General features: G+C 42.3%; 10 protein-coding genes across 14 annotated transcripts in view; 6 read left to right on the forward strand and 4 right to left on the reverse strand.

Annotated features, from left to right (window-relative positions):
- The window catches only part of gpc4 (glypican 4), a 27,377-nt gene extending 26,505 nt beyond the window's left edge, over positions 1-872 (forward strand). Inside the window, exons 7-9 of the mRNA XM_068714300.1 lie at positions 13-137; positions 275-447; positions 544-872. Coding sequence (XP_068570401.1) covers positions 13-137; positions 275-447; positions 544-764 — 519 coding nt within the window. The 3' untranslated portion in view covers positions 765-872. The remainder of the gene's footprint in view (positions 1-12; positions 138-274; positions 448-543) is intronic.
- Positions 873-8,419: 7,547 nt separating this feature from the next.
- On the forward strand, positions 8,420-23,632 carry brd8b (bromodomain containing 8b). Of its 2 annotated transcripts, XM_068714301.1 has the most exons (19): positions 8,420-8,468; positions 9,316-9,412; positions 10,080-10,149; positions 10,276-10,325; positions 10,462-10,584; positions 10,673-10,753; positions 11,132-11,196; positions 11,738-11,931; positions 12,444-12,635; positions 13,104-13,197; positions 13,498-13,640; positions 13,941-14,379; positions 14,470-14,507; positions 14,598-14,797; positions 15,218-15,310; positions 16,272-16,340; positions 16,442-16,727; positions 19,200-19,244; positions 21,860-23,632. In XM_068714301.1, exons 1-19 carry the CDS (start codon positions 8,450-8,452, stop codon positions 21,917-21,919), a joined length of 2,358 nt encoding a protein of 785 aa, XP_068570402.1. In that variant the 5' UTR covers positions 8,420-8,449; the 3' UTR covers positions 21,920-23,632. The 2 variants fall into 2 exon arrangements, with proteins under 2 accessions (XP_068570402.1, XP_068570403.1); XM_068714302.1 differs by lacking the exon at positions 19,200-19,244.
- A 326-nt stretch (positions 23,633-23,958) lies between these two features.
- si:ch211-39i2.2 (DNA damage-inducible transcript 4-like protein-like) lies at positions 23,959-25,448 on the reverse strand. The gene is made up of 2 exons (XM_068715364.1): positions 25,167-25,448; positions 23,959-24,750 (listed from the first exon to the last, which is right to left on the reverse strand). Exons 1-2 carry the CDS (start codon positions 25,342-25,344, stop codon positions 24,305-24,307), a joined length of 624 nt encoding a protein of 207 aa, XP_068571465.1. The 5' UTR covers positions 25,345-25,448; the 3' UTR covers positions 23,959-24,304.
- A 6,956-nt stretch (positions 25,449-32,404) lies between these two features.
- On the reverse strand, positions 32,405-42,161 carry sting1 (stimulator of interferon response cGAMP interactor 1). The gene is made up of 7 exons (XM_068715365.1): positions 42,093-42,161; positions 40,835-41,061; positions 40,117-40,309; positions 37,388-37,496; positions 36,853-37,088; positions 34,725-34,911; positions 32,405-34,269 (listed from the first exon to the last, which is right to left on the reverse strand). Exons 1-7 carry the CDS (start codon positions 42,093-42,095, stop codon positions 33,995-33,997), a joined length of 1,230 nt encoding a protein of 409 aa, XP_068571466.1. The 5' UTR covers positions 42,096-42,161; the 3' UTR covers positions 32,405-33,994.
- A 3,636-nt stretch (positions 42,162-45,797) lies between these two features.
- ppp3cb (protein phosphatase 3, catalytic subunit, beta isozyme) lies at positions 45,798-76,877 on the reverse strand. Of its 3 annotated transcripts, none has more exons than XM_068714303.1 (14): positions 76,526-76,875; positions 64,185-64,385; positions 61,032-61,156; positions 58,991-59,102; positions 56,096-56,241; positions 54,916-55,055; positions 53,493-53,570; positions 51,628-51,722; positions 51,255-51,380; positions 50,215-50,292; positions 49,962-50,046; positions 49,480-49,577; positions 48,383-48,430; positions 45,798-46,153 (listed from the first exon to the last, which is right to left on the reverse strand). In XM_068714303.1, the coding sequence occupies exons 1-14, from the start codon at positions 76,566-76,568 to the stop codon at positions 45,975-45,977; spliced, it is 1,554 nt and encodes a 517-aa protein (XP_068570404.1). In that variant the 5' UTR covers positions 76,569-76,875; the 3' UTR covers positions 45,798-45,974. The 3 variants fall into 3 exon arrangements, with proteins under 3 accessions (XP_068570404.1, XP_068570405.1, XP_068570406.1); XM_068714304.1 differs by lacking the exon at positions 76,526-76,875 and adding an exon at positions 75,872-76,065; XM_068714305.1 differs by lacking the exon at positions 48,383-48,430 and having other exon boundaries at positions 76,526-76,877.
- A 4,133-nt stretch (positions 76,878-81,010) lies between these two features.
- Positions 81,011-90,037, forward strand: ube2d2 (ubiquitin-conjugating enzyme E2D 2 (UBC4/5 homolog, yeast)). Its single transcript, XM_068714306.1, has 7 exons — positions 81,011-81,269; positions 82,940-83,003; positions 85,695-85,726; positions 85,948-86,025; positions 86,198-86,303; positions 86,697-86,790; positions 88,777-90,037. Exons 1-7 carry the CDS (start codon positions 81,246-81,248, stop codon positions 88,820-88,822), a joined length of 444 nt encoding a protein of 147 aa, XP_068570407.1. The 5' UTR covers positions 81,011-81,245; the 3' UTR covers positions 88,823-90,037.
- Positions 90,038-91,142: 1,105 nt separating this feature from the next.
- On the forward strand, positions 91,143-94,121 carry zgc:110843 (uncharacterized protein LOC541492 homolog). The gene is made up of 3 exons (XM_068714307.1): positions 91,143-91,299; positions 92,400-92,602; positions 93,162-94,121. Exons 1-3 carry the CDS (start codon positions 91,236-91,238, stop codon positions 93,249-93,251), a joined length of 357 nt encoding a protein of 118 aa, XP_068570408.1. The 5' UTR covers positions 91,143-91,235; the 3' UTR covers positions 93,252-94,121.
- Positions 94,122-95,885: 1,764 nt separating this feature from the next.
- On the forward strand, positions 95,886-98,613 carry cxxc5b (CXXC finger protein 5b). Its single transcript, XM_068714308.1, is given in 3 exon segments — positions 95,886-96,121; positions 96,982-97,522; positions 97,524-98,613. Coding segments are annotated over 2 exon segments (885 nt in total). The 5' UTR covers positions 95,886-96,121; positions 96,982-97,198; the 3' UTR covers positions 98,085-98,613.
- A 6,158-nt stretch (positions 98,614-104,771) lies between these two features.
- On the reverse strand, positions 104,772-114,126 carry zgc:92242 (uncharacterized protein LOC436899 homolog). Of its 2 annotated transcripts, none has more exons than XM_068714310.1 (6): positions 113,959-114,126; positions 111,243-111,636; positions 108,155-108,272; positions 107,459-107,564; positions 107,142-107,367; positions 104,772-106,240 (listed from the first exon to the last, which is right to left on the reverse strand). In XM_068714310.1, exons 2-6 carry the CDS (start codon positions 111,418-111,420, stop codon positions 106,092-106,094), a joined length of 777 nt encoding a protein of 258 aa, XP_068570411.1. In that variant the 5' UTR covers positions 111,421-111,636; positions 113,959-114,126; the 3' UTR covers positions 104,772-106,091. The 2 variants fall into 2 exon arrangements, with proteins under 2 accessions (XP_068570411.1, XP_068570410.1); XM_068714309.1 differs by having other exon boundaries at positions 111,243-111,685.
- A 17,896-nt stretch (positions 114,127-132,022) lies between these two features.
- Positions 132,023-143,664, forward strand: part of psd2 (pleckstrin and Sec7 domain containing 2) — a 26,130-nt gene continuing 14,488 nt past the window's right edge. Inside the window, exons 1-2 of the mRNA XM_068714312.1 lie at positions 132,023-132,550; positions 133,542-134,309. Of these exons, the coding sequence (XP_068570413.1) occupies positions 132,063-132,550; positions 133,542-134,309 (1,256 nt within the window). The 5' untranslated portion in view covers positions 132,023-132,062. The remainder of the gene's footprint in view (positions 132,551-133,541; positions 134,310-143,664) is intronic.

Below are 143,664 nucleotides of genomic sequence, written 5' to 3' on the forward strand. Positions count from 1 at the left end.
TTTCCAATGCAGACAAACGATGTGAAGAAGAAGCTGAAACATGCCAAAAAGTTCTGGTCCACGTTGCCAGAGACCGTTTGTGCAGGTGAGAGGATCGCACCCGGGGACGACTGCTGGAACGGAACCGCAAAAAGCAGGTAAGATGAACACACACACACACACACACACACACACACACACACACACACACACACACACACAATCTACATTTCACTGCTTTTAAAGTATCGTAAAATAATCCAACATCTTGGATATTGATTCTCACTCCACATAGGTACGAGTCAGTTGTCATTGGCAACGGCCTGGCCAATCAGGTGTCGAACCCTGACGTGGACGTGGACATAACGAAGCCAGACATTGTGATTCGCAGTCAGATTGCGGCTTTGAAGGAAATGACGAGCTGGCTCAAAGCTGCACACAGCGGCAATGACATCTCCATTGACAACGGTGAGGATGGTTGATGCTCTTTACGACTTTCTTCATGACATAATAATCAAGTTGAACACATCTGACCCTCGTGTCGTCTTATTTTTTATATTCTAGATGAGGATAGCAGTGGAGGGGAGGAGAGCGGCAGCGGCTGCGACTCTCCGCCCTGCGACACGGACATCTACTTCTCCACTCCGCCGAACCCCGACAAACCTGTCGTTGATCAGGTGGTGAAGAGCATACGTCCGTCAGACAGGGGTGTCGCCTCAAAGGGAAGCATGGTGCTGGCGCTCTGCGGGGTGGCCCTGGCCCTGCTCGCCCCCCACTTGAGATAAAACTGGCTGGGCAAGAAGAGGAAGAGAACGACCAGGAATGACGGAGCGAAGGAGAAAACTGTCAGAGACTTTAAAAAGACTGCCTTCAGGACCTTGGACTGTCCGCCATTTGGGGGGGGGGGGGGGGGGGGGGGGAAGACTCTTCTTAATATTACAATAACTTCACTTTTAATTATTTGTATGTTTTTAAGGACATTAGTGTACAGGAATACAATTTTTTTCCCAAGAAATCCACCTTTTTTTCCCCCCAGATAAGCCTTTACTCCTTATGGCTCTGTTGGAGCTCCACTATGGTTCTGCATGCAGCAACACAAACGTCATACAATTGTCTTATTTTGACAGTTTAATCTCATAATACATTTTTGTGCCTTCTTCGGTGATCGCCATCTGATATTTAAATAGCTGCCCAGATGTTTGGTTGAACAGTGAGTGCCTGTGGTGGGACATATCTTCATATTTCTGAGGATGTTCCTTCTTTCCGTTATTCAGAGATTGTTGTTATGCATGTTAACAATCATTCGATTGCGCACACTGTGGATGTTTTCGTCTGTGCATTTATACATTTGAGTACATCAGCCGATGGGGCACAGTTGGGAGCTTTCGTTCGCTTCGGAGAGACGCTAAACATCTTCTCATCTCTTGGAAATACAGCGAGAGAAGTTACAGCACAGGTATTTATGTTCGACCTGGAGATGGAATCGTTCTTTAGAAGAGATTTTGGGTCGCTCTGCGAGCCCAAATGTGCATATTGTATGTCTGCTATGAGCATCATCACAACCTAGCTTTTTTTATTTTTTATTTCCTGAATCAACTTTTAATTTTACTTCCTCAGCGCAAACAGTTCAATTGTAATGGTCGTACCTCACGCATGCTCTCACAGTCGATGCAATCTAGTGATGTTGAGTTGAACGGGTCTGATAGAGTGGAGACGTGTGGCCGGCGTCCTGGTGAAAGGTAACCGGCATGGAGGGAGAAGGACTCCCCTGGCATTAACCCTAAAGAAGGCAGAGCGGACGAGTCCTGAATGGCCTTTTGTTTGGTACTGTAAGCTCAGGTCAGCACAGAGGATCTGACTCTATACAGTCTCACGTGTTTGAGAAGAGAAGGTGGCGACGCGTAGGTTCATAAAGCGAGAGGAGGAGGAACAAAAGACAGTGCTTTGATCAAACGAAATCAAGAAAAAGATTATTTTAATACAGGGTTTTATGTCGAAGAGGTGTTGTAATGTTTAGCTATTTTTGGTATGAAGATATATATTAGGTACTACAGTGGATTTTACTGCTAGTTTAGGTGGTGGAAGAGGACAATGTGCACAGATATCGGGGGCATTTTTGGTTAGTGTGAACAGTTTTTTTGGTGCTCTTTTTTTTTTTTTTTTTTGCCCACGTCCCCCGTCCCATAACACACTTTTGCCTCTTGACCGGCGTGTGTCGGTGTAAATGAACTCTGGACCATTTGATCTACCTACCCTCATTCTTACGTTCTCATCATTTCAACTGGAGGTGGAATGATGAAGTTTAGTCACAAGTGCTACCAAAATGAATGCAATGTATGGTGCCTGATCTGTTTTTTGTTTTTTTTTACCTTGGTACATTATTAGCAACTTCATGAGGTAAAAAAAAAAAAAAAAAGGATGTAGATGATGATTTGTATCTTTTGTGCTCTGATTTCCTGAAGGGTGTTGGAGTATATCATTACCAGCTGATGAGCACAACATAAGGATTTCTATATCTTCTAATGTTATAACCGGGTCTGTAAGTTGCATTAGCTGGCCATTTCATCTCTAAAATGACGCTGCATCATGTAGCTTTTGTACAGTAACTTATGCATGTATTCTAACGTCCTTGTAAACATGCTTTTAGAACCAACATAGATGGTCCGTCATACAGTGTTCAAAATGTTTCGACATGCAAAACTTAGGTGACAGTAATTAATTTCTCAGAGTAATTGATTTAATTGATCAGAGTTGAATATGCATTTTTGTGAAAATTGAAATGGTTTTGCATGTCTCACGTTCGTCTGCAGGTCTGAACCAGTTCGCTGCAATTAGGACGGATGGTAATTACTAGACACAACCTTTGTGCCTCTTGTTCAGCTTTGAAATTGACAGGTTGATTGTAAGCTTACATGAAATTTTCTTCTTCAAAAAAAGTGATATTACCAACTAACAGACTTCCAAATCAACGAGGAAATCAATATTAAGAATCTGACTTTAAAGGAACGACAAAGCAACCCACATAAAATCCTGAAACTTTTCATTTAAAAACAACGAAGCGGTGCTTCAGCAGCGTTTCAGCAGCTTGATCCGGCGTTACCTCTGCGTGCGACCGGTCCAATTCAGTTCTCCTGATTTTTTGTGTTCCACCAACATTTCTACCAGGACTTGTGCATGTGTTCGCGTCATGTGGAAGAAATGTGTCTAGTGTGAAGAAAACCCAACTTTCTGAGAGTGGAAGGAAAGGTTTTTGGGTGACGATGGTAAATGTCTGTGCTTGCGGGCCGGGGCAGCAACGTTTTCCAGCCGGCCGGGAGGTGGCCCGGCTGCTGGATGTTGTTCATTTGATCCACAGAGCAACTTCAGTCTAGCGACGTACAAGTTGAGTTGGACAGGTGTTCCATCAGCCTTTGGCCCCCAAGAACAGAAAAGGACTCGTTTTCTGAGGAGAGACTGAGAACAATAAAACAATAAATACAGTGTAAATAAAGAGCAGCCGGGTTAGATGTCTCTAAAAGAGGCCATAACAGTACATCAGATTTTTACTTGTCAGAGTATCTCCTAAATGTTATGGAAAAAACAAGATGAGATAGATGTTAAATTGTAAGAGAAAATGTATATTAAACAACATTTCTTAGTCTTGTTGAAATAAAGACTGCCAATATTTAAACGGTTGTGAATGGTCTCATTTTATCATCACTCTTGATTGACAGTTTGAACTGAGAGTCACAATAGTGTGAAAAGTAGTCCTTAGATGATGGATTTTGAAACTGGAGTCTAAATGAAGCTGATGAAAAAACATGGTTTTCTATTTTTGCTTTTGAGAAACATACAGTAAGCCTTTAAACACCATTGACTTAATGTTTTTTTTTGGTACAAATACACTAAGTTCACACATTATTTGTAGAGCTTTCTATCAGGGCTGGCATGCAATGGCTAACATTAAAGTTTGTTTCAGAAAGCTGAAACTAAACTTTTTTTCTTTTTTTCATTTCTATGTTTTTTATCAACATGTCACATGTTATCAGACGTCCGTCTACTGAACAATCAATGAATGTTCACTTTAGGTTATCAGATGTGCCCCGATCATCACTCAGGTGAAACAGAAGTCCAGTTCAGCTGCTCCCAATTCTTTCACTCTAAAGAATATGTCCAGTGTGTTCTCCAGACTCTGGCTGTCTCTCTACCTCACAGTGCCTCAAGTAATAGTAATACAGACACACTTTGTTTGTGATTCTGGTGTAGATTCTTGCACACATGAGACATTTTATACACATGTTAACACCTCATCCTCCACACTTGACATGGAACTTTGTGTTTTGCTTGTGTTGTAGGCTACATTACCCTACCATTACCCTTTGCACTATCCTCATTCCCACTTACATACACTGTTATTACTCATATTGTATATATTCCTTGTAAATATAATTTAGGGTTGCTTTTTTATTTCTTCCCTTTGTGCAACTTTTATATAGTTAATTGTATTTTATTGTTTTTATTTTATTCTAATTCCAATATTTGAATATCACTATATACATTGACTGTGTGTTTAGCATGGGGGGGGGCTACTAATGTATTGTAAAATAACAATAAACCTTGAACCTTGAACAACAGTTAGTTGCTTAAACAAGTTTGGTAGTTCTTTTCATCCTCATTCAGCGGTGGAATTACCACAGATGCTGAAGGCCCAATAATGATCACAAATCACAACCAAGACAAAGGTTATGTCCAAGGTATTGTTATGGTCATTTAGGGATTTAAATGATTTATGGAGATGTTTGTATTCTACAAATACACATTGCTTTAAATTGATTCTGATATGTATTAGACTCACTATATCTAAGTTGAAGTACTTTTAGCTAAAGCAAACAGGAAATTAAATGAAATCATAGAAATTAAAAACGATTTTGTATGTCACCACCAGAATTATATTCCTGACAATGTAGAGAGCCCTTTGAGACAACTTTCAGACCATCGCGTAGAGAGATAACATTTATATAAAATTGGATCTGTCCATTTAAATACATAAAGAGAATATGGACAAAAATACATCAGAAGAATTCATTATTTTCCTATGGTGTCACTGTCAGCCCAAAGAAGTATAAATGTGGTGGAGTTGCAATGGGAACTTCCACTCCTCACCTCAGTATGCCAAAAAAATCCTGACAGCCCTGCTCACAACACTAACTCACAATTTTCTCTTTGTTCATTGTTGTTTTGCAAGACACATTAAGCATCTGACTGTGTGACACGTCTGGTTTAGATGTGGTTGTCTTTTTACTCCCATTTAACTCAGGGGAGACACAGCAGCTATTATGAGGTAGTAATAGGTAGGCCTACTCTCATAACAAACACTAGAAACCTATCAACCTTTTCCTGAGTAGGCTTGAAACATAAAAAAGTCCTGCTTTTTCGAAACTTAACCTAAATTAAAGCTGCAAGCAGCATTGATCGGGCCCTCGCAACGTCACACACGTCGAGGGTACTGGCAGGACTCTGGTTGATGCGGCAATGCATTTCTGTGACCATCATACACTGCATGCACAAGTTAGATGATATTTCCTGCGTCGACCAGCAGCATAGCAAGACCATGTTGCCAGGTCTTAAGCCTCAAATGTTTTGAGTGTACCTCCGATACAATCATAAATGTAAGCCTGTTAAGATCATTAAGAAAATTAACGTGTGAATGTGCTTCAGTATTTGTAACATAACAGACTGTCAGGTTACTGGGATGGAGTTCAACTCCCTGCAGTGTCCTACTGATTGTATTTGGACTTACATGAAAGTTAACAGAACAGCAGTGTCATTTGTTTTTACTTGAACACTTTAATTTGACACTGTTTTCATTTTAAGCTCTTCTGTAACTTTAGATTGTAGTGTGAAGCATTCATTGTAACATTTAACCTGATTCTCATGTAGAGGCTCTAGACAGATCATTTATACTAATGCCCACTGACATGGTTTGAAAAACACTGTTGATTAACTTTTGTTCTCCAAGCATCTTAGTTTGCACATATTTAGATCAGAGAAGTCTTTTTCTCATGGTGTGCCCACAAACCCTGTTTGGGCCGCTGTTATTATAGAATTCTGTTTACGTCTGTGGTTGCCAGTAGGTGGCGCTATGACTATGAGTTAATATTGGCATGCAGAAGTCCTAAAATCACGACAGCAATCAAGCATGTCAAGTTTGGGGCAGTTTTGACAAAGTAAGGTTGAGTTACAAAAGCTTGATGGATGATGGCGAATCATGTAAAATTGCCGCGACACCAAGTCCATGTTATCCAATGAAACATCAAGCTTTTAGTAACTTTTAATCGTTAAGGTCTTTAGGTTGTTCTGACCAAATTCTAAGCTGATCGGATTATTTCCCTAGGAGGAGTTCGTAGTGCAGCACCTGGAAAAGGAAATAAAACCACAAGAAATTCATACAAAATTCAAATTGGCTGACTTCCGGTTGGGTTTAGAGCATGGACCCCAAGACTTTTTTTTAAGTCTACACGTGATACACCTGCTTACTTAATTTCATACATCTAGGTGAAACGTACTGCGAGGGCTGCATCGTCGAAATATTGTAGGGGGCGCTATCGAGCCGAGTTGCCACTCTGAAGCATTAAAATCACATCAGATAACTACATTCAGGATTTTAAATGTGTGTGACAAGTTTGATTTTGTTTTGAGTATTTTTAGCCCCTCAAAAACACCTTTGTTTTTCATGGCGAGGAATGCATCGCCACGACAACGGCATTTCACGAAACAACAAGCTTTGAGTAACTTTTAATCACAAAGGTCTTTAGATTGTTCTGACCAAATTCTAAGTGGATCTGATTAGTTCCCTGGGAGGAGTTCGTTAAAGTAGAGCGCCTGAAAATTGAAAAAACGACACTAGAAATTCAGACTAAATTCAAAATGGCTGACTTCCGGTTGGGTTTAGGGCATGGCCCCAAGAGACTTTTATTTAAGTCCACATGTGATACATGTGCCTACCAAATTTTGTTAATCTATGTGAAACGTACTGCGAGGGCTGCTTCGTCAAAATTTTGTAGGGGGCGCTATTGAGCCGATTTAACACTCTGATTGAATAAAATCATATTATAGAACTACATTTTGGCCTTGTGATCTGTGTGTCAAGTTTGCTTGTGTTTCGAGCTTTTTTAACCTCTCCAAATGACCATCGTTTTTCACGGCGAAGACTGCGTTACCACGGCAACGGCGTTCGACGAAACATCAAAAGCTTAGAGAACTGGCATTATGAACTTCTTACATTTGTGTGGAACAAATTTGATGTTGATCTGATTTTCCAACTAAGAGAAACAAGCCAAAGTATAAAGACTTTAACTTACTGTTGCCAGTAGGTGGCGCTATGACTATGATTCAAAATTGGCTTGCAGATGTCTTCAGGCCTGGAGTTTAATCAAACATGTGAAATCTGGTAAAGATCTGATGATGCGGAGTCGAGTTACATCAGTTTATTCGTTCATGGCGAAGGATCACGCCACGCTTCGACAACTTCCTACAATTTTCACAATGAAGCATTATCAAGGTCTTAAGGCTTTTGTGACAAAATTTGAGAGGGATCCGATTAATCTGTGAGCAGTAGGGTGTCAAAGTACACAACCTATGACTTCCTGTTGCCACTAGGTGGCGCTATTACTATGATAGCTATGATAAATTGTCATATACATGTGTTCAGGGTCAGGATGTTATGACATATGAGAAATTTGGAGCAGATTAGGCAATGTACAGCCGAGTTACAACAACTTCCTGTTTCATGGCGAATGGTGTTTTTTTGCCGCCACGCCACGGACACATAGTTCGATAACTTTTTGATCTTTGAGTATCGTTTCACTGCCAAGGTCTCAAGAGCATACTGACCAAATCTGAAGGCAATCGGGTTTAATCTCTAGGAGGAGTTCGTTAAAGTACGGCGCCTTGAAACGGTCCAAAAACGTCATAAAATTCAAAATGGCCGACTTCCTGTTTGGTTTAGGATATACCTCCTTTTGACTTTTTGTACGTCCCATCACGTTCCACATACCTACCAAATTTCATACAGCTAGGTGAAACCCAAAGTTGGGGCTACTCTGTAGGGGGCGCTATCGAGCCAAAATGTCATGCCGCAGCTGGACACCCCAATTATACTGGAATTTTCACCACGATTGAATTTTGTGCCAAATTTCAAAAGATTCCCAGTATCCCAAGCACCTCCTTTTGCGATGAAACTGGTACGATAATAATAATAATAATAATAATAATAATAATAATAATAAAAAACATTAGAATAACAATAGGTCCTCCGCTCCGACTACGTCGGTGCTCGGGCCCTAACAAGCACTTTTATATATTTCCTTCTACGCTCCACTGACTGCAGCTGCATTCTGAGTATATTTGTCTCTTTTTTTTTACCGTAACATTTGTGTACCACTGAAACTTGTCCGGCGGAAGTTGTTCTCACGGCCTTGTCACAAAAGAAATGGCGAGCGGTATCGGCAGTGAGTAATATTTTATAAATCTTTCTCTATTTTCTTCCTGATTTCATAACAAATATAGCAGTAAACAAACTCCAAACATTGCAGTTCATTTAGTTTGGTCGACCCAAGTAGGGTCGTTGCATGAAAAAAGCGTTACGCCGTGTAGCCGTGTGTGTCTCGTGAATGTGTCCCCCGTAATGTAGCAAACGCTAAGTGTATGGTATTGTCTGCAGAACCATGGCTTAGTTACTTGTAGATATGCATTTATCCCCCATTTAAAATTATTATATTATTATTTAAATTTAAAATGAAGTGCTACAGTATTAGAAGCATCCTCTAAATACGATGCAAGCTAGCAAATTACTATAAACAATCTAGCTAACAGTAGCTAACTAGCTAGCGAACTTTGACAAACAATTAAAATAAAAACCTACAAGACTACAAGGCTAACCAGCGCGGCTACTGGGGGCTGTCATATGTTTTATATGTATATCAATAATAAATCACAGACTGTTGTGTTAATTGGGTTGTATGGGGGGAAAGACCGTAATTGTATAGTAACTGGTGTGTGCTACCATAAACAAATCTCCCCGGAATAAAAACACAACGCTTAACGTTAAGTTACGTGAGATGACAGTTTGTTAACGTAGACACTGACATGAAAGACAGCTTGATTTACCAACTCTGATAGAGAACAATGTTACTCATTAAAACATCTGTTTTTTTATCCGTGCTATGTGGACTTTAATTGCTCATTGTTTGTGCCCTGACATAAAGCATATATATTAGCTAGTAACAAGCCACAGGCTGCTAAGAATACCTGGACGTGTTATGACTTCACTGTATATTTGTACGTTTTTTTTCACAGAACACAAGCTACTGAATGTGGGACCAACAGAGCCCTGGTCCGTCAGGGAGAAGCTGTGCCTGGCCTCCTCTGTTATGAGGAGTGGTGACCAAAACTGGTAAGAAAAAATCTGCTCAATATATTTAGTCAACTGCTTTTGTCATTCACAAAGGGGGCAGCCATAGGACATCAGAACACAGGCAGGTGTCTGTGTGTTGTATTAGACCATCCATATGTTGGGCAGATTATTATATTATATATTATATGAAAAAAGTATTCAAAATGCACCCAAGTATTCATTCATGTCTACATACACTTGGATTTTCTTCATGTAAGAGGCTTAAAAAGGAGCACATTAGCTTCTATACATTATCTGGTTATGTCTTTCTTTGAGGACATGGGGCAAAAAGACTAGTATGTGTCCTGTCAAAGGTGTTAGTATCAAGTCTCACCACTAGGGGTCAGACTTGGGCAACTTACATATATGTCTGAATGCTGACAGGTAGCTCAAGCTCACTGGTGCTTCATGACTTAGACAACTAATAAGAAGTTTGTAAGAGAAGACCAATATCAACCTGTGTATTTTAAAATAAAACAACAACAACAACAATGTATCGGTGTAACCTTTTACATGAAATATAAAAGTTTTTCACAATACCCTGGATTTCACTTTTACTTGTCTTCATTTATTACAAATTTGAATGCATTTCTTTCCACATGAATTTATTTTCAGATCGTTTTCTCAACATGTGTGTTTATTCTGATGAATGTCTCTCGTCTTCCAGGGTGTCAGTAAGTAGAGCCATCAAGCCTTTCTCAGAGCCTGGCCGTCCACCTGACTGGTTCTCACAGAAGGTGAGAAATCTACAAACCTACAAATAATTTTCCCTTTTGTCTTCTGAGCAGATAACTATGCCGAGTTCTACTCAGGCTCTGGCCAAAATGTGCCTCAGGATAACAAGCTTTCTCTCTGTTCCCCAGCACTGTGCCTCACAATACTCCGAGCTGCTAGAGGCCACAGAAGCACCCAAGTCAGTATTCTAACACAGACATCGCATAACACCTATATGCAGAATTATGATAATGTGTGTTGTCACTTTTGTTTGTTGACACAGGTAAACTATTAATTGAGTTGACTTAAAGTGCTTTTGCCGTCCTATACTCCAGGCGTAAGCGTGGGGAGAAGGGCGAGGTGGTCGAAACCATTGAAGATGTCATTGTGCGTAGGCTAACCACAGAGAGGATAGAGGAACTGAAAAAACTACTGCGAGACACACAAGAGCAGTACAGGTACATGCACACTTCAAATAAATGATCTTAACATGCATTTGGTTGCGAGACGTGGTCTTTAACCCTTCTGTGCCTTCTGTCCTGACAGGAAGTTGAAGAAAGAGGTGGATCTGATACAGACGGGTCACATGGACTCCCAGCTGAAGGAGCTGTGGGCAGAGATCACACTGTGAGACTCTTATCACTTCTTCTGTTTGATAAAAAACAGATACTAACATGTGATAAACAGAGCGAGCTATGCACAAGTAGAAAAACAGTTACAAAAAATGCTATTTAGTTTCTGTTGGACTTTAATAACTTTGATGATCCCCGACCTTTAATTCAACACCACCATGAAAGAAATTTGCCAAAGAAAATGCCTTTAACTTCTTAGCTGAAGGTGGCCTTAATGCTGCTATATAGCATGTGCACATGCTACACATCACATGCTACATTGTAGATGCAAATATGACAGCGCGTGACTCGGCATCTGTCTGCTTTCCATATTTCTATTATCCCCCCTATTTCCCATCTTCTCAGACTGTTAAACTGATTTTTCCAACCTCAGAAAGAAGAACCAGGCTGAGGAGGAAGCGGAACAGAAGAGGAAAGCCACAGAAACGGCGTTCCAAGGTAGGTTCAGTCTGCACTGTTGAAGGCCTTGAACTACTTCACGAAATCAAAATATCTTGGCTCATGTGAGTATTAGCAGAGAACTTCGTCCTTATCTCTGTGATAGGTGTTGCCACACTCAGTCCTCACGTGACCTGGCATGCTGCCATACAGAGCTTGAAGCTGCATCAAAACACAGTAATCTGTTTTTCAAGGTGTGAGAGCTTCACAAGTAGGATGTCTTCCATTTTGCTGAGATAAACATTTCATAAACTTCATAGTAATTGCAGTGTTGTAGGGTTTTATGACATTGTTATATTGGGTATAACATTTGTGAAATAGTACGTCAAATTTATATTCCAGTAAGGACTTCTAGAATACTTTGCTCGGCCCTCTACTTGGAATGTTTTTTTTTACTTTACGGGATTGTTTCTCTGATGTGCTTGGGTTGACATGACTGCTTTTTCATGTTGCCTTTCTCTTAATTTCTCTGATTCCTTGAAGAAGAAAGAAAGAAACAATTGATTTATTCTCTGTCTCTGATCTTCTCTGTCCATCACAGCTCGTCAGGCGATGAAAAACACACCGAAGCGTCTGCCCAGCGTAACTGTGCGTTCTCCTCTGGGTGCCAGCCCCCCCACCGTGGACTCTCTGGCTGACTCTTTGGTCCCCACGACGCCCATGGATACAGGAGGTGTTACCTCCGATGACACCACCACCACCACCACCACCACCACCACCACCACCCACTCAGTTGTAAGAACATCCTCTAATAGAGCAGTGTTGGCCTTGTGTAGTTAAAGTCATGTAGCGGTGATGAGATACCACAAGAATACTGCCGATACAGAGAGAAATATGTTATATACGGTTTTCTTTATCTAGCTGAAACATTTCCACCTTCTCTATGCCATCTTTTTTTTACAATGTTTTATTATGAAGGGAATTTCACAGTCACTGTACTTTAATTGACACTGAAGTTTAATTCAGGCTTCACTGTAATAGATTTAGAGGCTGTCTGATACATTAAAAGTCCATGATGTGTTTGTTTTCAGTAATGTATCTTGAGAATGATTTCAGAACTGCAGACTCCACTAAAGTGCCTTTCTGTATCTCCAATTAGTTTTTGGTCTCATTATGAGTCAGTGGGAAAAAGATCATCTCACATTGTGGTGTTTTTGGTGCTGCCAGCTCCTCCTGGAAGGAGATGGTTGAGATACTGCAGCTCACCGTGCCAACCGCTCTCACTGATTCTTTGCTGCCTCTGCCAGGCCCAGGGGGTCGGAGTGTTCCTACCAGCGTCGGATGCTCCAGGCCCGGGGCCCAAAGATGGAGGCCTGGCCGCTCAAGTAGATGATTCGCCACAGAAGAGGCTCTTGACCCAGAAGGCCACGCCGCCACCCTCCCCTCTCCTGTCAGAACTGCTGAAAAAAGGCAACCTCATCTCGGCCAGCCCCCGCCTGGTAAGAGCCAGAGTAGATCACAACATCCAAAAGTACAAGAATGCCAGGAATTCAAAATGATATGTCATCATACAAGGCATCATAAACGCCTCAAAGATATACATTGTGAACACCAATTTATAGAATTCATTAAATATTTATTTAAATTGGCTGTTGGTAAAGCTTGATGAGCATATCGAGGACTGGCTATGCAGCCTTTTAAGAGTTTTCTTATTTTACTTTAGTCTTTTGGATATTGCTACATGTTCTAATACCAACATCGTCAGAGATTATATCTTAATTATATCATTACATACGTGCATTCATTCACTACTTTGGTGACTTTCTTTTAAAGACAGACTGCAATATTCTGATTTGATGTCAATGAATATTTTGAACTTTTATTTGTTCCCTCCACAGTGGGTCTACAAAGTCATAGCAATGCTGGATTAAAACCCTTTACACCTTTGTGTTACTTATTGACGTCAGGTTGGGGAGGGAGACTCTGCTGGAAGCCTCACCAATGGAGTTCAGACAGCCACCGCAGCCACTGCCTTACCGCCTGGTCATGTGGTCATCACAGGTAAATACACGTTGCATAACTGTTTGTGCATGCACACAGATACATATAGTTCTGTGACATAAATAGATAGAGGATAAAGGATCATGGTGCACAGGAGATTAAGACACTCGGTTCAGACCTAATAATTACTTCCAACCTTGCAGGTTTTTATTGTGTTCTTGTTTACTCCTCTCTCTCTGTGTGTGTGTGTGTGTGTGTGTGTGTGTGTGTGTGTGTGTGTGTGTGTGTGTGTGTGTGTGTGTGTGTGTGTGTGTGTGTGTGTGTGTGTGTGTGTGTGTGTGTGTGTGTGTGTGTGTGCAGACGGTGAAGCGGACGCTGCAGTGAAGGCAGAGCTCGGTGAGGAGACCGGGTTGGTAGAAGAGGACCTCGTAGCGGTGTCTTACATGGGAGACGAGTTGGACCTGGAGACAGTGGGAGACATCATTGCCATCATAGAGGAGAAGGTACATACTGTGTTTTAAAAAAAATTAAAAGTGTCCATATCAGTTTCTCATTCACCATTAAAAAGGCAAGAATGACCATTATCAGAGCCTTTTTTATTCATGTTAATTGGGGAGTATGTTAGACTTCAGTAAGTAACTGTGACGAAAGTTATAGTAGATGCCTAATAGACAGTAATTCTGAGTGCGGAAAAAGACCACTAGGTACGGCATTATGTAACAAAAGCAACATCTTAGATCATATTGACCGTGTAGCTCAGTCTTCAATCCTTTCTGCCTCTGTCCTCCCCTCCTTCATCCCAGGTCGACGACTCTGTTGAGGCCTTGGATGCGGCGGCAGTGGAAGCCGCTCTCTCTCTGTGTGAAGAGGCCGTCTCAGAAGGACACACCCTCCCCGGCCCCTGGGAGACCCAGGAGCTGAAGGCTTCGGACCCGGCGCCTGCTGTCCAAGACTCCGATCCCACTCAGGAGCCTCAGGATGTGGTCGCAATGTCAGCCCTGATTCCTGCTGGCATAGAGACCCAGAATCAACCGGAAACCAAAAGAGAACAGCAGCTCAAGGGAAACTGTGAGGGACCTGAGGTAACGGGAAGCGACGTCACCTCTTCTGTCGCCTCTGACGACGGCGCAACGGGAAGTGAGGTTGCGGAGGAGGGGGCGGCAGGGAAGGAGGCCACTGAGGCGACGGTCAAGAGCGAAGGAGAGGAATGGAGCCAGCCGGAGCCCAACCCGCCATGCCTGGGTGGGTGGTGTCACGTCACACCACACGCATACAGAAGTTATGCTGATATATTAATATTTTTCTAATCTTCTTCTCATTTCTGTCCCACAGACTCTGAGGACAGCTCTGTGTCCGGGAGAGAGTCCAAGGTAACACACTTATGCACACGTACACACACACACGCACAACCTTTTGTCAAACAGTCATTTTACCTAATATGTGCGTGTTCTTGAATCCAGGAGGTGAAGGAGGAGGAGGCGGGGAGTGAGGGCTACCCAGAAGAAGGGATGGAGCTGAAGGAGGAGTGCGGGGAGGGGGAGGGGCCCTATCTGTCGGAGGTGGAGCGGGCAGCCAGTGAGAGTGAAGATGGTTACGGCCCGCCCTCGCAGCGCTACACAGCGGACTCGCTGGCCAGCAGCCCGGCCTCGTCTTCCCAGCTGTAGGTGTCCACGTGTGGTCATGGTTGCACAAAGGACTGCGATGATTGTCATAGTCACCATTTTTATCTACTGGGTAATGTTCAGTGGGGAAGTGGCTTGTGTAATTCCAGAGCCGTGTCCTAAGATAACCTCTGGCATTACCGCAGCAAAGCATTTTGCTGATTTAAAACTAGATAAAGCTTAGCTTGCATTTGTCATGAGCGTTGGCGTCGTGACCTCTGAATCACATTAGGGCTCCATTTCTCCGAGCTACGCAGTCTCTGGCTGCTGACATTGAAAATTCTAACGGTGTACTTTTGTCTCCACTTGCCTCTCCGCCACTGGGGATTTCCCTTCTGCTTCTTGTTTCCATTCACCGTGCACTTCCCAATCCTCTCTTCGTTCCCCCTCTGTCTTCGCTTCCCCTCTCTCTGGTTCAGATCTACATGCGGTGAGGACCAGGAGGCAGTGCAGGCCCAGAAGATCTGGAAGAAAGCCATTATGCTGGTGTGGAGAGCCGCAGCCAACCACAGGTGGAGCTTCTTGGAATGCCTTAACCTCCGCAATGAATCAAAGTCTTTGTTGGCCAAAATACTTAAGCAATGCCTCAATCTCAGAGTTTTTTTAGTGCCACATGTTTTAAGGTTGTCACACAACTGTCCTGATTGTAATGAGCTGTTTCATCAAATAGTAGGAGACCTCCAGATTTAGAAAGTACTCAGGCCATGAGTGCTATGCCGGCAGTGCAACCTCAACACCCCTAAAACATTTTGTCAAAGCACCTAAAAATAATATATTTTTAATTAATTATTTATTAATTAATTATAATATATAATATATCTTCACTCAGCTGATCACCCTTCTCTTCTATATCTTCTATAAATGTTATCTTCCTACATGATTGTACTAAATCAATCTGTTTTAGTTCAATGAATGCATTTATATATTTTTGCCTAAAAACAGAACTCCACTGTGCATGGGATGAATCGTAGGTGAACTCCTAAAGTCATCAAAACTCCCACATTGCATGAAACAATACCAACGACTTGACCATGGTCTTCAATGGTGGCTACAGGCCAAATACTATAAACAAATATTTATGTATGTTTTCCGATATTTATTGTTCCCTGTAAGTACAACAGAAGCGTAGACAAGAATAATGTTAATCGTGGTTAATATCCAATAGCAGCCAAAGATCTGTGAAACCGCACATAACTGAGTGGAACACAAGTTTAACTCTGGACTGAACTCCATTGTCTACTTGTTGTCTATTCAGCATTCCATTGCTTTTTGTGCTTTTTGGCCAACTTGAAATACTGGGATTTTGACTACTAAATGATTTGAGAGAGATATATATATATATATATATATATATATATATATATATACATACATACATACATACATACATACACACAATACATTTTCTGGAACAAAAGCACTGCAGAAAAACCATCTCCCCCATCAATTAAATGGAATTCATGTTTCTCTCAGGTATGCCAGCGTCTTCCTGCAGCCTGTGTCAGATGACATCGCGCCTGGTTACCATAGCATCGTACACAGGTAAGATCAAATGCACACATACACTCACTCGCTTTTTTAAATCAAATTACCACTCATTTTCCCTTTGCATACACGTTTAATAACTTCTCTTCCTGCTCCAGACCCATGGACCTGTCGGCCATCAAGAAGAACATTGAGTCTGGCGTGATCCGGACCACGGCCGAGTTCCAGCGTGACATCATGCTGATGTTCCAGAATGCCGTCATGTACAATTCGTCAGACCACGACGTGTACCACATGGCGCTGGAGATGCAGCGTGACGTCCTGGAGCACGTCCAGCAGTTCCTTGCCACCCAGCTCATCATGCAGACCTCGGAGAGCGCCATCTCCGCAAAGAGCCTCCGCGGCAGGGAGGGAAACCGTAAGCCAGGAGAGCCGGCTGAGAAGGTGGGTTGGGCCACTTGTTGGGGGACAAATTAGGATTCCCTTAAAAGTCTGGCAAAGCGTCAAAGCAGTCGATAAACCTCCAACTCAAAACTGGTCAGTGTTAATGTTCGAAAATATCAACAGTGAGCCAGGAAGACATTTTGGATTATGGGGGAACTATTTTATCTATTTTGTTCTGAAACTTTCTCGCGATATATTGTTCTCTATGCATTCTTGTTTTCGTAGAACCTTGAATTTTTACACATAACCAGATGCTCATGGTGATAGCATAGATCTATCTGGAGTGTATATCAAACACACACCAACCAAATAAACACACAAACCAAATAAACACAAATTAGCAAAAATAAAAAGGCGTTGGTTCTTAAGCCCAGCAAGAGATTGAGCGGGTCAATAGCTCAGAGAAATGTCCCCGGGCCCTTAGCTTTATGAAAATGTGGCCCCCTGAACAATACATTTGAATAACCATAATAATATGGAGTGATCTCACCAAAAAGGTCAGACACGGGACAGTTCTTTGTAAAAAAAAAAAAAAAAAAAAAAAAAGTTTAACCGTTTTCATAGTTATAAAGGCTTTATTTATGAAATAGTGTATCAAGCTTTTGAACATATATTATTGTTCAGCTTTAGAATTTGATGAGTCTGTTAATGTAGGCTGACATATTAAGTGTGTATGAAGATACATTAATGTACTGTATGAAAAGGTAAAGGATATGTTACACAGACTCTGTTCATAGAATAACGTGTTGCCATCGTTGTGGACTCAAGTCACAGATTTGTTGAATTGACCATAAAGTCCGTGTGGTTCTCTTTTTTTATAATCAAAATATGTCAATAGATACCTGACTAATGCTCTACATGTCTTGATCGGACATGACGTTTATGTCCTCTGAAAGATGTGAATGGATGAAGAGCATCATTATATAATGAATGTGGGGCCTTTGGATTGACTGGTCTGTGTTTGATCGCTCTTTGTTGCTGTATCATTTAGAGATTGTATTCTTGATTCTAAGTGTTGATCACCACTGATGAAACTATGTGTTCTCTCCTTCCATCAATGTGGGACAATTTATTCATGTGAATAAAACTAACTTGAACTGCCTAAAATTGTAGGAGGAACAGTTTCGCTCTCTGTTTTGATATTACATTGAACGATATACTTTAGTACGTAGTCTGTTGAATCCATGCAACTTTATATATGAATTTAAAGAACTTGTCTAACCTTTTGGAACTAAACACACAATTTCTCCGAGGTCACTGCTATGACTGAATCGTGCTTCACTGATTAATGTGTTGCCTACATTCACTCAGCATAATGAAAGTGTGACTCAGCAGAGCCAGTGATGCCAATCTCTCTGGGCACTGATTACATGTATCGTATTTGCATTTCACATCAGCGTCATACAAGTCCGACATTGACACATTGTTGACTATACGGGACACTTGAGACATCCGGTCCGCTCGGTGCGGTGGTCCGTCTCCTCTCGGCTACGATGTGCTTCAGTGGAATAACTCCTTGTGTTGACTTCCCTGCTGATTCATGTCCTGCATGCTGGCTGCACCTCTCCTCACTAACTTCTGTCTGTCTGCATCTGCTCGTCACTGAGTCAACCTGTCTGTCTGCTGTGTGTGTGTGTGTGTGTGTGTGTGTGTGTGTGTGTGTGTGTGTGTGTGTGAGTGTGAGTGTGAGTGTGAGAGAGAGAGAGAGAGAGAGAGAGAGAGAGACTGTGGGAGTCTTGAGTGCGTGTCTAACAGGGTTCTCGTAGGTCATGACATTTTTGAAGTATCATGGAACTTAGAAATGTCTGTTCCAGACTGGGAATATCTGGGAATTTGCAACATTTTCTCAGGAAGTTGATAATTATGGGTGAATTTTTTGCAAATAGGTTACTTTCCAGAACGTATTTTAGAAAAAAGGTTCCACCGGAAAATATCTTAATCTGTTCGGTTGAAATGAGACAGTCACAACCTTTTTTAATTAACCCAACAGTATTAACAAAAACAACATCTGTAGTTCATGGAGGTGTTTCCACTGAATGGAAGTCATGATATTTTTCATAGTGGCCATGATGGGAACTGTGGTATGGTGTTTGTGGTTTGTGAGCTGACATAAACACATGTTTGTGTGTATGGGAGTGTGCTTGCCTGCTTGTATACGTGCCTGATTGTCTCAGGTGTGTTTATCTACGTCTGTGTATCCGTCTGTGTATATCAATCTCACTTTTTACTATCTGCATATTAGAGGTGTGTGTGTGTGTGTGTGTGTGTGTGTGTGTGTGTGTGTGTGTGTGTGTGTGTGTGTGTGTGTGTGTGTGTGTGTGTGTGTGTGCGTGTTCGCCGTGCAGCGGCTGAACGGACGCTCGTTCCTCGGCGCGCTTCCCTGTTTGACGCAGACTTGTATGAAACTTGCTTTCTCACGCACGTGTGTGTGTTTTCTCTCTCTTTCTCACTCCAATGTTTGTCCTCCTACAGGACAGTGTCCCAATGGCCTCTCCTGCTTTCCTTCTCTCTCTCTTTGTAAGTATTCAGGTTCTCCCTCAGATTTCACCAGAACCAGGCCACGCTACGCACACGCTTGTCTCAAAGCAAACACACACACACACACACACACACACACACACACACACACACACACACACACACACACACACACACACACACACACACACACACGTTGTAACACACTTTGTACACATCTGCTTCTACCTCTCATCTCTTTTCTTTCTCTAATTCAGTTCAACTTTAGTGGCATTAAAGGAAGCAAAATAAAACTAGGATTGAAGTTATTATTAAAACTGACCACTGTTATCAGTGTTACCGTATTTTCCGCGCTATAAGGCGCACCGGATTATAAGGCGCACCTTCAATGAATGGCCTATTTTAGAACTGTTTTTATATATAGGGCGCACCGGATTATAAGGCGCATAGAATAGAGTAGGAGCAAGCACAGTACCGGTGTTTACCGCTATTACTTCGGCGACGCCCCTGACTACGGTAGCCGTAATGCTGCAAGCGGTGCGGCTTTGTAGTTTACCAGTCGTACTGAAAGATTTTGACAGAGCGCCGTGTACAACCAGTATGGATCAACCAATTAACCAATTGATCCATATATAAGGCGCTCCGGATTACAAGGCGCACTGTCGTTTTTTGAGAAAATTAAAGGCTTTTAAGTGCGCCTTATAGTGCGGAAAATACGGTAATCAGTAATATTGTAACTGTAAATATCAAACAATTCAACAGTTCCCATTTAAACATTTTTGGTAATGTTACCGTGGTTTTCAAAACCAGTAGTTAGTTTAAAATTATAACATGAAAATGAACAACGGCTCACTTTAAAGTACACAATCATTGTATTTTCTTTTACTTTCCAAGAGCATTAAACTAATCCTCAAGACTGATAATCAACCAGGCCGATATTGGCAGATATATCTGTATCAGTGTATATGACGAGCAGTAAGTTGCAAGAAATTGCAGTATAGAAATGCCAAACTAGGTCTGAGGTTATTTACAAACAGGGTTGTTTTTACGTAGTTTTCTCTCCAGGAAGCACTGGTTTATTATTTTGCTGCACATTGTATCAGTATGTATCTTGGTCATAATTAAAATCAAAAAGTCTCAAAGGAGTTGCATGAAGATTGTTTGTTACCGTCATGTGTTTCTGTTAAAATACGTATTTAACTTGAGGTCTGAAACACTTCCCTAAAGGTATCAAGTGGAAGCAATTTATCTTTATTCATATTGTAAGTTAATATGATTTAAAGCCTCTGTAAGGCTCAATATGAATGATTAAATACGAAACAGAGTTAATAGAAACATCCATAATATTGTTGATGAAGAGTTTTAACACTCTAATAACTCTGATCTGCTTCATCAGCACTGTGTGCTTTAATCAGATTTGACAGATAAGCGACAACCTCACAATTTCAAATGTCCTGAATCCTGATTGGTGCACAGCAGGCTTACCGCAGTAGTCTTTGTTACACTGTGTCCAGGAGCCTCTTCTGCATTATTCCTCATTTAAAGCGTTCTACAGTTATGGAGCGTCATCGACAAATACCTTTCCTTGTAAAGTGTCCGTTGTAATCAGTAACACTGGTGTTTATTGACCTCACAGAGCCCCCCCCCAATGCACCGAAGTAAGTGACATCACTTTTTTCCAACTGAGCCACGATCACCTCAAACCAGAGAGAAAAATATCCACTGATACAGAAATCTTTCATGGAACTGAAGATGTCGTAACTCTGTAGGACCCCATCCCTCAAAGTGAGGTTTTCATGGCCTTTACAACAGAAGCTGGTATTTATTGTTAGACTTCGCTTTTGATTTCCTTTTGGTCAAACACGATGTAACCTCTTTGACTTGAGACATGTCAGAGTTTGGACTGTTTCTATAACAATTCTTTGTTTTTCCTCTTTGTTGGACGTAGTTGTCTAGTTAGTCAGGTTGTGATAGCAGGGTGAAAGACTAAACTTAATTAATTATACAGAAGAAGAGAAAAACTGAAAAGAACAAACAAACAGCCAAACTGGGCTGTATAGATGTGTGGTATTGATAACAACTAAAAGGCCTCTTTGGCTCTCTCTTCCTCTCTCTGACAGTTTCACACACATCTCTGAACACACTGTCCTTGTCACCCTCATAAACTTTAAGTTCTGTTTTGACACAATATGCTCACCACACACACACACACACACACACACACACACACACACACACACACACACACACACACACACACACACACACACACACACACAGGCTCCCGTAACCTTTCATCACCCAAGCTTCCGTCGACCTTCGGTTAATGAGCCCATGCCGGTTTCCTGTGTTTTTCTGTTTACGTGCGATTGTCCGTGTCTTTGCATGTTCTAATTTCTTTTCTCCTTCTTTTATTTTATTTTGTTTAGTCATCATGTTTTTTTCTGTTCTTCATTTGGAGAGGAAGCCTTCCGAGGTGGACTTTGCTGTGTTTATTTATTTTTTTGTGCCGAGCTCAATCGCGTGAGGAGGCCTGACGCTGGGCCTCCCGTCACTCTGTCCAACCTTTGACCTTTACATTCTTATGTGAATTTTCTTTTTTCCGTCTCTTTCTTTTCCCCCTCTCTTTCTACTTGTCTGTCTCTGTGCTGCAGGACGGAGGCACTAGGGGTCGCCGTAGTGCCATGGAGGCCGACCTCAAAATGAAGAAATGAGATTTTAGAGAGACAGAGTCCCTCAGAGAAGGTGGAGGTGAATACTGAATGGTCACTTGTTTTCTGAAGAGGACTGTGCAGTCTCTGTGTGTATGTGTATACACACACTTAATCATCTGTACTATGGCGTAGACGACGTCATATGTGGACGGTTACGTCTATCGGTGTGTCTGAGAGAGCTGCATAGAGCTTCTTCTTCTCCGCTTCATATGATTGGTTTATGTGCAGCGCCATTGGGAGTTCACTCCACTCTCCCCACGGATCATTTCACCAGCAAAGGTAGTCGTCCCTCTGCTGAGATGGAACAGCGAAGAACTGTGAGGGAGAAAAAGAACATTTTCACCAGCAAAAGTTTGTTTGGGATCAAATGATGAAGGACACAATGAGCTCTACTCGTCAGATTTGATCACGTTGAATCGTGGATGAATTAATACTCATGAGTCAATTATTGGAGTGCCCGGCCCGTGGGGGCTGAAAAGACAGCGGACGGCAACAACATCAACAAGCAGAATGTGACCCCATGACGAGTCGTAATGTACAGGTCCACAAATTGAAGCACTACTAGTACTGCATGTTGGTCTGTGATCACTGCTAAAACATTAAAGTGAGATCCACTTCAAATGTATCACAAATCTTTACAACTGGATTTTCTCACCTTTTTTTTCATTGACGGAACAAGAGTGTCTTTGTAAATTAAGAAAATCTGATGATGTCACTAAACTGCTTTGCTTTCTTTCAGTCAGCTGGCCAATACATCTACTAGTGGTTTTGCCCGTTTTGGACAATCAACTGCAATTTGCATATCCTTGACATTAATGTTTTAAGTTTCACTACCTACCCGATTGAAGGCCTGATGTGACTCGTCTTTGTAAATCCACCTCATGACTTGCAGACAGAAATGAAACATGCTTGAGAAATGTAATCCGTCACGGCAAAGGGTTTGTTGCCTTTTTGTTACCATTGATCGTGTGTGGCGCTGCCATTGCCAGTTTCACTCTCTTTGCATTCAAGTACACTCATGCATCTGAAACTTTAATACATTTTTTGTTTGTTTTTACAAAGTCCAGAATACAAGCTAAGCTATCATTGAAGTCGTTTAATGCATATTGTTTGTTTGTTTGTTTGTTTACATGTAAAAGATCACCATTTGCCAGCAGACTTTACAATTTCAAATGCCGGAGTGTCCTTGAAAGCACCAACAGCATTGTCATAACAGTGAAACGGTTCCTGCATGGAACTCTGACAACAAACAGTTGGTCAACACGTTTTTCACATGATTAATTATCTCAACCTCAAATGCCACAGCTCTTTTGTTATACTATCGTGAAAAGAATGGAAACCAACAGCTGCCTTTGAAGGTAGAGAATCGGAACATTTGTCTAAAAACTAAACAATATATTCTTTGTGAAATAGTTGGCTGTATCGTAAACTGCGGGTGTTTCATTGAGTGTGTTGATGGGCTGAAACGTAGGATGTGGACTTTGTTGTTGCTGAAATAGTGTTGCTGCATCCCAACGCGTCACTTGGGATGTAGCCAGAGTGTGCTACGCAGATAGCATCAGAAACTTGTTTGTGTAATGTGTCTTAGATGAGTACAAAAACAAGTTTTGTACCTGTGAGATGGATCATGTAGAGTTTTGTGTTTGGGTAGCTGATACATGTGTGTTATGTTGTACATTTGTTAAATAAAGATTATTTGATCTAAATCCAAAACAGAGTTGCATATTTGCTTTCGATTTTTGTTTGAAGTCTTAATCCCTACATGGTCAATTTATCTCTAAATAATCTACCAGCAGCTGCGTTCAGTGTCTTAAGTGATCTGACAAATTAACCACGAGTAATCGTTTTCCCTGACTCGTAAACAAGTTGTGTGAGTGAGTCAAAGTATCGGCCCCAGAATTGTTTGCAACAGGTGTCTTGAATATGTATGGTATGTGTCCTGGGTAGTGTGTTTTTACAGTATACATAAGTACATTTACCATACTCTTTGTACAAAGTGTGTAGAAGTATACTTCAAATGCAAGCACAGGACCAAGAAATAGGTGTGAACATTTTATTTTACAATTGCATAAATATAAAAAGTACAGCACAATTCAGGAGTGAGACCCGCCCAGTCCTGGAAGGAAGTTTATGTTTAGAGTGAACACTTTTAACATTCATCCATTCTGTGCAAAATACTGTATTCATCAGGTAAACGAGCAGTTTGACCTCCTGCTCCAAGTCAGACATTCACATGAATAACGAACAATCCCATTCTTTAGGTATAAAATATGACACAGCAAAACTCCAGTGCAGTCCAGGCCGAACCTTTGCCTGACAAAGTTGAGAATAAACATTCACAAAAACAGAGGTATGGTGAAACAGGTTTACATTCTTAACTTCCTCCTAGTTGAAATCGTGGATGACAGGGCTGGCTGAGGAGTAGAGCTTCCTCTTCACCAGCCGGTACTCCGGTCTCAGCTTCAACACTTTGTTGGTATCAAACATGTGCTTGAGCGGTGGCCAGCCACCGGCCCTGTCTGCCTTGAAGATCACAGACAGTTCAAATGTCGGGGTGAGACTTGGGTCCAGCAGGATGCTCCCTGCAGACATCGGGCCATCTTTGCCGTCCACATAGACTTTGATGGAGGCGCCCCGGAGGCCGCAGGGCTCGCCGACAGAGGAGCGCACCACGTCCTGGCCCACCCTGGCGGTCATCTGGCGAGGCAGCAGCAACATCTGGCAGTGGAGGGTGGAAGCTTTGGCCTCCGTCAGGCAGTGCTCTATCTGTCGGGTCACATCTTGCTGCAGCAGCCGCTCTTCGTGCTCCAAACCAGCGTCCATGTTGGCAACTGTAGACGGATACCAGAGGTGTTAGAATATGTGCCCGTCTCAGTCAGAACATGTTTTAATAAGAGGGACTGTAAAATGACAAACGTCACATGCAAGTACAGTGAATCAGAACTAAAGCAAGAATCTGATCCTCAATACTTTTACATAATCATGTGTTAATGTCTTTCAAAATTACACTAAAATACACGAGTCATCAGAATTGAGGTTTGACTCAACAGCTAGGAGAACAGCTCAGCCTGTCATCAGCTGATCAGAGACCTGCGTGAGTTACATCCAGAGACTGTTACATCAGAAAGATCAGCCAATGGATTATTGGTTACGACTATGGTTACTGTAGTACTTATAGACTGTTTTTTTCATGATAGGACTAATTGTGTATATTTAACAAAACTACGTTCAACTTTTTAAAACTTACAAGGCGAGTTGTTATCTGTCTCGTCGCAGCTCTCGACGCTCCCCCGCCGGGCTGAGCTCGTCTCCCGGTCCGGGGACGCGAGCTGGAGGAAATACTTTCCGATCATCTCTACGACGCTTTCCTCCTCCGACAGGACGGGCACTCCGAGTCCAAAGAGCAGCGCAGCGGTATAGACCATTGTGATTTGTGTTCGTTAAGCTCCGGTGTCTCCTCCAAACGTTTGCTCTGTGTCTTCTCCATGTATTAACTTTGTTGCGATCGCAGCGCTGAGCGGTGAGCGCAGCTTTTATACCGGAGGAGCGGCGGGTTGCATCAGCTGAGCTCCCTGTCGTGTGGGCGTGACTGACCGGTTCAATCGAGAAGGTTCCTGATCTGATGTGGGGCTCACGCAACATGTCTGGGCGTTGCACTACAACGGCGTTTGGCTCCGGATCCCATTAGCGACCCCTGGTAAAAAGTAATTGTATAGTATGTCGAAAAAAAGTCATAGCATAGTACAGGAGTATTCAATTAAAATTCACAGAGGTCCATATAGAGATAATTCCCTCATGCAAAGGTCCGGAACATCACAATAATGTCTAATTTGCGCTATGATTTAGTCCCATATATTTTGAAGTCGCCAACAGTTGTATTAACATCTGTATGGAGTCAACAACTGACTGACTGTCAAATCAAATAAAGAAAGTTCAATTTAATAATATCTCAACAATATTTATTGTCAGCTTTCAAATTGAACTGGATGAATTCTAAATAATACATACTCTAATAATAAATACATGTTCTCTCGTTTCAAGTAAAATAAACGCTGCGTTCAAGAATAAATTAAATAACAGAAAGCTTTTGAATAATGTGTATATCTGTGGTTATTGAAACCACTTGTTTCAGCTCGATTCCTCTCGGTTAACATCATTGTTGGGAAGTATATTAACGTGTTAAGATTCTGATCATATTGGGCTGTTAGGTTTATTTTCTGTGCCTTCATTTCGGATGTGAGTTCACGTTTGCGCAAGAGTTGTGCTTTGTCACGTAGTGGCGCTTCACATTACCGCATTTAATCGCCACAGTCTCTGAACATATGACATACTGCCCGTAAGAAGAATGAAGATATAAGAGTCTGTCCATTCGTCTTTAAAGACTCTGGTTTTGCTGTCCGCTTTTCTCTTTTTGGGAATGCAATCTGAAAAAAGTGATCATTTTAGTTATAAAATAAAGTCATAGTATAGCATGTTAAAAACATAACAGTCAAAAAATAGTAAGTTGAAAGAAGCAATCAAAAGTCTTTAGTATATCAAAATAATTTAAAAAGTCTGTACTGTTTACAGAAAAAAGTAATTGTCAAGTGACATTTTTGATAATATAGCTATTATGATCGTTTTTATGACCTTTTTATGACAGAATTTTCACGATGCTATATTATCATTTTTACGTCATTCTATACTATTACATTTTAAGACATGTTAAAGTATTACATTTTATGGCATTATATACTATCATATTTGTATGACTTTTTTATTAGTTTGTTATGACATAATTTCGTATGTACTATACGACACAACTATGACCCAACATTAGTTATAACATACTGTTTTATATTTTTATGGCATATTTTACTAATACAACATACATTTTTCAGTCGTTTTTTATAAATATACTATGACATTTTTTATGGCATTTTCCTGGAGTGCTATACTGTGACATTTTGTACAAATACTTCATTTTCTATGGCATGCTATTGACATTTATTATAACATACTATTGTATCCTCTTTCATCGCATTTCATATGATACTTACAATACAATAATATTACATTTTTTTGGCATACTATACTATGACATTCTTAGGGCTGACTTTTTTGTGTATACAATAATACTTTTATGACATACAATTAAATTATATTTTTCATGACATATATATGATCTACTATACATTGACATTCTGACTTTTCTTGACAGTAGTATTTTTCTTTCAGCATACTATATGACCTTTATATGGCATACTATACTGCTACTATTCATAGACATGAAGATGACATTTTTTATTCCACACTGATATTTCTAATAAAAAAATGTTAATTTTCCAAATATATTTTATGCCATTTTCATGGCATACTATATGATGACATACTAGGCATGATTTATTTCATGACATACTATGGTAGGGATGTTGGCAATACCTGGTTTTACAGTCGAAGTAGCTACATTATGGTGTCATGATTCCTGTATTGTAGCCCAGTGAAAAGAGTCTCGTAAGACATGTCAATTGCATGCAGTGAAATGTTCCCTCGCGTGTGACATGCAACACTTTTGTGTGTGTGTGTGTGTGTGTGTGTGTGTGTGTGTGTGTGTGTGTGTGTGTGTGTGTGTGTGTGTGTGTGTGTGTGTGTGTGTGTGTGAGTGAGAGTAGTGTTTGCCTCCCCTTAATGTCAGATCAGCAACACTAAATATGTTCGACACAGACTTGAAATACAGTACCTATTCTATGGAAAGAAAGGACATATAATAAAAGTGTCTACAAATATTACAGTGTGTGCAGGAATGAGACAGCAAAAGGCACGTGCTCAACCCAGTTAGTGAGGGATTCACAGTCTGAGGTGAGGAACAGCTCGTCACTGCCTCACCTCACTGTCTCCTCTTTGTTTGAACAGGACATGCGCTAATTCAGAGATTTTGATTATAAAAATGTTTGGAATAATACAGAAATTACATTTATAGCGCAGATCAGTAGAGAAATATTAATATTTATTTTATTGTAGCATTAATTGTTTTTTACATTTCATCATCACACCCTGACCGCACGTCCCTGCGTAGAGCTCTGGGTGAACACAGACGGCTACAGTTTGTACTTCCTGATACAACAACAACAGCACGTCAGTGATGACAGGAGGAACATCGCGCCAAACGCGCCGCCCCAAACGCGCCGCCCCAAACGCGTCGCTCCAAACGCGTCGTCCCAAACGCGCCGCTCCAAACGCGCCGCGCAAAATTCGCGTCACTGCAGTCTCATCGCGTCTGTGCAAAGACTTTGTATGTAATCTCATCGCGAATAATTCGCCCTGCGTTCGGTGTGAACACAGCTGGCAGCCTCGTGGGGAGGGGAGGGGGGAGCTGCGCTCATGTGATTGATTGAAAATGAGGCTGACATCTGATTGGCTACAGATAGGTCCATGTTAAAAAAAAACGTATTTGTGAATCCGGCCAGGCAGGGGAGTCTCAAAAAACCCACCAACAAATGTGAAGAGATCCACAAATAAATACACACAAATCCACAAACAAATAGAAAACATCCACACACTAATACATACAAATGCAGAAATATATTTGTTCTGTGTGCATTTGTGAGTCACATTTATTTGTAAATCCTTCTGTGTACGCCTTAGTGTGGTTTTTATGTTTGTGGTGTTAAAAATGTGAGCTCCAGGGCAATGTACAAAACTGGTACCGTCTGCTTTCTTTGACAAATTACTTTTCTGATTTAACATGGAGTCTAATGGAGCAGTGGGTTGGAGTTCATGTCGCTCTTCGGCTGTTTGAGCCAAATGTGTAAGTCCGTTGGATTCCATAGACACTTTGTTGCGACCAGCACAACATTTCCAAGCTTTTTGGCCAAAAATGGTGTATAAAGAGTAAAAATTGTGTGAATGGGAGCAATTTGTTTGTAAAAATCACAGAATATTTTCCTTAAAACTTTTATTTTTGCATTATTTGTTATATATTAACATATTGACATTATCACATTTTGCTTCACTGCTCCACCTTTATTGTTTTTGTACAAAGTTTCTTCAATCAATGTGGTCAGTCACACAGCCCCCCTACACATTAAATGCACCTGTAATGATGATCAAATTGGCTGATATATGATACTTGTACATGCTATATTATTGTTAAGTTATACATAAATAGACTTCTTCCTTTCACTGTGTTCTTTGACTGTAACCTAAACTTGCTGTAAGGTTTTAAGCAAACTGTGTTTTGTGATAAATCTTCAATGTCTCCAAAGATCGAGTCAGAAAGGGTCAAATAATAAAGGCTAATATATTACAGTCATTTAGCAGACGCTTTTATCCAAAGCGACTTACAGTTCAGTACACACAGCTAATTTTTGGGTTGAGTGTCTTGCTCAAGGACACATTGACATGAGACTAGTAGAGCAGACTAGTAGAGCCGGATCGAACCACCGACCCTCTGATTGAAAGGCGGCCCTGCTCTCCACTTAGCCACGGTGACCCCGATATATAATACTAGTTAGGACTTTATTATAGTAAAGTAATAATGAGAAAACACTCAATGGGCCCTTTTTCTACATAATGAAGGTTTTTACGTTTGAAACCTAAAGTTTATTCTATAAAATGTCTGTACTTTTACTTTTGCAGAGCATTTACATTGAATAGAGTAGCCTATTATTGTTTTTTAGGACTTCCACAACTGTTGATAATTGATATAAAAATGTTCAGTTGAAAACTACTGATAGATTGAATGGGCATTTAGGTTGCAACTGAATTCTACCAGCTGATGACTAATATATAGGTCATACATAAAGTGGTCTGAGTAAAAAATAAATGATCTGCTCTGGGCGTAGAAAAGTTGATAACCACAACAACCTCTCAGAGGGGAAATCTTCTTATACTACTGGCTACTGCTATGACAAATCCATTAATAACAACAATGTGACAGTAGTACATATTCTTTATATGTGCATTATAAAAACCCATTTAAAGAGAAACCCAAATAACAACAAAACAAAATGTAATCTATTTTTTTATCAAATCATGTCAGTGCAGCAACAAGTAATACGATCCAGCAAGGGGGACGTATGGGTACAACTTAAAATAATATCAATTATTAAGGAAAAAGCTATATGAACCTACAATCTAAAGATTAAAATGTTGAGAAAGAAATGACCAAATCAACACATCAAAGATCTCTCACAGTAGGCATTGAGTTCCCTTCAGACAATTTTTAATGTGGTTCCTCCGAGAGGGTGTTGTTCAGTCTGGGGGAAAAGTGTGATCATCTTTAAATCTGAAGCCCAGACAGTCAGAAGTGCCCCACCTGATTTCTTTTATATGACAAAAGCCTGATCGTAACAAGAGGGAGAGCTTCTCTACAGTCCTCCACAACACAAAACCAAACCCCCCTGACAACCATGGGATGACTACGAATTAGGTTTCCATAGTGTGATTAAGGCCTGAAGGAGAAATAATGGAGAAATACTGAAGCTGAAGGCAATCTTCCACAGGTGGAGTTTAACCTTTATTAACCTTTATTTTTTACCTGAAATGTTGATTAACTGATAAACGACACAGAAACTAACTTTAAAGGAAATATACAATATGATTTTATGTACAATAATTAGTTGACATAGTGCAAAATAATGAACTTTGATCAGTTCATATACATATTATTAATACATTGTTATGGAATTTAAAATGTTTCCTTGTGAAACAAAAACCTATAATACATACATCAGACTTTGCCTGACTTTGGATTTTGTTTTGAAAAATATGCTGTAATAGTTCCATCAAATTATCTTCCTGGTTGGATCTTAAAAAAAGCCACATTAGCTAGTTTTTTTATGTAACTTACCAGTAAATCAAACCCTCATACCTGCTTTCAGTGTATGCACATAAAATTCCTGCGAGCGTGTGTTTGTGTGTGTGAGCATGTCGGGTCTAGACACTGTGGCATGAGCCCTGCCTTACTCACAAGTGAGTAACAGGGTCTGACACACGCCATTCACACACACACAATCCCACACCTGGTGGACCATTGGGCGTGTATACTAAACACAGGAATATTTTTTTTGCTTAAGATTACCGCCACATAACATAGTCACCCAAATTAGATCCCCAACTGGTTGACAAATAATAAGAAATACTGTACTTCTTTATCGTATTTCTGAGCAATTAAGGAAATGTAAACTGGTTTTAGCTGCCTTTCACTGACTCCCAATCAGTTTTATTTGTGATTTTATTGTTAACTTTAAGTAGCTATTGTAGTCTTTAGATTTTTGTTTATTTAATTTGATAGTAAAGTGCTTTTGTTAGCGTGTACTACTTAAATAAAGTGTATGTATGTATCAGGCCACATTGTTAAATTGAGAACATGTTGTCCCAGTGATTAATCTGGGACATCTGAGAACATAATGATTGTTTAAAACATAGAAACATAACTATTTGTGTTATGGATTAGTAGTGGGGAAGAGTGCGACAGGGAAAATAATCACATTAACATTCTCTTCAGCCGGTGGCTGGCTGTCAGGTTTCACAGTAAAATCATTTCTTCACCTTAAAGTCCGCCCCACTGGCTGACGTGAGAGCAGCCACTAAGCAGGAAGGTAGTTGTTTTTTAACCTCTCACGCTTGACTCACCTTCTGGAGAAATCGTACTGCTGTGACATCACTTCTGCTAACCAATCAGGTTCAGATAAAATGCTGCCGTCAGAAAGCCTCACCACTGAGGAGGAAGTGTCTTTCTGTGGTGCTGAAGGGGAACTACAGAGTGAAGTGCCAGTATGTGCTCACTACCTCATCAATATTGCCTGTGGGTAAAATGTGTCTTTCACTCTGGGATTGAGTCTGAAACACAAGTCTAGTAATATATTTAACCGTGGAACAAACCTGTCCTCTCCACATCTGTTAGTTCGAAATGACTTGACTTTAATGTACAAAAACTAAAGTTTTTCACTATAACTTGAACAATCATTACAAACGGAGTAATTGCAGTCACCGGTTCAATATTTTATGAAGTCATGGCCAACTAATGGAACAATGAGTCACTGTTAGATGGTAAACTTGTAACAACAATAATCTGTGTTTTCATATACTGACATCAGTGTGTCAGCTGATGTCAGCTGCCTGTGATGTAGTGTTATTGGTGGAGAACAGGTCACACCTGTCTCTGGCATCCCTCAGCCACTGCAGCCGTGACTAAAACTCACATGTCTGCAGCAGAGAGTGAGTGTTGTTTGTTTTTTTAAATCCTTATCTGACACGGAGGGAATGGGGTCAAAACACAAATTCTTATCAGAGGCCTGATGAAATAACTGCCTGAAGTGGACATGTTACTGACAGATATAATGATGCTGCTGCCTACAACAAAAACCTTACTCATATTACACCATGGTCTGCTGAGCGGTGACACAAAATGGAAAGAAGAGACCAATCCCATATCCCTATTGAGAAACAGCAGGGTTATTTTGTTCTTTTACTTGACAAATGACTCAAATATGTCAAAATGAATAGTTTATGGATCAGTTGATTTATTGACTTATCATCTTGACATATATTTGATATGACTGACATTTTCTAAACATTATTCCAACAAGACAAAAAGTCAGCAGTAAATGGTCACCATCTTAGGTTAGCATATTAGCCTGCTAACATTTGCTAATTAGAGTGCCCCTATGCATTGTGCGCTGCTGAGTACTTTTTTATCAATGTATCCAAATGAAAGGAGATTGTCCTCTACAAAAGGCTCCTTAAGGCAACGATTGGATAGTGAATGGCTTTAACTGAAGGCTTGCAAGTTGCTTGAAAGTAGTTGTATCTGAAATGTATTCAGATTGTGTGTAACTGTGTAAAGTCAATACATGTGGCTTATTACAGCTTCTGTAGTCCGGAGCGAAGCAAATTAACTTTGGAATATTGAATATCCATTGAATTCCCATATAGTGCAGCAACTTTTTGACTTGTGACCACTTCAAACCAAGTCTACTTGTGGCCCCTCAACACAGGTCATGGCCTGTGTGGATGCGAGTCATCAGCAGGAAGGGTAAAACTGTGCTCCATGGTTTGATTTCTATTTTGTCTTTAATTGTACATGCTACATTTGCACGTCATAAATCACGTGTTTGGATCGAATGACTCCGTCCGTCCTCTCGGCTCTGCCATGTCAGGAAGGACGACGGGCTGTAAACATATCTGATGCAACCTCACCTTGCAGTTTCAGCTGCAGCGCTGCTGTCAGGAGGTGTGTGTGTGTGTGTGTGTGTGTGTGTGTACGTGCGTGTGCTCATGTGAGACGCAGATAAGCAGGCGTGGTGTCAGGTTTCTTGTAACTTTTGTTTATACAATCATAAAACCCAGATCTTTCTCTTCCTGCGTTCTCTCTCTGTCAGCACCCTCTTGCCTTAAATATATCTGTGCTTCTACTGCTTCAACTCATTTAGTACCTTTGCATAATTTGTGGCAATATTTGCATGAATTCAAATATTTTTTATACACAAAACATTTGCATCTTAACCCTTCTTCTGTCCCCATCCCTTTGAAAGATCGTTGTTGTGATATTAAAAGGTGAACTGCAGACAGCATTTCATAGCTAAATGCTGACCGTCCTTTGAATCTGAGACTATTGAATGGACCAACTGGTAGCAGCATGACTGGTGGACACCTCTATCTCGAGGGAGGATAACAACCTCTCTTCCAAACAAAACCTTCAGGGTGTCCCAGGTGTTTCCACTACACACACACTGTTTGAATCTCAGTGCCGTGTCCTGATCTATTCATCCGTTTACACCCAGAGCCATTTCTAGATAGAAAGATAAGTCAGTATATATTATAAATGGTTTTCACAATTGCAATCGATGTTGATCAAAATGCATTGTGTGTACCTCCTGTCACTGGTCAGGACTAGCAGACACCAGAGTCTCTGGTAGCTCACCAAATAATTAAATATAGAAAAGATCAAATAAACTCAAACAAATTCAGACACAGTCCGATTAAAATTTTTGTATTGCTAATCTATCAGCTTGGTATATAACAAGAATAAAGTATAACAGTGTGTGAACATTCATGTGTATGTTTATGTTCCTATGTGCCTGAGCATGTGTTTTATATTTTTCCTCGATAGAGGTCAGTGTTCTCTACAGGTTCCTTCAGAGGCTGAGGTTTATCCAGGCTGAACATGAGCGTAGGCTCCCTGCTCATTGGCTCAGGGTATCTACAGTCACCACCCATGGGAGGAGCACTGGCGCTCGCTGTTCTTGCGAGGGGGTGGATTGTCTCCTGTTGAGGAGGTGGGGTGAGGCAGAACTCCTCTCTCTCCTGCTGCTGCAGGTGTCTGAGGATGGCTTTGGACAGGAGGCGAGGGTCGTCCTCGTGCTCATCTAGAAGAAGAAGAGGACACGATCTATGGCCTGTTTCAGCAACTAATCATTTTCCTTGTCTCACTCCTTTGCAAAAGTCCACGTTAAGACGGTAATGATCTAACGCTTCTGTTAAAAATCCCATTGGGATTGAGTTTCTTACTGCCAGTGCAAAGTTCACACGAGGCCAGAGACAACTGGACCAAAGCCAGAAAAGTTCTTAACTGATACTCTGACCTCCGTCCTTCACTTTAATCTCACACTGTGCAGCATAATGTGTGTGTGTGTATGTATCAACAAAACCTTTTCTAAAAACACAGAAACAGCAAAAGAATCTATAAATACGCGAATCCTTGTGGGGAAGCGGATGAGCTAAAAGCTGAAATCCCCCTAAAAGCAGTCTGTCTCATGCCGCCAGGTGTGTGTAGAATTAACTCACGCACACACACAGACACACACTTGGCTTGTCTTCCTACCATTAAGCAGGATGAGTTTGTAGCGGTTGCGACACTCCAGGGAGTTCTCCAGTATTTCCTGCAGGGTCCTGTAGAAGAGCAGGACCTGCTGTCGGCGCTCAGGCATCCCGAAACCAGCGCTCCTCTCCTGGGACATGCTGTGCAGTGTCAGCAGAGGCGTTGCATACTCCACCACACACTCATGGGCCTGTTTACACACACACACACACACACACACACACACACACACACACACACACACACATGCAGACACTGAGAGATAGATACATTACATGGACAAATAATCCTTTAAAAGCTTGTGGAACTCTGGCACCAGAAATGTTTGGTTGCCATGTTTTACATGTAGATGGTGCTGCTACTACGCTTTAATAAAGCAGATCTCCACTGGTGAGTTCTCGGGTTTAACCAGCAGGTGATACTCATGCTGTGGAAGGGAAACAACATGCTGGAGGTGATTTACTATTCTCTGTTGCTTGTTTTATTTTTTGGATCTCGAAGTACAAATTGTCTGTGTTGAAAAGTCTCAGATTTCTTTTATATTCTCAGAGTATGTTCAAGACAGTAGGTCAAAAAAGTCTTATATGGTGTTATGTTTAGAGTGGAAATAAATCAATTAAATGTATCAATAAATTAAAAGCTATCAGTCTTAACAGTTCATCAGTCAGGGTTTAGTAAGTCATATTATTTTAAACATCAGGCTAAGACGATTTTCCTCAACTTTGAAAAGTCACATGTTATGTACGTCATTATATACTGATATAAATATCATTGGAACCTTACCACCGATGCATTAAGATGTAGGTGACCGTTTTAATGTTCTACCTGGTCATATTTATAACAGAGCCAACATGTTTAGTTGATGGACAATTGGCAACTATTTTCCTAATTTATTGTAATTTTTGTCTCCAAAGCTTTTCTCTGTTTTATGTCATTGAAATATGAATGTCTTTGGGTTTCGAAATGGAGTGAAATGGAGGCCAGGTTTATGAACAGTATAACAACATTGAAACATCCGTTCACAAAGTCTCACACAAAATCTTACTGTTTAAAACCCTTTCCTCCACTTCCTCCTCCACTTTCATCTCATACACAGGCTCATGAGACTGTAATGACGGAAATGTTTGAAATAGTAAGATTTTATATAGTTTTGTTGTTCTTAAACTAGGCCTACATTTTGTTCAACTCATCAAGGGTTTACTACGTTTTCAAATTCTCTATTCACCGCGGAGTAATGCCAGAAAAACAGAGCTCTCTTCAAGAATTCAAGTTAACACTCGGTGAGTGATTTATATACAAATGGTCATTTCATGAGTGAAGTATTCCTTTAAGCACAGTGCTATTTACAGAGGTCAAAAGTCAAACATTCATCATCACCTTATTCTGCAAATTCTGTGTGGTGACTGCAACCGTAAAACACTGCTATAACACCATTCTGGCAATCACTTTGATATAATTGGTGGCTATTTCCGGTCTCACTTGAAACTCAGACGACTTTCATGTGTCCCAAACTTCCTTTCCCCCCACTAAACTACAGAGGCGGTTTTGAGTACAATCGCTCTTAGAATTGCCACATCAAACATGTTGAATATGGAGCACATTGACGCGCTATCATGAAATATTGAAGAAAATATACAGAAACAGCCCCTTGAGTCTGTCACTTTACTGTGACTCTCTCTGTCGCATTTTTGCTGTGCAGTCTTTACAAATCTGATCAAAGGAGAAGAGCACGCTAAGTCTTTCAACTCACACTGGCAATAAGGAGACAGACACCGAGTTGGAGCGCAGTGACATTCACACAGCAGGTTCTCTGATTGCCTTATTTCATTTTGACTGAATATAGCTGCTGTGCACCTGAGAGACTTTTCGGAATATAATCTGATTATTGATTATCTGCTTAAAATGTAAAAGGGAATCGGTTTGCAACTCAATTTAAGATCTATAAGTTAAAATACTAAAGCTCTGAGATAGAATGGTGAACTGTTGGTGGTGTTTCCTTTTCCTTTCCCTTTTACCCAATGCATGATGGGATATTTTTCCAGCCACCTTAGACAGAGAACGGATGGTTGGTATACAGCTCTTATTTAATGTGTGTAAGAACCTCAGTGTCATTCTGTAACTATTGTTCTACCTTCCCATGCTCGTCCAATACTCTGTAGACGCTGTGCTTGTAGACCCGCCCCCGGACGCCTGCCCTGTCTATCTCGTTGTTGGGCAGGTTGTCATAGAAATGGATGTTGTCGTCCTCTTCCTCCAGCTTGTGAGAAATGTTGGCGTTGAGAGGTATGAGGATGAGGAGCTTCCTGGAGCCACGACCCCAGAGGACCTTATGGGTGTCACGAAATGCTGTGATGGAGTCCTCTAAACCTGAAGGGACACACACACACACACACACACACATTCATTCAGATCTCTAGAATCACTTGAATGTGGTGCAAGTTGCGTTATTATGACCCTATAAACCACAAAGGACAGAGAATACAACTCAAGTATCACCTAAAATTGATATTTGAGGGTCGTGTAGCATACGTGACAGCTCATCTTAAAAACAGACAGAGACCGTATATCCATTTAAATTGATTATATTATTGTATACCACTAACTGGTATACAAATGATCGAGTGTAATCACAAATATGAGGAGGTGTGTGTTTTTATGTTACTGACGTGGCAGCACCAGTCGCAGGTAGCCCAGGTAGAAGGACCAGGCCAGGCCGTGGGCCACGTTCATCTTCCTCCCCTCGCAGATGTCGGACACCTCCACGTCTGACGGACCCTGCACACCAACCACAGAAACAACCAGAAGGATGTCACAACACCTCACCTCTGCTCAGGAGCTGCCTCAGAAAAGGGCATCCTTGCACCCATGCTGCCCTTTCCTATGGGACTACATGTAATCAGGATTACATAATCAGATTACAAAAAAAAGAATCTATGATCAGCCCAGATTAGATTTGAAAATATATATGTAATACATGACATTATATAGTTACATTGTAAAGGATTACTTGATTACATTTCTGATTATGTCTTTAAAAATATATTTGTCTTTATCAGGACAATGATTGATAATTCATGATTGATTTTAACAATTCTAAATGTTCTAAATAAAAACGTTCCACTGTATATAAAGTAAGTTATTTCTCTCAGGTTGCCTGTTTTGTTAATGGTGACTTAACTAATATTGTTTTTAGTTTTTATTCCCTTTAATTCACATTGAAGATGGACGATGACAATTTTGAGTAAATGCTCCTCTTGCATTACACCAGCAAAGTCTTTTTGCTGTGATTAAAAAACGTACACCACAGAAACAGTGTCCCACATGTTGCATACACACAGTACACCTGTAGTTTGTGCCAATACTGTTTTTGTGAGGGTGATTTGATTTGACAAATTGTAAATGTTAAAAACGCTAAATGCATTTTATTTGCATTGGAAATGTTTTGATGCGTTTGTGGATCTTTGTGGTTGTGTCCAATTATTCATTTCCCCCCGATAAACTGCAATAATGTTTTGTTTTGAAGTAATTCAGAAGTATTCAGATTAGATAACTTCTTCTTTTGTATTATTAATTGCCATGTAATTTGTATTCCGTAACTGACTACACTTGAAAGTTATTTGACACAACCCTGTGTGGGCAGAATATAATTATAGATATATTTCATCAGGACAGTTACACACAAACTTTTTTAATCTATAATGCCGGTAGTTTCTGTCATGAGTCTGAGGGAACAGTGAGCTTTCTTCAGAATTATACAACGATTCTTTGAGGACAGTGTTATGGTCATTGTTGCTGATGAAGACATATTTGGAGCCTATTTTTACTCCAGAAATGCCACATCAATTACAATCAACTGATGCTTCAGGAAGTGTTCTTACTTAGGGACTGTTCTGTCTCAAGTGTAGTGCTCTTATGTTAAAACAGGGCTATTTTTCACTTCTACCATGGCGCCCTGAGCTGTAACAATATATAAGCTCTCAATTGATAACCGTTCTAATAAAAACAATGATCTAAATGAATCAGGATTGTGACAAAAGAGAGAGAGAAAATCCCTCTGCACTGCTTTTCTAGTTGTCCATGACAGGAGGAGCTTTTTCTCTTTTACAGTTACAGTGTACTTGTTTTATTATCTAGTATCAAGAGTTTAGTAGACCTGTATTAAGCTTAATGCCTTGTTAGCATGGATGTATAGAGAGAACTTGACAATCTAACTATAATCTGATTTTTTCAAATGCAATCTGGGCTGATGATATATAGTTACGTATTTTTTGTAATCTGATTACGTGATCCTGATTACATGTGATCCGTTACTACCTGACCCTGGTGTTAGCTGGCTTTCGGAGGGCTGTGTTGAGTGAGTGGTAGAGGTGTTTGGTACATGTATGAACAAATCTTTAACACCCAAACCTTAAACTGAGTACTGAATCACCACCGTGTCACTGAAAGGATCAGTAGCTTTTAGCTGTGGAGCTCCCTGGAGTACTTTAGTTCCCTGTTAAAAGCCTATTGAAATAAAACCAAAGACTATCATGATGTGATAACTGTTGAAAATAGTTGGCTGCTTAGCTATAACCCACATAAACAGTGCCTGTTTATGTGGTCTGTTTTTTTGCTGAATTGAACGTTACTGCTGCCAGCAACCGACGGGACTTACTGATGCACTGAAGTGAATTTGAACAGTGAAGCTTAGAAAATAGATGAAAAAAGACATTATCACTGGCTACAACTCTTTGAACTGAACTGCTCAAAGCCACTGGAGTCAGTAAAGTGAATTGTAATCTCCACCTCTGGTGTGTGGGTGCAGGTAAACAGGAAGGCAGTTTAAATGAACATTAGGATACCCACTGCAGGGCCTGATGATTGGTCAAAACATAATTTCCCATAATTACTGGGCTTCCGTAGGACCGCTCATCTGACTTGTTTATGGATAAATGGCTCGATAGTGAAGCTCTGTATGTGAGCGGCATCTGAGATGTCTCAAAACTCTCTTTGATTGTTTTTTAAATTTATTTTTTCAATGCCACATCAGAGACATTTTTCTGGGACGGTGACAAGCAGTGAGACAGAAATTGACACCGACACTGCTGAATTAGTTACATGGAGTATTTTTGGTAACACTGTCCTGAAATTGGTTTCTAGTAGTTGCTAAAGTGTTTGCACTAACAAGGTTAAGATGCCCCAGGTGTCTACTCCTTAGACTTACATTAATTAAGAAATTACTACATGCTAATTTACAGGACTCAAACTGTGTTTTTGCATGTTATGGCCTGTTCGCCGCAAATTACTTTACTATGAATTACTAAAACATGCTGTTAAAGATCTTTCAGTGTAGTGGAAGAGAAAGACCCCAGATAAACAAAGACAGTGGTGTTTGTGTGTCTGGTGTGGACCTCACCAGGACTCCCAGGCTTTTGAACAGAGCGTAAAGGACCGAGGTCAGGATGAGGAGTTTCCAGCATTGGCCTTTGTGTGGCAGAGGATGTCCGGCCAGGTAGAGCAGCAGGCCTGCCAGCCCAGCAGCCAGCAGGGTCTTTCCCCCAAAACCACAGGCTGGCAGCACGTGGCTCAGCAGCCTCCGGCCTCTATACCTGGTAAAGACAGGGAGGATACTGTTGACCCTGTGAACGTGTCTCAGTCTAGCATTTTAACATCAGTGAAACATTTAATTTATTTAGAGAGGATGAAATGATCTATTGAAACATACTGTTACTGAGATCAATGTTAACATCGGTAGTGTACAGTGGGTTTTTAAAAGTTTTTCACCAAAAACAGCTGCATACTGCAGCTGGAAATGGCGCTAATGAGTGTTGAACCAAAACAGGGCTTGATTGACAGATGGTTCATCCAATCACCTAAAAAGTACTTGTAAGTGCCTGCCTTTTTCCAAACAGTTCCATTGCTCAGGTAAATTTCTATGCAATGTTAAAGATGTATAGTACGAGACTGGGAACATTTTGATTGCCTCTCAATGGCTCAATGACGCTATTGGTCAGTATGGTGTTATCAGCTGTGACCGCTATATGAGAGCAATACCGAGCAGCTAACATGTACCACCATTATTTAAAAACACACTAAAACACGCACAACTGATGGACCAACGTGTTTTTTCTCACCTCGTATTTGAATGATGAAGCATCTCCTCTGCCAGCAGACAGAGCCCGTGCAGCAAAGGGCCAAGGGTCAGGATGAGGATTACCATGGCAACCCATCCAAACAACCTTTCAGGCGACAGAAACACAACGCCTCCTATTGTCATGGCAGCCAGCACCACAGCACACACCTTAGGCAAAGTCCCTCGAGGCCGAGGGATGAGAGCGTCCTGGTCTTGGAGGCGAAGCATCTGTGAGGGGTTCAGTCACCCAGTGTCAGAGATCGCTTTTCATGAAACCAGATGTATCTATCGCTCAGGGCAAAGAACCAGTTCACCCAGAAAACTCTTCAATGAAGTCTAAACTATGTTAGTGAGAGAAATTTCCTGTAAACCTTTCTAGCAACGAAATATGCTCACTACAGTCAATAAATATAAACAAAGCAACCCAAATCAGAACTTCCAGGAGGAGGTAGTGGGTCTGTAAAGTGTATATTTACTCTGAATTGCACTGGGCTTCTCTACTCTCTGTGGACTGAAACTTGTGTTGGGAAATATATGGTGTGCACCTGGCTCAGTCCCAGCAACTTGTTTTTCCCCCGTCATCTCTTAATAGACACACAGATGCAAGAGGTGTGGCCAGATTAGTTTTAAAATTACACAATGGTTCAATGTAGTGAAGAGAAAAGTGATTCTACCTTTGAAAGGCTTTCCTACCCTCGAGAGTCTGACTGCCTGTATTTGCATGTGTATGCATGTTCTTAACATTCTCTCTCTCTTTGTTTAACTCTCCCATCTGTGTGAGTGATTTACATGATATTGCTGCTTGTGTATTTGTGTAGCCTCTCCGTCACCTGATAAGGCTGTATAAAAATAACTTTATCAAAGACACATTTTGACTTTTTCTAAAAACAGACAATCTGCCTATTCTTACTTTTTTTTTGATACAATTTATCCAAAAGCTGTATTACTAGATGTGTGTTCTCTGCCTATCAATTGTCACATCTTACAAGTTACACTCCCAAGTAATTAAATCCATTCAAAGTGCATTCCAGTATAACCACAAAGCAATGGAGCCAGGATGAGGATGAGACAGTTTAATACGAAGCAGTGAGGTTTCAAGAAAGTTCCTTTTCAACCACAAACATGTCTCTGTCAGTAATGATGCCTAATTTGTGAACAGGAGAGGAAAACGTCTAATCTAGCTGGGAGCCACTTGGTCTAACTCCATCTAAAGTGCATTTTAAAACTAGACAAGAGAATGAATTTATGAAGGGACTCACCATGGTGTGTTAGCTTTTGATCCAGATAAGAGAGATCCTCTTTGTCTTCTGTTCTCCTTCTGCCTCTCCTCTCTTTCCGCCCCTTTAGTCATCATCCAACACTTTCACTTTCGATTAAAGTTAAATATACTCTTTGCCAGAATTCAAATTACCCAAAGATCACGGTAAAGAGAGGGAGTGGGAGGAGGCAGAGATTAGAGGAAATGTTCATGAAAGAGGAAGTTCTTATTATGCAACTATTACTATTTTTGTCATGACAAGAGATTGTTCAACTTTTAATTCTTTCACTATATAATAGGTGCAGATATTTGTTCTGCTCTCTTTGTTGAACCATTTGGATAGCAAAGTGAAAACCTGATATACAGATGGGGAAAAAAATTAGTAAACAAAACATAGGAATGATTTAATTAAATTGAGGTTGCGACTTATGACTGGTGCACACCAATTGGTAAATTGTGGCCTCAATTTAAAGCTATATGGTCACTCCCAGACTCCGTAATGGACAGCACCCGCAATTTTCAATGGTTTCAATTTATTTTAAACTGTATATTGTTTTAATTGAATCCATAATTGTAAGTTCTATTTTTATACTTAATTAAGCCATTCCACAAGCTTTCCATGTACCCCCTTCCAACTGCAGAAGTCCTCCCTATATGTACAAGTATCCCTGGTGGACCTCTAGGCTATCGTTACCTCACTGAGGAGACCCCTTCTTATATACACACAAAATACTTGACTGTTTTTTTAAAGGTTATTTGAACATTATTAGACTTGATTTAATAGATCTGAAAAATCTGATACGTTCAAATAAAATGAGACGAATTCTGTATTCTTCACCAGAATTTGCATATAGGGAGATACAATTTACAAAAAATATAAATAACCTAAATCAAATTTAAACTTTTGTGATTTATTATTATTATTTATTTATTTTATTACATATTTTGGTTGATGGTTAGTCAAAACCGTTCTTGGTTTCATGGGGTTATGCTGGGCGGTTTTCATCTTAAAACCTACCTTCCACTATGCTACAGTGACACCCTTAATTCACTCAATCAACCATTTAGTTTCCCTGCTACACCCTGTACGGAAGTATTCATTCAGGTACTCATCTGTAGATGTTACTCAACATATGTGACGTGGCCCAGTTTCACCTCAGTGAAACGACATAATGAAAGAGAAAGTTGCTCCGTCTTATCATTGGCTCTTCCAGTAATTACTCTTCTATGTGAAATCTTATATCAAGTCAAAGAAAAACCAGTTGCAAGATTGCAAAAGAAAATGTCACTTACTGCAGTGTTTCCCAAGCTGGGGTTTGGGACCCCCACATGAAGTCAAATGAATTGAAGGGGTCACAAGTTGATTTCCTGGGCAGGACATTTTGGGAGAAAAGACTAAATCCTGCTGCACAAGATTATCATTCTTTTCTATAAGCATGTTCTGCTGAGATTCGGCAACTGTATATCAAGAACCAGTTTTGATGAAGCATTTCTTATCATCAGGGCGGTTCTTTTGTAAACTCATTTGCGGTCGTGTGTGTCCTTGCGCAGTGGTAACAAAATAAAGGCTCGGTATGCATACCAAAGGTTCATGCATATTTTATTCAAGAGTAAAAAAGTGGATCGTCCCATGGGGCATGCTTACAGTGTTAGTGACTGGGGAGTCAGAACAGAGAGAGAGAGAGAGAGAGAGAGAGAGAGAGAGAGAGAGAGAGAGAGAGAGACAGAGAGAGAGAGAGAGAGAAAGAAAGTTAGAACCGTGGCACAATTTCTATGGCACAGGGTCTCCCAGGGGGGTTTACCTCTCCCAAAAAAGCACAACAAGACCAACCAAGGAGCAACGCAACATGAAGAGCAACCAGCAGAGATAGAGAGAGAGAGCTTAAATATTAAGAATAATGTCCATAATAAATAGAATCATAATAATCATAGAATCATAAATATCATCAAATAACAAGAGGAATCATCAAGAATTATGATCAGAGAGAGTACACTTTTTTTCCTTTAAATTGTGACGGCAACACACCGGCTCTTCTGTTAAAATGTGTCTTGCTGCTTTTTGCTTTAAACAGCGCAAATTTTAACCATGCAATCATGCTTTTGGCTGCCTGAATGCCTGTGCCTCTGTATATAGAATGGTCATTCATCAATGCGAGTTTAATATTTGTTTATCGTTATTCATATTTATCGTTAAAAACAACTCCTGTACATCGACGAAGAAGAGAGGAGAGAACCTGGACTTGACACTTTGAATAGAAGCGTACCGTCATTCTGTACAGCGTCGAAAGAAACCGGATACACAGGTTGTGAAAAAGAAAAAGAAAAAAGAAGAAAATATAACACAAAATGAATACAAAATATAAGTTAAATAAACATTATGTACAAAATAATTTATTCATTATTCCTCAATTCACTTATATTAACCAGAAAATAAATAAATAAAAATTCTACCATAGTGAAACACAGAGCACAAATATAATCTTCACATTATTATCAAAGAACTTAACTCTGCATGCACTGATGCGTTAATATAAATGCTTTATAAAGACCTTTTCTTCTGACTTCTTGTTGTTGTTGTGGCTGCTGCCTTAACAAGAAGAATCTGTTTCCCCTGTGAAATATTATTTCCGGCTTTTCAGGCCAGAGATTCACGGCCATCACTGCTGTTTGGTAGCAGACGGCAACATGGGAAGAAAGGAGGATGTAGAAAGAGAATGAATGGAGCATGACTTCACATTTCAACTCCCCCCCGGCTCCCTCTCATATATAAAGCATCGTACGTCCGCTATACTGCATCTTGCATCTTGTGACTGTATGCATCACATGTGCAATAAAACCTCTCTAGGTAACCTATTTACACGCAACAGGTCGGGATAAACACTCGCTTCAGATCTAATCCGGGCCCAGTTTCAAGCCTTTCCCGAGAGCTAGCTGGCCTGAGACCAGAAGGTTTTTTTTTTTTTTTTTCTGGGGGAGATGAGGGAGACCTCCACTTGGCCTGTGGAGGATGGGTACAGTGTAGTGCTACAAAAGCAAACGGGAATCCTCCCGAGAAGAAGAGGACAGTGAGGGCTCAGATTAGACTGCAGCTGAGATTATCTCCACACATCTCTCAGCAACAGATACCACACCACACATCAAAAAAAAAAAAATCTTGCTGTTGCCTGGCTGATGGCGGGATCAGCTTGTGTTTGCGAATGGAAACACATTTCCCGATATAACTGCATGGACATTTGCATGTTAAAGCATGTGCACACAATCAGGCAGGCATATCCGCAACTCTATAAAATCAACCTATCCACTTCCTGTTTCGGGATGCAAGCAGGTAAGAGAAGCATACACGTCTTTAATGCCCCCACCCCTGATTGCCACCCTCACCTCCATCCCCCGTGCAAACACTCGACCCTGCCCGACACAACACACACCACCGACACAGCCACGTCATGCTGACACTGTCAACCCACTGGTGATCCCCAACATACACAGTGAGCAGCAGCTCCCCCTGTTTTGCATGGTGAAGTTTTTCCGTAGGTTCTTTCCCGTTTGTTGTGCAGGTACATTGGAGTTGTAGTTCTTTAAATAGGGCCGAACAGTTCAGTGAAGAGACTCAGTCTTTACATACAGCTGCGGGCAACGGGGATGGGGTAGGTAATCATGTGTGTTTGTGTTTGTGTGATGTTGTCTGCAGCCTATTCAGTGAATGTAATACTGTGTTTGTGTGTGTGTGTGTGTGTGTGTGTGTGTGTGTGTGTGTGTGTGTGTGTGTATGTAGTGCTTTTTTGTTGTGTATATATGCCTATGTACACTTATCTATAAATTCAGTACCTCATCAGAGTTGTTCTAACTGCAGGTATGTGTCTGGGCATGTGGGAGTATATGTCCATCACTGTATATTGCTGTTGCTGTCGGTCCCATTGGGCTCTCCCATGTTCATGCGGCCCATCGACAGGCCCACGCTGTTGACGCCATCGCGTCGTGGAGGCATCCTCTCGTTGATCCGATCCAGGCCTTTGGCCTCCTCGAAACTGCTGATCCGATGCTGCGGAGAGAAGCCTCGGATGGCTGCGGAGACAGGCAGGCACGCATCCACACGCAGACACACACAAACAAACATACATTCATACGTGCACACAGAGTTAATATTTAACTAGACATTAAGTAGAATCTTGTGTATCCAAACCCCCTGGGAGCTTTGAGGGAAATATTCAGAGCACCGAAATGGATTGAAGATTCCAAAGCACATTTTATTAATTTATGAAATGTGAGTGTGCACACATTTCCAAAGCATTCGGTCTGTTTTAATTCAGCTTTTAAACGCTTTCAATTGAGCACATCCAAAAGGACGTTTCAGTAGTTTTAACCCTGATTGAGTTCCTTCAGCAGAGGGAAATTTGGGGTTTGGATGGACAAGGTTCTGTCATATTTGCACATCAACAGGGTTCTGACACAAATATATACACACATTGACAAGTGTTCATCTATTGTCTGAATGCTGAGTTGGGATTAGTTTGTGGCTCACAGTGAACGTGACAGTCAGTGCAACCTGGCTATTGATCCGAGATCAGACACCTGAGACACCTGATATTTAATGAATAACATGCTGGTGCATTAAAATGTTTTCTTAAAGGGGCACTACACATGCAGGTCAGTTGATGACGTCATCAAGGTTATCTCGGTTTGGACACTACAAATGTTTAAAGGAATAGATCAACATTTTGGGAAATATGCACATTTGCAGAGAGATAGATGAGAAGTTTGATACATCCCGCATGTCTCTATGGTAAAGATGAAGCAACCTCCAGCAGGTCGTTAGCTTAGTTTAGCCTTAAGACTGTAAACAGGGGAACACAGCTAGCCTGGCCTAAAGTCCGCCTTAAGCACTCACAAATAACCACATTGTATCGCGTTGGTTTGATCCATAAAAAAGCAGAACATGTGGTTTTACGAAGTTACATGCTGGAACCACAACTGTATGTCTTTACATTTCTGTTTTTAAGTCCCCTTATATAAGAAAGGGCAATGATATATTGCTGAGGTGCCCCTTTAAACTAGTCTAAAAGGGAACCACATAAAAGCAGATAGAGAACAATTAGAGTTACCACTTATAATGCTGGTTGTCATAAAAAAAATGCATTTCACCAAAATTGATAAAACGCAAAGCTTTGAGATCAGCTGAACTGCTAACTGCTGAACTGTACTGATAATGAGGTCTGTCTGAAGAGATCGCTGACACTTTTGAACATCAGCTACAGTCGTATTATCTTCGCACACATGCAGCTACTCACAAATATGCCACTGTTTACACAGCGGCCACCTAACACCTAGCTACAGATAATATCACATAGCAGAAAAAACGCAAGAGACACACAGTAGATATAGACAGAGCTATGCAGTTCAGGACAGGAAAAAAGGTACAAACACAGAGGACTACAGTTAACAGAAGCGTGCAGAATAAAGACCACAATCTGCTACACAATCTGTTCAGTAGCACAGAAGAACCTGGCAGACCCGTTCTGGCTTCAATGAGCAGTGTCATCATAGGCGTTAAGTACAGAACCTGTTATCCCAGAAAATTATCACAGGACCTCAGTAGAGAACCTCAGTCATGTGATAATTTGCTGGGATTTGGTCGAAAGCAGAGTTTCACCACGGATGAAGTCTGAAAGATTGGTTCGTAAAATTAATAGAAATATTCCTTTTACACTTTGCGTTCATTCAAAATCATCATCACAGGTCACTCTGGTTCTGCTTGCGGGGATTGCAGATTGGTGGCATGTTTGTATCCTACAGAACTACAGCATCTAAGAAATTTAAACAAAATACTGTAACACACAGTGTCCCTGCCCACTTTCACAAAAACCACCCCTATCCACAGTCCCATTCTTCTCGTGTGTGTGTGTAAGAAAAAGCTGGGTGTGGTGTGCCGTGTGTGTGGGATGTACCTACACGTCTGTGTGTTTGGAAGAAGGTGTAGTGGTGTATCCTGTGTCCCAAGAGAAGGAAAGAGAAAAGCATGTGGATGCTTCATGTGTTGTAATGTGGTGGCTTCAGCGTGCATTGCTTTTAGGCTTTGCTGTGAACGCTGATGTGGTTAGAAGAGCTCAGTGCATCGTGGGTAAGAAAAATCTATGACCTTATGAACATGGGTGGCTGAGTGACTGCACACTTGTGCTTTGCGCGCGCGCGCGCACACATATACACACACACACACACACACACACACACACACACACACACACACACACACACACACACACACACACACACACAGTGAAATGAGTGGGATTTTACCTTCAGCGTCCTTAACTGTCTCGATGGCTTCAATGGCCTCAATGGTAGCTGAAGGATGGGCAAAGAGAAAAGAAGAAGAGAAAGAAAGGAGGACATGGAGAGAAGATGATGTACAAAGGAAGAAGACGAGAGGAAGTGAAGGCTGAAACATGCTTCTGTGCAGTTGCGCATAAACGTGAATGCAAGAATGACCGTGGCTCAGGGGGGAGCCTTCCTGATCTCAGTTAAATGTTGTTAAAAACACTGGTTACTTGGGTCCGTCCAACACCAAACAAGACATTAAAAAAACAATTGAATCACCTAAGAACGCACACAGAGAATGAAGCAGATCAAAGTGTAACTTGTAGTTACATATCAATACAAATATTTGTATGACGTCATGATGGCATAGAGACTAAGATGCCTCAACTTCTCCAGTTCGAGACCTCCTTTGCACCTCCTTCTCTCTCTCCCCACATTTCCTGTCTGCCTGAGAATATAAGGAATAAATATCCCACCCTCCAAAAAAATACACATAGCCCACTGCTGTACACATTAAAATGATGTGCAATTTATGTTAGCAGACACCAATACGAGTGGGTACGCATGACTCAGAGACATGTTTCAGGCTTTAGTCATGTGAGGCCCTCAGAGCAGCACTGAGACTATGGCAGAGGGCACCTAGTGTTAGCAGTAGCTGGGGTCAGCTCACTCACACACACACACACACACACACACACACACACACACACACACACACACACACACACACACACACACACACACACACACACACGTTGGCTGTCTGTTCTTACTCTCTGTCATTCTCTAACTCTCTTTCTATCTCACACACACAACCAGCAGGCTGATAGTATCCTCAGCGCCGGTGAGGTGGAGTGGGTGAGCATGTCATTGAGGCAGAGGGATGAAGAGAAGAACAGCAGAGGAGAAGAGGAAAGAGTGCAGGAGATAACCGGAGGATGGTCCAAAGCAGATATTCAGACTGTGTGTGAGTGTGTGTCTGTGTGTGTGTGTGTGTGTGTGTGTTTTAGTTCTGATTTTGAAAGTGTGTCCAGGGTTACGTTTAAGTTGTGTGTTTGTGTGTGTTAAACACTCACCGCTCTGCAAGGTCTGTTTGCCTCCAGACAGCACTCCGCTGGGCAGCATGCCCGTAGGGGTCAGCCCCTTCAGGGTCAACACGTTCTCGCTCTCCTCCCTAAAAGACATATAGAGACGGTGTGTATGTGTGTGTGCATGTGACAGGTGTGTGTGGATAAAAAGACAAAAAAAACAGAGAATTACAGACTCGCCCTCATTGTGCACCTGTAAAACACACAAAACATGCTTGTGGGTTATAACACAGAATGCTGAATGTGACAATCTGGTGACTTTTAATTCATTTCTGCAATGGTTAAAGGAAACGCAACATTTATAGCATACTGCGCATACACACACACACACAAACACACACACACACACACACACACACACACACACACACACACACACACACACACAAACACACACACACACACACACACACACACACACACACACACACACACACACACACACACACGTAAACCAGAACTCAACCCACCGTAGAACGGAGAACATTTTAGCCATCTTCCCTATGGCTCGAATCTTGTTTTTGATCACCTCTTTCCTGGCTGCTGCTGCACTGGCTGGAAAAGCATCATACACAAACTCAATAATGGGATTTCTTGTCATCATCATCACAAAAAATAAACTTTCAATATTGTAATTACGGACATGTTTTTAGGTATTTATTTATTCACACCTCCATAGGTTTGAATCAAATTGCTTTAATGTCAGTGTTGAGCGTCTCTTACCGTCAAAGATCTCCTCTCCATCGTTCATGAGTTCGTCGTCAGAGCAGATACTCAGGACATTGACCAGCATCTCAGTCACTGCAGACACACAGACGCACAAACTTAGCCAGGGAAGTATTTGAGCACCTCCGGTTTGCGCCCAGCTGGGGACGCTTGTTGCGTGTCATCCCCCATCTCACTCTCCCCTCATTTCCTGTCATCTCTCCGCTGCTGCTGTCCAATTAAGGCATAAAATGCCTCAAATCTGACTAAACTGTGGTTACCCACGAGTACCCCTAATCCTGTAAGTAGGGGTTGTACACCTTTTTAAGCTGATCTAATTGCTATTTTTGGAGAATATTATAAAGTGGTACAAGAACCATGTACTGTAAAGTACATTAAAATGATCTTCCTTTAAAACTAAGAAATGTATTATCCCTTGTACCGTTTCACCTTCAACTGTGTTCCACTTGAAGGTGAAACGGACATGATGTTGTGGTGTGTGATTTCATCACTGCGCAGACATCGTCAAAGCTCAAGACTGATAAAGTTGTGCCTGACTTGTGCAGCACAGACTAACTCTTCCGACCCGTTCAGGAGGTTTTCAAAGTTCATGACAGGACAAAGATGGCGTGAGGATCTAAGATAATTTACATTTACAACAGTTGGCCCCTCTGTTTAATTTTGACGGAGGGCCCATAAGCTTCGTTTGACGGAAATGTATCATGAATATAATTTGCATTGTTATTACAAAGATGATTAAGATTTTTGCATAACATGTCTTTGTCTTAATTTATTCTACGCGTGTTAACTGATCCATGACAGCTGCTATTTCACTTCATATGAGATGCGAATTGAGATGAGAAGTTCCCCAAACGCCAAATTGCTCAGATTTAAATTAAGCCTGCAAGGTGCATTTTGATCAGCATTTTAACGAGTATAAGACTGGAGCATTTCATTATTACAGTATCACTGAAGACAACTTTGCCATATGATGTTTTGATTAAAATGTACTGTGTGTGGAAGAGTCTAAATAAAAGACACGTGTGTGCATGTGATACCCTTTTCTCCCACGAAAGGCAGAGACCAGGTGAAGACGTCCATGAAGTTGGGCAGCCAGTAGGGGTGAGGAGAGCAGTTGAACTGACGGATGTTCATCACATTGTTCTCATACTTCAGCACCGCCGCTGGACACACACACACACGCACACACACACACACGCACACATACATACACATTATAGCCATTTAATCTTTGGTCATATAGTAGACGATGATGTTCCCAAAATATACATAAAAAATATCATGTTAAACATACAGTTATACTAAAAATGTTTGCTACTTGGCTGCAGAATTTTACTGTTCAGTCTAAAATAATGGCATCACAGTGGTTACAGCTTTCTGTGTGTGTACTGTGTGTTCTGTGTGTCAGACCTTTGTTGTTGTAGACATCAAGGTAGTTTGGAGCAGAGAAGATTGTGATGAGGGAGGGAAAACCTGTAGTCTGACTCTTCCTGTACATACGATACCTGAGGAAAGAGAGACAAACAACACCCACGTTACAACTAAAAAAAAAAACCACATTGTGTATGAAAATTGAGGATTTGCGTCAGAGGTCTTTAAAACCAGACAGAGACTGGTTGAAGGCGAGACAGCCAGGCGTTTCAAAACAAATGAAGAAGGAATCTGTGTGGGCAAAATGACAGCGTTCGAGTGGAGCCGCCAGCACAAAGCTAACATTTTGAATCAGGCCCAGATCTAGTAACTTAGTTGCATTAAAAAACAAGTCTGGGTGCAATTAATTTCATGCATGAAAACGACCTACCGAGATTAGACATGATAATGAAACCAAGCACGCGTATTTCATTTGTTCCCACAAACAAAGCACAAACGCAGCCTCTGCCGGCTGGGTCCCTTAAGGATAGACTAATTATCAAACTCATCAGTAATCAAGAATTTGGGTTATTTTTTATAAACAAATATAATCTGGGTGTGCAGCAGGGATTCTAATATTGTCTGTTATTGTGGAGGTCCAGTGTCCTGTGTAGCTTTGCCAAGGATGCGGTTCTCTCTAGGAGCTTGTGTAGAACCAGTTGCTGACATGCAATCAGTGTCATCAAGTGTCAGCAATGCTGGTTCTTGTTTTGGTCTTCACCTATTTACAAACTTTATCCACAGCAGGCCGCTGTGCACTGTGACTGACCGTGAGCCAATCAAATCAAGGCAAAGTAATGGCTTTGTATCAAACAGGCTCCTGATTGGCTGCCTGTTACACGGCTCTACCACTGTGGCACAGACCGTACATCTGTGACCAATTTGTACAATGTACTAATGTTTACAGTATACAGTTTCTACAGTTAGTATGTGATGAATCAACAATAAGTAAATCAAACTGCAACTTTAAAATGTCAGAGGCAATCACACTTTACAAAGAGAAACCAACATTTTTCCAGAAAAGTATACATTTTGTTTTTCCTGGAGCAGTTTTGCTACCATCCACAATAGGTTAATTATTTTGTTCAGACCCCCTCGTTTCCTTTGTGAAGTTTTTATTTTTTAGATTGCATACTGATTGTTGTGAGTGTAGTTTATTTTGTAATTTTTTTCAGTGTGAACATACTTGAAACCTGCATGGAATTAGTTCTATCTCTACACTGCTGCTCATTTCATTGCGTGAAGTCACTTCTCTTGATTGAGCACTGTTTTAAATGAACCCACACTATTTCATCTCTACATTAGGTACTAGTACAAACTTCTAAAATTATAGTGTGTTTTGGCTAGCCCTTATGCAAGTGCACCAACGTTTGCTGCCTAGCTGCACAACAGATAATGTACTGTTAATGGGTTCCCCAAACAGCACAAACCACAGCAACAGCACAACTCATAATGCAGCAATTAAGGCAGCACTATTATATTTAGAGGATTTACACTAAGATAACAGATGCCAGGGATGGATTTATGGGTCACAAAATTGTGGTCTTTGCCCCAACTGCTTTATTTAGACTAGTGGTGCAAACCTTACATGGCTCTTTGTCTTACCATTCTGTTCTCAAGAGGTGAGTTAGTTGAATGTTGTTCAGGTTGCTGGTGCTCTCCGTCAATCTCTAACAATGCTAATAACACAGTTTAAGTGTGACAGAGGGAAACATTGTGAAACCTCTTTCCCCGTAATGTGCCAGTCTCCTGACAAAGAAAAATAACAGCTCGGAACATGAAGTGTCGAGGTAAGCCATTAAATTAAATGGAGCTCTCTTTTAAGCCGAGAGAAAGGACTGAGCCGCGACAGTCAGTCAGCTTACCCGGCATCCTGTGCTTCATGCGCTCTGATGATTGACAGCAGGTTGTTGGTCTGTAAGAACTCGCACACTGCTGGGTAACTGTGGACAGAAAGAGACAGAGACACAGAGAGAAAGAGTCAGAGCAAGTGAAGCGAAGCAGTGGAAAAGAAAAAGAAAAAACATACTGGTGAAGAAACACGCACAAAGATCCAGTAAAAAACACTTTACATAGCAACTATTTCACATGTCATTATATCAAGATTGCTGTAAACTACAAAACAGATGGAAGTATTTAAAGACTAGCAGTGGGAGATGAGTGGGCTTCTTGTTTTCTGAAGTCGTGTCTAACTGAGACCAGCAGGGGGCATCAGCTAGCACAAGGCAGGCATGAGCAGGGCTTATGGCCTCCTCAGTGCTGAGGGGACCCAGCAGTCACTAGTTGGTCAATTGATGCTGTGTCTGCTAAACATAGAAAATCAGTATTCTCCACAGACAACATGTCACAAGGCCCCAGTGCAACACACTCTGCACATGGGGAGTGCAGCTACGACCATCGACTTCAGCGCTTCGTCTTTAAAGGCCTCCATTTTTATTTCTTCATTTCCATCTTTCATCTTCTACCCCACCACCACTACCATCGCCCTCCTCCCATGTTGCTCTCCCTCTTTCTCTCACTGTATCTTAATATCACTCCATATCTGGCAGGAGTAGCCAGTCGTCATAGCAACAGAACCGTGCAGTCTCCCTAGGGATTGTGGGATATCGTTTCTGAAACGGAACTGTATGCGTGTGTGTTTGTGCGTGTGTGTGTAAGTGCTGTGTTTATGTGTTTGCTCGTACATTGAATATGTGTGTGTGTGTGTGTGTGTGTGTGTGTGTGTGTGTGTGTGTGTGTGTGTGTGTGTGTGTGTGTGCGTGTAAAGATTGTTTGTCTTTTGTACAAATCCCAGTGATTGTTATTGGATCTTGAATGTGGTAAAACCGTGCAGGAAGCATCTCGCTCTCTCTTCTCTCATCACCAACATCCCAAACCAATAGACTGAAGTCCTCCAAACTTATTAGATTCCAGATTTGTAGATGAAAGTCACATCTCGCTGGTGCTGGACGATCACGCGGCGCCCAGATCATTAAAACACATTGAATGAGCGGGCAGGAACACATTTGAAGACCAGTCTTATTTCTGGCTCCACGTTTCAGCTGCTAATTTCAAAGAATATTGTTCCTTGTGTGTATTCTTTTTATCTCTGAGTATTGCATTCATTCTGGCTTGTTTGGATATCCGGTTCATAGCTCTGAGCTTCATAAGCTCTGGGATCAACGGTACTAGACTATATTCACTGCCATTCAAGTTGATTTTCTTCTGAAATGAACTATGAGGACTGTTATGTAATATTTCTGTTCAGTTGGTTCTTGTAGATGAAAGTCACATCATTTTGTCCTGTACCTGTAAAAATAGGAGCAGCCTCTGACTGTGTTGTGGCCAAAGTACTCTTGGGTCTTCTCGTTACCAAAATCTTCCAGGGGGTCGGCCCACAGCAGGTCGCACATGGGCCCAAACGCTGGGGGCTCCTTGAACCGGTCCAACTAGGACATGCAAAGAACACACACACAGAGACACACAGAACATTATAAGCTTACAGAAACAGGGATGCTCAGTCACATGTAGAAAAACATAGGCAACACAAACCCTCACAAAGAAACATATGAGATACCTAACATCACACACACCAGCACCAGCACATATAGGATAAATCAGAGGGGAAAGAAAAGCAAACACACACAAACACACACTGTCAGAGCAGAGCATCTCCATGGAAACCCTCACCACACAGGAGGGAGAAGATGTCACACCAGCAGATTCACCATGGAAACGCTGCCATTAGATGAGGAAGTGTGTCCTCCTGTCTCTGTGTTCATGTGTGTGCCTTTGTGTTCTTAATTACTGTTATGCATACAGCATGTGTGGTTCACTGTATTTACTGGTTTCCTGAGGGCCCTCTGCATTGACAGTACATGTGGGAATTAAGTCATAAATAAGAGTTGGTGTGTGTCTATGTCTGCACTCGCAGGTGTGTTTGAATTACAAACTTAGAATTACTAAGATATCAGTTCCTCAAATGGCAACTTTTATTTAAAGGCTAGGTCAATTTAATAAGTAAATTTTGTTTGTTAGCCGTGGCTATCTCACCAGCTAGCCGGAGCATTTATTACATGTCATTCCCCCACTCTCTTTCCCGGCATTTCCTGTTTTTCTCCACTGTCGCTGTCAAATAAAGGCATACAATTCCCCAAGAAAATATTTAAAAATATATATACAATTCAAATTTATTTAAAAAAAAAATAGCTGTCTAGTTTTCTGTTTCTCTGTGGCAGAGTTAAGTGTGACAGAAGCTTCTAGATTCCACAGATTACCAAACCAGAGTGTTTGGCTGGGTCTTTAGCTCTGCTTTGGTTTAACTGTACTGTAAATTTACAGAGCTGTTTTATCAGAAATTATACATTTCAAACGCATAACATGTATGCAGTAACCCAGATTCAGATCTTAACTCATTTTGACCGGACATGTAGTTACTGCATTTTACCTTTGTAGGCCATTATTGTTAATTGTGTGCCTCTTTTCGTACCTTCTTTATGTCGTCCAGCGTGTGGATCTCTGGTGAAAGCCCCCCATGCACACACAGGAACTGCTGGTTCATCAGGGCTGCCAGGGGCAGGCAATCAAACGCTTCCATGCAGGAGTCATACACCTGCTCCGAGTACTTGATCTTACCTGGAGGTGGTTAGAGGGGTGGAGAGATATTTCAAGGCTATAGACAAAGAAGGGCCTGGATTGTGATTTGACAACCACTATTCTCGCTAACGTACATTCAGTCCCTGTCGCTCAGAGTGTGACTGTTACACATCGCACACAAACACTGCAACAAGGAACACAGGGAACAAACAAACATGGAGGTTTTACATCTACAAATCTAAAGAACTCAGTCAAAGGCTAATGGCCTTAGACAGACGCGTACGGTTCCTCTAAAAACATAACTCAGTTCACTTGGGTGTCAATATGTAGGATGTTCTCAGAGCGTGTTATTAATTTATACAGACATCTCTTCTCCGGCGCTCCCATATGACACAATTGTCTCCTCTCTGATGATTTAGAAATGCTACTTCCCAGAGAAGAAATGTACATATGCAGACAACATATGGAAGCAAAGAATCCAGCTCTGTTCCAGTGAACAAAATCTGACCCAAATATAAGCATGAAGCAGCAGCGTAGAGGCATCATCGCGAGGCAGTTTTTTTTTTTGCTTTATAAAAAACTCCTTTTGATTTGACAGCAATATCAATAAAGACATCCAACACGCAGCATCTTTAAAGTACATTTCACACATGGGTGTAACAATACATCTGACACAAAACAATATCACAGGATTAAAATAGCTCAAAGGAGATCGGAAGAGAGAGATAGAAGAGAAAGAAAGGAGAGAGAAGGGTGGATTCAGGACGAGCGCAGGCAAGGAGGAGAGCAAAAGAGAATGATAATTTCATAAAGAGAGAAGGAGAGAGATTGATGGGGGGAGACAGGAGAAGGAGGAAAGGTTAAGAGCGGTAAGAGGAAGGAGAGGAGACGGCGAGGGACGAGGAAAGAGAGATGGAAAGGAGAAAGAAGAGTGTGAGGACGACACACACAAATCAAAGCTAGTATTGCAGAGTACCACTGTACAGTAGGCAGCATTTCTGTGTGTGTGTGTGTGGTGTGTGTGAGTGAGAGACAGCGAGAAGTGTGTTTGTCAACCGCTCCATCTGCCTCGTGTAAAGCAAGAGCTCATTATTGCTAGTCCACCAGTTTTTGGCTCCTTCCACACACACAGACACTTAAACATTTATGAAGACGCCCTTGCACAGGCATGCAGTCACGGTACATGCTCTTGCACACACTTGTGGTGCACACACACACATACACACACGTACACACAGCAGATGGTAATTGAGGGCGACCACTATTCGCCACGAGCACCAGGGGAAATTAGCTTCCTTGTCCCTTGGCCAATCAGACACAGAAGAGCAAGTCCCTGAGCCAATCATTAAGGGCCAAATTAATTTGCTGCTAATCACCCACTCTCGGACAGGACGCGAGGAGAGTCAGAGAGACAGAGTGAGAGACTGATCGAGGGAGGAAAAGATGGAGAGGAATAAAAAGTAAGGAGGGTGAGAAGGAGTAGAGGAGGGGTGGATGGGAGTGTGAAAAGAGGGAGGATACCACCCAGGAGGATGGACAGAAAAAAAACCTTTTTAGCTGAAACAGTCATAATGTATTGATTAGTTGAGTGACAGAAAATTAATCTGCAACAAGTTACTGTTTGTTAAACCCATCCCCCGAGCAGCAAATTGTCCAATCCTAGCTTCACAAATGTAACTAGGCATGGCAGGCCTAGCTTTGAATTTCTCCACATGTTGAAGCATGGGGCTTTGGCAAGAGAGATAGGTTCAAAAAAGCAAGAGGAAAAGTTCTAGGTGAGGGGCCGAACAGCGCGTTTGTCTGCTCTTACTTAAGACATTAGCATGACATTAGCAAGGCCAAGCATTTCATTAGCTACCTACAGTTTGTGTAGTTACATGTTACGATGGAAGAAGCCCCATTCACAATAGCACATTCACTCTGCAGTCTTTCCTTATTATGTGGAAGCCTGTCCTCCTGGACGGTATTATATGAGAGCGTAGGCTAAGGCTAACACTACAGTGGTTCTGTCCTGCTCCGTTGTATGTGGGGAGGTTTGCGACCCCAGCCAAACTGAGAAATCATTTCATTACGAACACATCTGTAAGTCCTCGTTCTAAAAGCTTTTTCTCTTATAACAGTGAAAGTGAAACACACTGTTCAGAAACATGAACAGTGAAGCAACCTCTGTCTTGCTTGTGCAATTACATAAGCTAAGCCGTTAACAGGGTTATGTTAGCATGAATTAACTGTCTGATCTTGTATTTTGCCTTGTAGTTCTTATAATACTTCAACTAACAAGCTCTATACTGCAAAAACAAGACCAATCCTGTCTCTTTATATCCATGTCTTCTACATGGATCTTCAGCTGGTGAAGGTGATGACTGTTTTGCCTTGGACATGTAGCTTCAGCCTCAGTCTTTTAGCATTATATCATGTTTATAAGATTATCTTTACAGAGTTTGTAACAAACAAGTCAACTGGAAATAAAAAAATGTAACCAGAAATGCCCAAAAGTCTCCGAGGTAAATATTCGCTTGTTTTCTATTATAGTTTTGAATGTGCAATTTATCAAAAAATAATCGGCAGATGAATCGATAGTGAAAATAATTGTTAGTCGCAGCTTACTTGGCTTTATAATAACTTAAACAGAAAAGACATGGACAGGTATAATTTGAAGGAGTAGGATGGAACGAGGTTACAGAGGGAAGAGCAACAAAAGCGCATGAGGTGAAAGAGGTACAGACACAGTGGTAGAGAAAGAGAGAAGGCACACATTATATTCGGAGGAAACGCAAGAGTCACTCACATTCTTGTTTGAAGGTGAAATATTCTGTCAGATGTCTACATTCATGGTTTCCCCGTAGAAGAAAGAGCGTCTTTGGGTAGAGGATTTTCAGTGACCACAGGTATAACACACACTAAAGGTTCACCAGGGGAGACAGAGCCATAAAACCTGATTATAGATAAGCAGCTGTACATAACAACAACATCATTCAATTTACTAAAAACAGGAGTACATTTACAATGCATTACGGTATGTTATTGCAGCATGAATACTATAATGTAACAAATTAAGCTTTTTGCATATTTAGTCGCCTTGAATGTGACTTGTTACAGTTGTGACGCGTGTTTAAGCTTGAGATGTAAATGCCATCATCACGTTGGCATATGGCTGCTTGTCTGCATGTATCTGTTCTTAGTCACTCAGTTCGCATATGTCATGCATGCTAGTTCTGGTCCGTGAGGAACGTTAAAGCATGGGCACAACCAGCGGCTCATTTTGTATTGGTCAATACAAAATTGACCAAATTTTGTTCAGTCAGATGTCATTCAATTATATTCTAAATCAGATTAGGGTTGTGTAATATTTCTACAACTTCCATCAATGAAATTTGTTAACTATTTAGTCGCAATCAATTTACTTGTAAACAAGGAAGGCACCAACTGGTAGGTTTCAATAATGTCATTATGTTATATTATCTGATCACATCAACGTAAAAAAAAACAATTGCTTGACTAAAATATTGTTGAGTAAAAGGGTGAATATTGTTACAATTATGGCTCTCGAATGGCCCTACTATTGTGGAAATATGATTAATTTCTTATATTGCCTGGCTCAAATGACAAGTTTGACGTTTTAGGGGGTAAGGTACAGTCATAGCAGCACTGTGAAGAAAGCAAATAAGTGTATTTCCTAACATGTCAAACCATTCCTTTAAAAAATTAAAAATAAACTACAGTGAAAACAAATTTCTCTTTAGCATCATTGCTAGTAAGTCACTGTATAAGGAAGAGTTGTTGTCACTTCACTTTCAGTTCCCCTCATTAAATTCAAATTGGAAATTCAAAGCGAGACACAGAGAATCACGTTGGAATTGGACAAGGAATTCCCTCCCTGCATGAACCATCCACTGCCCAAATTTGTTGAGCTGAAAGCAAATTGGTCCTCACCCCGGTCTGAAGATAGACATGAACAGGATTTTGACAAGAATCATCCCGAATAAGAGCGTACCTGATTGAGTTCACAGAAAAATAAAAATGAATTGAGAAGAGCTGTGGCTGTGTCCGACATCTTTTAGAATACATTATCAGCCAATGTGTTTCCACTTGTATCACTTTATTAATCCTACAAATGTTTTTTTCTCTCACCTACACACGGTATCTTCCAAGCTCTGCATTAAGTCCTATTGTCTATGTGCCCTTGATGTGTGCTAGCAAGGTGGCCTACATATTGTTTCCTGCCATCCAAACAGCGATACAGCCCTCATGCCATGGAGGCCAAGTGAGCTCAACAGGCTAGGACATTCACCATGTGCTTGTATTATTATGGATTCAGGTCACACTCCCGATCTGTGGAGCGTTTCTGCCAGACAAAGCAATCTCAAAAATACTATATTGCACTCACGTCTATTTTACAGAGATGTCCAAACGGCCCCCTGAATATACTATCTCCACTCAGTTTCTATACATATTTCAGTGAGCAGCATATTATACCCTTGTTAGTGATTACTGACCTTGAGTCATCCATGAATTTTAAATCATTTTGGTCTGTGTCCATTTTCAGACACACACTGTTGTGCGTCTATGCTAATCTCAAGTACCTTTTTGTATGTGTATAATTCATTAAATACAGCACAATGTGGTAACTGTAAACCTCCATAGTGAAATAAACCTTGCCACTAGAAACTGTATAATAGACTTCAGGGCAATATACACCATAATGGACATTGATTTAGTTGTAAGCTCACTGTATATACAATACAGCCAGTGTACATTATTTTTTGTGTGGACACACACCCAGTAAAATAGTGTGATGTTCAGATATATGCTTCAGAGTCCATCCTCACCTCGATACTGAAGTAGCCCCTGTCCACGTAGTCCCCTAGGAAGAGGTAGCGAGTGTTGGCAGGAGAACCCCCCACTTCAAACAGCTTCATCAGGTCGAAGAACTGGCCGTGGATATCTCCGCACACTGTGAAGGCAGCACACAACAGTGTTAGGGTCATAAAGGCCGCGGGTTTCAGCCGCCACATGTTCAGTTTTTCATAACTCAGTAAAAGCGCGTGGAACCATCTTTGCTTCAGTGGCTCCATATGGACTGATTTGCATCTGCAGAGGTATGTCTGCTCTGTCTGCTGATTTAGAAACATCACTCACCTGCGTAATGAAAAAAAACCTGAATATGAGTGATAAAAATATCCTCCTGAAAGAATAATGTTGAGGTCTGTGTTTGAATCCAACCAGTTAAGGAACACAGGGATCTCATGTTCAATATATTTATCTATCTATCTATTTATATATATATATATATATATATAGTATATATATATATATATATATATATATATATATATATATATAGTATATATATATATATATATATATATATATATATATATATATATAGTATATATATATATATATATATATATATATATATATATATATATATATATATATTTCTCTGCCAAAATGTCTAACAATAATAGTAGAGAAAATTCTTTATAGCTGAAACACAGTTGATCAGCTGATTAGTTGATTAGTCGATGAATGTATCCAAAACTACCGTATTGTGATTAGCCATTTGAGTCACTTTAAGCAAAAAAGTTCCAGCTTCTTTTCTTTGTCTAATTTGATTTTATACTGAAAATCTTTGAGCTTTGGGCTGCTAGTTGGACAGAATTAGCGATTTGAATATGTCACCTTGGGCTTTGGGAAATTGTGATTATCATTTTACAACATTTTATATCCAAAACAATCACCAAGGCCTTTTAATTGATAATGAAACAGTACTAATTGTATCTCCGATGCTACTAATCACTGTTGAGCTATATATCGCACAAGTTTTAAGATAACAGCAACCTTCACTGCACTACATTAGGTTCAATTTCACATCTATCAGACTTTAAATCTATAGTTTTCTTGATGGAGCCTCATAGACTCTGATTCTATATCAATCGCCATGTGTTTCTAATAATTTCCCCAAAGATTTGTTCCAAGTCATATCCAGGAGTTTTGGATCTAATTCATATCAGGCTTCACATGCTGAACACTTTGTATTTTAAAAGACTTCAATACTGTCTGACTGTGTGATCTGCCAGCGTACATCTTCCCATCCGCCTCCCGCACCATCTGCCTGGCCTCTCTTTTTCACTTTTAGTTTTATAGTTCCCCTCTCCAGCCCATCTTACGATTGGCCATCTTGCATCTGCCAGGCATTACGTCTGCCTGTCCCTCCATCTGCTTGCCATGTTAGTGTCTGTTTTTGTGTCTACTCCTTAGCATTCACCTTAATTTGAGCAGGGAATTTGGGAATGCAAGATGGCATGAGTGAAATTGAGCCGTACCCGTCTGCCTCCTCAGACCTGCCTCAGTATTCTCCCAGAGGCTTTCATGTGACTCCCTAAAAGCCTGTCCATTTAAATTTCAGCCATCCACCTGCCTGTCCGTTCACTAGTCCGTCTGTCTTAGTGCATCGTCAGAGAGACTACTTGAAAGCGCTAAACTGTGCGTAATATATCTCCTCACCATTATATTTTACAGCTCCTCCCCACAAGAACCTGCACTACTTTTCCTGTAGTTTCCAATCACAGCTAACTCAGACAAGAATCCACTCAGGTGGGTGTTTCTGGATCAGAATCTGTAGAAGTGGAGAAACTTGGAAACTGATCAATATGTTGTGAGAACCTCTGCACTAAGCAGCTTAGGATCGACTGTCTCTCCATCTGCCTGTCTCTCTGTCCTCGTCCCCAGGGATCTGCACCTGTGAAAGCCGAGCGATGTTCCCACACTGCGTGGGCACGACGTCCCACACAGAATTAGCTCACGGCTTGCATTTGCATAAATGCTCACACACACCCGTGTGTGCAGAGATACAAAGGTACATTAACCAAGCAGTGTCAATGGTTTGAGAAGTGTCTGGGTCCGCCTGCCTGCATGTCTGTCTTCTGTGTGATCGTCTCAGAAACTTGTTTTCCGTTTTGTCCCCCTGCCACTCCCTCCTTTCGACATTCTCCACAGTTCATACCACTTCCCTTCAAGGGAATACATGCAGATATTACCAAAGCTAGCGCCTACCATTGTGAGGTGCACCAGTGCCAATTGGTTCTCTCAGTGAAGTGCGACCGAACAACAGTTCATATTAAAAGCGTGGCAGATACATATGGCAGATTAATGAATTAATCTTTCTCTGTTTGACTGTCACTATCTGTGCCCTAGCTGTTAAAGTGTGTGATCCATTTCCATGTCATGCACATACTTATATTAACACACTTTATTTGCTTTTTTGTGTGGGTAGGCCCAATAGCAGCAAACTGTTTTTAAATGGATAGCTTGACATTTAAGGGCAGCATGGTTAGGTTAGCACTGTCGCCTTCTGTCGACTTCCGGGTTCCACCACGCTGGCTGGCCCGTTTGTGTGCAGTTTGCATGTTCTAAATGGTGTGAATGGTTGTCTGTCTCTATAAGTCAGCCCTGTGATGGTCTCGCAACCTGTGCTTAGCTTAGTATAAAGACAAAAATAAAACAGGGGAACAGTTAGCCTGGTTGACTGAAGTTAACAGAATATGCCTACCAACACAATTAGACTAATTTACACGTTATATCTTGTTTGTTTAATCCAAACAATAACGGAAGTGTAAAAAACAGTATTCACAGTTTTGGGGGGGGTTATGTATGGGACTATGTCTTGGGCAGGAGTAGTTACCGAGCAAGTAGTTCAGACTTCAGGATGTTATCGCTCACAGCCAGTAAATAGTAAAGAAAAAAAAACATTAAATGGGGAAGTGATGTTTTTACCCTTTAAAATTAACGAGCTAGTTGTCTGCCCTATGTTTCCAGTCATTCTGCTAAACTAAGCTCAGCTAACTGTCTGCTGGTCAAAATGTCAAACTATTCCTTTAACTGACATCAGGTTTGGCTTTCCTACATTTTTTTATGAAGTGCTCCGTAACCAAATTAGAGACTAATTCACGCCTCCACTCTTCATCACTATGACATACCCGTGACTGGCGCCTCAATGTCCAACATAGTGCGCTCCTGCCGCAAGATGGCGGCGCCCTCATCGATGATGCGCAGGGCCACGGCCTCCTCCAGTCGGCCCTCCTTGGTGAGGTGAGCTTTGAGCAGGTCGACCCGCGGCCGGCCCTCGGCATCAAACACCTCCTTCATGGTGAGCCGGTGGGCCAGGGGGAAGGGGACCGCTGGAGAGGAAAAGGATAGGGAGGAGGTGGGAGTGAGAAGGAAAAGGTGTATAGAGAGATGGAGACAGAAAGGGATCAATGATGCAGGAAGGGAGATGGATAAAATATGGGTATTATTTGAGATTAAGAAGGCGGAGGAGAGTTTGAATGGGTTTATGGATATATGGATACAGGTGATGGAGAGGAGTTGACACAGAAGAAAATAGAAGAATATTTATTGTAATGCAGAACATGATTTATTGATATTTCCTGTATTTTTGATTAAGCTTTCCCACAAACATCAGAGGCCCTTGATCCTCACCATTATCCTGATCACACCTCTGCTTCAGCCTTTGACTGTGTGTGTATGTGGGTGTGTGTGGGTGTGTGTTTGTGTGTGGGTGTGTGCGTGTGTGTGTGTTATGGAGGCCTAAGTGGGTTGTACTGAAGCAGGGGCTGCCAGAGTTATCAGGGTTGCCTGCCTCTGTTCTGCAGTAATGTCTCTCTGCCTCTGTTCTGCAGTAATGTCTTTCTTACATAATGAAGGCCCCCAGGGCGCTGCTGGAGAGGGGGGTTGACTGACGACAGGGGTGATACAGCAGTAGCGCACAGCTGCACGTGAGGAGTCACATACACACATACAACGACACAATCGACAAAACGCACACAGGCACACACAAACACACACACACACACACATGAGCGGTCCTAACAAGCAGGCCCAAACTCAGTGGCAAGAAATAAAAGACAGAGACACAGGGGCGCATGCGTACATCATGTATGGCACAATGGCGTTAACACGCATGATCGCATACAGTATCTGTGTGTGTGTGTGTGTGTGTGTGTGTGTGTGTGTGTGTGTGTGTGTGTGTGTTTGAGCCTACAGTGGTACACAGACACATACAAGCTCATAAAAGGTATTGTTATGCAGGATCCACAGAGCCTGTTGGAGCCCCACCAGTGCTAACACAGATAATGGCCTAGATCATAAACTCAAAACTAGGCCTGGCGCTCTCTCTCTCTCTCTCTCTCTCTCTCTCTCTCTCTCTCTCTTTCTACACACACACTTTTACGCTCTGTCACTTTGTCTCTGTTTTGCACTCTCTCCTCTTGCCCCTTCTCTATTTTTTTTAATTTTTCACTCCTCTTACTGCCGCTTCCCTCTCTTCCTGGCACTTTAACAGGCCCCAGCCTCTTCACTGAGCTTTCCCCACTGATGTCCATCATTACATTTTAATGTGATACTCACATTTTATTTAATCTTTACAGTAAAAGCAGCTCCACAACCACATGAAACCACACTGTAAGGTTTTATGTAATCACCACTGAAACATCAGCAACATTTGGGCAGTATTGTGGAATGAGCCGGACAAGTCAGTTGCAATCAACCTAAATCAACACTTTATGAGTAATTAAGAGAATTTTACTCATAATTTTAAACATGACTAGTGATGAAAATTGCTTCTGACAAACCATACAGTCATAGTTACTCTGGTTTTGAGTTATTTTAGGACTTAAGTACCATCTAGCTATTTGGATGTCTACTTGAGCATGCAGACAACGCATCTCAGGGTACCCTTAAGTATCTAATGGCACCTTACGGCTGCATAGGTTGGCCCCGACCGCACCCCGAGACATTTTTACACACCTTAAGAACACTGAACACATAAAAGGCACCCTGAGACATCCCAGCACACCACGAGCTGCCAAGCTGAAGGGTCTGCTTCCCATTGATTGAGAACAGCGGATCTACATGTTAAAACCAGTTTTGCCCCTCAAGTTAGGACTGACTAATGAAAAGGTTTGTGAATGCCAAGCTGTCAGAGAACATAAGACAAAACGATAATTACTCATGACTTCATATGTATTTATGAAAAGAAACGGGGCTCAGTCAGTGACTAATTCTCCTCTTCCATTGCGTTGCAATGTAATGTTACGCACTGCTTTGTGCTGCGTGTACGACACCATACAGTACTGTACTGTGCTACAAGCTGTAGTGTTGCAGGTACAAGTCACAAAAATATGCATACATAGGGAAAAAAAAGGTACAGTATTCGTTTGAAGCTTGCACACATGCATGAACTCAATGTGTGTATGTACTGTATATGTCTGGTTATTCTGGCTCCAGGTGTGTGTGTGTGTGTGTGTGTGTGTGTGTGTGTGTGTGTGTGCGTGAGAGAGGGAGAAAAAGAGGAGGGAGAGCGGAGAAACGAGAGGGAAGGAGTGTGAAACTCGTAAATTGTGTGAGAAGTGTGAAAGTAGGGCAGGTATGAGAGAGTGTGGAGCAGCAGACACATAGAGCTTGGGGAAGGGGACTATACTTGGGAAAACTATACTTGGCAGTTAGGGAATGGGAGAGAGGAGAGTCAAACCAAGAAGGTCTTCTGCACCTGACAACTGACTATTTGATGAGCGCACAATTCAAGGGGATCACTACTGGATTTCAGACCAGCTTAAGAGGTTCAAGCACACATGGAAAGGTCCAAGACTGGAGTGTACATTATGAATGTTGACACGGCTTCTTCTTCTTCCTCAAAGCAACTTTGTTGTCAAAAAAAAATGTGTAGGCCTGGAGCACAACATCGACGCAGAAAAAATGCAGTTACATTTAATACAGCGCACACATTTATGATCTACAGTATATGCATTCAGTCGTAGTACAACTGAGCAGCACATGTTAACCAGTTTGTGGGCCAGCTTATCTAGGCCTGGTCCACCTTTTTGTATATCTTGTTTGCTCTGGACTGGATTAGATCTAGTTGTTTTACAAAAGATAACGTTGGGACGTTAACATTCTTATGTTTAGCCAGAGAAATGTTTGCCATCTTAGTTTAGGGTATTAGTAATGCTAACATTTGCAAATTAGCATTAAACACAAAGTACTGATGAGAGCGTCATTAGTTAGCTCGTGTTTGGATATATAAATCTAATTTTGATCTGATGGTCTAGTTAAATTTCAGTGACTAAATTGAACGTGCCGTAACGTGCTTGACTCAAGTAAACAAAGCATCCTGGCTTCATAACCTTAAAAAGCAGCTGGGATTGACTGTTTTCTCTACAGCTTGTTGAGAAAGCCACCTCATACCCATAGACTAGAAAACAACTGAATCAGTTTACACTAAATACTTTATGGTGAGCTAGTCTCTGATATTATCATGCTGCACAGAGATGCTATTTTATTTTTTAGCTCATTCTGATGATTTTAGAAATAATTTTATTCTTACACAAAATCTCATGTTAGCTTAATGTTAGCAGACTAAAAGTCAAACCAAGTCACCACTAATGGGACAACTAATCTTGCTAGCTTGATGCAGACACTCAAACAAGCACTAAAACACAAGCAGTGTTTGACCAAATTCTGCAAATAACATTTGAAACATATCATTTGAGTGTCTTCCTGTGTGACTATAAGACAATTGGCAACACACTTCATTTAAGAATGAATTCCAATACATGTAGCCCATGACACCACATTCAAAAACAGAAACGGTTGTAGTTTAAAATTCTGACAAGCAGCTCACAAGATAAATTATTCACATTCAGACCCACCTGCAGTGAGGACAAGAGGGCAAATGTCAAGGTAGCTACTATGCTAACACAAAACACCATGAAAACATATATCAGCTGATGGAGAGTAGTAGAGAAGTGCTACCAACATATGTACAAGTAGTATGCAAATAACATGGACTGGAAACAAGGACAAGGGTTAATTTACACAAAAAATCGGTGGCATGCCATTGTTCCGACGGCCCATAATTCCCAAAAAAACAATAGTAAAAAAAATGTCCCTTAGAACTAAAAACCCATTTGTTCGAAAGCCCGTTATCTTGAAAACAAACCCCCAATGTTCCAAAAGCCCCGAAAATGCAAGGAACAGAATATGGCTAATTATTATGCAAAATAACAGCGTTGCGATTATTGTTTTTCCTAACATAACAAAGGCATGCCTTGCCCTACGCTGCCTTGGCCTAACCCCACCCAATGAAGGTAACAATGATATGCCATGTGTTTCGGTGTGTTGCTGGGAGAGTGTGTGTTTTTCGAGCAATGGGTCTTTGGAACAACTTGAGCAGTGTTATCACTAGCGGCCCCCTGCCGGTAGGGGCCGCAAGTGATAACACAGCTAAGGGCATCGCCGAACCCCAGCCGCTACACCCTAGACTAGAGACACAGCGGGGGATATCAGTTTGCTCACTTTTAATTTTTTGGACAGTGCTTTTGGCTAACAGCTAACGGCTAACGGACCTAGCAGTACACACAATGCTGGGCACCTCTCTGAAACTCAAAGACTGCTAAGCGGGCAGACAGCTTGGTGAGTTTAATTTTAGTTTTGGCAAGATTGTATGAAATGTCTTGTATGACGACTACGAGCTGATTGCCTGCATTCATCTGTGCTTGTTTTCTAGTTTGAATGAAGAGTGTTTTACTACATCTTACAGCCCATTGATGTCTAGACATTGGGGTTAGCCAATTGTAGGTTCTATTCATTCAATTAAGCAATGCAGCAGTGGTCGTTGCAAACACACCCGTAAGAGATCTGGAGTCTGCACCTTTCTAGTTAGATAATTAGATAATTAGATAATTAGATGTCCGTTTGTTTTTGAGATAACAGGCTGTCGGACAAATGGGCTTTCAGTCCAACAGGACATTTTTGTGTTTTAATGAGCAATACATTAATTGATCATGTAAATACATATAACTTGTGTTGTCAGTGACATGAGTCAGTTAATAAATTGTTGTACTTTTAAGGTTCAACCATAGTCCTTTGCATGGGCTCCCCCATGCCTTGGATCGGGGTCATCTGTACCCTTCGACCCTCACTGACGGCGGGCAGATGAAAATTAGCCAGCCGGCTTACACTGACACATACAGAAATGTTGATTGTGTGTTGTCCTAATAAATGCATGAAACAAAAATAAATACTGCATGAAAAGGGATGCAATCATTCCAAATCAGATACCAGCAGTGTCAAGATCATGTTAGCTTGTTGTATGGTTAGCTCAGATAAAAAATGTCACACTTCTTGAGTAAAGTGATGGTGGGTAGTATTTCTCTCAAATGCTGCTCTCACACTTTGATTTGTGAGAGGAACTCTACGCTCTGACAGTACAGTCCAAGCTGTGCCTTGTCTGATTTCAGATGATGAACACAGTGAAGACAACTCTCTGAAGTGCAGACAAGAAGAGTGAAAACAGAACTACCCTTTGCACAACAAGCAGCCACTCACACGATGCATGGCTGTGTGTAAGACGAGCAAAGAGGTGAAAGCATTTTTAGCCTCTTCCTAATGTACTTGTACTTCTGGCCCACTCTACAAAGCTGATGTCCCTGGTGTGGAATTTATTACGCGCCAAAGGTGCCAGCTCAGCCAAAAATCTCCTCATCACAGCGCAGTGAGGGGGAGCCTGAGAGAAAATCTATGACATAGCTTTCAACCAAATCTGCTAAATTTGTTTGGGCTGGCCTAATAGCCTAACTGGAGCAGAATCTGATCAGAATCATCTTGTTATTGTGTGCATCCTCCCTAATGGCTAAAGTTAATTATGGGATATTCCATCAGTTTTCATAACACAGGGACACCATTCACAACGAGAGGGGCTGGTGCAGGATGGAGGAAGTGACAGCAAGCGAGAGCAGACAGATTGCAGAAATGACTGTAGGAGTCACCCATGATTCATCTGTCCTCATTTGTGTCTGTCCTCCAAATGCTGCCAAATAGGACCAAATAGGTATAGAAAAACTAACAAACGTGTTCTCCTCAATCAACTGCTTGTCAGATAATTGAAACAGAAATCATCTTTGGTGCTGAGCAATTAATGTTCAATGTTCAATTGTACATACAGAATAATGACAGAAGCATGTACAGTATAAACAGCCTACATGTGCTACAAGCTGTGAATCAGTTCATTACAGTGCAATACTGTGAGCAGACTATCTGTCTGGTGTTCATGCAGTGGCATCGACCAGAACTAATGAACATGCCTGCATGTGTTTGTATGTTAGATGTGTTGCCCTCTACAGGACCTCATCTAAAGTGATCACACACACACGCACACACACACACACACACACACACACACACACACACACACACATCTCCCCAGATCAGTTCATCCCGCTGCCTGTCGCTGCATGAATAAATGAAGGAGGGAGAAACTGAGGGATGAAAGAAAGAGTGCGGTGAAAAAGAAGACGAGAGAAGAAGGCAAGCAAAAATTGGGGTGTGTGAGACAGCAAAGATATGAGACCGTTGGCATGCATGTTGTGTGTGTATGGGTTTATCTACCATCTTTGACCCAGATCAGCTAACACAGATCCACGGGTCTTTGAAGGTGGTCTTGGTGGTAGGGGGGGACAACTAAAGATGCGTTTGAAGTTGTTCAATTAATGCACACTACACACATGAAGGACCATCTGTGTACACACACGCACACACAGAAACAACGGCCCACCCCCTAACAGCCTGTCCTCATTAGACAATCCCTCTCTCTCTCTCTCTCTCTCTCTCTCTCTCTCTCTCTCTCTCTTTTTCTCTCTGGAGTACCTTCTCTATAAATAGGCCTTGCCCTGCCACCCTCCCCACAGGACTCACAGAGACCTGTCAAGGTGGGACCCTTGGCTCACAAGGATAACACCAAAATCCAACACACACACACACACACACACACACACACACACACACACACACAGGACTCTGAGCGAACTATGAGGGAAAGGGACAGCATGTTTCACTAAAAGGAAATATGCCCAGTGTGCCCCGAGCCTTGCCAGAGGTAATGTGTGTGTGAGTGTGAGTGTTTGTGAATGCATGAGTGCATGAGTGCACACATGCATGTGTGCATATTGGATATGGCTGCACTCGGCTTTAGTGAACACTCTTCACACATCCATTGATATGTTTAAGAGGTCACAATTTGTAAACGGTAAATATCCCCATTTGCACTTTGAATGGTTATCTCTTACTGGGGACTACTTTCTCGATGTGAGGCAAGGGAGCTCAGCCATCGGTTTGAAACAAGGGATTCTACTAATGCTTGCTATTTCAGGATATGATTGCTAGTGAGGGCACATTTAAAAACTCTTTCTTAGTTGTGTTATCAGGTAGTTTAGCATATTTTGCACGCTACCCAATATATGACAAGACGTTTGCCAGCAAAGTCATCTCTTGTAGCTCTGTCCTGCATTAAGTTAGCACACAGTGCAGCATGCTAAGTAATCATACGACAGATGCTATCCTAAAAGTTACAAGTCTGAGGCTGGATGGTTTGTTAGATTTAAACTCTCCTGAGCTATTTAAAGGGGCTCAATGCAAGATTGGGAGAATTTTAATTGCCTTATCTTAATGGTTCTCAACATGGCAACTGCTGAGCCGGCGGCTCGCAGCTCACGGTGCTAACTGCACTAACGGCAAACAACGGCAAAAGTGCAGACAGAGCTAAAAGTGTGTACCTGAGGGGGAACATAAGGGTAGATACTTTGCATCTGTGACGATGCCGTCGGTCTGGATGGCGTTATCAGCTGTAACCGCCATATGAAAGTGGTGCAGAGCGGCAGCCTTGAGCTAACCACGCTCACGTGCCCTTAAAGCATGCGCACTTCGATTACAACAGGATGGTGACTGCTAAATGGAATTACACTTATACAATGCCTTCCAACATGGGCTGGAGGAGCCAGGAATTGATCGGCCGATCCTCTGATTGATGGACGACTCTCTACCTCTGGGCCACAGCCACAACTTCATTCTCTGCTTCACTAAATCTTTACAACTAAGAAATACTTGTTTGCTGCTATATTAATGCTCTGAGACCTGTATATTAGTCCACTTGTGTGGATTGGGTCTACCTTGTCTTTAAGAAAAAGACATAATGAACACCCTCTCAATTTAGGATAAGTAAAATGTTCATTTTCATACATTAAATAATGGTAAACCCGTGCAGTTATGCCTTGTTTACATGCGCGTTGCTATAAACTCCATACTCAATGGTAATGTAAGTATCATTACAGTCATCATCCACTGAGTTTGCAGTTTTATTAGCTGCACCCGTGAAATCAGATGCATTAAATTCTTTCTTTATTTCGCCCATATTGTTCAGTCAGAAAGGTGTTGATTCAACTCTTTTGTCATTTTTTAGATTGTATAGGTCTCTCTAACACTGTACAGTTTGACTTATCAAAGCAGGAGAAGTACAGCTGACTAATAACATTAATGGCCTATATTCCATTTGGGTGAAGCAGTAGGCCATGTCAGAGAGCCAGCCTGCACATTACCAGGGCCCTCCATTCTGCAGCGGCTAAATGGCACACAGCCATGATAAATGTTATCAGTCTCACCTGTGTTTGACGCGTCAAATCATCCACCATGAGTCGGGGCAATTGGATTGCAATGTATTGAAATATATGTTGTCTTTTGAAGCACACTTGCATCTATGTTTCAACTGATTTTTCCACCTTCTGATGCGCTGCGGTATCCAATGTGTCACAGTGGGATTTTTTTCAATTGGTTAATCATTTCATCTATGATCTAAAAAACATTAAAACAGATGTCCATCATTAGTTACCCAAACCCAATGGGATAGCTCAAAATTGCTTCATCTCGGGTATTACATTTACAATGACAAAGCTGTGACCACGAAATGTGTGGTGCTTTTATTTGATAGAGCTCCTCATGGCTTGACTGGTCACACCATTCCTATAGACAACAGTGCCAATAGACCTTTTCCACAGCGAGTAAGCTCTAAGCTCTGTGAGTGTAAGCCATGATGGTGAGCCGGCATGCACAACACCAGGAAACCTGAAACTGACAGTTATATGGAATGCAGCCATCGCTGATGTTAATTACACCTGTGCTTCTGCCATGAAAACGGTCTATGAGGCAGAAGCAGTGACGCGTTGCTTATTATCTGGGAGGAGTATTCTGTTTGTGTTTTCATGTTTAAGAATCAAGCATTAGCGTTTCTGGGTTTTACACTATCAGGAGTCAGGGAGATCCTGTCGAGCTCCATGTTTGCATTGTATGTATGTGTTCGTATTCGCTGCTTTACCGATATCACCGCTAGCCGATTAGCAGATAACATCATGTCAAAATTTTGCACACCGAAGATTCCTTGCTGTTGACTCATGGGTACAGGTTTGCCCTTTCGGAGCATGATGTCTCTTTTTAATGATAAATGAAGTTCCTTGTTTCCCTATTGTAGATACATTTATGGGTCCGGCATGAGGTTGCAGTAACAGAATTTATTGTATTCTACAAAATCTTGTTAAAAAAAAATCTTGTTTTACTCAAGCCTACCTTATTATAAACAGTAAAGGCAATGTTTGGCGTAGACTACTTTAAAGTTATTGAACTAAACTTTTATGCAAGAGTCACACTCTCACATTTTGCCTCCGTCGCTGCTTGTTTTTCACACACACACAGACGGGTTTGCATGGTAAGTGAATCAAGTCGGGTGTGAGAAGTCCATTGGTTAAGTCAGAGGATGCTGTCCTGCCACGCAGCCGTGTGAAACACTGCTACCCTTGTCTCTCTTTCTCTCTCTCTCTCTCTCTCTCTCTCTCTCTCTCTCTCTCTCTCTCCCCATCTCTTCCTCCATTCCCTCTGCTCCTCTCTTCCTCGCTCCAGCTACTTCACCTCCTCCGTGGCCTTGTCACATTCTCTCCTTCCCTCTCTCCCTCACCTCGCCCCCACACTCTCTGCCTCTCCGTCCATTCCTCTTGGTATGCGTTGTCCTTTTAGCTCCGTCGCCGTGCACTTCCCCCCGCTGAATACCACTAAAATCCATAACGTGGGGAACTACCGGGCCACAGTCCATCCGCCAAGAGTGACGTCTCTTTGATTGATGCCGCCCCATCTCTCTCCAGCTCCATACACACTAAATCATTCTCACCTGACTGATGAATTGCTGTGTTGTTTTGCTGCACATTTGCTATGGAAGGTGCATTTATATTTGTGTGCGTGTGTGTGTGTGTGTGTGTGTGTGTGTGTGTGTGTGTGTGTGTGTGTGTGTGTGTGTGTGTGTGTGTGTGATGGATGATGCATGAGCATATAGGCCGTTTAGTTTGTTCCAGTGTTAAGGCAGCTGAGCTCCAGTTGTCCAGCTGCATTACAATACACATGCAAATAGAAATGAAGATGTAAAAATATACATGTGAAGGGGGTTTGTGGGTAAAGTCAGATAACTGATGAATGGATTGGGGGTAAGTGTTAATGTGGTTGCACTCTGTTTTGTTTTTTTAGGGAATCCAGATTTGAAAGCGCCGCCACCCTGTACAACTAGCCAAGTTCCACACACTAAAGGCATAAGCACATGCAGTCCTGAAGTCCTACGTGCAAAAACTGCACGAGCCCCCACGTCCCCAGCCCAGCCCTCTCTCTCAAGCGCGACGCACGCACGCACGGAATACCGGGGCATGCCCGAGCGACGCATCTAACTGTCAGCTCCGCTTCTTCCGGTAGAGAGACCTTACGAGTTGATTAAGGGGAGCCAGCCAGCCAGGCATCGTCGCATGTGACAGTCTGCGTGCGTGGAAGCCATGCCAGTCTCGTTGTGACCCGATAAGCACGACAATCTGTGCAAGCTCCGTGGATCATAACTCGAGCGGAGCCCCTCCCCGCCTCCCCTATATATAACGTTATATATATATATATATATATATATATATATATATAACGTTATATATATATATATATATATATATATATATATATATATATATATATATATATATATATATATATATATATATATATATCCGCCCACGCGTAAAAAGCAGAAACAGACACTTTCATAAACACATTAAATATTCAGGCGGTATGCATAATCATCGTACGGCAAAAGGGCTCGGATGCGCTGCGCAGCATCTCCAAAAACTCAATTTTGTCTCTCGTTTGACACGGAGACGAGAGGTGGGGGGGGGGGAGTCAGGGAGACCTTTACGGACAGAGACATGGAGGAGCGATGCGCAGGGGTGAAGCACAGTTACCCGCTGACATTCAGGCCTTAATGAGAAAACGTCGACTCGAAACCACTGGTAAATCCGTCATGTGCACTCGTGTTTTTTTTTTTTAAACGGCACATCAGCGAACATCAGGCAGATTCCATCTATTAGGCCTACAGTCACAACCACACTCACTGATGAGTTTGGAGGTGCGCACTCGGCCTGGCAAAGTTGTCAGCCTACCTGCCATTCCAACAATTCAATTACCTGACTCAAATTGGGTGAAAAATAAAACAAGCCCCCCTTCCCCCTAAAGGTGCTCCGTACATCCAACACTGGGGCGCCACTACGACGTGCAGCTAGAGATACAGTAAATGAACACAAAGACAAAAAGCTATACAAAATAAAAATCATTGAGTCCCCGAGTGACAAGTCCCCCATAACATATTGTCCCCCTCTCTCTCTCTCCCCTTACATCGTTGCTTACATGCAACACCGTCCCGTGACACCGTCCACATCCACAGCAGCACCACAACACCAAAGATCGCAGGTTATGCGTAACGTTTATTTACCTTTATGTCTGCCTTTCGCTGTCATCGTCACACTGCTTGATGTTTCATTGGAACAAGATGCTCATCTCCCTCTCTCCCTCCCTGCTCTTTCCTCCCTCTATCGCTCTCTCGGCTGTGTCTCTGTAGGGTATTATTCAGTAACACGAAACCACCGCTAGGAGTGGAGCGCGTAAACGGAGCTCATGCAGCAGCACGAAGGGTGTCGCACATAATAGCTTTGGCTATACATAGAGGAAGAGACATCCCCCCACCCCCACCCCTTGTTAGAAAATGGGGTAATGCCTCCGTGAGGGGGTGAATTCTAATGGAATAACTAGGGAAGACCCTGATCATGGCGTATCGCACTGGATACCCCCCCCCCCCCCCCCCCCCACACACACACACACACACACCCCTTCCCGTCCATCACCCCCTCCCTTCCCCTGAAAGCTCCAGAGAGGCACATGCATGGTGACTCGACAGCCAAATTGGCTTATTTTATTATGGTGCCACAATAATAATAAAAAGGGATGGACTCGAAGCAAAACAGAAACCTGCGAATAAGAGACACCGGTGCAACGTCAGGGATGCAAACTTAAAAACTAAAGAAATATGAGTGAGAATTATTGGCACAGATGGAGATCTCACTGGCCGTGCAGGATCTTGCATGCGTACATTTGATCACCCGATCGGCGGGACTTGCGTTGCAGTCGGACATCCTGGAGTCCTGGGACGGGAACGGAGACGATGGGGGGTTGGGATGGGGTGGGGAGGGGGATCTCTGTCTCTCTCTCGCACTCTTCTGTCAAGGGCCGGAACTGTGGTGTCGGGTCCTCCAACGGGCTTCGAGAATCTGCGCGCTGGCTGGCTGCTTCTCTCGCTGCAGCAGTGGCATCACTTGGTGGAGTCTCCGCGCCCTCTCGAACGGGGGAAGCCTGCTGCCGCGCCTGCGGGAACTTTGGGGGAGGATAGGCGGACACCTCGCTGCCGTTGTGGCATGCTTGGATCCCCGAATTTTGTTATTTGAGGAGTGTGTGTGTGTGTGTGTGGTGTGTGTGTGTGTGTGTGTGTGGGGGGGGGGGGGGGGGGGGGGGGGGGGGTAGCTGGTGGTGAGATAGGAGGGTGGGGGGTGGACTCTGGAGGTTAGAGGGCGAAGAGACGCCTTGGAGAGAGAACAGGCGTGCATGCAGGCTCTGCCTCTCCAGGACGCCTCGCGGCGGTGCCGTGCGGTTGGCAACACCCCGGAATGGCGAAGGAAGGAACTCCCACGCAGATTCACGCACACGCGGGAACGCACATCCATTTAAAAGAAGGCACACTCAGAATCATACTGCCATCCTGTGGAGGTATTTATTACAGGGCTTCCCCCCTTTAACAACAACTCTGTGGAGTGTTTGTGCCTACGTGAATTGCAAGGTCCCTATTTTGGGTCCAGCCATTGCATCTCTACGGTCCGTAAAAGCTTAAAAATACCCCACTCCTCAAAAAGAAACCCCACACAGATCTGACTGGTGGACACTTAGATGAATGGGATGAAAACTAAAATGTATACTGCACCAATTTTCACAGGAACCGTTCCATTTGTTTAACTGTAAAAACAAAGACTTAGGCCTTCAGAATAATATGAAAGATGATAACAAAACATTAACAAATCTACACATAGGAGGCTTTAATGCTAACATTATAACACGTTATTTTAAGCATTAAGCTCAGAGTAAAGCACTTTGAATTGAATTAGGTCTTAGTTCATCATTGTCAAAATCAAACAATATAGTGTTGTCCTGTTTTCACAGCAGATATTCATTATGACATGCCCCAGCAGGAAAAGCACAGTGTGACTCATAACATTAACTAGGCTCCATTGTGTTTATGTGCCTGTCACTGGTGTGACTTACTGATCCACCTGTACATGGAACAGAGCCATCGGTAGTGACATTGGTTACACCTGTGCATTCCCTGCTAATGACTAAGGAACAAAAAAGCTGTTGTTACGTTAAACTGGATTATAACTCAGAATTCAAGTGCTGCCGGCTACAGTTTTAAATACATTTATGAACTCTAAATGAATGACATAGTAATTATGATCAAAGTTGTTTTTTCCTATTTGAGTCTTTGACAATTTGGGTCAACATCAGGGCAAAAACGGAAAGAGATATGGAAAGAGCAACGTCTCAATGCAAACTATAACTATATAAGATTTTCACATATACCCTTTAAAAAGGCCAGTCTAGGTGTATTATGTATGTATTTATGAACATGAACCTAAGGTGTTTTAATTCAACTTGGATCTTAATGAAAAAAGTGGCAAACATTGCTGCTTGGGGATAAAGCCACAGACTATTTCTCTCTCCTTTCCTGGGTGTTTTTTCTCTAGTTGGGCATTTTTGCTAGTGCCCCTGTCACTACTGGTAGCACGAGATGGTGACTGGAGGAACAGGAGGCGCCCTGCCAGAGCACAACAACATGACCTCGGGCTACTCGTGTGTATGTTTCTGATCATACTGAAATAGACACCATGAGGGTGGCATGAGGGCCCAACATCCTCTAGTGGGTTCCTGTGCTCACAGCCCAGCACCATGCAGCTTCATTGCCATTTGCCAGAGAACATCAAAATTGGCAGCTTCGCCATTGGCGCCCCCGCTCTCTTCACCGATGAGAGAAGGTTCACAATTAGCACATGTGACGGACGTGAAAGAGTCCTTGGAGGATCTGTATATAAATATATATATATATATAAATGTAGATCTTGTCTACTATTGATACTCGTAATGCTACTAATAATGTGTTCCAACCCAGAGTGCAAAAATAAAATGGATGTGATGAAATATCCTAAAAAGTAATATCTGATGTTTTTTTTAGTTGGCTAAAAGTGCTACGACCTTCTGCCTTTTCACACAACTTCAGCTTGTTTTGCGTCATCTGACGGCTGTCCACAGATTTCATAAGAGCAGAAGAACAATTATGAATAGGATGAAAACATTCACATGTACAGTGTATAGTATGCCTATTGTAATATAATAGGCCGACTGCATAACCAGTGACAAATTCCTCACCGCAAGACTAAAAAGAGCGCAGAATACGCCGTGAAATTAGTAAATTGATCCCTTTGTGAACAGTTTCTGCAGCCAACAGTGCTCCATAGAACTGATCAAACATTATAGATGGTGATTATCTATATAAAAACTTCTATTCATAATGGATGGCATACTTGTATTTTTACTATAAGTGGCTCATTTGTTTGAAAATATAGAGACATGATTGTCCATTGTATTTCCAATGTTAATGTGTTCTTAAATAAATTCACAATGAAATGCATATATGTCCTGTTATAACCTGTTTTGGGCTGCAATGTTAATATGAAGTTTTTTAATCTCGAGTTTATTTGACAAGCATAATAAGTCTCATGAGTTAACATTCCAATCTGTATGAATATTGGCGTAATCTGTGTTTCTAAGTATTCCACATATGGAAAATGTGTAATGTTTATGAGTTCGGGAAAAGGAACCCCTTATTGTGTATTTCTCTGTATACCTCTGCGGGTAGGGCACGTGCCAGAGAGAACTGCAGGTGACCACGTGGGGCAGTTTGAAGCTATACCGTTGATAATTACAGTGATGGTAAAGCAAACAAGAGTAAACGTTGCATCTTCACCCTCAGGGAGCTGTGCTGAGGTCAAGGTTGCAGTTTCCAGTTACCATGACCCGCCCAACTGTTGACGTACACCTTTCACGTTACCCGAAATATGCAAATGAAACGGCAGAGCCACACACTCATAACACCCGTGATATACACTCTAAGAAGAGTTAAGAACATGTTTTTCAACATATTCAAAACTTACATGTGTGCTCTATAAATCTAACGTGTAATCCATAGTTACAGAAGCTCCAGTTTAAATCCTCAAAAAAGCTCAAAGTGTGCCTTGTGCCGAAGATCTCGCGATCACAAGTTTCACTGGCCGTATCACTCCGCGCTGAGCAAACCCCGGGTGTAATTCATCTGTATGACACTTCCCCTAGATGAATACGGCCAACAAACTGGAAAATGTGTAACAATATACATGTCACTGTCTGTAGATATGTAAAGGCTACATTACTGTGGTGGAACACTGTCTCAGCATAGGTTCGCTGGAGTTTACCTCATGCAAAATGCGTGCTGGGTAGACATTTTGGCTCCGTCCGGACCATGTGAACACAGTCTGGCCGCCGCATGTATGGAGCCACAATGATGCCAGTTGCAGTACTACGTCTCCAGGCTGCACTGCAACTGTGAGCCCTTTAAGTGCTCGTGTCGGCGGAAGGCTTTCTAGCAGTAGCGCAGTGAGAGATGCGTTCCAACAGAGACTTCCGGCTTCGCCAGCTGGTTTACAGCATAAAAGGGTGACGTTTTATTTTGTATTGTTTCAAGTGCAGTACAGTAATTTCGTATTTTCGCCATAGACACTAAATTAATAACACATGATATATTGGTCTCTGAAAAGGGGGTCTCTGAAAAAGGAGTACAAATATTATAATATGTAGAGGTGAAACAATTAGTCAACTTTGTAGAGAAAATTATCCAGCAACTCTAAATTTAAATTATTCAAACATGTCAAACATGATCTGGTCCAACTACTCGGATGTGAGGATTTGCTGCTTTCCTCTGTTTTATATGTTTGCTATGTCTGGGTTTTGGAGTCTTGGTTGGGCACACTCAGAGAAGACATCACTTCGGGTCCACAAAATGCAAAGTATTCTGGTGGGCATTTTCACCATTTCTGACAATTTATAAACAAATTAATCGAGACAATAAAAGTCAAATTAATCAATATTAAAATAATAGACACTTTTAGCCCAATAACATATTTTTTTCTTATTGGAGACAACACATAACCAGCTGGCAGCGTTTTGAAGTAGCCTATTGACTGTACATTCTTCTTTGGGTGAACATAGTAACTACAGACTAAGAGGAGTTGTACAGTGTGACTGGGCCTGCAATGTTGTTTATTTTAAACAAAACAGTTCGAATCATTGTATGAGAATAATTTACAGCCAAGCATGATAATGTCTTACATAATTAGGAACGTTTTATGTCATCTTAATGTTTTATTCATCTAGGACGCATGGGGCTTTTATTTTGAAGAGCTAATTTCGGAAGTGTTGTCGTTGTTGCTGCTGGTGAACACAGGCCGCAGTGATTTGGTAGCCGCTGCAGTAGGAGGAAGGACCGCGGTTCTACCCCTTCTATCTTTCAGTTTCGTCTCGAAATTTTTATCGGTGGTTGCTTCTGGTAACGATTGGTACATTGAGTGTACAGTAACGGAGCTCAGTGATAAATAAGTTGTAGTAGTACCAACGGACAGTGATATCAATCGCCATTTTAATCGCACGTTTTCCCTGACAGAAGCGCTAGCACAACAATGGCTCTGAAAAGAATTCACAAGGTAAGGAAGTGAACGACGAGGCCCAGGATTTCGCAGTTTCGTCGGGGATTTAATTCCAAGCTTGACCACCTGATACTTGTCTGTAGGGTTTAATAAATTGAGAATAACAATACAATATTGACTAAATAACTCAGACTTTGCTTCAACAACTAGCTAACGGTCTCTAAATAGCGAGTGACGACAGTGAGAGCAGCAACGCGCCGCCTGTCTCTTCTCTGAACCGTTATACTCTTTAAGCTACAAGTAGCCTTATGATGGCTGTTCTTGGTTGTATCACATCGGTTCACCATCGACGTATTGTCTGTGTTAGTTATGCCAGTTCTAGTTAACGTGATGTTAGCTGTGAGTTAACGCTAGCTGTCTCTGGCTAACATGATCTCCCGGTGGTTGGCTAACTCTGATAAGCTTCTGATCAAGCTAGCTTAATAACGTTACAGTACCGCTAGCTGTTAACGCTACATCTTTATAGTACATTAACGATGGTGTATATTCGTACGTGTTCATGCTATCGGGTATTAGTTTCCCCATACAGCAGTCAAAGTAGCTAATATTCATTATTAGTTATTTGAGCTAGCTGAACCCGCTCCTTGATTTGACAGATAAGTTATCAGCTAACAGCTAGCGGTGTGACGCTAACGATAGGACTCTCGCGCTTATTTTATTAACCGATTTCTTTGTCTTTATTGTAGTTAGCTTGTATTTTGATGGTTTAATGTTCGGATGCAAATATAATTGTTACAGCCAACAGTTAAAGATGGATGTAACCTAACGTTACGCTTCCGTATATCTAATCCCTGTTTTTTTCTTTAACGTTTTATTGTCTTCGTAATGCACAACCTGTAATTAGACATCTTTAATGGTCATGAATAATAGTCGTGTTAGGGATATTATTTGGCATTGTAATTGTATTCGACACATAGCGATATACAGGAGACCGCTCGTGATGTTAGCAGTGTGTCGTTGTGTAAAAACAGGCCCCACGCGTTGTTCGCCTCTGATGCCATGTTGCTGACAGCAGGCGAGCAGCACATCGTGATTATGTCGTTTGTTAGATTAAAACAGCTGAATGCCGTGTTTTGTCGGGTTGTTGCTAATTCCCCCCGGTAACGTTAGGCTGTGTCGTAATGAGGCTAACCAGCTAGCATTACGTTTCTACCACTTTACATCCTGTTCTGTTGTCCAACCCGAGCGCCTCGCTAGCTAACATTGGCACCGTAACGTCACACTACACACGACGAGCTTACACTCTTGTTTACCAGAGTGTCTGGAGACATATCGTCGTGATCTCCGTCTGGCTGTCACATGTTCTACCTGTTGTACCTGGAGAAATGCTATTATGTAATAGCGGTCACTCCAACAATCAAGGCCCACGGTGCTACTGTCATGTCAGTGGGCATTGTTTTGTGAGTTGTTACTATGGCAGTGAGGCTTTGTAGTAATTATAGTGGCACTGGCTTTTCAGATCTGTTTACAAACAGGGATTTAGTCAACCAAATAGAGGGCTAACACTGGGCCTCTGATTATTAATATCACATTATTGAAGATCCTTTTATTTCTGTGAATTTGTGGTATTTTTCTGTTGTCATTCCCAGTTCTGTAATGGAGGTTATTGTTTGTGGAAATACTGTCCAGGACCCGATCAAGTAACTTGACATTTTGTTTTGTCTCAGGAGTTGAACGACTTGGCACGGGACCCACCAGCCCAGTGTTCTGCAGGACCAGTAGGAGACGACAGTAAGTTCATCCTCTAAACCAACATTAACCTGGTAGCTGTGTGTGAGTGGTGCTCAGTCAACAAGTTCCTGGTGTATCCTTCTCAACCCACAGAAATACATATTTATTGGTTAAAAAAAATGACACCAAAAGGAATGCCGTATAGCTTATTCTTACTTATTACAGACTGTGGATTATGTCTTTCGCCCATTGGATAACTATGAATTGTCTCCAGATCTTTTATTTTTTATGTGTTTAGGTTGGATCTGAAAAATAGTTTGCAATATTTTGATTGCCACAGACTGCAACTGGAATACGTCAAAGGTTTTCAAGCCTAAATCTTGTAACTTGGAAAGGAAACAAAAACATGAGTGGATGTGCTGGCTTTTTATGTGAGGAGTCCAGAGCATTTAACTAAATTAAGGAAGTGTCTCTGTTCTTTTGAGCAAGCAGAACCAGGAAATACCTGGACTGCCTGTTTCACTTTTGCTTTCAGGACAAGTATAAGGGGAATTCTTATCTAGCAATAATTTAATTGTTTTGTAGTGTAGGAGTAAATGACGACTGCGATTTTTACTTCATTATTCATGTAAATATATATATATATATATATATATATTTTTATCCTATAAAGATTGACCCAAAAATAACACTTTTTCTGTTAATTTAAATACATAGGATTAAATACATTGTATATATACTGAAGATACTTCATTTGAGACCTTGAAAATATATATATATATATATATATATATATATATATATATATATATATATATATATATATATATTAATAAATTCAGAAAAAAACTGCTCCTGTCAACAGCTTTATACATTTTCATAAATCCCCTCTTATTCAACGAAAGTAAGCAGTTATTTTAAAGGGGGGCATGTCTTCAATCCCATGTCTTATCTATTCTATGTATTTGTTTTAAATTTAATAATTTATCAAATAAAGCTTTGCCAAACTTGATCATATATATTTCTGCAGGTACTTCCACAAAATCATATTTTATTTTTGCACCCCTCATCCAGGATCCCCTCATAAAAGACTCAAACTATCAAATGGCATTATCTTGGATTAAATAAAAAAATACATGATTTGGGACATATGACATTAGTTTGCAAAATTGGTCAATGGCAAAAAATATCCGACAGCATTAAGGACATTAACAGTGGGAGTCTGAGGCCTATCCTCCGTTTTCCCTCATATGAGCCTGTTGTTTTGACGTTTGTGTTTTCATTGCGTCTTAGTGGCTCTGCTGTATAAAATTAACTTTTTCATTAAGACAATAAACGTGTTTATCAGGTTTCCACCTGTGTTTTCCCGAAGTAGCCCGTCGAATGACGAAGTTCCCCGTTTGTGCAGTCGATGCAATTTGTAATGTGTTTTGTCGTCGGTGCAAAAATAATTGGCGACGACTCTGCAGGACACAACTTCTCAGCTGAGTGCACTCACACACACATTCATACAGGGCATGTGAGGCAGGACTGATACACACATTGGCATGTTTCTCTATCAGCACGCTCGCGTTGTTCTGAAGCGGAGGCTAGTGGTCGTAAAATGTACACACAGAGCGAAAAGTTGAACAAAGAATGAATATAATAAAGCAGCCGGTTGGACTTTTACAATTCACTGTAAGTAATCCGAACATGAACCCTTGTAGTGACTTTGTCCACTTATGCCGTTTCATCATGACATGCAGTCTAGTTCTGATTAACAATGGCTCAATCAGTTTCTTATTTATTATATTTATTTGAGATATTTTTTTATTTTGATGACATCAAGGTCTTGTATTGTGTTAGACATGATGGGATCGCTTCTTCTTCTGTGGTGACGCTGCTGGAATTATACATTTTGAAGTTTGGTTTATACATGAAGAACTAGTCATGTGGGTCACACACAGTGGCAATATTTTTTCCCATTTAAGGGTTCATCTTATTCTGTTTCACCAACACAGTGGCAAGAGTTTTTTCCCTTATATATAAAAAAAACTCACCATATGGACGTCTTGATTATTGTGCGTCTATCTGTCAACAATTTACACACACTAATAGATTTCATGTAAAAATGATCTTTGTATTTGCTTGTGTGGAATTGATTGGTTGAACTAACTGTAACCCGCCACAGAAAGAACGTTTCACAAAACGTATAATGCTACAGCACAATGATAAGTGTTGATAGCAGTTAACATGTAACTTCCTGCCATCCAACATCAAACAAACCGCTCTGCTATAAACTACAGGAAAGTGCTTGTTGTAACATAATTGCTGTGGTTTACTTTTCTGTTTTTTCAATGTGAAAATTTCCCTCAGACCTGAACAGGACAGCTTTAAATGCTACTAATTCAGATTCTGATGGTTTGTATTGGTGTTCCCAGTTTGTGATGTCCATGCTTTTTTAAAATTATTCTTCATGTCAGGATAACAATTTCCTCTTAAGCAGCAATTTGGGTATTAAACATAGAAGGGGCTATTTGTGAATGTAGATGTGAGTCTACTGCCATTATATGACCCTTTACCATTTACAGTTTAAAAATACCTCTTCCAAGAATATCTGTCCCGAGTTGCACTTTATGTAAGAGCCTGTTACTCAACTGAAAGAAAACAAACGCGCTTCTTAATGTGGCATTATTTATGCAAACACTCAGCCATGCGTTGTGTTCTTGGTGTTTCCTAAACAATTCCTCTGTTTGTTTTTTTTTGTTTCAGTGTTTCACTGGCAAGCCACAATAATGGGACCTGTAAGTATTCCCTTCTTGCATATTACTGATGTAGTCACAGCCTTAATAATACTGCTTTGGTTTTTGCTGGTAATTACCATTCACACAGATGGTGAAAGAATGTTGTTGTCTTTATTTTACTCTCACAACCTGAACTCTTGTCTTTGAGTCATTAACTTATTTGTCCTCCCTGCACGGTTAGTCAGTAATGAGATGAATGGGCTTCTCTCTCCCTGCATTAGAATGACAGTCCTTACCAGAGCGGGGTTTTCTTCTTGACCATACACTTCCCCACAGACTACCCCTTCAAACCGCCAAAGGTGAGCGAGACATGCGTACAAAGCAGCAGCATACATAAACAAAGTAACAGCGGGGCACATCGAGTGCCTCTTGCCTGCTATAACATGTCACGGCTTTACATCATTAAATTTCCTGTTGTTGCTCTCACCTGCCCTCCCCCCCTACATTTCTTCTCTCTCCGTCTGTTTTCAGGTTGCATTTACCACAAGAATCTACCACCCAAATATCAACAGCAACGGCAGCATTTGTCTTGACATTCTGCGATCACAGTGGTCTCCGGCTCTCACCATCTCCAAAGGTAGACCGTTTTCTTTTGTTCATTGTTCCAGATAAATGACAAAATGCAACTGTCTTTATAAACGGCGTGTTAACACTAAAGGAACAGGGGAAACAAGTTGGTTTCCTTTTTAAATGAAACGGCTTCCCACAAACACGCAGAAGTCTTTGTATGAAACTGGAGTGCCCTCTCCGTAAATGTCAGCTTTAGAGCTCTTCATGCAGTGCTCACTACTGGACCTGCTATAAATATTAGTTTTTTATTTTATTTTAAATCTTAGTTACATGTATTATAAACAGTTCTATAGCTGTGACAAATACTCTGCCTGACTTACATCTCAAGGAAGTTGGCATCAATTCTTAGAATTCCTGTTTTATATTTGTGAGTCCTGATTGGTTAACTGGTCCATTCCAGTCCTCCTGTCCATCTGCTCTCTGCTGTGTGACCCGAACCCGGATGACCCCTTAGTACCCGAGATCGCCCGCATCTACAAGACGGACAGGGAAAAGTAAGTTTGTGTGTCATTCAGATGTTTTTGGATTTGTCAACAGTTCTGGGTGGAGATGCACTGAGACCTGTTCTGATCAAAGTCAGCGTCGCAGACTGGCTGCTGGTGGACAGAAGCTCCATCTTGCACATTTTCAAACCATTGTTGGTGGTATAGAGTGTGCAGCAAACGCATGGGATGTAACAAAAGTTTTACAGACCAAGATTTTTAAATTTTCTGTTTGAAAGCCAACCGACACAAGGATAGCAGGTTTTACGCATGTGTCTCTACGGGTTTACATTACGGGAAGTGGCTTTAAAGATAAACACACGCTTACTGTTCAAAAGTAATAAGTCTCTTAAGACGGGCAGACACTGAACGCATTTATTTCTGACAGGTCAAAAAACTTTGGTCGGCCATCTTGCAGCAAAACCACGGTCCAATTTTCCCCATTTTCCTCAATAACCTGCGTTGGGCTTGTTTTAATATTACAGGATTCATATTTTACATATATATGATGAAACTGAACATCAGATTGCGTTGTCTACATCGTCCAGTCATCTTTGGCTCCATATTTGTCTTGTTTTCTTCTTACTTTCCGTTCATAGTAGAATTATACAAAGTATTTTCTCTTTGAATAAACTTTATTGAAATTGTCAATGGACAAAAGCAACTGGGAGTTCCGTGTATACGACAGCGTGAGCACCATATAGTGGCCGGTCAACCGCTCCGTACAGTGAGAGCAGAAAAGTCGCAGGTTCTGGCCGGTCAGGAAGGAGGATTAAAACGTGTAGTGAGTTCACACAACGTATGTATGCAAGATTAAGAGAAATGTATGTATTCACCCTTTGAAATGGATAGCTGCATCCATCTAGAGGTACTAGTTGTGGTTTCTCTCCCCTGACCGCTGCTCTGAATGAAACCCAGCAACTTGATCAAACTATATTTCAAACGCTCATTTTTACATTTATCTCAGAAGCGTTTCTTACCAGGAAATTACTTCGCTCGTGATTAATCCATCTGGCTTTTGGGAGTAACACAACCGTACAGCTGCTGCAGCTCAATTTGCACGTCGATGTGTTATTTTTGTACCCGAAAATCTTGCTAACAAGTTGTGGCTGCGTGAAATGGGAATATACAAAAATGTGATACATGGATTAAATAATCCTCTAAAAGCTCTTCAACTTGTCATTCGTCTGTGGTTCATGCATTTCTGAGCCATAGATATTTTTCATTTATATAAACATTATTTCTGATATTTGCCTATGGTTATGAGAAAACATGTTATTCATAGCCGACGCCCAGTTCCAGTACAGTCCAGTTCACCTGCAGAGTAGCTGCTCCACAATAAACTCACGTTTTAATGCTCATGTTCACCGATGATATGAAAACATCACTTTTCTACGCAGTCAAAGAAATACAAAGTGTGCCTCCTGGTCACAGTGCTGTCCTCGGTTTCCATCACAGTTATGTAGTCAGTTTAAGACTGATGGAGCTATAAAAGAGGTTGTGATTTGACTGACAAAATGCGACTCGGGAGCTTCTAGACTAGATCGATGTTAAGAGGGCAGCCCTGAATAATATTATGTGCTCAGAAAACATGTCCTGTTTTTTTACAACCATTTTTGGCTGTGTCCTCAGCTACATTATGATGCTGCGTATTGGCCTGTAAAGACACCTCTCAGCTCTTGGGACATGATAAACAGAAACAAGAAGACATCACATTCATCATTAGCTCTTCTAAAAAAAAAAAAAAAATGGTGCAAGATATTTCAGAACCGTTTGTGCCCTTGTAGAGTACCAGCCAGCTGGCATCTTTGCTGCTGCTGCAAGGATAGCAGCTAAAACGTATAATGTACACATGGAATTGAATGGAGGTGACAATGTTGCAGGTTTCCTAACAGATTCTTTTTCTTTTTTTGTAAAAATATGTAACAAAATCCTCATGTTGCTAAACAACTAACATCCCTTCTCTCTATCTCTCTCTCTGTTTCTGCTTGTTCACAGGTACAACAGAATAGCTCGGGAATGGACACAAAAGTATGCAATGTAGTGTTGGGTTAGAATCATGGCCAACAACCTCTACGACATAAGGTTAGGGGAGCTTCAGACGTAAAGAGAAAACAAACAAAAAACCATTCAAAACAAATGAAAAGTTTAAAACAAGATCTTGTTGGTTTCCGTTGGAGTGCTTTCTTTGAGCCACGCCTCCCCTTCACCAGAGTACCTGTAAAACTCCCTCTGCCCCCCCCCCCCTCTCTCTCTCCCTCTGTTTGACTCTGTCTCCCTTCCCCTCCCCTCCTGCCTCTCAGCTCACATGCCCTCCCTCCAGTGTACATATTGTCAGCTTGCAATGGTAACACCCATCTCTCCCTGCTCCTTTTTCACCTCCTCCCTCCTTTGTGATCTCTGGCCCCCTCTCCTGACTCCTGTATTCTGTAACATGTTGTCGCCACACAGGTTGGGCTGCTGCTCCCCTTACTCCTTTTTTTTTTTTTTTTTTTTCCACCCCCCCTCCCTGACGTTAAAACTTGGAGGGGACCCTTTTTTCCTTTATTTCCCTAATTATTTAGGGGAGTGGGGGACAGTAGGATTTTTACACTCTGCATCCTTTCTTGTTTTGTCGCCTTTTATAATTCCCATCTGTAGAGGTGACAATTCGAGAAAGCTGTTTGTTTTCGCACGAGTCGAAGGGCACTCTGTATTTTATATGATGAATACTTAAAAGAAATCATTGCAGGCTATGGAAAAAAAAAAAGTGCACATGGCCTATTTTGGTGTTCTGTTGGATTCTATGAAAGGACTTGGATTCATCCCCACACCTGCTCCTAAACCCCCCTTCCCACCCCAACTAAGTTGACCCCTTTGTACACACACACATAGACACACATGCACGCACAATTGTAACCCCCATGTCACCCTCACCACTACCGCCAACTTTTCTTTACTCACAAAGTGGAGGTACTGGACCAGGTATTTAAGCGATTTATTTTTCCTAGTTTAACCTGTGTTTTTTTTATCTCCCCTCCCCGCCCCCCATAACTCTTTAGGTTGCTTTTTTTCTCCTTTTCTTATTTGGTTTCTCTTTTTGTTTTTGCTATTGTTAAATTAGAGGCTAACATCTTAAATGGCTATGGGACTGGCTTGGGCTCTGGGTGCGAGGAGAACCCACTCTTCTTGCACAAAATCTCTGTATATTGAATTACCTGAGAGGCTCGTTGAGCTTTGTGTGTTGATTAAACTGTGTAATAAAAACCCATTATTCCTGTGTTGACTCATTCTCGGGCCTTTGCATGCAGAGGTAGGAAAGGAAAATGTCCCACAGGTCACTTCCATGGATGATAGGATAAATAATACCTGGTACACGGTGTTACTTTCTTTATGGGTATTGGGGTAACTGAAACATAAAGGGTTTTGAAATTGTTCAAAATCAATGGTTAAAAGTGCGTGGTGTATGGATGATGCTTGTGCTCTAGTTTGAGTGAAATGAATCAATATATGGTTCAAAAGAATGCATTTACACGATAATAACATTAATATAATATAGCATACCTAGGTGAATACCCTCGGATATGGCACTTCAAATTTAAGTGATTTTTATCTCTTTTTCAAATGTTACAAAACTATTTCAATGGTAAGATGATAGATTGTTTTGTTGCCCTCTGGTGGTGATTTTATGTAATTGGAGTGCATTACATTTTAGTCTGTGGAGACTCTGGATCAACAAAAAGTTTCTAAAGATGGAACGGAACCTTTTTCTGTTAAACAAGTTGACAGGTTTTTCAAATGAAACGCAGACAACACGTGTGTGGATCATCTTTGCATGAACATGATTAAAGAGAAAATACTCCTCGAAGGGGAAATGGGTCTCGCCAAAGATCGCAGCCATCAAGATGATTCTCCTCTAGTAAAACCCTTTGGCATCAACCGACGTGCAATTAACGGCATGAATGTTAAATGATTGAGGACAGCAAAGTAACAATGCTTATATACAGCAGTAAATTAAAGAATCAGTCATGTCATATATTGGAAAATGTGGCTGTGAAAAGCTCCGGAAGTCGGCAGAAAGCAGACTTTGACATTATCTTGTCAAATTACTGTCATCACGGTCAAGAATTCAATTAAGTTTAACAATATACAAATATCCACGTGGACACCTTATCTTTGTAATGGTTAGCGTGAAACCCCTTTCATGTTTATTATCCAGAGAAAAGAAATTTCATGGATCAAATGTAACATTCTCGTTGCAGTTCAGCCCTCAAACAGCAGTAAGCGAAGCCGGAAGTGCGCCGAAGACGATTTAGCATAGTTTGTATCCGCCCCTCCTCCTCAGACCTGATTGGTTGCCACACAGTGACGTATGAGGCGGAGCACAGCGCCTGTAGAGCTGACAGAGTTCAGGAAGACTCCCCGGATGACCTTGCTGTTGAGCGCAGAACACAAACAAAACAACGAGCAAGGGAAATATGACAGCCCCAAGTTTAGCAGCGATGCCCGCACTGCCCACATCGGGATTCAAGTTATCAAAAGGTAAAGTATTCAAATTAGCTAACTGCACGCTAGCATTCAATGAGTGTTTTGGTTTGCTGCAACGTAAACTTAACATACCTAACGTTACTCAAGGCTAGTAACGCTGACAGCTAACCTCACGGCCAAAGTTGTTTGTAGACTAACAGTTGTTTGGAGACTAGTACTTGAAGCGCACATCTTTAAATGGTTCTCTAATTTCTAAAACCACTGCAGTGTAAACCGCTCCTCGCGTTAGCTGACTAACAGCCACTTAGCTAGCTAAGTTAACTGGCCAGTCAGATGTGTTGGATAGAGACGCACGTCGTGTTTCCAACTTTAGACGGTGACTTTGACAGTCCTGGCCCATCTGCAGAGGCCGTACTTGGAGGCGATCCCTGCATCTACTTCCAGGAATATCTTAATGTATCATGGCCTCCAGCAAACAGCTAATCACTGAACTGGCTGATCCAGACTGACAGCATGGCCCCTGTTGCTCTGGTTTTACGGCTCTACATCATGTGATGCCAGATACGCCTCTCCTTTGCCTTGTAAAAAACAAAGCCAACATGATAGGCCACTGCACGCACCTCCTAAAGTTTTCAGTTTTTCTCCGCATCAGATAGACGGGCCCCGTTCATTAGCAGACCTTTTTCTGGTGATGCAACATGACGAACCTGTAGGAAGACGGATTTCTTTTAAATCCAGAAAGTCCTGTCTTTAACAACAAAACCATGAGCCATCCAAAACCTTAGGTGTTTTTGTTACTTCTCAATGGGTGAAAGGTGAAAATGTCAACAGATTGATGCACTCAACATGTTAATTCCAGGCTTTGAATAGCCTTGACCTACAGAAACTTACAGAAAAACAGTGTTTAACATAGACTTAGTGATACAAACTTAACATTCCAATGGTACTTAAACAGGCTTTCGGATGTGTTGAGTCATCTGTGGTCATAATGGAGGCCAAAGTTCGTGGTAACATTAGATTGAACTGCGTTAAGCTTGGGAGATGTGTCTAATATTTCGTCCACAAAAAACAGTCTGTAACTTCTTTACCGATCCGTACAGAGAAAGGTGTATTCTGTATCTGTATGCACACTGTGATCGTCTGTCTCTCTCCAGAGCACTTGGTGGTGGCCGTGCCGGTCGCAGTGGTTGCAGCCGTTGGAGGTTTCCTGGTCAGCCATTACCTGAGTGGGCGCAGCTGTAAAAAGGGCCAGGTGAACACGTCCATCAGTAAAGATAGCCCCAAAGTGGTCCACAGCTTCGACATGGAGGACATCGGCACCAAGGCTGTGTACTGCCGCTGCTGGAAGTCAAAGAAGGTCGGGCCTCAGTAGCTCTAACCGCTGCTTGTTAAATTAAACACTTTTTAATTTTACTTTGGTAAGAATCTGAAGTTAACTTGAGTGGGAAGCTATCATTTTGTGTAGAGGCTACATCTTAAAATAATAGACCTCATATACTGAAATGAACCCAAGGGGTGTCCTCGAAATGGAGAGAAGTTGTTTAAACAAGAACTTTAATTCTCTTCATTGACGTAGAATAAAGAACAAGGAAAATCAAAGTTACCACATCGCTTAAGTCTGTAAAGTTCAATATTTTGCTTATTTTTAACCACTTGGGATTAGGGGGCTTAAGTAGAGCTGTTTCTGTGTTTAACTTGATCACGATCACAAAGATAAAAAACAAAAGGTGTTCCATCCCCTTGAGGCCAAGGGTGACGCAGCTAACATGTCTGTTTCTCTGTCATAGTTTTCAGGTGCGTTCTGGGAGGTTTGGTATTTGCTAACTGCGTTCACTCGTATCGTAAAGTACAAAGGTCTTCAACTTTGTGACAGCGACTTATTGTTTCCCTCTTAACGTGCCGCATTCTGCTTACAGTTCCCGTTCTGTGACGGAGCCCACGCCAAACACAACGATGAGACCGGGGACAACGTCGGGCCACTCATCATCAAGAAGAGGGACGCTTAAGCCACCGGGTCGAGGAAACCTCAACCCTCCTTATCTCATGCGCTTGGCCCCAGTTTGTCCAATCATCATCATCATCACCACCACAGTGTCAACAGCAACGGGTACGGTTTGACGCTGTCACAATGCTAATCAGACAGTGGAGATTCTTCATAGCCCGGAACAGAAACCCAGAGAGCGCAGAAAATGTTGTGAATTTAGATTTCACGCCGTTTCTACATTAGAACTTTGAAAAATCAAAGGTCATTTGAGGAGAGATTAGGAAGGGACTTTGACAATCAGCTGTTTGCATTTTCCCCAACTCAATGTGAAAAGTTTAGATCAAATTCTAACCGGACCTGATGGAAGCAAAATATTTCACCATGCAGGCGTTTTACCTTCCTGTCTGGTGTCACCTGTAGCCTGCCCCTCCCCCCCTTCCTTCTCTACTCCCATGGGTGTGGAGCAGGTGGTTGAACCCTGATTACTGGGAGCTCTTTGCCTCAGCCGGCCCAGTGTTTCATTTGAATTCAAGGAAGGCCTTGAATTTACACCTACAGCCCACGCCCCAGAGTCTGAATGCACACAACCCATATGAATGCTACGTGTTATGAATTTTGCACTAAGAGCTGCTTAGATAATTAAAATGGAAGCTGTTTTTTCTTTCAATGAAATAATACTCTCCAGCCTTCAAACACTATATCTTGCTGTTCGTAATCGGTTACTGTCTGCTATCTGAGGAAACCTGTATAATTAATCTGTATAGTGTTCAATAATTCTGCATATGACTGATATATTTAGCTTTTTCGTTAGATTTGTTTTCTACTGGCTGCGGTGTTTCTGACTCGATTCGTTGTTCTGTACATTGTGAATAAAACTCATCGAGTGATCTGATTCGTAGGCTTTCTCGTGTTTATTTTTCAGAGGGGCTTCTCCAGGGGGGGCAGGCAAACTGTTACATTGTTTGTTTCCAACCCACAGGATCAAACGCACTTCACTGAACAACTTCACCTCTGTTAGCAGCGAGGCAGAGCAGTGTGTTTATGGATTAACAGTGGACAGGGATAATGACTAAACAGCCCTGTGTTGAGACTGCAGTGTGTGTGTGTGTGTGTGTGTGTGTGTGTGTGTGAGTGAGTGAGTGTGAGAGAGAGAGAGAGAGAGAGGCATTGGCTGGAGGTGAGTTGAGAGGGGGGGGGGGGGGGGGGGCTGCCCGTGCTGCAGTGTCCACCAGCACCAGTGGCCATTTTAAGATGTGGCAGTATTTGCGGTGACCACTAGAAGACGCTGTGTTTACACGGATAGTCCAGGCCAGACAGTGTACGCGAGTACGGTGGGCCCCTGCTCCCATAGTGACACGCACAGGCACGCCACGCACACACACACACGAGCTCACGCACGAGGTATCTGGCTGCGTGCCAGATGCAGCGGAGGGCTCTCACAAGAGGTGGAGTGGACTCCGCCGTCCCCGCGTGAGGAGTCACCTTTAACAGACAGCTCACCAGTGTGTGTGTGTGTGAGAGAGAGAGAGAGAGAGAGAGAGAGAGAGAGAGAGACGTTATATATATATATATATATATATATATATATATATATATATATATATATATATATATATATATATATATATATATATATATACATCTACTGTACTAAGAATATCTACGTAGTACGAGCTTCTAGAGGGACATTAGCAGGTCGGCTGAATCATGCTAATAGGCCAACGCACTTTGACTGATAATTAGCAGGCATTCAGAGTAGTTTTGGTGACAATAAACCTAGTTTAGAAAGTATTAAGTTATTACGTTTTAGTTTTTCCTAATAACTTCATAGTGTCGACCATATGTTACAAAAGAAGCCGGCAAATTGAGTTCAGCAGTCATAACATAAGAGTTATCTTGTAACGGAGAGGTTATGACACTGACTTCCGGTGTGGATACAATTGATAATCCAGACTATTGACTATCATGTTTTTTTCTTTTCTTTCAGGCGCCTTATCCTTACATTTTAAAATAGCTGTTAAAGTAAATATCAATTTATCCGGTTTTTCTGCGAAATCTGACACATTTACAACACTATGACGTTGATAAACGTGTGTTGTATACAAAGCTAATATTTACGTCTCTCTTTTTATGCCATTCCAGTGTTACCGTCACTAATTACTAATACCGTCTACTAAGCTGAAAGCCCAGACAGGTGGTTTTAATTAAGTTAATTATACATTGCAGATTCTACTACTGCTCCACATAGACACCCGTTTTTTCCATCACATTACAGAAGTGTATTCACCGAGTAAACAAGACATTTGAATGAATTGAGGTAGTTAAAGACAATTTGTTTAAATGCAGCTTTAATATTTATTGCTATAATATTAGACTGCTGTAATAAACAATGTCCATGTCCTGATTTAAATTAATTAAATAAGGATTTGATTATATAATTATATTTCATTTTGACATATATACATAGTTAGTGTTTAATATGTCGGGTACCTCTAATCATGACACATAGAAATGAGGGTGACAACTGTTCCCTAGTAGTAACGTCCGTTAACACCCATGCATATTAAAGCTGGGTTTAATTTGTCACCCTATGGCAGCCCCCCCCCCCCCCCCCCCCCCCCCCCCCCACACCGACAGCTCGTCCGTGTGCGTTCAGAGTGCTCCCTCGGATATCGTGGGGTCGCTCTGACCACGTCGGTCTCGGCTGCAGAGTCCACTTCGCATTTTGAGCGACGCCCCCAAATTCCGTGCAGAGTGTTTGCAGACCCTCCGGGACGGAGAGGTGGAGGAGGAATCGGCAGCTCCGCCGTCCATATACGCTACAATCACCACGCCATTAGTTCATGACTTCATCATATGTTTGACAGGAGAGTTCGGGCCGCAATTCGCAAGGTAAGGGGAGACGCTTTGACGATACTTCCTGTTGATTTTCGCCGTTTAGTTTTTTTTTTGTCGCCTTATTTTCGCTGCGCGCGGCGCCGTGTCGCAGCGACCACTCGGACTGTGGTCAGCCCGTCGTGGCGTCGGTCGAGCGCCGTCTTCTTAGGTAACCTTAATCGCGGCGAAACGATCGATCGGGCACCCCGATCGACCCGCTAAAAGGGTTCACTTCGTTGACGCGTAACAACATATATGTCCCGGGTTTCAATCGCCGGGGTAGATTTTGCTACAAACGTGGACACGGAATATAGCCCTGGTCTTTTTTTATCCACAGCAACCGCATCGTTGCGCACCTCGCTCACTCGTCGTCGATACCAGACAAAAGACAGCCTGTTTTTTTTGACGGTCCTCTATTTAGTCTTCCTGAGTTGAGCTTAAGCTTTGGCTGGCACACATAACAGCAGTCGTCAAAATGTATTTGAAAAGCGCGCTCCACATTTGACCTGCGCATATGCGCATATCTTTGCATATTGTTGTCGCTCTGTTATTGATTGCATTGATATACCGTGAAATTCTTAAAGGGATACTGCCTCCTGTATGCGGAAATCACGGGCAAGCCATGCACTGTGTCTGATACATGGCCCTGTTCCTCTCTATTCGAGCAGTTTGTTTGTAAAAAATCTACATACGTATATATTATTTTTCTCTTAAAACACGGATTCTCCACACTCCGATTCTCTGACAGTGTTTAGTGTCTCCCGGCCGAGAAATATCCTCCAGTCCCAATCCCCTCTGTTTACTCTCTTTCTGTATTCGTCCCTCCAACATTTCTATTCTTAACCTTCCTCTCTTCATCCCCCATTCATTTCTAGCTCTCCAGGACTCTGAGGCTGCTGCAGAGAATGGGAATAGGGACACAGGCCAAGGCTTGCCATTTTGGCTGAAGTAACAGCAGGACGGTTGTCAACCCCGCATCGGCTTCAATCCCCTTCTCCCTCACCTCTCTTCCCACACACACACACACACACACACACACACACACACACACACATACACAAGGACAGACACCCCCCACACACAGCCACTGCTATGTCCACTGCCGTAGACATCGCTGGCCCTTCCTCCCCAGATCAGGCCCACAGCAGCGCTAAAATCCCCAATGAGCCACTGAGACCCAGCCTTAAGCGCTCCAACCACCCCTACAGCCTCTCCCATTACATCTCCACCCCTTCCCCGGCCGTGGACGTCAAAGGCCTGATCCAGCCCTCCCCGGCACAGCAGCGGGCTGCCCAGCCCGCGCACGCTAAGCCCCGCCGGGCCCCCTCCTGGCCCGACATGTGGGAGTCGCCCAGCGGGCTCCACCTGGCCCACGCCGCAGAGCTGCTGATGCGCGCCGGGCTGCTGGCTCTGACCCCCCGCCACCACGGAGCAGGCCGGCCTAGGTGCACAGAGCAGCCAGCCGGCGAAAAGGGAGGCTGTTGAGGCAAAGGGGGACGGGGAGGGAGGTGGATCAGGGCCCGAGGAGGAGGAGGAGGACTCCTCTGGATGTGGCACCGACTTCCAACCCTTCCTTGGTGCCTGGTTCCCCTTCAGCCCGACTCTGTTCCCCCTGGCGGGCTTCCAGATGGGGGGAGGCCACTGGAGGAGCGCGGCCATGGGAGCGGAAGGCATCGAGGGCCTGGTGGCCGAGGGCTACTCACCTGGCTCTCTGGGCGGCAGCAGTGGCGGGAGAAGGAAGAGGAAGAGGTGCGGGGAGTGCGTACCGTGTCGGCGTCAGACAAACTGCGAACAGTGCAGCAGCTGCCGCAATCGCAAGAGGGGACACCAGATCTGTAAATACAGGAAGTGCGAGGAGCTGAAGAGGAAGCCGGGAGGTCCCGGGTTTGAGAGCAGAGTGTCTGGGTTTGATCTAAGGGCCTCCGACTTTACTTTGGGTCTGGCACAGGAGAGAAGCAACGGCGCCTTGGATGGATAGTAATGTACGTGGTGGCAGCATTTGTCAGAGGATCCCGGTTGGATGATTGTTGAGGAGCTGCAGCTGATACAAACACACAGGGACACCATGTTAACACACTCGGACTGTGGTTCGAAGATCTCCGGATCTCGCGTTCAACAAGGAGCTGCAGCTCCGTTTGAGAATGTCCACACTTGTTTCCCATCCTTTCTTTTGACAATCAGTGAATTGGAGAGGAGAGAAAGAAGGATACCAATGTGTGTCAATATTTAGATGACGACAAAAATGCTGTAAATAGACTGTAAATATCTGGAAAACATTATGTCTTTTTTTACATCCCTTTCCAGTTTGGATGTATTGTGTTTCAACTTAAAAAAAAAAAAGGAGCCAAATGTTTTGTTTCTAATGGGGAGTTTTGTTTCTGTTGTTCTGACGTCACTGCATCAGTAAGAAATGAATGAGTTCAGCCGAGGCTAAATTATTTCATGTGCAACTTGTACTGTATAGCTCTGTTTGCCCTTTTGAAATAAAAGAAATTGGCCATGTGTAATTGTCTACAGGCTGGGTTTATACTACTGTGTGTGTGTGTGTGTGTGTGTGTGTGTGTGTGTGTGTGTATATATATGTTTGTTTTAATTGGGTGTATGTGTCTGTTAGCCTCCGTGTTCCTGGTTGTACACACATGCACACGTGTGTTCGTATGTGTGAGGTTGTGTGGATTATGAGTCACCTAATGGTGTGGCTGAGAGCCTTATCGCAACCCACAGACACACACACACACACAAACGCACCTACACGCTGCCTTGGCAAGTCCGGTGCATGCACTGGAACACACCAAACCTGACACGCACACGCAACAACAAACACTCTCTCCTCTATTCACACACTGACGCAATTTCCCTTTTTATTCACAAGTGTAGATCACATGTAGACACACACACACACACACACACACTACCACGTTATAAACAAAATACACCGCAGCTGCACTGAGGCTACAGGGTGGGTTTTTGCTTGTTGCCGTAACGATGGCTGATGTGATAAGACCTTCTTCCTCGGCGCCACACTCCAGGGGACCGCAGGGAAGACGTAACCATGGCAACGGCCGGCCCGAGGTGTCACGCTATAATTGGGCCACGGCTGCACTTCCTGTGTGCCTTCAGTCAGGGGGATCGCAGAGGGGACTGTGTGTGTGTGTGTGTGTGCATCTGTGGGGGTTGAGTATGCGTGCGTGTGTGTGTGTGTGTGTATGTGTGTGTGTGTGTGTTTGTCAGGCAGGGAGAGAGAGAGAGAGAGAGAGAGAGAAAGCACAGCACGCCAGCCAACGCAGGACACTGCCAACTCATGGAGAAAAGCAGCGAGCTCCAGCATCATGCGAACGCAACGCTCCCACTGAATGAGGAACACAGTCTTTTAGTCAAAGTCCACAGTCTAGTGTTTCTTCATCTCCCAGACAAAGGGGGAATTTCAAATTCTTGGATCTGCAGCTTTTTTTTTCCTCTTTCCCCTCACTCCCCCTCTCTCTTCGGTGCCTTTTCTAGTGATTTGGAGCTTAATCCCCCCCTCCCTGTTCTCGTCACGCATGCACACACACACACACACACACACACACACACACACACACACACACACACACACAGACACACACACAGACACACACACCGGAAATCTGTGTCACCCGCTGCCCAGCAGGTCCAGTGACTCCCTGAACGCCTGCAGTCTGGCTCCACTGGCCTGCAAGATGGCAGGAGAGAAAGGAGGAGGAGGGGGGCAGAAGGAGGGATTGAACGGAGGACAGAGAAGAGGAGGGTTGGGGGGAAAGGGGGGGGGGGGGCTTTGAGAGGGAGAGTTGTGGGAGTGGGGGAGGAGGAGGAGGAGGAGAGGGGGGGTGGAAAGCGGATCTAGGGAGAGGGTGGAGGGAGGTGGGGGAGAAAAGAGACGTGGTGAAGGGCAGAGAGGGAGAAGGGAGGAGGGGGGGGTGAGGGAGAGGGGGTGAAAAAACTGGGAGAGATGAAAAGCAGGCCACAGGGGGAGAGAAAAGAGAGAGAGAGAGAGAGAGAGAGAGATACGCAGGGAGGAGGACGGGGAGATGGACAGCAGGGGATGAAGATAGCGTGGGCCCAGACAAAGAGGGAAGGAGAGGAGAGAGGGAGAGCGGCGACGGAGGCCGAACAAAATGCAGTGAGACGGAGACGCAGGGAGACGAGAGGTTAATGACGTGTGCATTGTCCAGATAGCCGGTGTGTGCCGTCACAGACCCCTGTGGAGCTTACATATGTTAGCACCAGCGGCCCTGCCCACTCCGGAAAAAAAAAAAAAAGAACTCCTCTCACACACACTGCAGTGGAACAACCTGCCAGCCCAAAGGCAACCTGCGCTGGAGCTGGGCGGACCCTCACTCACGAGCCAGACCTTTGAAATTTTGGCCATTGCGTCTGCTTGGAGACACTGTGTCTCATTGTGAATTTTTTCTTTTTTTTTCCCTCCCCTACACTGGCTGTATCCCCAGTGTTAGAAAATGTGTAACAGCTTTGCAGAAACAGCATCTTTCTGAGATCATTCCTCATTACGCCCTCTGTAAATCCATTTGTGGTCACTTCTGAACACGTGGGAAACATGTTACTCCCAAGCGGACATACAATGGTTTCTTACATCCCTGAAAAGCTCCAGCTCATCTGCCCTCAGGTTATATTTTGGTGACACTAGGGTCAAAGGGGACTCTTGACCTTTGACCCTTAAAGCTGTTAAAGGTGGATTCAGAATAGACCTACTACAGCACCATCCACCCCTGGTTTGGGCTCATGCTACCTATGACAAACAGGCACAAAGTCTATTGAATTGCTTCAAAATGTAACTTACTGGTACAAATGTAAGTCCTTGTGAAATTAAGGACTATCTATCAGTCAAAACCCAAACATAGAAAGAGAAGAGATTAAGCTCTCTAAACATTCTGACATAATGAACCTCAGGCGGGTTCACACAGTGCTCGTTTTGGAGGAAACGTGTACACAAAATTCTGTTAATCTTTAGCCTGCTGCTGATTTTTAAAAAAGGCTCAGTGGTTCCAGGAAGTTAGGCAAAGCACGCTGATAAAGTCTGCCTGCAGTGATGTTTCATAGCGGCTTCTTTTCATGCCACCTCATGATGTGGAATTGATTGTTGCCGGTGAGTAACAAGCTACAAAATGCTTGCAATATATAATTAGCATAATTCTCACTTTTAGCACATAAGGATCTGAGCAGTCATGTCAGCTACATGAGGTATTTCACGTTGATTTGTATGGCATAGTGACGACGAACGTGAGTGTTCAAGTGAATCATTAATGAATGAAATAAATGATAATCAATGGTATTGATTTGCAGCAATGACTATTTGGCAAAAATGTTAGCCAGTATTGATTTGCCTCATAATCTCAAATAATGCAGACTTTTGAGAAATGCATTGACATGGGGCATTTTTGCAATATTTATATCATAGATATATTTGATAGGATACCCTGAAAGAAAAAGTAGTGACAAAGAGCTAACCTATGTATTTTTCATATTTAATCTCCTCTGATCCCAGTTCAGCTACAGATTCTAAAGGTCTCCAAATGGGATCTGCCCAATCCCACCTCAGTGTATAACTGTGTTGTTGAAAGTAAACATGCTAGCATTGCTGCTAGCCCAGTGGTGCTTTTAGCTAAATGCTAACCTCAGCATGCTAACATGCTCACAGTCACAATGCTAATGTATGACTCTAAGAGGATATTATTTACTATGTTCACCCTCGTGGTTTAGCATGTTAGCATGCTAACATTAGCCTTACAGCTGAGGCTGACGGGACTGTCTTTTGTTTCGCAGTGGCTAAAAATGTCTTGACTGATTTTAAACTGCTCTGTAGATGTATATACTAGAGTTAACAAATATAGACAGTTATTTTAATCTGTTATTTTGTGACAATTGAAATGTTTTAGTTTTATTTGTTTAAAGGGGAACTCCACTAATTTTACGCACCAAAGCCATGAACATTTGCATGTCTTCTCATGTGTCTCTAGGGGAGTTGAATCCAGCCTGAGAGCATGGGTTTTAAAGGAGGAAGGCAATTCTATGTATTGCATTCTGAGACATGTAGGAATCAGTGTTTTTGAAGCTTGACCCATAGTTACTAGTTTGATTTTGACCATTTATTTTTCTTTTCTTTTCTTTTATTGTCTTTCACGAGCACCTACTTTATGCCAAATCCCTTTAGGTGTTTGTAAGGGTTGGTTAAGAAAAGGGCTGGTCGTGTTTTTCTTTTTCTTTCTGTAAAAAACGGTTACGGTTTGCATCTTTTTTTGTAAAGACCAAACAATGTATTTTCATATTTTTTTTATTATATTTTTGTGAAATCAAACTGGGAGCTGATGCTAGTTGTTATGTGATACATGTTTAGATATTAAATCAGCAGTGTAATTTGTAAGACTCTTTAATGTTTGGAAATATGAAAGGGTTTATCATTCAAGTTGTATTAATTTGTCAGTGTTAACTATCATATGGTATTATCTAAAATTGTTGCTAATGTTCAGAAGCTGAACATTCACTAAATTCGAGGGGGAAGTGCTGTACACTGAATGTAATTATTACATTAACAATTAAACACAGTTATCTGTTCACATTGTTTCAGCCTGGAGTTTTACACATCAATGTGCCAACATCGAGGTTAAGAATAAAGAAAGAGGACCATTGCAACTTTAGTGCCAAATCTGATGACATCACCACTGAGGTGTTGTTATTCATTAAGTACAGAGCTGTTAACTAACGGATCTCCTGACTCACTATTCCCCTTCACAATGACTTCATTCAGAAAAATGAGATAAGATGCGCTTTATTGGTCTCACACGGTATCGAATCCTTATTGTGATCTTTGAAGTTTACTATCATGCAGGCACAAAAAAAGAAGAAGAAAAAAAGAAAAGAGCAAACACAACTGCTTCTCGTGTCCTGACTTCACCTCAAGACTCTTAACACCTACAGCAAATAGAAACACCACAAGTCGACGGCACGCACTTTCTTCTGGGACAAAGATGACCGGGCTCCTACAATGCTTCGCTGGGAAACCCAACACTGTCCTACTATATATAGCGGGGCCTTTCACACTGTGCATGACTGCTCGTGTCGAGTCACATGATTCAAGAAATATGGGTGGACACACACACACACACACACGCACACGCACACGCACACGCACGCACACACACACACACACACACACACACACACACACACACACACACACACACGTACGCTCTTCGCCCACATACAGAGGCGCGTCCACGGAGGCTACACGGGGTGTGGAGATGGCGAGGGAATGAGAAGTTTTATTGAGTTGGCTCTGACGTGTTGCTTTCCCGTGACCTGACTCCCATTTGCTCTGTCTCCCCGAGCGTCTCGCGCTCCGTCTCGCTCTAAACCACATGCTAATCAGCTCTCTGTGCTCCCTGTTTGATCTCCGCTGGGCTGTTTTCTGACGCATCCCACTGAATAGATAATCATTGTGTAAGTGACCGCCATCAGCCGCTCCTCTGTGTCTTCCCTTATCAGCAACCCCCCCACCCCGTGCTGAATGCACGCTATAACCATATGAACAGACTCAACTGTGTTAAATTAAAAGAAGAAGAAGAAAAAAGAGATTAAATCAGTCTTTCAATTGCATACATTTTTAGTTTTTCACATCAATAAAAGACATAGACAGTCATTTGGGAAATACCCAACACAAATACAAAATAAAAGGTATATTACAAAAGTTTAAAGTGTCAGCAGGAGCAAAGCTTTAGCAGGGAATTAGTGACCAAGTAAAGGGAATATGTGATCCAATGGTTAGGTAGTAACTTCAGCTCAAACACTCCTAACCTTTTAAATTAAGTACTGCTACATCTCTCATGGTATCACGTGTCCTTACAAGAAGGATTTATTATTTTTCTCGCATCTGATGTCCTTTTCGTGCTGCAGTGCAGTCTGCAGACACTAGAATCGAAATGAGACGTTAACCACAAGGTTAAAGTGCTGACTCAAAAAAGCTGTAGGGGTGTGTGAGGGTGTTTAAATCCTTGTTGGTTGATCAGCATAGGAGCTCTTCGTAGACGCCCTCCAAATTTATGACAATGCAGGTCAGTCGTCCAAAACAGTCATCCAAAACATGTTAGCTTTTAGCCAAAAAGTAAAATTTTCTTCCCCAGCCAAGTTTGCCACGTGACCATGACCAGCCTGTCCCCTGACTCAGTCCAACGGGTCATGTGTTTCACTAACTGGAGACCTGACTGAAGGCCAAAAGGCCCCCAAAAACAAGCAGGAAGTGAAGATGTTCACAATGGAAGTGTCTGTTGATGTCTGCGTGTCGCAGAACTTCAGACGGGGACCGAATGTAACGTATAACAAATATTAAATATGATGCTTGACATACAACGTTCTTCATCACAGCGTCAACTTACTTGTTTTCCAGAACTATCAGCCACATATTGTGGTGTCTGTTGTTTCCGTTGTCATGGAGATGATTTAGTTGTTATCAGTATGGATTTTCCGTCACATGATAGCGGTTGTGCGATGCGGCTGATAGTTCTGGAAAAGCCAAGTGAGAGGACCTTGTGATGAGAATTTTGTCTCAAACTGATGTTTCAAAGGTCAAGAATTGACCTTTAAGGTCAATTAACTTCTATAACTTTATTAAAGCTTATTAAAGCGTTTGGTCCACAAAAATCACAGCACTTTGAGAGTCTACGGCCATGCTTTGAGCTAAATGCTAAGGTCAGCATGCTAACATGCTCACAATGAGAAAAATTTAATTTTACCACGTTCACCATCATAGCACTGCATGTTGGAATGCTAATATTTTAGCATCAGCCCTGAACACAAAGTACAGATATAAATGTCAATAGTTATTTGGCCATAAACCAAAATATTGGACCACATGTTGGCGCTAGAGGGCAACTCAGGGGATCACCAAAGTCAGTAGGATTTATCCAATTGTATGAATATGATAGAGAGTAAAAAACAGCCCTCATTTTAAACCATGAGTCAGCTAATTAACCTCATAGTAGTAGTTTATACTAAATCCAGTGTGCTGGAGTAGCCAAAACATCATTCACTGTCCAAATACTACACTGATTCCCCACAAGCTTGGTGGATCATAGTCGTAGTCGTGACGCCATCCCATCCTGTTCACTCATTCACATAAAAAAAGACACTCGGCATGTAGAAAGCAGACTGTTAAAGCCCTGGTTCAGGTGTCAGGAGGCATGTGTGTGTGTGTGTGTGTGTGTGTGTGTGTATTCATAGGTGAACATGAGGGATTGCAAACTGTTTTTGGAAACCAGTCAGTTTATTATTTACCATGAATTCAGTCATTTTATTCCCCCAAAAACCCTGCACCCTTGTGATCGATAAACTGGATCAATCCGTGGTGTTAAGTTACATGGACCACATTTAAAACAGATTAATTAAATCTTTTGAACAGCACAGAAGGATATGATTTTTTTGTTTATCAAACACATGTTTTCAATCTCAATAACCTCTCCTTATGACTTCTGAATAGGAAAACGTAACATTAACACTTATTCATCAAGTGCAGCACAGTGTTTTTCCACCTGTATTCACCTGTGTGTGTGTGTGTGTGTGTGTGTGTGTGTGTGTGTGTGTGTGTATCCGGACATCTCTCTGTGTCTGGCTGTCAATCACACAAACCACGTGAGCGCATTTGAACTCGGCAACATCAAAGCTGCTTCATTTTCTCATTCAGGTTGACTTCAGTTGAAAAAGCTTTCAAGTCTTTCTCTCTCTCTCCATCCCTCCCCCCCAGACGTTTCTCCGTCTGTGGGTCGGTCCGTGCATCGCGATGTCACAAAGTGTATCTGAGGTCACCGCTCAGGTTCAAAGAAGGAACCTTTTCTCTGTGTGGCCTCATCCTGGTCCATCAGTGTCCAACTGGGCCATTATTTTCTGCACATGTTTGATACGATCAGTACAGCTCCGGCTCTGTTTGACAGTGTGGCCTTGTCGCGGACTGGACACACCTTCAGTTCGAGTGGATCAAGGGTGCGCTGCTTTTCTGTAGGCGAGCAGGTTTGGTGGGTACGGGGGGTTTGGTGTAGGCGGGTGTGCTGTGAGGATCCTCTGCGAATGCCTTCCTGAGCTGCGCCACGCGGCCTTCGTAGTGCAAACTCTCTGAGGAGGGGAGAGGGAGGCAAAGTGAGTTTTCGAGATTTATTCACCTCTGAGCTCATATTGTAATAATGTACTCTATCCTATCTGTCGAGAACTCCGCCCTTCCATCACAAATCATCTGTGTTCTATGTAGCTGTGAAAAGCGTGTGTCTCGTTAATATAATATAATAGTGACAGACCCCTTCATTAAGCTTTGTGACAATGCATGTTTCAATCCAATAAAGGCTTTATTTAACAGAAAAAAACTGTTGAGAACATTGAATCTTTCTCTGAAAAATATACCGAAAATAGAGCCGCAGGGCTTTCATTGGAGCGATAAGCAGGTAGATGATGTTTCTGACAAACGACTTATGATGCAAGCAGTGTTGGTATGAAAGTGAGTGCATCTACTCAGGTATTGTACTTAAGGATAATTCTGAGGTTCTTAAACTTGACCTGTGTATTTGCATTTTTTGCTTCTTTCTGCTCCACTACATTCAGATACATTGCACTCCTCTAAATTTATATACAGCTTACGAGTAACTTAACAAACACAACATGTGATCTGTTTATAAAATGAGCTCCACCTCGACCGGCAGCAACATTAAATTCTGTTTAGATGTCCTAATTTAGCATTAGTGATAATAATCCAATAATAAAATATATATTATAACACTGTAAAAGGGAAACCTTTACTATTGTTGGTGTACATTGTATTTAGTAGCTATTATATTTTTCACTGCTTACAGCTTGTCTTACCTTATCTTATCATTTCTATTGATTTGTAAGTACTCTAGCTGTTAAAATGTTTGGGGTTTTATGCAATGGTGTATATTTACAACGTGGTAGTACTTCTACCTGTACATAGAGTCAGTAAATGGATAAATCATAGATTATCCTCCCTCTTCTCTGGTTGTGTTACCTCTGTCCTGGGGGCAGGTCCTCTCTGTGTCTGACAGCTGGGCCTCGAGCGGCGGCCTGTTGCCATGGCCACCGAGATGGGGCCTGTAGAGAGGCGTCCAGTCGCCGTGGTTGTCCGAGCTGCAGCCTGACTCGCCATCGCTGTCCTCGGCGGGGTCCTTCGGGTCGTCGTCGGCGCTGCAGGAGTCCTCCTCAGACCACTGGTCGTGAGGGGAAGCCGGGTTATCCTGAATGTGGATGACACAATTTGATGGTGTCAATTTGATCGTGTCACCCGCCCGACTTCAAAACCCCCCCCACACAAGCACATGCACTCACGCTGACGTCTGTGAGGGACGGCTCTTCTTTAAAGCCGAGCTGCTCGGCCTCTCTTCCTGTCAACAAGTCCACCGTTTGGATGCCGTGCACATTATCAGTGTGGACTCTGGAAAGACAAAGACGACCATTTTTAGTCCCTCAGACGGCCGTCCTAACCTTTGAATCAATCCCCCCCAGTTAGTCATATGGCAAATAACTTCTATAATCCAATTAGGACGAGGGGACGGCTTGCTGACTGACACTCTTTCGTTATCAAAGTCAATCAGAGCATTTGTTCAAGGAAGTAAACGCTTTATTGTGGTGGACGTTCTCATGTGTTGGTTTAGAAACGCAACGAGACAAAGTCTATTACTCAACAAAAAAACAAAGACTCTAATGAAAGAAACTTTTAATTCACGTTCAAATTAAAATAAAGAAAATCTAACAAGAGTTTTGCATTTTATTTTCACATTCTGGATTTTGTTCCTTGACAGAAGTAGTAGATTCTCATTAATTACACTCATTAATGAGTCAACCTACTGCTGCAGAACAAAGGTCTCTGGGTTTCTTCTACAACAAACAGCCAGCAAACAGATACTGTTGATACACAGCCTGCTTTTGAACTTCCTAATCACACTTAGGTTGATGACAAAAAAATAAAAAATGAGTCAGTCAGTTTAAAGGATTCTTTGTGGGGTTTTTTTTGTGTATGTCTACCTCTTGTTCATGAGGCTCTGGAGGAGTTTGGAGGACCTGAACTCGTCCATCTCACCGATCACACTGACGCTCACGTCTCCGTCCCGACCCAGCAGCCACTTCACATGTTTGTTGTCAGCTGGAGGAGAAAGAAAAGATAAAAGAAAAAGATAATAATGGTTAAGATTTCTGTCTCTCAGCGTCTCATAAATTGTTGTTCTGGCTTTTATCCAGAAGGTGGTGCTGTCCTATCAGTATTGAGCTTGAGAAACCTCACACAACAGCAGTGGGCTTCACTCTTCCCCATTTGTGCTCTCTCTTTTATTCATTCAATCGTTTTTCTGTCATATATTGAATATTGATAAACCATGTATAAATAATTTGTTACAGAAGGAAAAGAAAATAGTTAATAACAGAAACTCCCTCGAATGTAGGATTTGGAAAGAGCCCAAAATCTCCTCTTTCACTCTCTCAATATTCATAATGCATTTTAAATGAACGTATGTAATAATGTAGTTGTGACCTCATCATGACACAGTCGGCAGAAATAACCCCCCCCCCGACGCCCAATGTGTGACAACAGGTGTTTTCCATGACACAGGTAAAAAGGTAAAAACACCTGCCATGACATCAGTGATCGGGGTGTGGCCTGAAAGTTCAAATCCTCAGAGAGCTGTACAGCAGCCCCTTTCCGCCAATAGGATTTCAATGCAGATTTGCCCTTTCAAAGACGCAGTAGCCTATAGGCAACAGATGCCGTAGGAGTCCATGGACACGATCAGTTCCGAACAGTGGACTGACTACACAGATTTCTAAGAAACCAGCTAACAAAGGCCGCTCTGTTTCCTCTCCATATTTTATGGAATGACTCGTGTTTGCCCACAGTCACGCAGCACATAAGGGGACATTGTGTGGACGTCTCAGTCTGATATCACCTGACCAAAAGACCATCTCTGACATCAGTCACGGTCTGTCTGTGCAACACACCTTTATGATCCCACTCTGAGTTACAAGACAAAGTGGCCTTTTCCAGTGCAGAAGTGAGGTGTGTGTCTTTGTCACTACCACACTTACAAATAAAGAAATGCGGCGCGAAACGGAGTCATGTTTAATAATTATGTGACATTTATGGGCCTGCGTGCACAAGTAACGTTCATCCTTTCCCGGCAACAGTGCAGTGGACAAAGGCTGAAAGAGGACTAACTGGATTGTATGTTGTGCAACATAACACACACTCACACAACACAACACACACTCTCCAGTGACATGGCACAGATTGAGTCAACAAAGACGGCAACTTGATATGTAATTTAAAGCGCGGCGACGCCCCAAAACCACAGGGCTTACTCAATCTTATTCAGCTTTCAGCCGGTAGAACGGTTCGACAGGTGGTGATAGAGGCTGTCTGTCACACACACACACACACACACACACACACACACACACACACACACACACACACACACACACACACACACACACAAACATTGTGCGTGTGCGGAGGCGATAGGGTCTCAGTGAGTCAGAGAAACACCTTAAATAGAGGAAGGGTTGGTGAAATTTTGTGAGACTGGAAGGTAGAGCCTAGGGACACATGGGTCAGTGGCTCTGGACTCGATCACTTTGTGTATAATTTAAACACATTAATCAGATGGGTAACATGAGAGGGTGTTACTACACAGCTTGTGTATCGTGTGCGCTCGGAGTTAAGGAGATTTCTACTCATGAATTAGTTGTGAAAGGGCTTGAATGTACAATCTTGTAACATCTGAAATATAAGCTATAATAAATGTGTGTTTGCAGACCCCTAAATCGAAAGAGATAGTAGTAATAGGGATTAGTTGTAGTTTCAGAGTAACTACTCTTCATACAGATTTTTTAAAATGTGTGTGGTACTTGTATAAGGATTAAATGGGACTAAGATTAAGAAGAGATCAAAATGGGTCAAATGTGAATCCCCCAGCTGCATCCTACCTCCAGTCGACATTCTTGACATACAAACAAAGTTCGTGGGAATTTCTAATTCCAAATGGAAAATTTCAAATTGAATTCATTTATTTCACCTTTAAAGGAGGATTTCTATTGGCAGAAATGGAATATAATATTCATAAATATGTTTTCGTTGATGTATTATCACCTGAAACAATGTCTGCCATGTTCTACAGAGCAGACAAACCAAACACTGGTTCTAGAGGGAACCTTTCGTGTTTTTACACTACCTGAAGGCCTCCATAGTTCTCCGACACGCTTGGAAGAGAGGTGTGAGCAGAGGGGTATTCAGTTGGCTGCATTCTCACACCTAACCACTAGATGACACTAAATCCTACACACTGTTCCTTTAAATTAGATTTCCTGCAAGTCTGATAATGCTGTTTCATATACTATCAATAGTAGCTACAGCGTTGATACTTGACATATTTAGAAGGTGAAAAAAAACAGATTCAAGTTCAACATTTTGGGAAATATTTGTTCATTAAATATGAAACTACAGCCAGCAGCTGCTTAGCTTAGTTTAGCAAAAAGACTAGAAATGGGGTAAAAGCTAGTCTAGCTTTGTCACAGAGACACAAGGAAGTCAGCGCCCACCCAAGAAAAATATGCCTTGCAAATAACCGCCGTAAAACAGCAACTTATTGTTTTTACACTAAATAAAGCTAAGCTATCCCGCCTAATCTTACAATCTAAATCTCTGCAAAAAAATCAAAGAAGCATATCTCCCAACAATTGCTTTGAAGGTAGCAGATTTCATGTATTATCTTAAATATTTGTATGTTGAATAAATGTCTGATTCAAGGTACAGATAATCATTGTTAGACTGTAATTTTGTTAGTTCATTGCTGCCAAATTAGTTGTGACACCTGTTTTACTGTAAAGAAATGAGAGGATGTAAGAGAAGCCAGCAGCTTTGATCTCCTGTCAGAGTTATGTCACTGCCTGTCATACCAAAGACCACATCTCCCAGAAACCCTGATCCTTCCTGCTATTTTAGTCAGTGTTTTCCTCTTCTGCTCTACTGCAAATCATGCTCATACTATAGTGTAATGGAATGAGATGTACGTGTTCTCCATGTACGTGTAACCAGTAGAATGACGCCAGTGTTACACTCTACCTTTCTTTGGCCTGTTGCTGCCGTCTTTTCCTTCCCTCTCCTCCCTCTCCTCACGCTCTCTCCAGCGGCGTATCTGCTCCTCTCTCATCTTCAAGAAGAGGATCCTCTTCTGCTCCTCACTGAGGGCCTCCAGCACCTCAGGGTCCACCCACATGTCCTCAAGGATTTTAGCCAGCATCTCGCCTCTTTTGTCAGAGAGACGGCCGTCAGCCCCCTCAGTCTGGCGGGTCGAGTTTCAGCGGTGGGGTACGATCGCTCCTTTTTTCTGTCCTAGAGTCAGGTTCCCTTTTCTTTGAAGGATGTGGGATCGGGTGCGGTCCAGCTGCTGGAGGTCACTGTTGTGTCCTTTGTCAAGTCCTCTTCCTCTGTGCTGTGTAGGAGTGGGTCGGCCTCTCTGGAGGTGAAAGCACAGTGTGTCTGGTTTGACTGAGCTCTGAAGGTTGCTGTTGTGGTTTTCCCACAGAGAGAGAGAGAGAGAGAGAGAGAGAGAGAGAGAGAGAGAGAGAGAGAGAGAGAGAGAGAAAGAGAGAGAGAGAAAGAGAGAGAGAGAGAGAGAGAGAGAGAGAGAGAGAGAGAGAGAGAGATTAAATCTACAGTATTGTTTAGTCCCCCCCATTCAATCCTGTTCTGGCTGGCACATCACAAAAGTCCTGAAGCAAATAAGCCCCAATACCAAATGTAGTGTGTGTGTGTGTGAGAGTGTGTGTGTTTGTGTGTATGTATGTGTGTTCATGAAGTGTTTACTCTGCATACAGTTGGCAGAGAGAATACCTCTGTGCTTTCAAATACTGAAAGGCAAACAGGGGCAGGTTCAGTATGTCAACACACACACGGACAAACACACACACACACACACACACATATAGGGCGTCAATGACTTGCATGCTATCTGAGGGTAACAGACACAGATAGAGATCAAAAAACAGCTTTACTGTATATACAGTATATATATAGTTGGGACTAAACTTAAACAATGCAGGACAAACTACAACAATGTGTTCATCTACTGATACAGATAAAGAGATGTTAGTGGAGATAATACAATATATCTAATATATTCTCTAAATAACAAAAAATAATCTGCCGACAATAAAATAAAATATGAGAAGTTAAAATGAAACAAATACAGTAATAGTATGGGTAATATAAGACAACCACAACCTCTCTCTCTCACACACACACACACACACACACACACACACACACACACACTACTCTGTTTTTAGCACCTTATCAATACCCGTAACACTGACAGACATTAACAGCCTGTCTGGTAGTCAGAACTCAGTCAGTTTAGTCCCCAAGAGAGAAAATGTTTTCCCAGAGAACAACATTCACCTTAGACTGTGTGTAAACACGCAGCATAAAAGCAGCCTCCACCCTGGACACACTTTTGAAAGATGTGACACAGCGAGTTGCTGAGACAGAGCCAATAGGATCTGCGTCTGTGATAACAGTTCACCAATCTGCACTTGAGGGCGATCCAGCGTTAGGGTTTATCAATATGAGGCTGACAAAAGAGAAATATCACCATTTTTCAGTTGGTGTTTGAGGTGTGGCAGAAGTTGAACCATGGCATTACACTAAACCGCAAACACATTCTGCGGTTTGAGGCCAAACTGAACAATAAAAATATTATTTTCTGCCACTAACAGCTAATGCAGGACTGAATGCAGAAAAATGGGATTTTTGTAATCTTCTTACCCAACCAATAAAACTTTAGCCAAACTCTAAGCTAGCTGTAGTTTCAATCCACTTATTCTCTAAGCATACTGTCACAGCCCGGATCACAACGTGCAATGAAAATGCCGTGGCTCATGCTGCTGATGACCCTCCATTCAGCACCAACAGGACAACAACAGGGAGGCCTACAGTGCATGGGACGAGGAGGGTCGTCACAAAACACAGACAGCTTAAGTGCCTCCGATTAGTCTTAGAACCAGCATCCATTCATTCATTAACTCTGTCCGGCACCTCTCAAGTCTCTTTCAGCTGTAGTTTTTTTTCCACAGTGAGGCTTTTGTGACGCTCTCGTTCGTTGTCTGTGGGGCGTGTTCGTCATTCATTCCATCACAATGTGGGAGCTGTGAGGCCCTTTAAAAGACTCTGTGATAAAAAAGCAATACAAAGAAACTGGACCTGACTTGAAAATTCAATACCAAACAGCCCACAAAGGCACACAAATTGGTCAGTTTCTATAAAAAAAAAAAAGAATCACACCACTGAGCAGCCTTATACCTGCACAGCAGCTCCTCTTATGTACATTGGAACAAGGGCCTGGCAGCACGGCAGAGATATTGTGCCAAACCATTCACAGACAACAACATCCCACACAGGAATACAACAATCACAACATGAGAATATAGCAGATCAACATCCACATGTGTCATTCAAAACATAAAAAGAAGGCATCCAGGTCTGGCTCTGGGCCCGGGATTCGCTTCTGCCTGCAGAGCAAAGAAAAGAAACGAGGAGAGAAGAGGAAGGAGTGTGCGCGGCATACTGAGAGAAAAGTTTGAAAAGTCTCAGTGTGAGAAAACACTGGCCGTTTTCACAGCGACAGAGGAGAGACGTGCGAGATAAATGAGCTCAGACGAGCCGTGGAATGGCAATCACAAAACACAGAGAGAGAGAGAGAGAGAGAGAGAGAGAGAGAGAGAGAGAGAGAGAGAGAGAGAGAGAGGGAGGTGATACGGAGGAGGGAAAGTGGACTCACTCAGTGGCTGCCAGCCGGTTGCATCTTCCAGCGCTGCTCTGAGCTCCGGCACCTCTGTGAGAGCGGTATGATGAGTGTGTGACGTGAGCGAGTGTGCCTTTGTTTGTGTGTGTGTGTGTGTGTGTGCGTGGGATCAGAGCGGTCGTCAGCAGCAGTGGTATGCAGGCTGAGCTCTGCTCTGCTGCATTTGTACTGAAAAAGGAGTGGGCCAGAGTGACATCACTGCACTTATCTCCTCCTTCCTTCCTTCCTTCCTTCCTTCACTTTCTTTTCTTATCTTGTCTACATTCCCTACAATGCTGTAAGGAAATAAAAATAACAGCTGGTTAAATATTACCATGTAAAAAAAAGAAGGATTCCCCATCTATATACTTTGTATTCATTGTTGTTAAAAGCGCGATAGCGTCATGTTTCTAATCCCACGCCCCCATGACTTTTAGATATGTTAAAGGACAAGGACGTATATAAGGACGTGAGGAATTTAATTTCCCCTGACAGGCTCTGTAACCTTTCCATATGTAGCAGCACAGGATATGGGATTTATTCTCAGTCTTTTTCTGTTTTAGCTTTATGTAACTGAGTTTCTGCACAACTGTGTGTTCACCCCCATCTTCCTTTTTTCTCTTATTCCAGGAAGTCCTGCTGGCTTTGTATGAAACAATTAATCAAAACACCACATGCGCAGGAAGGAATCTGGATATTTATTCCACATGCTTTCTATTTTTTTTCCATCAACAGGTTGTTGACACGCTTATCATGCCAGCAGCTTATTGTTTTTGTGGTTGCTCTTCCCCGTGGTGCCAAATCAGATGAACGGTGTGAATGTCAGTCACATGCCTGTGAGTAATTATGGCTGATAATAGTATTTAATTCATGTGGAGATGACTAACCTGTCTCCTGATTGTCACTGACCGGTCAGGGCTGTCTGGGTGTGACGTAACTGTAGTTTACCTTTACGGTAAGTGGTGAGTAAATGTTAGGTGCTCCCTCTCCTAGTGGCCTACATTGTGTTTTATTTTTGGTTCAGTAAGTGGCTGTGGCTGATGTTCACATATAGGATAATGGTAAATGTCAAAATGTGACATAAGAGTAGCACAAGTTTTACGTGTCTGTAATTTATGAATGATTTTATGATGGTTTCCGAGAAAGAACTTTGTCATTTCTCCCTACTTACCAGAAACAAAAAATGTTTTTTACAAATAAATAAATATTACTTCATTAATAATTAGTATTTAAAACTTTATTTTCCATATTTTCAAATTGAACGCTTGCTTTAGACTGAGTTAGAATTTTTCATGTTCAGCCAGACGTTTTGTGCTCTAAAAGACTCTTTAGGTTACAGTGTTTTACACTTTTATCTTTATAATTACTAACAAGTAACAGAGGTTTTTCTACTAGTAATTTTGTGAAATAGGACATTATCAAGTTAGGAAGTCAACAAACTGAGCCAGTAGTGTCAGTTAGCAATAACATTAGCTAACATTAGCTAGCCAACGTTAGCCAACATAGGCGGCTGGTAAAGTACTAAGGACTGTCTGTTGCAGGACAATCCCTGAATGAATCGAAATGCGCAAGTTTGCAATGTATCGCTGTTGAATCAAAGTTTTCATTTGAAAGAGTAAAAATGTATAAGCTCGATATACTATAAGCATCAGATTTTTTAACCGTAAACCTCTTAAAAAGATTTCTTCCCACTGTAAAATACTAATTGAAAAAGATTGCAACTTTATCCTTGTGTTAAGTTGCAGATGAAGTGCTATGTAAGCCTATATGTTAGCAATAAAACTCCATTTGAAATGTGTAGGACTGAGTATGAATATCATAATTATTTTTTTTTAAATCATAAAAGACTTTTCAGTTGGAGTGAAATCAACTAGATGCCATCAGTTCAGTGAGATTGACCTCAAACCTCCTCTAAACTTGACATTACGCAAAACGAAACCAGCCCTTTTGGACACCAAAACCGGTATTACAGTGAAACCAGACTCCCGTCTGATTGTCCCTCAGTTTGTCTCTGATATCAGGGCAGAAAGCTCAAGGTCTACTCACACAGACATGAATACACACAGCTCTGTTCTGCTACTCTTGTGACAAACAATATTTAGTAAGTTACCACTCCTTTAAATCCTTGAAGTTCACTTCCAGCTTCAGGTCTGAACCTGCATTTAAATCCAGTGAGATTCACTGGATTAAATGTAACCCCAGGTGCACAACTCTTACCTTTTGCTCTGGATACAACCCAGAATCACAATAAGTTGGTCAAAGTGAAGACATTTCTGTTGATTTTCACTTACTCATCTCCGTATCTTAATATTGTTCTGAGGACATGTGGCTCTCTAAATTGATATAAGGACATCAGCAAAAACACAATCTCCTTTCCTCCTCTTTCCCTCTGGGATCAAGGTCAGATCTGCAAGGGGGAAAAAACAGGGACCTGGGTGAAACATAAACAGAGAGCAGGTGAGCTTGCTGTATGTTTATGCACGTTGTGACTTGGCTTAATTATGCAGGTCAATGTGGTGGTGGCATGTTTGTGCACATAATGGAACATTTCTAATCAGACTCTTTGCCCCACCTTATAAATTCCACCAGTGCTATAAACAGGAATTGTTAAGAACCATATATATATAATTTGCGAGTGTGTCACTAACTTACCTTTATACTTCCTTGACATTGTGAACCTTGGGAAAGTCCCAGCAGCCATCAAGGCATTGTCACTGTATCTGAATGCACGTGGTGCGGATTAGACATGCGGTCACGTTCACATATGGTAACTGTGCATGCACAGCACCCTCTGCTGGAGGAAGGGGAGATAGCAAGTCAACAAGGATCCCAGGGTTTGTCATCATCAATAAATCAGTTAAAAATGATTTATTGATTATCATGTCTGAAATCAGGATATTAAATCTTTAAAGAATATTGTAGCACTTGTGTCTTGTGAATAGTTATCTAAGTAGAAAATGTTATAAAACACAATAAGTGCTCTGTAAGTCCAAAAGTCTACTATTATTACTACTATTGTTATAAAGAGTCACCAACAAAATTTGTTTGAAAGATGGTTGAAATGATAGTATGTTTGGGGATGAATATTATTGAAGTCAAGTGGATTTTTCAGTTCAGGGTTATTCCTTTAAATGCCTCCTTATTTCGCCACCTTTACTTGTGTTAACGTTTTAGCCCCCAGCAGGTTGAACCGGCCCTGCTCTTTAGGTCACCAAAAAGACACAGTCAACAACATTTTCAATGACCTTTGACCTTGAATATTGAACACGCATCACAAGACAGAAATCGAAGGCATCCAATAAGTCTCTGTTCTCTGCTGAAACCAAGTCTGCATAATCTACCTCGTATTTTTTTATCAGTGCCTGCATATGGTGTTTTAACACAAAGATTAGAATCACACTTGCAGAGGAGGTCAGTTTTCTCTTTTGACCCCGCGCTTGTACTTCCCATCATGCTTTTGGGGGCCTAGTTCGACAACACGGCGAGGCAGATTTAACATGTCAAAAGTATTGGTATTCCAACACGTTCCCCCCTCAATGGCCCCCATGTTTAATGCATGGGCCCGCTGATATGGAGCCGGCTCTGTGAAAAGGAAGTGCATTAGCATGGATTCACATGAGAGATGCATGCGGTTAAACAGACCGCAAAGTATCGCTTTGGTCCAAAAAGTAATTTAGCTGGCAGTACAAGCTGTGCGGGAGCGTGCACCCTTGGGTAGTCGATGTAACGTGCTACCGTGATAGCGTATGTTGACTGTTTTTGGAAGATTTGCATAATGAGGTTGAAAGAGTTTTCAGCTGACTTCAACATCATTGCACCACGTTGGCTGCTATCCTCAGGCACATACAGCGATACAAGCATCCGTTGTATTGATGTACTAGTGTCTCAGAATTATATTAGATAACATTTTACTGTAATTTGATTGTAAATAAACCGTTGTAATGTAGCATTGGGGGAGCACTGGACGAAAGTCCAGTTATTCACTGCCTGAAAATGCGATTGATAAGCGCTGTAAGAGTGAACCAAAACAGTAAAAACAAAGAGCTGAAAGATACTAAAAGAGGAACTGCAGAGCTAAGTGAGAATTCTTTGTGGGTTCATCACTATGATCAAACCCTTCTTATTACACTCTGGTACAGAATTTAGAAAACAAATATTGGATATAATATCAAGCAAAAGTGTTGATATAAATTGGAAATGCCATTACTATCAGTAGAAATGTTCTGTTTTGCAGCTATTATGCAATGCTAGCCTAAAGCTAGCTTGTTAGCTGGGGGAATTGCCCTACAAGCTCAAAGAGGAATGCAGACAACACTGTGGAAACTGTCACATTTAAAAAGCACACTTAAATACACATGACACACACAACTGTGTATGCAGAAGCTGCCGCTGTTTCATTATCCAACAGACTTGTGTCGTCTCCGCTGACAGCAGTAACATCAGTAACATCAGTAACATCAGTAAGCACTCTGGGGCCACCCAAAGGGTCGTGTACCAGAGGGAGAAGCAAAATGAGTGAGTGACGGAGAAGTCACATGTTTTTTTCATTGGAAAACCTAGCAATTAGGTGACTTTACAGAGGTATTTTGATACCTTATACAGTATTTCATGTAGATGAGGCAGGCGGCATGGTGTACATACTGTAATATAATCTTTAAAATGGTCCGTTAGCTCGTCGTCAGATGGACCACCTATGGAACAAGGGACTCCTGTGTGTCTACATGCTGCCGTCCTGAAACTTTTCAACAGCCAGACATCCATGTTTTTATACAATTTCCATATTTACAACTTGGCACAGAGGGGATGAGTGTGACACTGTTGCTATGGTGACCGGTCTGTCTGTTGATCCGGCTGGCCAACAGACTTATAGTTGGCAAACGCACACACACACACACACACACACACACACACACACACACACACACACACACACACACACACACACACACACACACATACACACACGTAGTGTTTCAAACACACATGGCACATTCTGTCACCATGTTGGCAAGGCCGCAAGTGTTTTCCTTGTTTTTTCTGCCTGGCTGTCTTTCGCTAACACTCTCCCTCTCACACACACATAGGCACACATGTGAACACAAATAAAACAGAGACTGGGTTTCTCCATAAGTCAACATATAGCTCCTCAAGATGTTTGCGTCTGTACATTTTTTTTTCTTTTCTCTCTGGCAAAATTTTGTGGACTCTGGTGGCAATCAATTCTCCATCCACACTTCCATTTCCTCCAAGATAGATGGATTGATAGATACTGTGTCTCTTGTCACTCACACACACAACACACACACACACACACACACACACACACACACACGGTATCTTCTCTGTAACCTTTGTATTCCAGCTCAGCTTGTTAAGGACGAGTGTTCACAGGTGGAAGTGACTGATGCTCAAACGATTACCCTCCCCCTCTCTATTTGCCTCTGTCATGTGGAGGGATGTGTGTCATTGTAACCCGCTTTTTGTGTCTCTGGATGTAATGACCCAGATGAGAGCCACACTCATACTGACACGTTCTCACACACACACTCGCAGGTGCTGACATGTTGTGTCCCCCTCCTCTTCAGTGGTAATGAATGCTGATGAGGTAGTCAAGGGAGCCACTGGAGTCCAATGCGAAGCTAAATAATGATGTCCATACTGAAGATAAGAAAAGATGTTTTTTACTTAATCTGTCCCATTCGGGTGAGACCAGAGAAAGATAAATGTCGGAGAACACGGCAATTATGACACCGATGATGCCCCAGTGCTACTATAATGTATTCTGCCTCTCCCAAATGTAATAAATTAACAGAATACACGTGTCTTGTTTTTCACATTCCTTCTAGGAGTTTAATGAGAAGATTGACACCACTCTCTTGTCTGTGCGTTAAGTACTGAGCTAACGCCAGGAGGTGGTTAGCTTAGCGTAGCTTAAAAACTGAAGGCGGTGGGATGGGGGGGTTGAAATATGGACAGAGCCAGGCTGACTGTTTCCCCGTGTTTCACCTTTTTATGCTAGGCTAAGCTAATCACCTCCTGGCACTTTTGCTACATGCTTAACGTACAAATGTGAGAGTGGTAGGCTATCAGTCTTCTCCTCCACTCTCAGGAAGACTGGAAACAACATGTAAACACATGTGATATGTCAAACGTGTTAACAAACAGTTGCCCATTTAAACATCCAGCAGTTTACAGAGCATTTATCTAGTATCCCGGCTCTTTAGCTAATGCTCCATTATGTTCAACAGCTAGTTGCTAACTGCGTAATTCTGCCATTTGGTATTAGGCAGATTGCGTACAGCAAGTTTTTAGAGCATTTTTCACCGTGAACTGAACCAAAACAGTGAAATTGCAAAGCAAAGCAATCAGCTGAAAGGCGATATAAAGCTTGTCACTATACGGGGCATCCTCCGATACAAAAATAGTCATGTGATTCATTGTAGGTATAAAAATTGTGGCTTTAGGTTTAAATCAACTTCTTTTTTCTCCACTCCCTCTGAATATATTTGCTTAATATTGCTCTTATTGCATAGTATTAGCAAAAAACATGTTTTCTGTGACCTTTGCTTTCTTTAAAGATTGAACTGGTAAACATTTCTTATCATTGCTGCATAACTTATAGAAAGCAACTCTTTGAATGTTGTCATGGGAGGTTTGATTGGTGATTAGTGAAACCAGCTTGTAAAGATTCTGAAGCAACGCATGCTATTTCTGTTCATCTTCACACACACACGCACACACATACACACACACACACACACACACACACACACACACACCTACACACTCACATTTTAATTCAATATCAAATATCAGAGACACACGCATGCTTTTCACTCTAAAGCACATTTGGCTGTGAAGTCCTCTGATCAAAATCAAAGACCCACGCCATGTGCACACACATCCAGCAGTGTGTGTGTGTTGTATGTGCCTGCAATTCCTGCTTGTGCGTGTGTGCGCACCCCAGCTGTCTCACAGAGATCCCTGTTGTTCGGCCTGCCGTGGCAGACGGAGCCAACGCTGTAAACTCTGTGGATCGATGCTTGTTTGGAGGATTTCTCTATTTAATTCCACCTCAGTCAGCAGCACTTCATCCTTCTCTGCGTGTGTGTGTGTGTGTGTGTGTGTGTGTTTGTGTGTGTTTGTGTCTGCACACTTGGGTGCGCGAATGTGTGTCCTTGTGTGTGCACATTTGTATCTCTATCTTCATATTGAATTGTCTGTGTGAGCATGTGCAGAGGAATTCTGCAGGAGGTGTGTGTATGCTAACATCTATGTGTGCACTTCTGTCGCCCACGCACACACATACACACACACACACACACACACACACACACACACACACACACACACACAAAGAGGTAGGAGTCTCGCTGCAGAGGCCAAAAAAACACACTATCAGTCTGCCTGGCACCTCCCCCTCGCTTTGATTACACTCACAATGCTATTACTTTGTAGCACACCAACATCAGCATATTGATTTATCTTCCCCGCTACTTGTTTTCATTTAAAATGCTAACACACATGAACACTCCTTATGAAAGCACATCTTGAGATTGCACATTAGAACACTCACACACACACACACACACACACACACACACACACACACACACACACACACACACACACACACACACAGGTAAATGCATGCATGATGGCACATGCACACATATACACACTCTGACGCCGCCACATTAACACACCATGTGCACCATCACAAGAGACCACCCACCCCAACAAACCAAAACGCAAGCTGTTAGCTTTTTTTCTCCTCACCAGTTTCCTCCCATACCCCTCCTCTCCCTCCTCTCCCTCCCATTGTCACATCCAGGGACTTCCAGTGTCCCAAACACGTTGCAGCCATCACGGCCCTGCAGATGTCACTTAGCTGCAGACCCACCTCCTCATTTCTGTATCCATCCATCCCTCCGCCTCTCCTGGGACATGGAGGAGGGACGGAGCAGGGAGCAGTGGGTGCATGTGTGTGTGTGTGTGTGTGTGTGTGTGTGCGTGGTTACAGAGGGGGAAGGGAGCCGGGCAGGTTAATGAATTAGTAATTAGGATTGACGTTGCGTCTGCAGTGGGTTTCCCCCAAACTGTTTCCAGCGCTCTCTCCGGTCATCTCTGCATCCTCTGAACTCTCTTTGTCATCTTCAAACCCTCGGTTGCACCCCCTCCCCTCCCCTCCCTGTCTCCCCCCTCTCCTTGCATAACCCCCCTCTACCTGTCTCACTTCGGGCCTCGCCTCTCTAACCTTCTCTTCCCCTTGTCTTCAAACACGCACCAGACTCTTTTGTTCCGGCCACATCCTCACTCTTGCTTCCTGCATCCCTCTCTTCTTCTTATCTCCATTTTTCTCTCTCTCCCTCTTCTCTCCTCACCCATTCTCAGCCGCTCCCCTCTTCTTCTGTCTCCTTCTAATGTGCTATTGATCACAGGAGATCAACTGGATTGGAGGCTGAAGTTCTCAATCTATGCAGGCGTCACATTGAAGCTCGGCACTGCTCTGCATTATAAAGGCTGCATCCAAGATCCCCGAAGAAAACACTTGTAAAAAAGAAACTTGGCAGCAGACAATGCAGAGCCGTATGTGTGGTTGTATACAGCTGCTGTGTTTCTGTTCACAACCTTGAGGTGCACAAGTAAAGAGGGTAATCTCAAAGCACTATTCTGTATATTTTAAAGACAATGCAGAGGGTTTGCACTTTGGCTCTTGGCTTGATTTAACTATGCTGGTTTTACACGAGGGAGATGAGCGAGAGTGAGAGGGAGTGAAAAATGGGTGGTGGGCATGGAAGAAAATGTCCTCTATGCTTTGTCAAGGGCAGAGTGGACACAGGCTAATTCATGGTATATTTTGGCAGATAACGTGAACTGCTCATCCGTCATTAAGGCCAAGACTTTTATAATTTTTGTGTTAGCTCCTGTGCCATCCAACAGAAAGAAAAAAAAAACATGGCAACATCATCCCAGGCTCAGAACAGGCACGTTTGCTGTTTGACAGCACAATCACAGATATTTCAAACCGTGCCTTGTTTATCTCTGTCTTTCTGTCTATCTTATACTTGGGGGAAAAAAATTCAGACAGCATGATGTATGTACATAAATATGGACACACAAAAGAATGTTACACTCAAAAGTTTTTCAGAAAATGTCAGCCAACACCAAAAAGCTTTCCATCTTTGTTCTCCAGCCTACATAACTGATTGTCATCTTTACAGTGGGTTTCATTTGTGGTGTTTTCCTTTGGTGTGGGCTGTAATTATAGTCCCAGAGTATTGACAGTTTCCTCCAGAATGACTGGCACCTTTGGAAAAAGAGTTGAAAAGATAGGCTGCTATTAATACCACAAGTGAATGTGGACAAACTGTCATGGCATTTCAGACGTTACAACGATTTGACCAAGAGAAGTATGTCCTCTGAAAAATATGTCTAATAGACAGGGTGTAGCATTGCTATTGCTATCCTGGCTAACAGTAATTACATAAAAAAATAAACAGTAACCTTTAGTTCCTAGAACACCCTCTAGAACAGGCTAACAATAACCAGCAGCTCAGAGATCAGAAGTCAGGGCCGTGTTGTTATCACAATAAAACAGATTTACAGCACATTAAAATGTGAAGCACACATCTGAAACTGATTTTAATGGCATTGCATCATGCCAAGTAAATGTGACTTCTCCATCATTTGTCTGGGATTAAGTCTCAGCAATTTACTTTGAATTTACCTAATTTGTTTGGTAATAATTTGCTAATTTTATTGAGTAGCATATCTAACAATCAATAAAAGCAGGATATTGACAGTTTCATGGGTCATGTTTTCCCTTGCAGAAATCAAATTCCTATCTAAATCAAACTGCAGCATGACCAATACCACATCCTGGATATGACAGCTGCAGGACTTTAGACCTTGGACTGGACTATTTGACTGTCTGTAAATCATCAGCGTTTTTCTGGTCAATTCACAAACTTTTCCCCCCAATTGACATGTTTTCCCAATGCTATGTGTCTGGTGAAATAAATAGATGCCAACTCCAATAACACATTCTTCTGAGAACATACTGGAACCCTCCAGAGGGTCCTTTTGGCCATCCCTGGACCTCAGTCTGGGAACTACTTGACACCCTTGGCTTACTCTGCATCCAGCTCCAGTGATAAAGTTAAAGCTTTAATGGTATATTAATGGTATTTCAATGTAGGTTTCGGCAGTTATATCACCAGTGGTCAGAGAGGAGAAGGACTTGTGTCAACACAAACGTCAGTGCTAATCTTCACTGCAGGCTACAGTGTCTGATATCAACAGGCCCTCGAGACACGTCCCGTTCACACCGCGCGGTATCCACGGGAGAGTGGTGGTGCTCTCGAGACGTCCGAGGAGCACATTTACAATTTCTCAGCTGCCATTCAAACGCACAGAGGCTCCGCGAAGAGGAGGAGACGGGGAGGACGCCTCCGTTCATCCATCCATTCACCAGTCCGCACAGTAATCGCTCTCCGGCGCCTGGACCCCCCTACACCAGCCTGTGCGAGACACCACCACGGGCTTCGGCGGCGGCCGCGAACAACGGTCGGACGTGCATACCAGCGAGAGGGGGGCAGTTGGGAAGGACGCTCAGCGTGGAAAGAAAAAAAAAGAAGAGCCCGTCTGTCAGTGTTATTCCCCGGTGTGGATGTAGAGAGACGCAGACAGAGAGAGGACCACCGATAAAGTCTGACTGAACGCGTTTTACTGGTGAGTGAAGAAACGTTACAGGACGTGTTTAAAGTGTTATCGTTTTTAAGCTAGTACTGTGTTAGCGCTAAATTCTCTGTTTGATTTATAACGTAGCCCACGGTCAGACACCATGTCATTTAGTTTATGAGCGAGACGAGCATTTATCTTGGGGGCTGCGTTGAGGGTTTCGCGTCTTTGTTTTTCTTGCTAATCTGTGACCAAAAAATGCTCACACAGCCCGCAGCCGGGCTGTAGGACAGCGGTGTTTGTGGAGCTAATATGGGCTGACAGATATATGCACCGTGCGGGCCGTGGGATTCATGGAGGTGTGTGTGTGTGTGTGTGTGTGTGTGCGTGTGTGTGTGTGTGTGTGTGTGTGCGTGTGTGTGTGTTTGTTTGTTCTCCCCCTCTGTCCCCCGAGAAGAGAAAGAGAACAGCGTTTCCCTTCCGCTTTTAGGAGGACAAGTCGATCTTGAAACGCGACCAAGGTCTATTTTGGAGGAAGAGAAAGGCACCGGCCTCAATTGAGCTTGAACCGTGTCTCCCAGCCATCCTGTTGTCATGGTTACTGGCTCGAGGAGGCTGGGAGAACATGGCTGTCTCGCGCTGTGCTCTCTCACTCTCTCTTTCACACACACACACACACACACACACACACACACACACACACACACACACACACGTACGCGCGCACGCGCGCTGGGAGAGGGAGAGAGAGAGAGAGAGAGAGAGAGAGAGAGAGAGGGAGATAGAGAGAGATAGAGAGAGAGAGAGAGAGAGAGAGAGAGAGAGAGAGCGAGAGAGACAATGAGCCTTGTCTATCCGGTGTTTGTTTATGTCTTTTTAAGTGTATTGGGAGACACTTTGGAAAAAGAACCAAGCACATAGTAACCTCATTATATATTTTGAAGGGTCTCCTATTATCCTATGCTCATTTTAAACTGTAAGCCCCCACATATATAAACTACAACAGATGAGACAAAAATATAATAAACCATAAAATCACTATAAGCCCAACATGGACTTCCACAGTCACAATCTAAGTGCTTAGAATATTATAGAAATATACAGATTTTGTTCACAGTGTAAGACGGAGCCTCTGGACTACACTTATCTTTGCCTCAGGATGTGGGTGGTTTCTTTAAAACAGGTGTTTAATAGCAGCTTATTTTTCATCCCCAAAGCAAAGTCACTATTATCTTAATTATAGACATTTACATGTCTAGTCTAGATCCATTGCAATGTATTCCCCCGATACAACTGTGGGCTCTCCCAGACAAAAGTGCAGCTCATCTTCCTCCAATGTAATCATCCTGAACTCAAGGTGTCAGACATCCAGACGCAGCAGCAGCAGCTTCTCTCTTCCTCTTCCTTTAATTACTTATCAACACCGAAACCCTTTGGGATGCAGAATTTAGAAATACTCATATTTCTAACAGAAATTCCGATTTCAGAAAGAGAGCAGGCAGTTTTACAAATCATTCAGATGCCAGAAATGACATGCTGTGTGTGTATGTGTGTGTGTGTGTGTGTGTGTGTGTGTGTGTGTGTGTGTGTGTGTATGTGTGTGTGAAACAAGGAGTGAATTTGCATGTCAAAATGGAAATGCCCAGGGAAAAACAAGATAAATCACCGCATTACTATGAGCTTGTATTGAGATGTAAGCGTTTAGAGTGACAAAATGCGAGGGGACGGTTGACCTTGACAGCACAGAAGTGACATATTAGGGTGATCCGGGAGCTGGCTCCCTGTTACGCTCCAGTAGGCTGATGGCGTGGCTAGTCGGAGGCTCTGTGGTCCTAATGGTGTGACTTGCAGGCAGGCAGACAGGCTAGGAAAACACCCTGGACCACTTCCAACTCCATATTTTTCTGCTTTCCTGTCCCAGGCTAACAACCAGGAAATGATACTTCTTCCTCTCTGCCTGCATCTGTGCTCGCAACACAACAGCATTTTTTGAAAGGTGACTCCTAACTTTGCACCTTGTGTGTGTGTGTGTGTGTGTGTGTGTGTGTGTGTGTGTGTGTGTGTGTGTTGGCTGCAGCTGGCCTGCGTGTCATGAACAGGGTCAGTAGGCCGTTTATAGAGACCGCAGTGTTTTTTCTGAGCATGTCTCTCTTATTAGATAAGATGAAGAGAGGAGGAGGAAAGTCCTCCGTGTTCAGATCGGATTAGCATCCATCAGTATTCATTGATAGCTCTCTAAATTAATTTTGATTACTGAAGAGTTCTTTATGAAAAGTAGTTAGACGGTTGTCCTGGTGGTAGTTAAGGTATCTATTAAGATTTTCTTTTGCTGGGTTTGAAAGATTTTTGTTTATTGTGTTTCTTTCTTGTCTTTCTCGGCTTGTCTCTCTGTGTGGGCTGCTTTTTCAATTTGTGACATAATGTACATTTTCGGGTTGGAGATAATCAACTCCATGTCTGCATGACTGCATACAGTGAAGCACCAACACTGTTCCCTTCACACTACTTGTCGAGACCTGCTTTTTAGGGAGAAACCACCCTCGCGGTTGCACGCAGCGCCAACAAAAGAACTGCACAATTTGTTTTGTTGTTGTTTAAAATGAATGCGTGCAGCACTACAAAATATAATAATGAGGTAAGACAAGTTAAAAGTGGTCAAGTGGCTGCCTGTTCCACCACTTAAACTCAGAAAAAAAGGTGCTGTGGTGGTGCCTGACACGAGCGTCTGCAGGCAGCGTAGTACTGTCAATAAGATTTAGCAGCTAAACTGAGCTATAGATAGCTTCAAATGGCAATAATGCAAGTCATATCATAATGTGTCAGAAAAGCTGCAACGTGATCTTCTTCCCTATTGTGTAGCCTCATCATTCATTAAACTCTCTGGGAATGGGTAATCCTCTCCTCTGCCCCATTTGTTACATTCTAGTCACTGCCAATAACATTTGGCCATGTTGCAGCTCCACTTGAATTAGAGAGGTGTTAAATGCACCGCTTAAAGGCACGAAAATATCCAGTTATTATATTTCTCCGTCTTTAATGCTTGAGAGAGAACAACTTTTATATACAAAAATGATGCGAGTAATAGAGAGCACTACTTGTCATGAGGAAACAGATGCATAATGTCTGTGTTACAAACCTAAGGCATGGAGTATTAAAGGTAGGCAGAATGGGAAGAACACAAATGGAGGTGCTCACGCATTTTTCCAAGATGGTTGCCCCTGACTGCTAGCCTTGTCGTCATACTATCTAATAGCCTGAATTAGCTTCTTCTACTGTGTTACAGCAGAACCAGTTGCAAAACAATCACCCTTTAGCTCCTTTTCAGTCTGCTGAGTTGATTGTTTTATGTTAATATTATATATATAATTTAACTGCAATGGTGACTTTGTTTTGCTAACAGTGTGTTGACGCTATACACCAAGTGATGGAGATATTGTAACTGACAGAAATTCTCAATATAATATACTAACATAATTCTCAAATTCTTTTCCGACTGCTCAAAATGGTTGTCTGAGGGAACACTTGCACTGTTGGTTGCATTATGGGAAATGTAGGAGCGAGCATTTTTGAAACTTACCAGGGTCAGTTGAGGATTTCTTGACCTGCGTCTCCCAAATGTATTTACAATCCTTTAACACCCTGGTGTAGCAAATTTACTTGTTTAGCAGTTCAAGCACCCAATTTGAAATTGAATCATGTTGAACGTTAGGATGCAGCTGGGTGAGCTTCCTATTGCAGTAAAGACCGTCTCGCTTTTAAGAAGTGCCCCCCTTATTTTGAAGCCTCCAACCTCATTACCTCATTACCTCAGTAGCTTTTCTTTGGCATCTTTCTGCCTATAGACAGACCAGCTTATCGCCCCAGAGTCCCAGTGGACTGTGGCTCTGTGTCTCAGCTCAAATCAATAAGTAGTGTATACATATATGTGTGTGCATTGTGGTGTGTGTGTGTGAGTGTGTATCAGAGAGTGTGTGCTTGTGTCTCAGGGAGAAGACAGGCAGAGAGATAGTGAGAGAGATATAAAAGGCACAAGAGACAGAAGAGAGCTATTTAATGGCGACTTGGCCTTTTATCAAGCGTCATCCTCACTGGATTGGTGGTTGATATGGCTGGATGGACATGTTGTCAGATGTGTGTTTGTGTGTTGTTCACATGATTGGCAGAAGGTCCGATCACAATTAAAGGAAATTGATAAGGTTTAAAAGGCCCAGTGTTCTGCTGACAGACGTGGAATGCAATAAGTCTCTACTGATAGCCACTGTATACATAGAGACACAAAGACTGAGACACACAGACACACACACACACACACACACACACACACACACACACACACACACACACACACACACACACACACACACACACACACACACACACATACACACACACGTCCCAGAGCCAGCCCACACAAAACACACACCCTTTCTCTACTGTTGGCTGTGTTTGTCTCAATCCATCTATGTGGGGTGTCTGAGCACATCCTCTCTTCCTCCTCCTCAGCAGCTGGGATTCATGCTGCTCACTTCCACACTCTTCTTCTTTTTTTTCCTTTCTGCTGGCTAAGATCCATTTACCTCAATTACTGCGAAGTGAGAGGCTGAGACAGAGAAAAGAGAGAGCGGAGAGAGTTAGACTGTGAGATAGCAGAAAAACATAATGTAGAACAGATGAAGAGGAGAGAGTGGGAGAAAAACAGGACACTGGAGACACGCGGAGAGGGAGAGAGAGAGAATTCCCACTCTGCGTGTCTGCTTTCATAACTGTTCACTGTTTCCATTTATGGAGATGTGTCACTGTTGTGTTTCTGTGTGTCTGACTGTGTGCTAATGTGTGCTAATGCATCTTTGTGTAATTGCATAAACAGATGCAAATTGTGCTTGTTTGCATATGCCAAGTAGTGAATATCAGCTCCAATAGACTCAGATGGAAATTCTTCCCAATATTCAGTTGTTGAATTGTTAAAGTACGTAAGCACATACCGATCCATGAAATATTTAGTTATGGCAGTCTTTCAGATTTATCATCTGTTGATGTGACGTTCTGTTATAGGTGTTTCATAATGAAGTTAATAAATCATAAGCGTCCCACATTGTCGAGGGCCGTGTGATTGATGGTTCTGCAGATAGAGACAAATTGCCCGGTACAATGCAAACCGTTCCCATGCTTCTTCTAGAAAAAAAGGAAAAGAAAGAGTATAGGCCAGTCACTGATCATGTACAGTATGCAGAGAGAATGTGTTGCTCAGAGTGTCCTTTGAGCTTTGAGATCATCAGAGGGAGAAAGATTAGAAGACGCTAGCAGAAACACGCTGTGCTCGGTTGTGAAAACCCCCCCACACATTTGCTGATGTTGTATGGATTTTTCTTACTGCTGGCTCTTCTCAGCGTGACAGAAGACAGGTTTCTCTTATTCAAACTGTCATGTGACGAGGAGGGTGACAGTGACAGTGTTTTCTGTCTTAGTCTTGCCTCTCGGTGCTCCAACGGTAACGTTTGCCGCAGGCATCGAGGCTGAGAGCTCAGCGCCGCTGTTGCGTTCGGGTTGAGAACGTTAGGTGCTGAAAAAGGAAAGGTCTGCTGTAATTAGGAGACGAGTATACGAAACGAGAGAGCAACCGGCCTGACTTCCTTGGTTCTGCATAATTTGCATCATCTCTCTGCAGCTGTGATGAAACATTCAGTGTGGCGTTCTCATGCTCAGGGGCTAAGCCAAAGCACTTTCAGTATCATACATCCAAACTTGGCTCACATCCTCGCCTGCCACAGATCTTTCCTCTCTGTCGTGAGCCTTGCTTTTTTTTTTCGACACGGTTTGATCAAAATAACGCGGCAATGCGAGAAATTTGTGCAGAGTTGTGTTTGTGGGGTTCAGTGTAATCATTTCTGCCTAACTAGGTCCCTTACCTGCATCTGCATGCCTTCACAAAAAGCTTTGAATGCAAGTAAACAATGAGCTGCAGTTGTGCTGTGAGTCCTCTGTAGGGATGATTCAGCAGAGCAGAGATCTAATGATAAGGACTGTCTGTATCAGACAACGGCCGCACTCTGCAACAGTATCACAAGGCAGGCTTGTGCAAGAATTTTTTTTTTTTTTTTTAATGCACTTCAGCTTGACTGATGCCATCAAAAAGAACAACCACATTATGCACTTTTTATCTGGATTATTGCAGAATTAAAGTTTTTTTCATTTCAAGGGGTGGAATTGCCTCCTGACATTTTAAAGTTACGTCACATCAAAGCAATTTAAGACAGAGGAAATATGCAACGATACACCGTATAATTCTAAATTAGTGTTTATTATTTTTAAGTATGGGAAATAAATGCCCCCCCCCCCCCCCGTCCCCAAAGTACCGGATATTAATATAGATATGTTCACAGATCTAAAGTTCATCCATGACCTTGACAAATACTTATCGATTGATCAATCATCCAAGTTGTTGGGCGATTCATTTTCTTTCAGTCGAATAATCAGTGAATTGTTTCAGCACTAATCCCAATCCTCACACAGTTCATCAGATTATATCTATAAAAAAAGGGAATGTAATATTATTTTTTTTTGCACTCACAGAAAAAAGAATCCCATTTTTCATAAAAAGGATGATATATCAGCCTGCTTTAATTACTCGCTCTCTGCAGAGCCGTAATTAAGAGCTGCTCATTAGCATTTGCCCTTGAGCCTCAGTACGGATGGAGGAGGACCTGCAGAGGTCTCGGCTGCTTTGGTCCAACATTGCAAGTGAGAGTAACAGCAGACTGGAATACATGTTTAAATCTCAGGTTGCTATCAGGCATTTACACAAAGCGCGGCCACAGCGGGGAGGGAAACAGATAGTTATTCAGCTGTGAAATCTCCACATAGACAGAAAGCGGATGAGCTTGCGGGATCATTTTGACAGGAATCAGTTGAGCTGCATTAAACAAATCCCTCTCTGTGTGTGCCGGCCTGCCTGTCTGTCTGCCTGCCTGTCTGTATTCCTCTGCTCGCTGCTTTATCTACCTTTTCCTGCTCTCCTCTCAGAGCTGTTTTTTGGGGATCATCTGGTGCAGAGGACAAAGCGTTCCAAACGTATGCATCTCCAACACACACACAAATACACAGAGTAACACACTGCAACACACGTGCTCTTCTTTTAAAGAAGGTGACCTCTGTGACTTTTAATTAAGACTAGAAATAATCAAAAGGCTGTATCAGTATCCGGCATAGTTATTACAGTCATTTTATAACCTCCTCCTCCTTTTCTCTTGGTACTTGGTCTTCATTTCATGCTGATTTTCCTCTCTCTCTTCTGCGTCTGTGTCTCCTTTTCTCTCCAGAGTGTTCACCCTGGTTGCTGATCTGAAGCTCTGGTCCTCACCTCTGGAGTGGACAGCAGCCCCCCCCCCCCCCCCCCCCCCCCCCCACCCGTGAAGAGCACCATGACCCAGGAGGGGCAGGCTCTGCCCTCTCCCACCCCACCAGAGAGCCCAGTGGAGCCCAGTACCAGCAGCACCACTGACCCGCCCACAGAGACACTCAGCCAGGAAGAGCAGGACAAGCTGGGGGAGAAGGACGACATAGAGGAGGGGAGACGACAGGAGGAGGTCAGAGAGGGAGAGGAGGAGGAGGAGGCACAGGGGGAAACGCACAGGGAAGGAGAAGAGGGGAGGGAAGAGGTAAAGGTTGAGGGAGGAGAGGGTGAGTCGAAAGAGGAGAGGGTGGATGGGGATCAACCTACAGATGGAGGGGCGGAGGGAGGGAGGGAAGGGACGAGAGGGGAAATGCGCATTAATGTGGAGGTGAGCTCGGCGGGGGAGGAGGCAATGCACGAGGACGGGGGGGTGGAAGAGGAAGAGGAGGGGAAAGAAGAGGAAGAGATGCAACCGTCTACCGAAGAGGAGGCAACTCACCCTGAACAAGCTGGGCGGTTAGTGCTAAATCATCATCTTGTGTAAAGATATATATTGCTGTCTTTTGACCTTTAGGTGTCCAAGTATGATATAACATTAGAAAATAATCCAAACTAGATCTTGACAGTCACGCACACACACACGCACACACACACACACACACACACACACACACACACACACACACACACACACACACACTCCCGTAAGGCTTACTTTTTATAGAAAGCTAAATCTGTGTTCTGGGTGTTTATGTTTCACGTATCTTAATAGAGGGCCACTTTGCCATGCCGAATGTTTTTAAGGGTAAATTATTTTCCCAGTGTGGTACTCTGGTACATGATTAATCTTATTTGCATTTTTACAAAACGAGCAGAACAAAAAGCCTTCGACTAAATGAGCTGAAAGGAAAACAAATGGGAACAGCGTGGTTTTATTCTCAAGGAGCCGGAGGACCCCGTGAACCAATTTCAAACCGACAAAGATAGGCAGTGAAGGGCACTCGGGGATACGTGTCAATTAATTAGCTCTTTGGTTTGTGAGACAACTGCAGATAAAATAAAATACATGATGGTTTTATGAAATGCACAGACATACTTTAACGCACCAATTACAAAAATACAATTAACATATATTAAGCTGTTTCACTCTTTGTTTAGACTACTTTTATGAGTTATTTCTCTCCATCAGCAGCAAACACTACAATAGATTTATATTCTCACAAATAAAAGGGATGAAGTAGTGGTTTGACGGATCGGAGGAGATGAGCTTCCAGCTTATTCACGTAGTGCCAAATTGGACAGTGCTTTCATCTTGCTTCAATTGTCACTGTGGCTATTCAAGCTGCAATATTTTCCCATTGTGCATACTTCTCCTGAATGAAGAATGATTTCAGCTCTGAATATGAATGATCTACTTTGCGTACAAAGAAGCTTCCGTGTGTTTGAGTCATACGCTGAAGGTAATTTCACACTGTCCTTTTTCTTTTCTTCCTCCACGTTGCAACAGACAAATGGCAAATGGCATAGGTGGGAATGAAGACGACGATGAGGCGGGTGAGGAGGACGAGGGAGGAGATGTGGGGGGGACTCACACGCATTTGGACACTTTCAGCTCCAACTTTGAGACGACTGTAGAACAGGCCGACGCAGAGGTGGAGGAAGAGGAGGAGGAGGAGGCCCAGAGGGAAGGAGACGGGAGAGAGAACCAGGACAGTTTCAGCTCCACGTTTGAGCAGATCGTTGAGCAGGTGGAGGTCCAGGAGGAGGAGGAGGAGGATGAGGAGGAGGAGAGGGAGCTGGAGGAGGAGAGGGAGAAGAGAAGCGTGGACAACAAAGACGGCTTCAGCTCCACGTTCGAGCGCATTGTGGAGTCGGCCCTGCTGAGGGGCGGGACCTGCTACAGCAGCCTGGACTCCCTGGATGTGCTGTCGCTCACGGACGAGACGGACAGCTGCGTCAGCTTCGAGGCGCCACTGACGCCGCTCATCCAGCAGAGGGCGCTGCTACAGGCTCCTGAACCCCTGGAGCTGGAGCTGGAAACCGTTCAGGAGCTAGAGGGGGCCGAGGCCGGACCGGACTCCCCGAGTGACCTCACGGCTGCGGAGAGAGCTCTCCGTGGAGCTGGAAATGTGGCCGGAGTGGGAGGAAGCCCGCTGAGGACCACCATACCAGGAAGCAGGTCAGAGTTTGTGCTGAGCCAACCTGGACGCTGGGCCGTCCCTAATGGATACCATAGAGCCATAGAGGGTTGTGGGGCCATGATCAACTCTGTCAGGTAAGAAGGCCTCTTTAGTTATTCATGTATTTAAAGCACCCTCAAACATATTTTGAGGGAATGTGTTTTGTTTGAATAATAATTAGACAATACTGCTTATGAGCTGGGCAATATATCAATATTATATCAATATTGTGATACGACACTAGTTATCGTCTTAGATTTTACATATTGTATAGTGGCATAAGTGTTGTCTTTTCCTGGTTTTAAAGGCTGCATTAAAGTAAAGTGACGTAGCCTACCAGACTGTTAGAACTGTTCTATGATTTTCCATCATTCACTTAGCCACATTCCTGATGATTGTTCCTCAAAAATCTCATATTGTAAATATTGTGTAAAAGCACCAACTATCAACCCGACAATATCGTCTCATCATATCGATATCAAGGTCCTTGATAATAAAAGAAAAGTCGTCTCTGACACTGTGTTTTAGTACATTAGCACAAGCAGTCGCCAAAGTCTGAATGTTTCCAATCATATAGATAAAGTAAAAACTATTTTATAACTATTTTCCTTTTGCAACTGACAACTGAAATCTTGACATGTAATAACTGTTCCACTAAAATCAAACTGTCCATGTAGAAGAAACACGAAGTACACACAGCCTTAGACATAGAATGAACATGTCTTTGAACTATAATAGCATATCGGTTATTTTACATATTGGATGTTTAACACAGCCGAATGGATGTTTAGATTAGATAGATTCCAGTGTGTGTTGTATTCTAGCCGGGCAGTGGAGGCTTTATGTGTATATCGTTGCTGTTGCCCTGAAGTGTAACCAGTGCAACGTGCTGTGACCTTGGCTTAACCAGCAGGTGGCGTGAGCCTGGTGAGGTGTGGTGCTCTGGTGCTTCAAAAGGAAGTCATTTGTCTGTACATGTAAACTCCGTTGGCAGGCAAATCCTTACCCACCAACACAAAATGTTCTCAACTTAAAAGCCTTCACATCAGTGGAGAAGTAGAGAGAAAGGAAACTGTTACTGTGCACGGTTGGATGACTTTGTGCACTTCAGCGTGAACCTTACATTTGCACAACAGGCTGAAACAGCAACAAGCACACAGAAAGCTTTTACATTTTTATGGAGTCAGTGGGACTGTTTAAGCAGAATTGTTGCTTTTGAAATGACACAGCTCCTTCCCCTGTTTGTAGCAGATGAGAGCATGGCAAAACCCAGGCGACAAGTTCATGACGCAGACGTGCACGTCGCAGTTTGGGGTGTTTGCTTTCCTCAACCGTTCTGCCTAAAGCGTACTTGCACAGCAGGGAGAGATAACCTCTGTGCTGCCAAATTACACAAGGTTTATGCGCCACAAAAAGACCTTCTTGGAGTGGAAACAGAATGTGTCGGCCTGGTGTGCCTGCTTTATTTGGGAGATTAACACTTGACATTTTTTTACTGCGGCACGGAAATAAGATACAGGATAGTTTTCAAAGGAATCCCTTTGATGAACTGAGCAGCGGGAGCATCCTTCTCCTCGTCTCAGACAGCCAGCTGATATTTATGACAATGCTGATCCACTCTGTCCATCATTTGCATAGACCCCCAAGGAATTGTTAGGGTTACAGCAACAGCTGACGGTAGTCTCTTACATTTAATTACCTTAATAGCACTAAAGAGGGTTGAGGAAGACGGGGCAGAGCCACTGAAGGGGGGGAGGTGCTAACAGGAACCATATGGGAAAAGCCATGTAACCTGAACTATAGGTCTGGCAGGCTGACTTGTGTACAATCCCTGTGGCTTGTTCTCCAACTCTGCTCTTACTCTGCACAGATTAATTTACAAACCTACCAGAATGTCAAATAGACGCACTCAGACCTCCGACATGATCAGCTCAGCTAACTGCTGGGATTTGTTCACAGACTCTCCCGGTGCTTTCTCAGCTCAGTATGAGTTATAGGATGAAGTGAGGATTTAAGATGTCGGCTCTCCTTCTCTTATTCCTCTCTCTCTCTCTCTCTCTCTCTCTCTCTCTCTCTCTCTCTCTCTCTCTGTGTACAGATGTTGTCCTTTAAGCACGGTCTTGCTTCCTGACCACCAGCGCCAAACTGAATGAGCTATTGTTTATGTCATGACATCATCGTCTTCAGCTTCCCTCTGCCCAGCAGGGTCTTTGTGTGTGTGTGTGTGTGTGTGTGTGTGTGTGTGTGTGTGTGTGTGTGTGTGATTTTTGCTCCAAGCTATAGCCAGCTTGCCAGACATTTGAGCACTTAAATCTAGAGTGGATACATCTGCTAGTCGGTCTTAAAGAGATATTTTTTAAGCTTTAAAGACACTCCCAACTCATTTATCATGAACTAGAAGTCGTTGACGTCCATTCGACGTCTAGTTCTTCAGGAGATACAAGCTTTTTCTGATTCAATGCAAGTCAATGGAGTTTGTTGTAATATTCCCGAGAGGGAGAATGCATGATTTTGAAAGAATTGCTTTTGAATAGAAGCAGCCTGAAGTAGCTAATGCTAATAATGACAAATGGACTCGTGAGAACACACAGCTCCCAGTGAATGGACAGACAGGCTATTATCATTTTAAAATTCACATCTTAAAAGCTTTTTATGATTCACAATGTCTCAAAAACAAGTGCGTGTCAAAGCGAAACAATTATTTACACAAGCTACAAAGGCTGCTGCCTTATCTCATCCATTTCTTCTTCTCTCTCCTTCACTCTGTCACTCCATCTCTTTGTTAGCTCCATCTCACCTCCCGTCTCTTTATTCATTTCTCCACCTTATCCGTCCAATCTTACTTTATTTCATCTCCCGTCCTCCTCCTCCTCCTTTCTTCTGCGCATCACCTCCTCTTCCATTTCCCCTACAGTGCTCTCTCCTGCTGCTACTTCTTATCTTTCATTCCTCTCCGCTCCCTAACCTCCATTCTTCCCCGGTGGGTAGCCACGGAATTGGCGCAGTTACACATTTTGGCACTTCGGGCGTCATGGACACTAGTCTTTTTCACTGCAGGGCAGAGCAGCTGCAAAGCAATGGATAAAAAAAAATGGCCGAGTTAATCAGTCAAGTTAGTCTGTCAACTTGGCAGAGATTTAGTTGTTCTATGGACCAGTCAGTCCATGTCTCAAGATGTATTTGCTGGTAGATAGAACTGCTCATTCACAAGCTACAGAGCATAGCACGACTAGACATAAGAAAACAACAGTCTACAACAGCTTTATATGCTAAAATTAGCATGCTAACATGCTCACAATGACAAATACTAACATGCTGATGTTAAGCAACTTTTTCGCTATCTTAGTTTAGCATGTTAGCATGCTAGCATTGGCTAATTATTAAGTGCAGCTGAGGCGGATAGTGAAGTCATACGTTTTGGTGGTATTTAGTCGTAAACTAAAGCAACTGTATTTCCAAACTCCTTATAATTCATCCTCTGAACATCATTCATTGAGTGGTCGCTGATCTATTTCATTGCATAAAGCAGTTGGATCACAATATATGTCTCAAAACGCTGGGTAAACTCTGTTAGTGAGTCATAAATCAGATGTACACGTGTCTAACACGCCTTTCATGAATGCAACCGATACAGTTATACTCAATGTCTCACTTTTTCTTATAGTTAATGTGATCTTATTTTACGAATCATCAACAGTTTCCATTATGTAGTGAGTCGGTGCAAAGAAACACCACTGGCTCACTGATTTTCATTGACAGAAAATATTTAAATCAATTCAGACAGCTTTCAAGCCTTGCATCAATGCTTTCGACAGCCTTGGCGCATACAGGCTCTGTCCAAAATTCAGGCTTCAGCTTCCATAACAGACAGGGCTTTGATGACGCCCTGGGCAGAGAGATGCAACCTAATCTCACCTCAGCCCAAATTCTCCCCCGTAGATCCTCTCCCTGCTACTGCTGATTATTCTGACATCAGTGGATGAGGGAAGCAAAGTCGGCAGCTGGCCACAGGGATGTAGGAAGCATTGGCAAGTATTGCAGATGTTGTAGACAAGCCGTCCAACACATGGAAATAAGAAGTGACGGGGTTTCTTTCAGGCAGCGAGCGATGGTGTTGTGCCAGTGTGTCGTAGTCAGTGAGCCTGCTTGTTGGTTCAGTCGATCAGGTTGTGTTTTAGATTGTCAATCACATTTGGCCATTTGATTAGTTGATCGATTGGTTACTTTAACAGTTGTGTCCCTCTGTGGGGACCATCATTGAGGGTAAAGCTTAACCTTAATCCATAGAGGCTGCTGAGAAAACACTCTCTGTCTGTCTGTCTGTCAAGCAGCTTACTAGTGTCCATAGCCAGCTAGAACTAAACAGTGGAGCCAACTAGTTGAATGCTGCTTATGCAATAATGCAACATGTAGGGGAGCATTCACACACACACACACACACACACACACACACACACACACACACACACACACACACACACACACACACACTGTGAAATGCTTCAGAGAAAGACTGGTATGGATATGCCACTTGAGGCCGTTATGCACAGAGTCACATCAAAGCACAAACTAATATTCAAAAGGCGTACAACAAGGGTGTCTGTTCACTCGTGCACACTTTTTCATTTAAGACACGTATGCTGCATCTCGAGCTGAGCATTAGCATGCATGGATATGATTCTGTCTGTATCCGTTTGAGAAAGGTGCTGCTGAGTGTGTGTGTTCCTCCCTCTGGTTCGCGAGCCTCACTGGATCTAAGCCCGAGCAGAGCAGATAAAAGCCAGTTGTTTCCATATCAGAGACGGGGCTCTGCCACGTGGACTAATCTCTTTCATATTCACTGTGGAGTGCAGAGACGCACACACGGGAAAATAAAAGACACACGGGCCGAGCCACATGCATGCGTAAACAAAAATGTGCATAATGCTCGTACCTTCTAAAGGCTCACTTTCATATTTTTTGCATGCTGAATCTTTTCTCTCTTTCTGTTTCTCACTTGCACACACAAACACACACACACACACACACACATACACATCTTTCAGGATGTCATTTTTGGAATAAAACCCTTCGCGTGGTTCTATAGTGCTGCTGAAACATCCTGCAGATTATCCTTTCCTGGCTCTCAGTCAGACAGTGATATGGAGACACACACACACACACACACACAGTCATACTTGCAACACAAGCAGTAATACATACAAATTCTCTCTTTCACCCTCTCACCACAGACACACACACTAACTGAATCATTTCAGCACTGACAGATTTATCCCCCGTCTATTTATAGCTCGACTCAGTTTTATGACACATCCCACAGTCCTACTGTACCAATGGCTGTTTTGGCTGAATGGGGTTCTTTTTTACCACAGGCTTCTCTCCTCTGAGGCACTTCCTGTATGTGTTGAGTGGAAAGCGAGCCAGGCTCCACAAAATATCTGTGTCTTTTTATTTTGCCATTTCCTCTTTGAATCCGTGGCTGATTTTAAGTTATCCTCCAGTTGTTCTCGGATGAAGCTGTTCAGTGTTTCACCAAACACAATCCCACACCTGAACACAATTAGTGTCAGCAAGCTGAAAGAAGTCACCGTTGTCCATTGTCTGCTGCTGAGTAGTGCCCAATCTCCACACACTCTGACTCACTGACTGAGTCTGTGAGGGTTTAGGGTCCCACTGTCAAATCGTCGAGTGTTTGAGGGCTCTCTCGCAGACATTTTGAGCCCTTTATGAACCCTTTCCATAAGTTTACATTTCTGCAGACTTGGCCCAAGGGAATTACCCACAATTCATAGCAATGTCACATTAAACACGGGAGTTACCAGTGGAAGCTGGAGACGTAAAAAAACAAAGTAAACAAAGAGGACGGCACGTGGGTGTTCAGCCAGATAGAACATAAAAACACATGAAATCAGAGGAATGGAAGCGGAAATTCTATTACACAGATTTATTCATCAGACATTTAATTTTGTCATTGAAGCTGTTTTGACAAAAAGGAGTAAATAAATTATCTGTAATGACCTCTCATCTTGTGAAGAAAGAGCATGGAAGTCATTCAAATCAGGGAGTAAAAAGTATCAAATAAATACCCACAATTATACATAACATGTCATGGTAACGTGATATGTTGGCCCATGCACACACACTCAAACATTTACCAGCTGATGTCAGTAAGTCCTTGAGGGTTCAGGGTTTAAGGCCTTAGGGGGGACATGGGGATTGGGCCTCCGTGTTTTTTGGGGTTTTGTGTGTGTGTTTAGTGCAAAAAAGAGATAGAAGGAAAATAAAACATACCATAATATTGTGCCCAGAGCTGTAAAGTAACTGTTTACATTAAATGAGATTAGTGGTTATACGTAATAGCCTTTATTGCTGGCCTAACAAAAATGAAATAACATGCATACATTTTGGATATTAGATTGTTGTGCTTTATTTGTACTTTTAGCGTAAGTATTTATTCAGTCTATACTGATGTGAGTCTTAAATATATTTCTTTATGTAATTCTATTTGTAATGTGTTTTTGTATACATTTTCAGGCAATTTTGGAAATAAGTTTCCTCAGGGACAGACAACTGCAATGGTCTTGTCTGTCTTGTAGATCCATAACTGAAAAAAATTATTTACTTATTATTAAAGTTATAAAAGCCATTTCAAAGTGATTTAGTTGTCATTATGTAATAATGTAATTTATATTGACAATCTTTGAGGCTGTAGTATAAACTATAGCGTAATGTTTGGTGATATTAATCTTAACATCAATAATGGTTGATGATATCACTATTACAAAACTTTCCATCCACCCATTCGTGTTCTGACCCTTAAACGGGGCCGGGTTACAGTGGCAGCAGGCTGAGCAAAGTAGTCCACATGTCTCCTTCCCAAAGCAAAGTGTTCCAGCTCCTTGGGGATCTTGAGGTGTTTTCAGATGAGATATAGAATCTATCCAGTGGAGTCCCTGAAAAACCATCCAACCGATCCAATGCCTGAACCAGCTCAGAGAGCAGCGGCTCTACCCCGAGCTCCCTCATGATGCCTGCGCTCCCTGCAGAGGTCCACTGGTAAATTGAAATCTTTGCTCAGGTCCCTCTTCACCACAACGCTCTGGTACGACACCTGCATCCCTGCTGACTCTGCAACAATCCGCCTGTCAATCTCACGCTCCATCCAACCCTTTTTTTTGGGGAGATTGTGAACCACGGCCTCAGACTTGGAGATGCACACTCTCGTCCCAACGGCTTCACACTCTACAGCAAACCGCCCCGGTGCATGCTGGAGGTTGAGGTCTGATGAAGCCAACAGGACCACGTCGTCTGCAAAGAAGCAATTATGAGGTCCCCAAAATTGGACACTTTCCTCCCTCTGGCTTTGCATTGAGATCCTATCAGGGACATGTGGTCAGGGGAGGCAGGGGAGGCAGAGCCTCCCCTGCCTCCCCAAAACAAATAATGCTAAAATAAATATTAATATTTCTCTACTGATCTGTGCTATAAATGTAATTTCTGTATGATTCCAATCATTTCACGCATTTTTATAATCAAAATCGCTGAATTAGCGCATGTCCTGTTCAAACAGAGGAGACAGTGAGGTGAGGCAGCGACGACATGTTCCTCACCTCAGATTGTGAATCCCTCACTAACTGGGTTGAGCGCGTGTCTTTTTCTTTCTCATTGTTTGTCACCACTGTAATATTTGTAGACACTTTTATTATATGTTCTTTCTTTCCATAGAATAGGTACTGTATTTCACGTATGTGTAGAACATATTTAGTGTTGCTGATCTGACATTAAACCGCAGTGAAAAATCACAAAGAGGCAAACACTACTCTGCATCACTGAAGAGGGCGAGCGAGAGCCCACGGGTCGGGTTCATGCTTGTTCTGTCGTTGCTCTTCTTCTACACTTCTCTTCTTCTTCTTATATTTTGCTTTGACCACAAAAATGTAAGATTCTATATCCAAGCTTAAAAATGTCTCAAAAAACAGGGAAATATGAACTAATCAACAGCAATTCAACGTCGGACAGGTAAAGTAACCTTTTATGTGTTTGTTGTTCTCTTTATACATCCTGGTTGTTACGCAGATTATCGCGGAATCTCACGATTTTCGCGGGTGGCGCCCGCGAGCGCTCCGCTTCTGAAACGCTCCCGGTGGAATCAAATATGTACCTATGTGTGTGTAAATAATGCTAATATGAAAAACAACCAGTAGTCAATGTGCAAGCTGCCAATGGAATGGTGATTTAAGCTTCTCTATTGGGTTCATATATTTGTAAATCTGACTTAGGTAGTGTCAGTGCCTCACCAGACACCAACCTCACCGCACGTCACTAGATCCTATCCATGAAAATAACAAACAGAATCGTGACGAAGGAAAAACCCAGATGGAACCCGACACCATCTGAAAACATGTTTGTTTTCCTGCCAAAGTCCACAAAACACACACAGACTGTGTGCAAATATAGTGTTTCTGCTTTGAGTTAATTTGTTTCTAAGACACTGCTAGATGGAGCAAAACTGAACGACCGCCTGAACTGCTTTTTGACTCTATCTTTGGCATTGTGACACCAAGGACTCCTTTTAATAGGCTGCATATGTTAGTCAGTAGCACTTATCTCTGGCTAACTGCTCAAAAATACTTTATCTGTTTGTCCCATGTGGTGACTGCCATGAGAATGTCACATCTGTGCTACAACAAGTTCATAAACTCTGCTGTCTGTGAAAAAAAATCCACGGTGTGTAAATGACAAAGTTAATGCATGATTCACAGTCGTTAGCTGCGCAAAAAAACTGACACGTGATCAGTATTCAGCAGCAGCGTGTGCTTGGTCTAAAAGTCTATTGTTGTCTTCAAGGAAACTTACTCATTGTTGTCTGTACCTCATAATGCTCACAGTTGCAGTGAATCTCGTGAATTTCGTGGATTGTCCAAATAGCAATCAGAACTTCCTCCAGGGTTCTGTCTCTATTCTCATCTTCCATCTCATCCCCCAAAATCTTGCACTTTTGACCCCACAGCTGCCTCTCTGTCCTCTGATTTTTCTGTTGTTCATCTTTCCACCAGATGAGAAAGAGGAAGGAGGGATTTTGATGGAGACGCTAGCATGCAGGGATGTGTCAGTGTGTCTTATAAAAATCTGTGGGAGCATAACCCATCACACAGGGTGTGTCTGTGTACCTTGATATTACTGTGCATTATTTAAAGAGGTCATAAAAAGGTAGGTATGGACCTTCAGTCAGTGACCTTGATAAAGTACTTTTATGCGTCTTTAACTATTTATATCATGACCAGATCAGTGTGAGCTGAGTTTTTTTCCCTATGTGGCTTCACTGTGTCTTGCATCCCTGGTTTGCTGAGCCACATTGAAGCAATACACTGGAGGAATGTACAGAAATAACCACATACAAAATGCCTTCATGCTGGAAAGCAACGCTCAGTGAACCGAGTCCAAACACAG

The sequence above is a fragment of the Cebidichthys violaceus genome, unplaced genomic scaffold, assembly GCF_023349555.1.
Source record: "Cebidichthys violaceus isolate CVI_PGR_0920_01 unplaced genomic scaffold, fCebVio1.0.p SCAF_2, whole genome shotgun sequence".
Taxonomy (NCBI): Eukaryota; Metazoa; Chordata; class Actinopteri; order Perciformes; family Stichaeidae; genus Cebidichthys; species Cebidichthys violaceus.

What these genes read in the sequence shown, in the direction of transcription:
- brd8b (XM_068714301.1), top strand. An exon ending in CTGACTGGTTCTCACAGAAG is followed by an intron (nt 10,150 to 10,275) that starts GTGAGAAATCTA and finishes TCTGTTCCCCAG; the next exon opens with CACTGTGCCTCACAATACTC. An exon ending in CCGGCCTCGTCTTCCCAGCT is followed by an intron (nt 14,798 to 15,217) that starts GTAGGTGTCCAC and finishes TCTCTGGTTCAG; the next exon opens with ATCTACATGCGGTGAGGACC.
- si:ch211-39i2.2 (XM_068715364.1), bottom strand. Translation starts at nt 25,344, where the DNA reads ATGGTCTATACCGCTGCGCTGCTCTTTGGACTCGGAGTGCCCGTCCTG. An exon ending in GACAGATAACAACTCGCCTT is followed by an intron (nt 24,751 to 25,166) that starts GTAAGTTTTAAA and finishes ATCCGTCTACAG; the next exon opens with TTGCCAACATGGACGCTGGT.
- sting1 (XM_068715365.1), bottom strand. An exon ending in CTTCATCATTCAAATACGAG is followed by an intron (nt 40,310 to 40,834) that starts GTGAGAAAAAAC and finishes TGTCTTTACCAG; the next exon opens with GTATAGAGGCCGGAGGCTGC. An exon ending in TATTGGACGAGCATGGGAAG is followed by an intron (nt 34,912 to 36,852) that starts GTAGAACAATAG and finishes GTGTGTAAACAG; the next exon opens with GCCCATGAGTGTGTGGTGGA.
- ppp3cb (XM_068714303.1), bottom strand. Translation starts at nt 76,568, where the DNA reads ATGTCCGACTGCAACGCAAGTCCCGCCGATCGGGTGATCAAAT. An exon ending in GGGGCTACTTCAGTATCGAG is followed by an intron (nt 59,103 to 61,031) that starts GTGAGGATGGAC and finishes GTGAACCTTTAG; the next exon opens with TGTGTGTTATACCTGTGGTC. An exon ending in TGATGTCTACAACAACAAAG is followed by an intron (nt 51,381 to 51,627) that starts GTCTGACACACA and finishes GTGTGTGTCCAG; the next exon opens with CGGCGGTGCTGAAGTATGAG.
- ube2d2 (XM_068714306.1), top strand. Translation starts at nt 81,246, where the DNA reads ATGGCTCTGAAAAGAATTCACAAG. An exon ending in AGGACCAGTAGGAGACGACA is followed by an intron (nt 83,004 to 85,694) that starts GTAAGTTCATCC and finishes TTTTTGTTTCAG; the next exon opens with TGTTTCACTGGCAAGCCACA. An exon ending in ACCCCTTCAAACCGCCAAAG is followed by an intron (nt 86,026 to 86,197) that starts GTGAGCGAGACA and finishes GTCTGTTTTCAG; the next exon opens with GTTGCATTTACCACAAGAAT.
- zgc:110843 (XM_068714307.1), top strand. Translation starts at nt 91,236, where the DNA reads ATGACAGCCCCAAGTTTAGCAGCGATGCCCGCACTGCCCACATCGGGA. An exon ending in GGGATTCAAGTTATCAAAAG is followed by an intron (nt 91,300 to 92,399) that starts GTAAAGTATTCA and finishes GTCTCTCTCCAG; the next exon opens with AGCACTTGGTGGTGGCCGTG. An exon ending in GCTGCTGGAAGTCAAAGAAG is followed by an intron (nt 92,603 to 93,161) that starts GTCGGGCCTCAG and finishes TTCTGCTTACAG; the next exon opens with TTCCCGTTCTGTGACGGAGC.
- zgc:92242 (XM_068714310.1), bottom strand. Translation starts at nt 111,420, where the DNA reads ATGCTGGCTAAAATCCTTGAGGACATGTGGGTGGACCCTGAGGTGCTG. An exon ending in CAGCAACAGGCCAAAGAAAG is followed by an intron (nt 108,273 to 111,242) that starts GTAGAGTGTAAC and finishes TTTCTCCTCCAG; the next exon opens with CTGACAACAAACATGTGAAG. An exon ending in CGTCCCTCACAGACGTCAGC is followed by an intron (nt 107,368 to 107,458) that starts GTGAGTGCATGT and finishes ATCCACATTCAG; the next exon opens with GATAACCCGGCTTCCCCTCA.